The sequence below is a fragment of the Danaus plexippus genome, unplaced genomic scaffold, assembly GCF_018135715.1.
Source record: "Danaus plexippus unplaced genomic scaffold, MEX_DaPlex mxdp_39, whole genome shotgun sequence".
NCBI classification, from domain to species: Eukaryota; Metazoa; Arthropoda; class Insecta; order Lepidoptera; family Nymphalidae; genus Danaus; species Danaus plexippus.
In genome coordinates, this window is record NW_026869860.1 from 127,786 (window position 1) to 271,964 (window position 144,179).

Sequence of the window (144,179 nt, forward strand, 5' to 3'; positions counted from 1 at the left end):
AACCTTGTATTACAGATGAACATTAATTGAGGAATCATGTTTTGTATGCAATACTGAACGATGATCGTCCACTGCTCTACGAACTTGAAAATAATACAAATTATTTTATGAATTCAATTCACTTCCATAAAACGAGATTTCAGGAACACGCAAAAGAAACTTATATATGATAGGAACAAAAATATATTCATAAGAATAACAGGAAAAAATTAATAAATAAATAAGCTCTAATAAATGTAAATTGGGCTATGACACACGAACACAGACAAACAAATAAATATCAATAAATATCAATATATATTCAATATATGAAATATTTAAAACACACGTCTGTCCCAATATGTTCATATAGCATAAATTTCACTCTCAATTCATAGTGATACATCACCTTCATAGATTTATGTTTCCCTGGTAGGATGTTATGAGTTCCGTTGGAGCTACGAGACCAGTACAAAAAATTTAACTTTCGAAGCTGGCATTTCTTTTTCTATAAATGATAATGGCACTTAGTTTCGTCCCTCCACTTCGAATCAATTTTGACTAAAATTAACTGAAAGACAGACGAGACGAAACCTCTTAGCATTCAATGGATTCACCGTGCGGGTGCCGGGTCCATTGCGTTGCAGGGAGTGGAGCTTCAACAGTGCCTGGGACTTGCGACCCAGGTGTAGGTTTAAGGGGCCCCTAACTAACGCGCGTTAAACGCTCACCTCCACTGTCCAAGCTCCTCTCCCTACCTAACCATATTTGAAAAGAACCTACTAGGGCTGCCTTCGAAGTACGTTCCAAGAACGAATTGATGTGAGTTCTGGACAGGCCCAAGTCTTTTAGCAGGTTGTAGAGAGATTTAGCCGTTATACCTCTCGCTCCCACTTCTACCGCGTATAAATCCACGACGAACCTATTTCGAGTGAGTTCGTTTGTGAGCTCGTAATATTTGTTGACCTTGATGGTATGGTCTTTGGGGATGTTGGTTTCCCAAGGAACCGTAAGCTCTATCATCACAACGCGCTTTAAGATTCGCGAATACATAAATATGTCTGGTCTGGAGGCCGACGCACAAATATCCTCGGGGATTTTGTATTGTTTTTCATACGTATCCATCATTATAGTCCAATCCGTAGCCGCTTTAAGGATGGAGTAAGGCTTGACATTTGTTTTTATAGCCCTAGTGCCCTCTCTCACAAAACCTACTGATCGCTCGTTTGTGGTTATTTCCTTTTGCGCTCTGGCTACCGAAAGACTAACCGCTTCACGTATGATTTCTAGAACCCTATCGTGACGACGCGAGTATTGACCGCTATCGAGGAGTACCCTACATCCCACTAACAAGTGCCTAGCAGTTCCAACTGCCTTCCCACAGATATAGCAAGTCTTTTCGGTACCTTTACCCCATCTTACTAAATTACTCTGATCTGGGAGAGTCATCTGGAACGCATTGAGATAGAATTTTAGCAATGCTGGCGACCAATCATGGATTAAGGTGCGCCATTTTAGTGCTAATGGGATGCAAAAATCTCCTATGTCTAACCACTCGTTCTGCATTTCTAAACTTATTGCTTGGATCTTATATTTATCATTCTCGTCTTGTCGAATAAAAGACTTCAATATATCCGTATCTTGGACCTTCCTACTTGATCCTAACCCTACTCTGTTACTTTGCGATCCTATCATAAACTGCTTGTGGAATTGAAGCCTTGACTCTAGCTCTGGGGCATCTTTGTCTTTTGGGAGCGATGTAACGACGTCATCCTGGGATTTCCCCAAGATGTACCTCTTGGAAACTCTCAGGTGTTTATAGAGCTCCGATGGCCTTTTTAGACTCATCCCAAAACTATTGCGATCCCTAAATAAAGCCGATGAATCAGCCGTTAGCGCGAGCCCGAGCCACAACTTCAACATCTTTATGACGCCTGCATCTAACTTTGACAAAAGGGTTTTATTAAAATCATAAACGAGGAAAGGCCAATTTAAACGTGAAGTTAGATAATTATCGTAGATCCAAGCTTTTTTAACGTTACTGATCTGTTGGCTATCTACCTTGTTGAGATCGTTCAAAAAGCTATCTACTATACCTTCCAAAGATGGAGTACGACCTATATTATCAATCTTCCGACCGAGAAATTTAAATGGTGCATTTTCTGTAACCGTAGAAATGCATTGACCGCCTAACGATAATCCCGGATCGTATGAGGTGTATCTTGTACTCCGCCTACCGAGACACAGACAGTGACATTTACTTGGTTTTGTCCTCAATCCATCGGTCCACTCACAGAATCTATCCACTTCATCTAATAGTACTTGACAGTGTTTGGGGTTACGTGTCAGTATTGCGAGATCGTCAGCGAAGGCTAAAATGGATTCCGTGTATTTATTATTAAACTTGAACCGATACCCCCATTTTTTCTCGTTGCTGGTTAATTTATCTACTAAGATGTTAATTACAATATTAAATACAATTGGAGACAAACAGCAACCTTGAAATAGTCCTACATTGTAACTAAAAGTTTTTGAATGGCCTTCTTTAGTTGTTATAGAAAACTTTAATTTTGAGTAATACGACGCGATCATATCAGTAACTAGGGGCGGAAAATTGTACCATCTCAGCGCGAATAGCATCAATTCGTGCTGTATCGACCCGAACGCATTCTCTAAGTCTATCCAACAAACTGTAATTTGCCTCTCGCTTTTCCTAGCATCTTTTAAACTCTCCGACAGCAAAGTGTTGTGTTCTAGGCATCCAGAAATTCCGGGTAAAAACCCTTTCTGGTGATTTGGCCTAAAATACCTGTTGCTCAGCATGAATCGCGTCATTCTCGTTTGTAGAACTGAGAAAAAGATTTTGGATATAGTATTTGTTAAGGCTATCGGTCTAGTATCTTTTGGATCTGTGACTCGATCTTTTTTGGGAATGAGGACAAAAATTGCTTTCCCGAAGCACTCCGGGATTTGCTTCCTTGACCAGATTTTATCGTATATATATGTGAGATGTTTACGAACCGATGGACATTTTTTAAAGACTATATATGGGATACCATCGGGTCCCGGCGCAGATTTAGACGATTTTTTCTTTATCTGAATACTTATCTCATCTAGCGTTGGAGGGATGCCGTGGAAATCGAAACGAGGAATTCCAGGTTTTTGATCGTTGGGATCCGCATAGAGTCTTACACTTTTAGGCACTTCGTATGTGCTCTTAAAATGATCGTAAATTTGTTCATTGGTCAAGAGAAGCTGTCCGCGTTCTTTCTTAAAAATGGTTTTCGAATACTCAAAAGGGTTTTTATCAAAATCTACTTCAAAATAAAATTCTACGTCAAAATTATCGCGATTTTTTGCGGTTTGCGCCGATATTCCTTGAATTAATTTTAGAATTGATCTTAACGCCCTAGCTAGTTGATGACTAAGGTGATTGTCGCCTAGGGCTTTGGCTATACGTAGATTTTTTATTAATTCCCGTTTTTTCCTCCTCATTTTTATCTTGAAAGAATTGTCTTTATTTTTGCGAGCGTAATGATTTCGAGGTGGATATTGCTCGTTAAAGTAGTCGTAAATAGTATTTTGGAAAGTTTCTACTCGCGAGTTCAAATCCTGCTTCGAGCCCGGATGCTCTAACAGGTCCGCTAAATTGTCGTCGTGAACTTTCCAAGTCGATTGTTTCATGTTTGGAATGCTAAGACGTGTCCGGATGTCAATGGACTCCTGGTAGTTTCCAGTTAATGGTTCACCATGGGATACATGAGGGTCAACTCTATCCGCAGTGAAAGTTGAAGAACTTACCGACGATTGTCGTGCTTCAACACCATTATGTGTTTTTAGATGTTTAATGTACCAGGCTCGTCTCTTGTAATTTTTCCCGCACGTAGGGCATTTCAAATCCGTATTCGCGCCGTTTTCGCCGTTTACATCGACCGGTGGACAGATCTTTCGCCCCCCCTCTCGGACTGTCCTAGGGGTATTTTTCTTAATAGGACTTTTAGCTTCGTAAATCCCGGGCTGGGCTTGCTAGGCCGTTGCCCTCGGCTGTCTTTCCAGCAGTCATCTGTCTTTCCAGCGCCATCTGTCTTTCCAGCGTCAACTGTCTTTCCAGCGTCAGCCCGACTCTCCGGGCAGTCGTTTTAAATGAGACGAAACCTCTTAGCATATGTCGGTGTAATTCTTATTATTTGAAAAACTAATAATTGAGGGTAGTTGAAATTATCAGGTGTCAGCCGCATAACCACCTGCGTAGCCACTTGTGTAAGTGTAGTCACAACAATGTTGGTCTACAATCAAGAATAAAGTCATTGATGACGTCAGTTATGCTGGCGTCACACTTTTTAAAAACCACGGCCTGGACCCTACTCCGACATACGTGTATTTGAAAAACATCGATTAATTATAATCTAAATCAATTTATATTATATTAATTAATTGAATATTTTATTATTTATTTTCTGATTAGAAAACATGTATATGAATGATTTCATTTTCATCTCGTCTATCAATTGATCATGGTTGCAAAGGAACCAACCAGAACTTCGAAGATTGGTCACGTTTGTTTCATAGTACGGGAACCATGACTTCATAAGTCTGAAGGAGTAGTACAATATTTTTCAAGATTGCTGTGAAAAGTAAAACTTTATTGACTGTAGTAACAGTTACGTATAAATACATAGTAGGGGCTCACGTTTTTGATAGCGTTGCATACTAGGAGAACAAACTTAAGTATTCTGATTTGTATACAATACTGATACGACCACCCACTGCTCTTAGTTTTCAAGATATGTATGTAAGGCAGACTTTTAAGATTGAAAAAAAAATATTTTTTACATTAGCTTTCAGTAAGTCAGTAAGGAAACTTCACTTGTCTGTCTCGATGTTTTAGGCTAAATTAGTCTCGTGTATTTCACATACAGGAGACAGGAATTCATAATAGTCAAGTGCAATCTATGACGAGTTTACTGAGAACAGTGTATTAGACATAGGTATGCACATGCATACGTAATAAGTTGCAATAAATACGCGTCGTTAACAATTACACATTTTCAAACCCTATATAAACAAATAAAATAGAAACAATAAAATATTCTCTTGTTTTTTATGTTCCTATATTAAATTCAAAATGAACAGAAGCTCCAAACTTAATTACAATCCTAACAGTCTTCTTTCTGTTTAGTTGAAAGTTATGTGTATATTTTGATCAATTCACTTTTAATTTATATTTTTTAATTTCTTTTTCTTTTTATCATACATATTTTTTTTATGTAAAAGTGGTTTTTTGTTGATTTATTTTTGGAGTAAAAACTTCTTTTTCTTTTCTTTCTTTATTCATGAGAATACCTGGTACTTCATATTATGAAATATACATATGTGACCTCTACAAGTTCTTACTTAAAGTATAAAAAAAACATTACGAAGAACTTGTAGAGGTCACACGGATTTCATAAAATGAAGTTCCAGGTATTCTCATGAATAGCAGCATATGCTAAAGCAATATGCTGCGATCTGCTATGAGGATGCTACCAAAACAAACAGAGCTTTGAAAACACGATAAGTATAACATACATATAAGTATTTTTAGAGCTTTAGTAGTGGAAAAAATCATAAAATGATGATCAAACTGACACCAAGCTTGACACAATTGCCCTTTATGCAATCTGATTTTAGATATCTTGGTTTGATTTAATTTTGAATACGGGAATTCCTGTCTTCATGATAGCCGACACTAAAATATATTTTCGCGTTAGTTCGTGCATGCATGTTTGCCACAAGAAGGAATAACGCCAGTCGCGAATATCTCATTGGATGGGAAACAGGGAAATAGAAGTCTTCATCACATATTTCGTAGCAAAAGCGCATTTATAAGAACTACACAGTTTTATGTTCTCCTGATAAGATGTTTTGAGTTACGTAATAGTCTCTAGTCTAGAAAGAAGAACATAAATTAAGAGATTATAGTTTAGAAAAATGTTAAATCTAATCACATATCCCTTTGAAATGCATATTTGTATATTTATTCCACTTCTCTTATTTTGGTAGTATCCTCGTAGCAAATTGAATCGTAGTATTCTGTGGCTTTATGAACACCTGGTACTTCATATTACGAAATAAACTTGACTTGAAACTACGTTTCACATTTTGTTTTTAAATTTTAACTTGTTTTAAAAGGAACGTGCATCATCCAGCAAAAAGTAAATATGGATAAAGAAAGACAGGTGGTTTTATAAAGATAAAAAACCGAATCTTATTTAGGTGTTAAATATTTTCATACTTTATGTATGATTAAAAAAATTACAAATTAACAAATTTATCAACGTCGGACAAGTTTTGAGTTATATTTGGAAAGAGTAGTTTTTAAGCCGTGAATATTAATTGAGTGAAAGAATTTGGATTGAAGACTCGAAATACAATGCAAAATATAAATGATTAAATAGTTGATTTTATTTTGAAATTATTTTATTACAAAATTTTCTGCTACTGACATCATTAACTTGTTTGAAATGACTTTCAGAAACCAAAAACCAAAAACGCTTTCAAAACCATATCAAAATTTTACTAGATTAAATTATTTGAATTTATTTTTTTTTCTTTACAACATGGGGCCAATTACTCAATAAAGTAACTATAGAGTCTATACTAGGAAAAGCATTAAGTCGCTCTCGTGACGTCACGACGCTGTCATGGCAATCTCGAAGCCAATATTCACGTTTAGTTCATAATAAGACGTGTTTATCAGATCCATTTCGGAGATCTACAAAAATTTGCGAATACAACCTATAGCTAGTATTTTGAGACTGTTTAATATTTAGGAATTTAGTACAATATTTAGTATTACAATATATTATAATATTTATTATTATTTATTTATTACATTTATGTGCAATATGAACTAAAACACCTCCAGACATTCTGTGTTAACTGATACCGCGATGTAGAAACGTGACTTGTTTTACGATTACTTTAACAGACTACCTTTAGTAAGGAGCACCATGTAGTTTTATAAAGGTAAAGTACTATGGTATCAATTGATACGAGGACGCTTCGAAATCTAAGAATTCATAAGAATATGTACTCGTACAACTTCAATGTACACTTCATATCATTAAAATTTACACATTCTCAAACTCCTTAAACCGAAATAAAAGAAATAATAGAATATCCTTGTTCTGTTTATGTTCCGATAGTAAATTCAGTGGGAACTCAGAGTCACCAGACAGAATAACTATTGAAACAAGCTTCTTTCTGCTTTAGTTGAAAGTAATCTGTGTATGTATATTTCAAACAATTCACTTTTTCTACGTATAACCCTTTTGATTTATTTTTATTATTTATCATTCATATACATGTTTTGTTTTATATAAAGTATATTTATAGTTTTTAAATTTTAAAAATATATATTTTTTCTTTGTTTTATTCGTTTCATAAGAAAAAAAAACTACGAAGAAACAAACTTTATTTCATAAAATGAAGTTCTAGGTATTCATAATCTTAAGGCACAATGCTACGAGAGTGGTACGAGAATACTACGAAAACAAAGAGAACATATAAATAAGTATATTCACATATGTATTTTTCCAGTTGTGAAGAAATATAAAATTATGACCACACTGAAACCACCACGCTTGGTACAATTGCCCTTTATGCCATGTGATATCGCTTTTAAGAAGCTTTTCATGCGATTGCTTCAACGTATAAATGAATATAATTTTGTTGAAATAAAACAACCCCTATTCCCGCCACCGATTTCTAATACCACAAGTAATTCGAAACTTATAATAGCTGCAAATTGACAAGACTGCACATCCTTTTATTTGTCATTTGTTGGATTAAGATCTACTTAGAAAACTTTGTTAAACAATATTATAGTGAAAATATCCTTAAAATTTTTAAAGAATTATTTGGTAAGTCTTTACAGATTTAAAACGATCATTTTATTTATAGAAAGGAGCCAATGTGAAGTCTCGTGGTAAACAGAATTTTGGAGTTTGTCATTCGGTCTTATTAACCCTTTTTTTGAGTTAATTATACGGGAATACGGGAATTCCTTTTCTTCATGATACTTGAGACAATTTTTTTTTCGCAAGCCCTCATTTAAATGCAATGCCTGTGAGCAGATGATTTTCAAGGAGATAATATTTTCTCTTTAATTTATTATTTATTTAATATGGAAGTTGAGACGAAATTTGCCTTCTATTATGAAATAATCAAATATTCCACAGTATTATTTTAAAAAAAGTAAGTAGTTTAAATTTATAAAATAAAGTTACTCACAAAATTTCAAAACGGTTTATTTAACGTTTTAAACCAACTCCCCAGTCACCAAATAAAGAAGTAACTAATTATATAAGGTGGCAACCGGAGGGTCCAGGAAAACTACGAAACTTACTTATATGTATATTATAATAAAAATTACATATTAAAACTTATAACCTATACCTAAGACTACATGATTGCCCCGAAGTTAGGATAGCAATCCCATTCCATAGCTTGTTTGGTATCAGGAATCTTCTGGTTCACACGGCTTGGTGTTCGTTCCGCGGAGTCAGCGGCGTTACTTGTTATATGATATCTTATCCATACAACGATGTTGCCCCGGCGATGTTCATTTATTTTATAATATGTAGCGCGTACGTAACAAACTTCACGTAGTTTGTTGTGCAAACGAAACAAGCAAGCAAACAAACAAACAAACAAACAAACAAGCCACAGTCAGTCACGTTTATCTCAGCGGATGGGAAACCAGGAAATCATAAGACACGAGTATTTCGTAGCAAAAGCACACTATAGAACTAACTACACAGTTTTATGTTCTCCTGGTAAGATGTTTCGAGTTAGGTAACAGAACGTAACAGTCACGTTGTTCATAACACTGTCAACCAGGAGAACATAAATTGAGAGGCAATGGTTCAGAAAACTTTCTTTGAATTTTTTGTTTCTTTTTCTCGAAAATTTGAATTTTCTTGTTTGAATTTATTTTTTTATGAAATTACTATGCAATGGAGTATTTATTAAGTTTTATGACAAATACGATGTTAGACTGATACATAGTACAAGTAGAGATAATTGTAAATATTTGTTTTTTTTTTCTTTTAATTATGACCTCAATCTTCTAGGGGCAGATGGAGGCAGACATTCCATAGCAGTGAGAGTCAGCTGATTGTGACTAGCGTATCGCTGTGAATCACTACATTTTAAAAGCAATAGGATGAAAAATCGATAAAGCCAGTCAGCCCAAGCTCACAGAAACATAATAATGACCGACCCACAAACATAAGTTTAATGTGTAATAAATACATATGAATGAAAAGTTTCACTTTTATCTTCCCGTGAAACATCATCGGCTTGGTTTTATGTTCTCCTGGTAAGATGTTAGTGAGTTAGTTCGTGAGTTGTGGCGGTGTTATGAAATCAATCAATAAATCAAAATCAGCTTTGTGAAGGAGATCAATCGACTTTTCTTTTCTAGATTGATTAATTATTTTTATTGAGAATCATCTCTGCATTAAACAGACAGTTTGAAAATTACATTGAAATTTTTCTGGATTAATTCTTTTTGTAGAAAGTATGGTCCGATTGGTTATTTTTGTATAAAATTCCTTTCTGATCAAGGTTTACAAAATAAAAAAAAAATACCTTGAGAATATAAAAAAATTGCTCGTCGTGAATCGTCTATGAATGTGAATGCAAGATATTATTAGGTACTCACGTTTATTTTAGTAATAAGGGCACTAGTAAAGTCACTAAAGGAAAAGAGTACTACTACGCTTCAAATATTTTGTAGAGATACTATGTATAATATTAATATATAAGTGTATATGTATGTAAATGTGTACGTATTTATAATTTATATTTATAATCAGGCTTTTTTAGACAAAGCTGAAAAAATTCCCTCGGTGCTTTGGAATTCTGAGACTCTGAGATGACTCTAAATTAATTTTAATAATTTATGATCCGTTTTTTCTACAAAACTTGAAATCTTTCAAGGTATAAGATAAAGGAGTGCCTCTGTGGGGTCGATCGTCTAAATAACCTACCCTAATCTACAATCATGTAATAAAGTTATGAAATACATATTATATATATGCTTCTTATGTAAGCTTATTAAAAGTTTCTTTTGTTTTTTATGTTTTTAAAGAAAAATCATTTTGCTAAAAAAAAAATGCAACACTTAAAATTACCCAAAAAAATTTAACAACGGGCAAACATAAGCATGAGATTAAAGCGGAGAAAGATCACCTTGATAGTTTTATATACCCTGACCTTATAACCTTGTATTACAGGTGAACATTAATTCAGGAATCATGTTTTGTATGCAATTCTGAACGACGATCGTCCACTGCTCTACGAACTTGAAAATAATGCAAATTATTTTATGAAAGCAAAATTCACTTCCATAATGCAAGATTTCAGGAACACGCAAAAGAAACTTATATATCACAAGAACAAAATTATATTCATAAGAATAACGGGAAAAAATTAAGACAGAGACGAAACCTCTTAGCATTCAATGGATTCACCGTGCGGGTGCCGGGTCCATTGCGTTGCAGGGAGTGGAGCTTCAACAGTGCCTGGGACTTGCGACCCAGGTGTAGGTTTAAGGGGCCCCTAACTAACGCGCGTTAAACGCTCACCTCCACTGTCCAAGCTCCTCTCCCTACCTAACCATATTTGAAAAGAACCTACTAGGGCTGCCTTCGAAGTACGTTCCAAGAACGAATTGATGTGAGTTCTGGACAGGCCTAAGTCTTTTAGTAGGTTGTAGAGAGATTTAGCCGTTATACCTCTCGCTCCCACTTCTACCGCGTATAAATCCACGACGAACCTATTTCGAGTGAGTTCGTTTGTGAGCTCGTAATATTTGTTGACCTTGATGGTATGGTCTTTGGGGATGTTGGTTTCCCAAGGAACCGTAAGCTCTATCATCACAACGCGCTTTAAGATTCGCGAATACATGAATATGTCCGGTCTGGAGGCCGACGCACAAATATCCTCGGGGATTTTGTATTGTTTTTCACACGTATCCATCATTATAGTCCAATCCGTAGCCGCTTTAAGGATGGAATAAGGCTTGACATTTGTTTTTATAGTCCTAATGCCCTCTCTCACAAAACCTACTGATCGCTCGTTTGTGGTTATTCCTTTTTGCGCTCTGGCTACCGAAAGACTAACCGCTTCACGTATGATTTCCAGAACCCTATCGTGACGACGCGAGTATTGACCGCTATCGAGGAGTACCTTACATCCCACTAACAAGTGCCTAGCAGTTCCAACTGCCTTCCCACAGATATAGCAAGTCTTTTCGGTACCTTTACCCCATCTTACTAAATTACTCTGATCTGGGAGAGTCATCTGGAACGCATTGAGATAGAATTTTAGCAATGCTGGCGACCAATCATGGATTAAGGTGCGCCATTTTAGTGCTAATGGGATGCAAAAATCTCCTATGTCTAACCACTCGTTCTGCATTTCTAAACTTATTGCTTGGATCTTATATTTATCATTCTCGTCTTGTCGAATAAAAGACTTCAATATATCCGTATCTTGGACCTTCCTACTTGATCCTAACCCTACTCTGTTACTTTGCGATCCTATCATAAACTGCTTGTGGAATTGAAGCCTTGACTCTAGCTCTGGGGCATCTTTGTCTTTTGGGAGCGATGTAACGACGTCATCCTGGGATTTCCCCAAGATGTACCTCTTGGAAACTCTCAGGTGTTTATAGAGCTCCGATGGCCTTTTTAGACTCATCCCAAAACTATTGCGATCCCTAAATAAAGCCGATGAATCAGCCGTTAGCGCGAGCCCGAGCCACAACTTCAACATCTTTATGACGCCTGCATCTAACTTTGACAAAAGGGTTTTATTAAAATCATAAACGAGGAAAGGCCAATTTAAACGTGAAGTTAGATAATTATCGTAGATCCAAGCTTTTTTAACGTTACTGATCTGTTGGCTATCTACCTTGTTGAGATCGTTCAAAAAGCTATCTACTATACCTTCCAAAGATGGAGTACGACCTATATTATCAATCTTCCGACCGAGAAATTTAAATGGTGCATTTTCTGTAACCGTAGAAATGCATTGACCGCCTAACGATAATCCCGGATCGTATGAGGTGTATCTTGTACTCCGCCTACCGAGACACAGACAGTGACATTTACTTGGTTTTGTCCTCAATCCATCGGTCCACTCACAGAATCTATCCACTTCATCTAATAGTACTTGACAGTGTTTGGGGTTACGTGTCAGTATTGCGAGATCGTCAGCGAAGGCTAAAATGGATTCCGTGTATTTATTATTAAACTTGAACCGATACCCCCATTTTTTCTCGTTGCTGGTTAATTTATCTACTAAGATGTTAATTACAATATTAAATACAATTGGAGACAAACAGCAACCTTGAAATAGTCCTACATTGTAACTAAAAGTTTTTGAATGGCCTTCTTTAGTTGTTATAGAAAACTTTAATTTTGAGTAATACGACGCGATCATATCAGTAACTAGGGGCGGAAAATTGTACCATCTCAGCGCGAATAGCATCAATTCGTGCTGTATCGACCCGAACGCATTCTCTAAGTCTATCCAACAAACTGTAATTTGCCTCTCGCTTTTCCTAGCATCTTTTAAACTCTCCGACAGCAAAGTGTTGTGTTCTAGGCATCCAGAAATTCCGGGTAAAAACCCTTTCTGGTGATTTGGCCTAAAATACCTGTTGCTCAGCATGAATCGCGTCATTCTCGTTTGTAGAACTGAGAAAAAGATTTTGGATATAGTATTTGTTAAGGCTATCGGTCTAGTATCTTTTGGATCTGTGACTCGATCTTTTTTGGGAATGAGGACAAAAATTGCTTTCCCGAAGCACTCCGGGATTTGCTTCCTTGACCAGATTTTATCGTATATATATGTGAGATGTTTACGAACCGATGGACATTTTTTAAAGACTATATATGGGATACCATCGGGTCCCGGCGCAGATTTAGACGATTTTTTCTTTATCTGAATACTTATCTCATCTAGCGTTGGTGGAATGCCGTGGAAATCGAAACGAGGAATTCCAGGTTTTTGTTCGTTGGGATCCGCATAGAGTCTTACACTTTTAGGCATTTCGTATGTGCTCTTAAAATGATCGTAAATTTGTTCATTGGTCAAGAGAAGCTGTCCGCGTTCTTTCTTAAAAATGGTTTTCGAATACTCAAAAGGGTTTTTATCAAAATCTACTTCCTGTTTTGCCCGGTCAAAATTATCGCGATTTTCTGCGGTTTGCGCCGATATTCCTTGAATTAATTTTAGAATCGATCTTAACGCCCTAGCTAGTTGATGACTAAGGTGATTGTCGCCTAGGGCTTTGGCTATACGTAGATTTTTTATTAATACCCGTTTTTTCCTCCATAAATAAGGTCTTATTAATGTAAATTAGGCCATGACACACGAACACACACAAACAAATAAATATCAATATATATTGATATGAAATATTTAAAACACACGTCCGTCCCAATATGTTCATATAGCACAAATTTCACTCTCAATTCATAGTGAAACATCACCTTCATAGATTTATGTTTCCCTGGTACGATGTTATGAGTTGCGGAACGAGACCAGTAAAAAAAAATTTACTTTCGAAGCGGGCATTTCTTTTTCTATAAATGATAAGGCACTAAGTTCGTACAGCCACTTTCGTCTCTCTACTTCGAAATATACACTTAATCAATTTTGACTAAAATTTACTGAAAAAAAAAAACATATATAACGGCGTAGTTCTTATTATTCAAAAAACTAATAATTGTGGGTAGTTGAAATAATCAGGTGTTAGCCGCATAACCACCTGCGTAGCCACCTGTGTAAGTGTAGTCACAACAATGTTGGTCTACAATTAAGAATAAAGTCATTGATGACGTCAGTTATGCTGGCGTCACTCTTTTTAAAAACCACGGCCTGGACCGTACTTCGACATATATGTATTTTCTGATTAGAAAATATGTATATGATTTCATTTTCATCTCGTCTGTCAATTGATCATGGTTGCTTGCTACAAAGGAATCACCAGAACTTCGAAAATTGGTCACGTTTGTTTCATAGTGCGGGAACCAGGACTTCATAAGTCTGAAGGAATTGTACAATATGTTTCATGATTGCTGTGAAAAGTAAAACTTTATTGACCTGACTACAGTTACGTATAAATACATAATATGGGACTCACGTTTTTGATAACGTTGCATACTAGGAGAACAGACTTAAGTATTCTGATTTGTATACAATACTGATACGACTACCCACTGCTCTTAGTTTTCAAGATATGTATGTAAGGCAGACTTTTAAGATTGACAAAATACATTGTTACAAAATGTATGTCTAAGAAAATCTCAGAAGAAAAAAAACTGTTTTTTACATTAGTTTTCAGTAAGCCTGATACAATTGCCCTTTATGCTCTCTGATTTTAGATATCTTAGTTTGATTTAATTTTGAAAACGGGAATTCCTTTCTTCATGATAGCCGACACTAAAATATAGTTTCGCCTTAGTTCGTGCATGCATGTTTGTCACAACGTCTGCACTATTAACCCTTTGAAATGCATATTTGTATGTTTATCGTAGAACCAATTCTCTGGGTTTTCGTAGCATGCCCGTAGCAAATTGTGTAATAGTATTCTGTAGCTTTATGAACACCTGGTACTTCATAATACGCAATAAACGTGACTTGAAACTACGGTTCACAATTTGTTTTTAAATTTAAACTTATTTTTTAAAGGAACGTGCATTATCCAGTAAAAAGTAAATAAAAGTAAAGATAGACAGGTAGTTTTATAAAGTAAAGGCAGAGATAAAAAACCATCTCTTATTTACTCATTAAATATTTCATACTTCGTGTATGATTAACAAATAAAAAATAAAAAATTAAATCCATACTATATACTATATACTATTATACTATATACTATTTTACTATACACTAATATTTTATCATTATTATTATTGCTGTTATTATTATTATTATTATTATTATATTATAAATGCGATGGTAACTCTGTCTGTCTGTCTGTTACGCTTTCACGCCTAAACCAGTGAACCGATTTTGATGAAATTTGGTATTTATCGCAAAAAATGGGGGAATGGGTAAAAAGAGGGGATGACTGTTCGTATGGAAAATCGTCATTTTTGAAGATATAACAGTGAAACTTTGTATTTAGACACTTTATTAGGAATGAAAGAACATAGGCTACTTTTTATAGCGAAAATTGGGGTAAAAACAGGTGATGAATGTTCGTATGGAAAATTGTCATTTTTAGAAATATAACAGTGAAACTATGTATTTAGACACCGCTTGTGTCGCTCTTAGTCTGACCCCTCACCCCAGACCCGTCCGGTATGGTAGTACCTGCCGGTAAAGCCCTGGGGATCACTGGAGCACTCAAGCCCCCCACCACGACAAGTTGACAGCCCTCGGGGGATCGTCGAATTAACCTACCCTAATCTACAATCATGTAATAAAGTGATGAAATACACATGTATTTCATCACTTAATATTTTTCAACCCGACCCCAAAAAAAAAATATATAAATTTAATAAAACTCATCTGTCCCATATCGGTTTTTTTTCAATCTATAGTGTAAAATCACCCGCAAAGATCTATGTTCTCCTGGTAAGGTGATATGAGTAGCTTTGGAGCTACGAGAAATAAAAAAAATCTTTTTAACTTGCAAAGCTGGGAAATAACGATATTATTTTTAGACAAATGCCTTTAGTTTGTGAAGTCTATTTCGAGTCTCCACTTTCTTAACTACTAGATTTGGGAATAACTCCTTTTTGCTGATTCGCCTGAAACTAACCGAAAAAATCTATCGCTTTGATGAACATTAATTAATAAATAAATTATTATTATTTTTCTGATTTATTTATTTAGAATAACAATAAAATACATTTTTTTAATTCTGTTTTTCTGCATCTTATACATATAATTAATCATTATTGTTTTGGATTAATTTTCTCGTTCTTTTTAAAACAAAACAAAACATAGTTCAAGTCAGGTTTATTTCATAATATAATGTACCAGGTATTCATAAAGCTCCAGAGTACTGTGCTACGATTTGATACGAGATTTTTATGTAAAATAAAAAAAAAGTATATTGATCTCACTACAGATTAATGTATCATAGTATGGGAGTCACGTTCTTGATAGCGTTGCATACTAGAAGATCAAATTTAAGTATTCTGGTTTAATTATTCGGACGGCCCACTGTGGCTAATGTTCAATATAAATAAAGGAGGCTTTTAAGGTATACATAATATGTAGTTACAAAATGTATTCCTAAGAAGATTAAAAAACTTTTTTTTTTACATTTTCTTTCAATAATCGGAACAAGAAAAATGATTTAACTTATAGTCTTCTACACGGAATTATAATTGTAAGATATTGAAAATCTTCATAAAAGAAAATGATGTGTTAAAAGTTAAACATTTTTCTTCTTTTAATTTAAGGTTTTAGGAATTTTAATAGCGTACAAATAGTTTTAAAGAAACAAACTATAATTTAATGACATTAGCATTTGAAAGTGCTGAGAAATCCTAATGAACAAGAGGAAACAAACAAGTAAGTAAAAGTTAAATACAATGGAAGTAAGTAAGGAAGGAGTAATATATACATATAATATATAAAAAAATATATATAAATATTTCCATGTAAAGTTTCCTACAGAAACCTGGCTTATGGCCATGATTTCAAAATACTCATCTCAACAAGTCATCTCTAACAGTCCAGTCACAACTAACTAATTCTCAGTTAAGAACATTTGACTGTATAGAAAAACAGGTATTTATAAAAATCAAGTATTGTTTCTCACACTTTCGTAGCAAACAAATAAATAATATACATTTATAAAAAATTTGATAATGTAAAATAATTTAAAATGTCCTTCCGACGTAAACTGACTAAAAATAGACGTGTGGCACTCGGAGACTGCCGCGGTAAAGCTATTGCATAGCATTTTATCAACTTATGCAATTATAATTATATTTTTATTTTATATATGCAGTATTTTTTTTCTTTGTTCTTTTTTTCTTTGGAGATGCCGTCACTTGTGCTATCTATTTCAATAAAATCGTAATAAAATAATATAATGATACGTGTCAGTGACGAGTGCTCATTGCTCGGATGTGTATTCTTTAGTGTGATGCCACTACTGTATTTATATCACAAGCTTCTCGTCAGCAAGTCTAATAACACGTGATGTCACGTAATTATTCTTTATAATTTTAACACCATATATATACATATACATACACGATAAGGTCTAACTAGTTGCGGGCTTGAACTTACTCGTGGACGAAGACAAACAGCACCTAGCGTTGTGTGTGAAAGAGATAGAATCAGTCGTGAGCAGTTAGCAGCTAGTTAGCCCTCATAGTGTAGTCGCACGCACACATACACCGTGCCGAAGTTTGCCAAAACTAAAACGACGTTCGATGATAGGAGTTAGAAATTTTCGCTACGGAATTTCTGAATTCGGTCTCCGCGCTCAAGGCCCGCGATAGAAGCTATGCAATAAAAGGTTTAAAAGGTCTTGTACACTAGAATTTAAAAAAAGACCAGGAATTCTTAAGAGTTAAGTACAATCCATGACGAGATTGTTACAAAATTGCTAGGAAGAGTATATTTCCCCTTTTTTGATAAAAAAATATATTTCATTGTAACATAAAAATATAATGAAATCTTGAAAAACAATCAATTCGTTAGATAAATAAATTTTTGAAATAGGCATTCTACATAAATATTGGGTTACAAACCATATATACATACATACATTCTCATATAGTACTTTTAACTGTCAGTCCTTACATTGGTCTTACCATTATAATTTGATTTATTTCATTTGATATATACCCACACATAGACATAGGCATGAACAGAAATATATAATAAGTTGCAATAAATATGTATCATTAACAAGACATTGTCAGACCCCTTATAAAAAATTCAATTAAAAAAATAAAATGTAATATTCTTTTGTTGTTTTATGTTCCGATAATAAATTTAAAGCGAATTCCGAGTCTCCAGGCAGAATAAATATTTAAAAAATACTGCGAAACTGTAGAGATCTCGTGTATTGTATAATATGAAGTAGTATGAATTCAAGCAATATGCAACGATCTGCTACAAGAATGCTACGGAAACAAAGAGAACATTGGATAATGACCTTATGTTATACTGACAACGGTCAGTGAATGAAAAAAATTAACAAAACTAAGAACTTTGTCTAGTTGTAATGCTTGAGCTACTTTTTTCTTGCTTACCAGAAATATAGGCGTCAAGTTTAATGCGAAATGTACTTATAGGTCGAAAATGACCCGAAATAATTTGAGAAAAGTGTAATACGGCCATGCCGCTTTTTTATTTTTGCTTGACTTGGCGGTTCACTATCGTACCAACAGGTTAATTTCACAATTCATTTTTCAGACAATATTGACTTTTATCTATAGTAACAAAATTGTTTTAAATCCAATTACCACTTCAATAAGCAAATATATATGTACAAAATTTCTAATTAATTAATGTCGGTCAGGTATGCGTGTTCATATTGTATCATATCTCAAGTCTATCCTACGACGATCCCTATGTACACTACGGGGTTCTGAAACCTTCGCAGAAATCGGTAGATTTAAAATTCTATCTTTATATAAAAGAAATTTATGTAATGTATGATTAATTACATACCCACATACATACCCACATGATCACACAGTTTTTAGTCATTGACACAGCCACATAGTCGGATAGTATTATTAATGAAGCACACAGTTACATTTTCCATAACCATGACATTAGAAAATCATAAAGTCTTGGTCGTTGACACACTCTTACGCATCGGTGATATCTGTTGTTATTTTAATAAAACATAAGTGGATTTAATATGGTTACTATGACAACCGGCATAAAACCTAATTTTATGACGGTGACGTGTTAATAGAATGAAGATCCAAATCTACCGTACAATCGGATATGATATTAGTCGGTAATTTAATGGACCGAATGAGTCGTTGTGAATTCGCAATGCGAATGTAAGACACTCCGTCTCTGCTTAATACATCGGTGCCTATAACTACCGGAGTATTCAAAAACGTACCCGGTACTTATATTATTTGGTATTTCCGCGCCACCAAAACCACGCAACCGTGGAATGCACGCATGTAGTTTGCATGAAAAATGCTTAGCTAAATCAGAGCTAATTAACGAGATGTATGAACCGGTATCCATTAATACATCTGTCGGGATGCCACCTAGTACCGCCGTAATTACGTCACGATTATTAATGTCAGTTACGACTTCTCGACAAAAATTTACGTTACCCGAGTTCGATCGTCCTTAAGCAAAACAGTTCGGTTCACTATGACCGACTTTCTTACAGAAGTTACAAGCTACGGATTTAAATTGAAATGAATTAGTCCTTGAGGATTGAGGCAGAGGCAAGTTTCGTGGCTTAGTTTTATTAATGTCAGGTTTAGGCCGTTTATTACTGCATGATGCACTCATGTGTCCCCATTTATTATACTCACAGCATTTAATATTTATTTATTTATATATTTATATACCAAGAGAAGAAATAGTTACATAATTAATTATAAAAGACATGTGATGCACAAAGGATAACTTATCTCTTAAAAGAGACCTCTACGAGAAACCCTTTTCATAAAGGAAACTACATAAAGAAGCGTGGTGTACATAGGTACAATAAAAAGAGTGAAGGGAAAAAAAATATAGAGATTTATATATAAATAAGCAAACAAAAAAATATATAATAATAGAAAATTTTGATATTATACATACATATATATATACATAATTATACATATATACAAATAGTATATATAAATATATACAAATAGTATGAATAAATAAACATTACATATCAGAAGGTAAAAGTGACAGAAGATGTCACTTAAGTTAATGTTTAAATGCAGGTGCACTTGGTCTCTCTTTGTTAACAGAAGGTGGGAGTGAGTTCCAAAGCTATGGACCTTGGACAGAGAACGATTTACGGAAAAATTTTGTATTAAAGGAGGGGATATCGAGAGGCTCCACTATGCTATATTTTGCATATCATGTTATATATGCCTGAATCTCTTCTTCATCCTGGCAATTATCCCAGCATTAGCCAGGGTCTGCCTTCCTGCTTAAACTCCTCCACTTTGCACGATCTTTAGCATCCGCGGTGGTAAGTCCATTGGCTCTCATATCCTGTTTCACGGTGTCCAGCCATCGCTTTCTTGGGCGTCCTGGGGGTCTTGCTCCAGGGACCGACATATCAAGGCAAATTTTTCCGACGTAATTCTCAGGCCGGCGTGCAACGTGACCATACCATCTCAGGCGACTCTCTTGAAGCTTATCCGCTACGTCACGGACTCCAAGACTACCTCGGATAAATGTGTTACGTATACGGTCAGCTCGCGTTACGCCACACATCCACCTCAGCATCTTCATCTCCGTGACGTGAAGCTCCTGAGTGTGCCTGGACAGTGTTGGCCAACATTCGCTTCCATATAAGAGAACCGGTCGGATTATGCTCTTGTATATTATTCCCTTGAGCTTGGTAGGTATTCTGCGATCGCAGACCACACCTGTGACCTCACGCCATTTCGCCCAAGCAGCGCTGATCCGGGCTTGGACATCGTGATCGATGCCTCCGGACTCATGCAGAATAGATCCAAGGTACTTGAACTTTTCCGACTTAACGGCTGGTTCAGGACCTATATGGATAGTGCAAGAGTCCGGGCTTCCGCAAGCCATGTACTCGGTCTTCGTCACATTTAGTTTAAGACCACCGTTCTCAAGCGTACCCTTCCAGAGGTTCACTCTTCGCTCTAGCGTCAACCTGCTCTCATCAATGAGCGCTATGTCATCGGCATACATCATCAGCCATGGAGGCTGTTCCTGGATGTTAGCCGAGACAGTGTCCAGCACTACATTGAACAAGAAGGGGCTAAGAGCCGAGCCTTGGTGAACCCCTACTGAGATCGGAAAGGGTTTTGTATCGCCAACAGCAGTCCTAACCATTGAAACGGAATCGCGGTACATGTCTCTAATGATGTCAATATAGGCCTCAGGGATGCCTTTGAATCGCAATGCCCACCAGATACATTGACGAGGAACGCAGTCAAAGGCCTTCTGCAGATCTAGGAATGCGACATGCAGAGCTCTCCTTTTTTCCCTGTATGCCTCCATCAGAGTTCTGATGGCAAAGATGGCGTCCAAGGTGCCCGATCCTGGCTGAAATCCATATTGACATTCCGAGACAGTACACTCTCGGCGGAGCCTGTGGTTGATCATAAGCTCAAAGAGCTTCATGGTATGACTCATGATCTTAACGCCCCTATAACTACCACAATCTTGAACACTGCCCCTGCCTTTGTATATAGGGGTAATGTAACTATAACGCCACTGATGTGGCATAGTCCCAGTGTTCAAGACGCAGTTAAAAAGGTCCGTCAGTATGAGCACACCAAGAGAGCCCAATGATTTCCACGCTTCGATCGGAATATCGTCAGGTTCCACCCCTTTCCGATTCTTCATGCGTCGAAGACAATTCCGAGTTTCGTCAGGTGTTATTGGGGCAATAAGTCCAAGATTAGGAGGTATTTCGGTTGGAAGACTGCACGGGTGCTGAGTATTTAGCAACTCCTTGAAGTAGCATCTCCATCTCTCCTTCACAGAGGCATGATTACACAGCAACGTGCCTTGGGAATCTTTGACGCTCAGACATTTTGCGATATCTTGCGTCGCCTTATCCCGAGCTCGTGCCAATTTGTAAATGAGCTTCTGCCCCTCCGCAGTTTCAAGTGTATCATATAATGGTGATAACCTATCACTGCGAGCTCTGGCAACAGCCCTTTTACTGGCACGTTTCGCTGCTATGTACTCTAGTCTGTCTTCAGGAGAGTTTGATTGCTGCCACTTCTTAAAGGCAGTCTTCTTTTCACGAATCACCTCCTGCACTTCGTCATTCCACCACCATGTCTCCTTTTCAATGACCCGTCCTCCCTTAGAAAGGCCTAGAACTCGTTTACCTGCTGTGATAATTGCTGACTGGGCTCGATCCCAAACTTCCTGAGCAGTTTCGGTATTAGTCGACAGATTTTGACTCTCAACCTCTGCCCGAAAGCTGGTCTGCATCGTTCCATTCAGCAACCACCACCTGATGCGAGGCTTACGTTTTTCGGCCACTTTCTTTTTCGGGGTAACGACATAGTCCATGACAAGAAGTCGATGTTAGGCCGTCAGACTTTCACCAGGAATGACTTTACAGTTAGTCACCTTGCTGATATGACACCGTCTGGTCAGCAGATAATCTATTTGGGTTGAGTGGGACCCGCTCTTATATGTGATAAGGTGCTGTGGAGTCTTTTGGAAGAACGTGTTCACGACGGCTAAGTCAGACGCAATACAGGTTCTGAGAATATTTTCTCCCTCTGCATTGCGGCGACCATAACCAAAACCACCGTGTACACGGTCAAACGTTTCCGCAGCCCTACCTACGTGGCCATTTAAGTCCCCCCCAACTATGATTACTTCAGCAGCTGGTATAGCACGTAGAACCTCTTCAAATTGCTCCCAGAATGACTCTTTTTCGGACCCGCTACATCCAGCCTGAGGAGTATAAGCACTGATCAAGTTAGTGATCACTCCCTCGACCAGTACCCGCACCCGCATCAGGCGGTCGCAGCGACGATCAACTTCAAGAAGACCATTCCGAAGCTCCTCAGATAGCACTACCGCTACACCAGCTTTACCTGAAGGCGACCCAGTGTATATCAGCCGGTAACCCTGTCCGATGTTCCGAGACTTATTGCCCTTCCAGCGAGTTTCCTGGAGGAACGCACACTGGACCCGACGTCTCATGAGTACATCTGCGAGTTCTCTGCATCGTCCGGTTAGAGAGCCAATATTCCACGTTGCAAAGCGGAGTTTCCTTTGGGGTACTAACGTCTTTAGCCGTACCCGTACTTGACACGGTAGCCCTTGCCCACTTATCGCAGGTGTAGGGCGACGTGCCTGCGCGTCGTTTATCGGCGACGCCTTAGCCGTACCCAGTCCATAAACTTTTGCAACCATAAGAGTGGCGGGAGTGGTTTTAACGGAGCGACTGCCGTCTGACCTCCAAAACCCCGTTTTACGGGTAAAACCAGGAAATGAAAAGATAGAGAATGGGGGAAAGAGGTTAGGAAGGGGAATGAGGGGAGGTACAGGACACCACCTTCATGGACTGAGGATAGAGGTATGAAAGTGGGGGCTCGAGGATCCGGGGTCGCGTAACCGTATGCCCAAGGCTAAATATCGGAAAAATACTTAGTAGGACACCCTCTGGATAAATATATATGCCTGAATATAATGATGAAATTTAAGAATACTCCATGCCATATAGACATCTAATAATTAATTATAACTGGCTATTGGATAATAATAGTATGTAATTTTACCAGACAAACGTTTCGTTATATACTTTTGTTGTTTGACGAATACCTTAACGAATACCATATCCCTAAACATAACGATAATTTTTAAGAGTGTGCCCTCATATCTTAGAATTTACAAATTAAAAATGCCTATGTAACATATCCCTGAATGTTAAGTTACAATATATTTATTGCCTATTAATGTTTTTTAAGTCTGTGGATTTTTTCGATATTTAGAATATTTTCTACATAATTTGATAATTTTTTTAGAAAATATTCTAAAAAATATATCAAATTGTGTATTAGTTATCGTTTTATAATTAATTACAAAAACATTTTAGCTACGTCGAAAACTTCCTATATTAAATGAATCTTGATGGAAATAACATCGGGTTTTACCTAGTGTATTATATACTCCATTGAAGAGCATTTTATTTAACATATCTTTGATTTAATTTTGTTTTAATTTATATCATGTAGCGAGACATTTGAAAAATTTTCTAAATTTAAATATGGAAATTTAATGTTTAAATAAAATGAAACTAGTAAATTGTTGTTTGTGTTATGAAAAAGTATAATAATGTTGTTAATCTACTTCACATATTATATCATATTATTATCGTATGCTTTTGAAAAACTTCTATTAAAAAAAAAAAACAATACATTGACGATAAAAAATGTATATTATGGATATGGACATGGAGCTTATGAGCTTGTTGCATGTTAAGGTCCCTCAATAATTTTCACACAACTGGAAGCGTATCCCTAAGATGAACTAGAGACTTTCGAATCCCTAGTTTATCACTAGAAAGGAAACGGGACATAACAGAGTTAAATATAAATGAGAATATGACTGAAATCATACCGATATAGGTTAACCCGAAAGAAATCATGAAAAGAGATACATAGATTTATGGACGACAGATGTGTCAGTCGAGATAGAACCTCTGAAGTAATTCTTATTAGTTATGAATGATTTTTTGTTAAATCGCATTTAAGTTAGTTGTAATTTGATAATAATTACCTACAATTTTTTTATGACAAATATAATTCATTTCAATACACACGATGTAACTCACAAGCACTACATTTTTTAGTAATCAAGATTGCTTAATGCGCTCGGGAATTGCGAGTTGGCTGAGTTGCGAGACTTGGTTTGCTGATAAAAAATTTGGTTTTTCATGGCATTGCGTTTTCATGCTAATGCCAAGTCAATCTATTTATTTAAACATAAAATATTTTTAATTTTAATGTGGTCACTATGAGATATGGTTAGATAGTTAATAACGTTATAACTTAAGACAGAAGGCCCTTTAAGAGGGGACCGAAAAGATCAACCGACTTGGTATTACGTACATCATCCAAAATTTTACAATGAAAGAACAGTGTTGCGGGACTTGTTTTTTTTTAACTTTTGTTATCGATGGCATCTCATTTATTTTTGTGGAAAACCTCCTTTTTTTCTTTTTTTCCAGTATGATCTACTTCTCTAACACTCGTGCTATCAACGAATTTTCTGAGAGCCCACTCTCTGACTTATGATTCGAGCTACACGTGTATATTTATAGATTACCTTGAAAAGTGGACAGAAAATTTAAAATAGTTTAGTTTTTCCCTGAGTTATTCACTAAACACAAATTGTATTCAAAATTTTGAAGCTTCTATATAAACTAGAAGCGCCTTACAGTTTTGATGATGGGTCAGTCAGTGAATGAAAAAAATTTAACAAAACTAAGAACTTTGTCTAGTTGTAATGCTTGAGCTACTTTTTTCTTGCTTACCAGAAACATAGGCGTCAAGTTTAATGCAAAATGTACTTATAGGTCGAAAATGGCCCGAAATAATTTGAGAAAAGTGTAATACGGCCATGCCGCTTTTTTATTTTTGCTTGACTTGGCGGTTCACTATCGTACCAACAGGTTAATTTCACAATTCATTTTTCAGACAATATTGACTTTTATCTATAGTAACAAAATTGTTTTAAATCCAATTACCACTTCAATAAGCAAATATATATGTACAAAATTTCTAATTAATTAATGTCGGTCAGGTATGCGTGTTCATATTGTATCATATCTCAAGTCTATCCTACGACGATCCCTATGTACACTACGGGGTTCTGAAACCTTCGCACAAATCGGTAGATTTAAAATTCTCTCTTTATATAAAAGAAATTTATGTAATGTATGATTAATTACATACCCACATACATACCCACATGATCACACAGTTTTTAGTCATTGACACAGCCACATAGTCGGATAGTATTATTAATGAAGCACACAGTTACATTTTCCATAACCATGACATTAGAAAATCATAAAGTCTTGGTCGTTGACAGACTCTTACGCATCGGTGATATCTGTTGTTATTTTAATAAAACATAAGTGGATTTAATATGGTTACTATGACAACCGACATAAAAACTAATTTTATGACGGTGACGTGTTAATAGAATGAAGATCCAAATCTACCGTACAATCGGATATGATATTAGTCGGTAATTTAATGGACCGAATGAGTCGTTGTGAATTCGCAATGCGAATGTAAGACACTCCGTCTCTGCTTAATACATCGGTGCCTATAACTACCGGAGTATTCAAAAACGTACTCGGTACTTATATTATTTGGTATTTCCGCGCCACCAAAACCACGCAACAGTGGAATGCACGCATGTAGTTTGCATGAAAAATGCTTAGCTAAATCAGAGCTAATTAACGAGATGTATGAACCGGTATCCATTAATACATCTGTCGGGATGCCACCTAGTACCGCCGTAATTACGTCACGATTATTAATGTCAGTTACGACTTCTCGACAAAAATTTACGTTACCCGAGTTCGATCGTCCTTAAGCAAAACAGTTCGGTTCACTATGACCGACTTTCTTACAGAAGTTACAAGCTACGGATTTAAATTGAAACGAATTAGTCCTTGAGGATTGAGGCAGAGGCAAGTTTCGTGGCTTAGTTTTATTAATGTCAGGTTTAGGCCGTTTATTACTGCATGATGCACTCATGTGTCCCCATTTATTATACTCACAGCATTTAATATTTATTTATTTATATATTTATATACCAAGAGAAGAAATAGTTACATAATTAATTATAAAAGACATGTGATGCACAAAGGATAACTTATCTCTTAAAAGAGACCTCTACGAGAAACCCTTTTCATAAAGGAAACTACATAAAGAAGCGTGGTGTACATAGGTACAATAAAAAGAGTGAAGGGAAAAAAAATATAGAGATTTATATATATGTCGGCGTTAATGATAAATATGTAATAATTAAAATAATACTAATTATTACTCAATTGATTTGTTGGTTTCGTTAAATAACTTTTGATTGTAAATAATAATTTTAGTTTTATTTAGAAGTAAAACGACTCAGACTTCATCCACCAATCAGTGAATCAGGTGAGTTGTGAAGGGAGGGGACGGCTCCTATATAAGCAGGGCTAATCGTCGATGAGCCAGTAGTGGTTCGGCAGCCGTCCTGTTCACAACTCATAATTGTGGTCAAGGGATCCGCCTGAATCATCTACTTATTTTAATAAGTACTATAAATGGAGGATAATTCTCTCAACCGTGAGACTTCAGAGCCACCTAGCTCGCCCATACTCCAATCGCGAGCCGACATCAGAAGTGGGATGGATCCAGCAGGTCCATCGTCTCACGCAAAAGGAGGAAATGTGCCAAAGAACTCGGATACCCTTCTGGCACTGGCCAGCATTCTGGAAACATTATCTAAACAACAACAGGCCAGTGTGCAAGCAAATGAAGATTTCCTTGCAGGTTTACTTTTCAATTTGATTTCAACAACACAAAGGCCAAGGTTAAGTGACATCTATATCGCATCTTTTACCCCAGACGGGAACGTGCCTATAATGGACTGGTGCTCCATGTTGACCAAGCAAAAAATCACTGGAATATAAGTGACTCTGAAATTTGTACCAAAATAGCTAGATTGTTAGAAGGCTGAGCTAAAACCATTGGGGATACATGGCCTGTCAAGTCATCAGTGTGAAAAGACACGCGAGAAGCTTTAATATAAACATTTGAACCTGAAGCGAGATACTCTAATGACATATTAAAACTAATGATTTCAGGTTGGACACAGCGCATCCAGTTAAACCCATAAAAAAGGTGTGGCAGATCTGGAAACGTGTAATAAACAGCGATAAGGAGAAGGATGCTGTTGAAGCAGTAATTGGCTGTGTAGATAATGAATACTTGCGGCCTCGTCTTTTGTCAAGTGTGGAAAAGCTGGGCATATTCAGACAAACTGTAACATAATAACTGATATTGTGAGTGATTCTCAACCATTGTTGAGTTCTAGTTTCGACAGAGCGGAAGGATCCAAAACCACGTGCAATTACCGTGGCAAAATTGGGTATGTAGAATCTACATGTTTCGGAAAAGGTTAGTGAAGTTTTAAACAAGGTCGACTTATTGAGGGAACATAGCGGAATGTTGACTCCAATGAATATAAGCGTGGGCAACTTTAACTGCGTGGCATTCTACGACAGCGGTGCTTCCCGGTTTTTGGTAAGACGGTCGCTGGGCTCTTCCTTTCCACGAAAACGAGAGTAATGTCTATTGATGTTCAAGGGGTGGGCAGGGGGAGCGTTCCAATATTGTCGTGTCAACGGGTCAAGACTTTGTGCAATTGTTGAAGATCATGAAACTCTTTGTAACGTTTTAATTGGTGCAGATTTGGTTGTAGGAACAGGACTGACTGTGCTTATTACGGAGGAGGGTGCTGCTGTGGTAAGACATTCTACTATTGATACAGCGTTAACATTTGAAATACCCTTTCCAGATATTGACACCGATTTGGCCAACGAGGCGGAGATTAGGGAGTTGAAGGGTCTTTTGGCCAAATTCTGTGCTACATTTGCTACCGGAATACCAAAAGCCAAAGTGGGGACAGGAGGTTGACACATACAACTCAGGGACCCACTTGGAGTGGTTTCAAGACGACCTTATAGGATGGCACCAATGGAGCGAAGGAGGGTTGAAACTATTATTGTAGATTTAATTGCCAGTGGTGTGATCCGTGAAAGTGCTTCTAATTTCGCAAGTCCTGTGGTTCTCGTCAGGAAGGGGAGTGGCGAGGATAGGATGTGCACGGGTAACCGTGAACTTAATGTAAACACTATTTCTATCAAGCTTTCATTGCCCCGGATGGACTCTACGATTATACGGGAATGTCTTTTGGATTAACTGGCGCTCCGGAAGTGTTCCAACGAGCAGTCATGACTGCTCTGCGGTTGTTACTGGATAATATTTTGGTCTATATGGATGACGTCTTGATAAAATGTCAGAGGATTTGCAAGCTCTTGAAGGGGTTTTGGCTGCTTTGACAGAGGTTGGATTTTCAAAAAAAAAACGCGGGAAGGTGTTCCTTCTTTAGAACAGCAATTAATTGTCTCGGTGACCTGATATCAAATGGTGCTGTGCGCCCGGGTCCGAGAGGGGTCGAAGCGCTCTAGAGGTCTCCTGTGCCAGCCCGTGTTAGGTAAGTACGTCAATTTTTTGGATTAGCAGGTTACTTTATACGTTTTATACCATCATTTTCCGAACGTGTATTACCACTTTATAATTTGACTAAGAAGGATGATAAATTCGAAATGACAGCTGAAAATGGAAATACCAGACTTGACGTAGTTCGGCGTCTAACCTCGGCACCAATACTAACCATTTTTAAGGAAGATTGACTAAACGAACTATATACGGATGCAAGCAGTACAGGTCTTGGCGCTATCCTTATCCAAATAAACGAGGGTAAGCAACATCAAATAGCATATACGAGTATGAGAATAACGATTCTAGAAAGTCACTACCATGCTTATGAATTAGAAGCTCTTGCAATAGTACACGCCGTAAAACACTTCAGACAGTACCTTTATGGAAGATATTTTAGTATAGTCACTGACTGTAATGCCATAAAATCTTTATCTCATGAACTTTTACCAAGAATTCACAGGTGGTGGTTATTTTTAAAACATTACAATTTCAAAATTGAATATCGACAAGATTTTTCAGCAGAAATCGTATTATGTGTATTAACTTAATTCAAAACATAGATCCATGGCTTAAGGTCGAACAGCGACGTGATGCTGATCTTGCCGTGTTAATTAAAAAAATTTGGAAGTGGCGACACGATGACCGCTTAACGTCTTCATGACCTTGTTTTGGAGCGTAAATACCAGAATGAAGAACCAGGATCCAAAAAATGGAAGCAAGTAGTTCCCAAATAATATCAGTGGAGCATTATTAATTGCTATCATACTGCTCTGGAACACTTCGGGTAGGAGAAAACTCTTGCCAAAAATTCGTGAAATTTATTGGTTTCTTGAAATGTCCACAACCGTAAGGCGATTTATTGATAATTGTGCCATTTGCAAAACGAGCAAAAGATGATCAGGAGCCAAACAGATACAAATGTATCCTATTGAGAAGAAATCTATCCCATTTGATACGATTCACATAGATGCGACGGGGCGCCTCACTAAGAAACATGATAAAAATGAATATGTAATCGTAATAATCGATGCTTATACAAAATATGTAACCTTGACTTACGCAACTAATAAGACAGCAACCATGGCGCTTCGTGCACTGGAATACGTGGTTTCGTTATTTAGGACACCTAGACAAATAATTAGTGATCAAGATACAGCTTTTAAAGTCGAATTTGAATTTTGTAAATTTCATGGTATTTATCAACATTACATAGCTCCTGGCGTAAGTCGCAATAATGGACAAATTGAACGTGTAATGGCAGTAATCAAAAATGGGTTAACGATTATACGAAACTACGGAACTAAGGATTGGAAGAAAGGTTTGAATTCTCTCGAACTAGCAATTAATTTCTCTAAGCACAAAACTACGAATGTATGTCCTATAAAGTCTTTAACTGGAAGACAGTGCGCAGTACCTGTAGAACTACTTACGTTAATAAACGAAGATGAAAGGATAGTAAATTGAAGTCAACTCGATGATTACATTAAGAAGAAAATTAACGTTAGGAGAACTCAAGATAAATTAAGGTTGGACAAAGGAAAGGCTAAAGTAAAGGAAAGGTTAAAGTTATAAGATTGGAAAAGGGTGAAATTGGATTAGATCTTAAATACCCTGATGCATATGAAATCAAAAAATATATATATTGCCTAACGATCGATATCAAATTGAGATAGTTGGTTTAGAAAAAAAAGGGTTTCTCACGAACAACTACGGTTATCTCCAATACCAGATGAAAATGCTATAATTACAGGGTTCCGTGTCGGCGTTGGAAGGTTTGTCAGTTGTTGGATCAAGCTTAACTCGAGTAGAAGTTGCGTAGAAGTTGTTGATCAAAGTTTCACACAAAATACTAATTCTATCAATTCATCAAAAGATTAAATGTTTGCAGTTTTACGCTTTTAAATTTTGTTGAGAACAGGGGCCTCCAAAATAATGGGTTGTATAGATTTTGTTCAGGACAGGGGCCTGACAGGGGCCTCCAAAATCATGGGTTGTATAGATTTTGTTGAGGACAGGGGCCTCCAAAATAATGTTTTGTATAGATTTTGTTGAGGACAGGGGCCTCCAAAATCATGGGTTGTATAAATTTTGTTGAGGACAGGGGCCTCCAAAATCATGGGTTGTATAAATTTCGTTGAGGACAGGGGCCTCCAAAATTATGGGTTAAATAGATTTTTTTGAGGACAGGGACCTCCAACAATATGACTTAAATAAATTTTACTGAGGACAGCCGGTTTCAAGATTTTAGAAGCAAAGTTGAGCAGTTGAGCAGAGGAACCTCCAAATTTTGTTGAATAGATTTTTTAATAGGTCGAGGGCGACCTTTGTGCAGAATGGCCGTGTCGGCGTTAATGATAAATATGTAATAATTAAAATAATACTAATTATTACTCAATTGATTTGTTGGTTTCGTTAAATAACTTTTGATTGTAAATAATAATTTTAGTTTTATTTAGAAGTAAAACGACTCAGACTTCATCCACCAATCAGTGAATCAGGTGAGTTGTGAAGGGAGGGGACGGCTCCTATATAAGCAGGGCTAATCGTCGATGAGCCAGTGGTGGTTCGGCAGCCGTCCTGTTCACAACTCATAATTGTGGTCAAGGGATCCGCCTGAATCATCTACTTATTTTAATAAGTACTATAAATGGAGGATAATTCTCTCAACCGTGAGACTTCAGAGCCACCTAGCTCGCCCATACTCCAATCGCGAGCCGACATATAGATAAGCAAACAAAAAAAATATAATAATAGAAAATTTTGATATTATACATACATACATAGATTTATACATAAATATACACATAAATATATACAAATAGTATGAATAAATAAACATTACATATCAGAAGGTAAAAGTGACAGAAGATGTCACTTAAGTTAATGTTTAAATGCAGGTGCACTTGGTCTCTCTTTGTAAACAGAAGGTGGGAGTGAGTTCCAAAGCTGTGCACCTTGGACAGAGAACGATTTACGGAAAAATTTTGTATTAAAGGAGAGGATATCGAGAGGCTCCACTATGCTATATTTTGCATATCATGTTATATATGCCTGAATATAATGATGAAATTTAAGAATACTCCATGCCATATAGACATCTAATAATTAATTATAACTGGCTATTGGATAATAATAGTATGTAATTTTACCAGACAAACGTTTCGTTATATACTTTTGTTGTTTGACGAATACCTTAACGAATACCATATCCCTAAACATAACGATAATTTTTAAGAATGTGCCCTCATATCTTAGAATTTACAAATTAAAAATGCCTATGTAACATATCCCTGAATGTTAAGTTACAATATATTTATTGCCTATTAATGTTTTTTAAGTCTGTGGATTTTTTCGATATTTAGAATATTTTCTACATAATTTGATAATTTTTTTAGAAATATTCTAAAAAATATATCAAATTGTGTATTAGTTATCGTTTTATAATTAATTACAAAAACATTTTCGCTACGTCGAAAACTTCCTATATTAAATGAATCTTGATGGAAATAACATCGGGTTTTACCTAGTGTATTATATACTCCATTGAAGAGCATTTTATTTAACATATCTTTGATTTAATTTTGTTTTAATTTATATCATGTAGCGAGACATTTGAAAAATTTTCTAAATTTAAATATGGAAATTTAATGTTTAAATAAAATGAAACTAGTAAATTGTTGTTTGTGTTATGAAAAAGTATAATAATGTTGTTAATCTACTTCACATATTATATCATATTATTATCGTATGCTTTTGAAAAACTTCTATTAAAAAAAAAAAACAATACATTGACGATAAAAAATGTATATTATGGATATGGACATGGAGCTTATGAGCTTGTTGCATGTTAAGGTCCCTCAATAATTTTCACACAACTGGAAGCGTATCCCTAAGATGAACTAGAGACTTTCGAATCCCTAGTTTATCACTAGAAAGGAAACGGGACATAACAGAGTTAAATATAAATGAGAATATGACTGAAATCATACCGATATAGGTTAACCCGAAAGAAATCATGAAAAGAGATACATAGATTTATGGACGACAGATGTGTCAGTCGAGATAGAACCTCTGAAGTAATTCTTATTAGTTATGAATGATTTTTTGTTAAATCGCATTTAAGTTAGTTGTAATTTGATAATAAATTATAATTACCTACAATTTTTTTATGACAAATATAATTCATTTCAATACACACGATGTAACTCACAAGCACTACATTTTTTAGTAATCAAGATTGCTTAATGCGCTCGGGAATTGCGAGTTGGCTGAGTTGCGAGACTTGGTTTGCTGATAAAAAATTTGGTTTTTCATGGCATTGCGTTTTCATGCTAATGCCAAGTCAATCTATTTATTTAAACATAAAATATTTTTAATTTTAATGTGGTCACTATGAGATATGGTTAGATAGTTAATAACGTTATAACTTAAGACAGAAGGCCCTTTAAGAGGGGACCGAAAAGATCAACCGACTTGGTATTACGTACATCATCCAAAATTTTACAATGAAAGAACAGTGTTGCGGGACTTGTTTTTTTTTTAACTTTTGTTATCGATGGCATCTCATTTATTTTTGTGGAAAACCTCCTTTTCTTCTTTTTTTCCAGTATGATCTACTTCTCTAACACTCGTGCTATCAACGAATTTTCTGAGAGCCCACTCTCTGACTTATGATTCGAGCTACACGTGTATATTTATAGATTACCTTGAAAAGTGGACAGAAAATTTAAAATAGTTTAGTTTTTCCCTGAGTTATTCACTAAACACAAATTGTATTCAAAATTTTGAAGCTTCTATATAAACTAGAAGCGCCTTACAGTTTTGATGATGGGTCAGCCAGTGAATGAAAAAAATTTAACAAAACTAAGAACTTTGTCTAGTTGTAATGCTTGAGCTACTTTTTTCTTGCTTACCAGAAACATAGGCGTCAAGTTTAATGCGAAATGTACTTATAGGTCGAAAATGGCCCGAAATAATTTGAGAAAAGTGTAATACGGCCATGCCGCTTTTTTATTTTTGCTTGACTTGGCGGTTCACTATCGTACCAACAGGTTAATTTCACAATTCATTTTTCAGACGATATCGACTTTTATCTATAGTAACAAAATAGTTTCAAATCCAATTACCACTTCAATAAGCAAATATATATGTACAAAATTTCTAATTAATTAATGTCGGTTAGGTATGCGTGTTCATATTGTATCATATCGGTTTCGGTTTAAAGCCATTTATTTCTCATAAAGAACACAAAAGTTCACTTATAATAAGAAATCACAATAATTTTGCTTGAGGGTACATTTAAAAGTCTGCCTTATGAATTATATACAGTAAAATGAAATGTTGCGGGTAGTTATATTAGACAAACATGTTTAGGTAGGGGTTACATTAACTTATAAATTATTTTGCACATAGTCCATTACACGTTTTTTGAATATAGGAAAACTCTTGCTATTAATGATTAAGTCTGATAATTTACTATAAATTTGAACTCCTTCAAATAAAATGTTTTTCTTTCCATAGTTGGTTCTGGTTTTTGGAAGTTCTAGTTTATTACGTTTTCTAGTGTGGTATGTATGTGTTTTTTTATGAAAGTGTAAGTGTAAATGTGTTTTATTTGTTATTATTTTTCTAATCAACATGCAGGTTTTTAAAGTGTATAATTGATTTATATTAAGGAATTTTGTTTTTTTTGTATAATTCAACGAATGGCGTCATATAATCATATTTATAAAGAACTTTAATAATTTTATTTTGTAAAGTTTGTAATGACTTTATGTTACACTTCGCAGCAGTTCCCCATATTTCAATAAGATATTCGATATGAGGTTTTACTAAAGAATTATAAATAATAGGACGAATTGTATTAGGTATACATAACGAAATTCTACGTAGTGCTCCTATCAAAGGGGATATTTTATTTTTAAGATGATCAATATGATATTGCCAGGTTAACTTGCTATCCATTATAAGACCTAAATATTTTTCATGATCAGTTTTATTTATTGGCTCGTTAAAAATTGTTAGTTGGTCATGATTTGGTATATTTTTATTTTTAGGCGCGAAGATCATATATGATGTCTTTTTGGTATTAATAGTTAATAAATACCTCAAGTCTATCCTACGACGATCCCTATATACACTACGGGGTTCTGAAACCTTCGCACAAATCGGTAGATTTAAAATTCTCTCTTTATATAAAAGAAATGTATGTAATGTATGATTAATTACATACCCACATACATACCCACATGATCACACAGTTTTTAGTCATTGACACAGCCACATCGTCGGATAGTATTATTAATGAAGCACACAGTTACATTTTCCATAACCATGACATTAGAAAATCATAAAGTCTTGGTCGTTGACAGACTCTTACGCATCGGTGATATCTGTTGTTATTTTAATAAAACATAAGTGGATTTAATATGGTTACTATGAAAACCGACATAAAACCTTTTTTTTTTTTTTGGGGAGAAATCCTCTTACAGACTGCTCACTGCCCTGGCTCGTGAGTGAGTTTTGTGTGGGGGTCGCCCAGCGCCTGATGGTATTGGCACTGGGAATACCCACTAAAACTCCCCGGCTTCCCTTCCTGCCCGTATTTAGGGTGATTTGGGACCTGCTGTAGCAATTCACCAATTCACCCCCGGGCCGCCCGGCTACTGTGCCGGACTACTGCTCCGATGGGGGACTACCCTGGAAAGGCGAGATAATCCCCAAACGTGGTGACCAGGTGCAATGCCTGCGTCAGTGCCATTTGACGCAGGCTGGTCCAACTTCCAGGTCGTCAAAGAAAGGCGTTTACGGGTTACGGTAGATATAGAGCGAGAACGAAGAGCTCTCGCTACGAAATGTAATATGTTGGCCCGCAGGTTTTCTCGATGTAGTAAGAAAGTTAAAATAACGCTTTTCAAAGCCTACTGTCAAACTTTCTACACGGGAGGCTTGTGGGTTAACTATACGCAGAAAGCTATGGACACATTAAGGGTTCAATATAATAACGGGTTTAGGGTGCTGTTGGGCTTGCCGCGGTTCTGTTCGGCGTCAACTATGTTTGCACAAGAGCGTACAGATGATTTTTTTGCTATTGTAAGAAAAAAGACCTCATCTCTTCTAACAAGACTGCGGTCAAGCACCAATAGTATACTAAAAGTACTCACAAGCAAATTTGGGGGCATGGATGGGGGCAGATTTAGTTCGTCAACACGCCTCTCCTGACAAGGCAGCGTCCTCGCGGCTACCCTGCTCAGCTGTAGTTTGTTCTTCGTAGGAATCGGATTCACAGCTCTCAAAGAATGCTGCGCAAGCGTCGGGAGTCCACTCACCATTCCAAGGTACTACGTACTCGGCAGCCGCTTGTGTTACCTTGCCATAAGAGTTTGAGAGTAAGGTAAGCTCATAGCGGTTGTTTGCTAGCGCTTTGGTGACGCGGTATGGACCCCTCATGCCACTGTCCAACTTTCCTGCTCTGTGAGATTGTTTTATAACATAAACTAAATCATTAACCTTATATCTCCTAGGCGTATTGCGGTATTTATTTACGTAGGCGTCCTGAAGTTCTCGATTTTTATTCAAATTTGTTTCAGCCGTTTGTCTTCTTAATTCACGCCATGCTTCGCGATTAGGCGTGGATCCCTCTATCGTTACATCCTTAATAAGGGAATTGATTAACGGTGTAGTCGCCTCCGTGCCAATGAGTAAGTTTAATGCTGAATACGAAGTAGAGGCTTGTTTAGTTATATTCAAAGTTAATTGAACCTTCCATAGAACTTGTGACCAATGTGCAGACTTCAGTTTTATTTCTACTCTAATCATATTTAATACGGTGCGGCAGTACCTCTCAACCTGGCCATTAGACTGGCGCATTTCGGGAGTAGTTAAGTGCATCTCAATGCCATATTCTATTAGAAAGGTATTAAAATCCGCGCTGTCGAACATTCGACCCCTATCACAAACGAGTAACCGTGGTGTACCGAAGATACCTATTGCGTTAGTTATAATTCGTTTTAAGTCGGATGAATCTTGTTTACGCATTGGGAACATTAAACAAAATTTGGTAAAAGCGTCTATTAAAATTAAAACGTAATTATAACCGTCGGATTCCGGCAGCGGTCCTAAAGAATCGACATGTATCGTGTCAAATGGGATTGAAGGTTTTTCCCACGATGTAATTGGCTGGAGTCGCGCACGTGGTACCTTTTTATATGTTAAACAATTTACACAATGTAAAATATACTATTTAGTAAAACTATGCAATCCGGGGAACCAAAAATGCGTCAAAATTAAATTTACTGTCTTTTCATAACTAAGATGCTGGTGTTCGTCGTGAAAAACACGTAGTAGGCTAAGCCTGTAAGCTTTGGGTACATAATATAAAAGTCGCGACTGCTCACCTTTGACATCATATTTGTAATACAACATGTCATTTTTCTTTTTGTATCGGGTATCGTCCAATTGACCATCATTAAGCTTTTCTAATAAGACTGCTATCTCGTTGTCAGCGGATTGTGCAATTTGCGCCCACGTTTTAGGTTTAACCGGAGTACATAGATTAACAGGATTCCTACTGAGGTAGTCAGCATCAGACATCATTGTACCCTTTCTATATTCTAAAGTGAAGTCATAATCTTGAAGATATATCCACCATCTGGCTACTCTGGGTTGTAAGTCCTTTTTGTTTTGCGTTAACTTAAGTGCATTGCAATCGGTAACTATTTTAAAATGCTTACCAATCAAGTATTGTCGGAATTGCTGTAGTGCTCTTACTACTGCAAGGGTTTCCAGCTCATAAGAGTGGTTCTTTGGTTCTGCTCCTACTGCGACTCTGCTGTAATAAGCAATGACGCGTTTACACATCTCGAGATCCACCTGTAGTAGAACCGCTCCATAGCCTTGAGAACTAGCGTCTGTATGAAGTTCAGTTTCTAACTGCGGATCGAAAATTTTTAAAATCGGTTCACTCGTTAAAATTTTAATTATTTCCTGCCTTGCTTTTTCTTGTTGAATTCCCCAATTAAATTTAGTATTCTTGCGAGTTAGTGCAGCAATGCAGGCTGTTTTATAAGAGTAACCACATATATATCGACGGAAATAGCCCGCTAAGCCTAAAAATTGTCTAAGCTGTTTGACGTTCTGTGGCTGTGGTGATTGAACCAACGCTTTTATTTTATTCTCGCTTGGCCTTACCTGACCATTGCCAATGATTCTACCAAGATATTCAACTTCTGGAGTTAAAAATGTATACTTTCGAATATTCACCGAAAAGCCAGCATCGGTGAGCGTCTTTAGAACGGAATCGAGTAATTTTAAACCTTCATTGATGTCATAATGCTTCAAAATTACGTCATCAATGTACACCAGTACCAATCCGGACTCTATGTATGTTTTTAGGGTTTCCGTCATTATACGTTGATATACAACTGGCGCATTCGCCAAGCCATACGGCATTTTCAGGTATTCGTAGTGGCCTTCCGGCGTCACAAAGGCTGTCTTCTCTATAGATTTCTTATGGAGTTTTATTTGATGGAATCCGGTTGTCATATCGCAGACAGTGAACAACTTGCCGTCTCCAAGTCGGTCTACGTGATCGTTGATCAGCGGGAGTGGAAACCGTTCCTTAATCGTCAACTTGTTCAACGCTCTGTAGTCAACCACCATCCGATCCGATCCATCTTTCTTTTTAACTAATAACACCGGACTAGCATAATCCGAATGAGATTTTTGAATAATTTTTTTGTCTAATAGATCTTTAATAATATTTCGAACTCGTAATTTTTCGTTATATGACATTTTATATGGTCGGTAACAAACAGGTATGTCACTGTTTAATCGTATGTGCATTCCCCCGGTCTTAACTGTCGTTGTCGCTGTTCCACTTAAAAGATATTGTTTGTATTTATTAATAACGTTAAGTAACAAAATTTTATCATTTTCACGCAGTGACGTGTTAACAGAATGAATATCCAAATCTACCTTACAATCGAATATAATATTAATCGGTATGTCAGTGGATCGAATAATTCTTTGTGAATTCGAAGTGCGAAAGTATGAGACTCCATCTCTGTTTAACACATCGGTGCCTATAATTACCGGAGTATTCAAAAACGTACTCGGTACAATATAAAAATCAACCTCCAATGTTATATCGCGGAATTCTATGTGTAGGGTAATAAAGGTAGTGGATTTTATTTCCGCGCCACCAAAACCACGTAACAGTTGGATGCAGGGATGTAGTTTGCCTGAAAAATGTTAAACTAAATCGGAGCTTATCAACAAGATATATGAGTCAGTGTCTATCAATACATCTGTCGGGATGCCACTTAGTACCGCCGTAGTAACGTCACGATTTTTAATATCAGCTACGACTTCTCGGCAAAAATTTACGTTACCCGAGTTCGATCGTTCTTTAGCAAAACAGTTTGATTCATTATGACCGATTTTCTTACAAAAATCACAAACTACGGATTTTAATTGAAATGAATTTGTCCTTGAGGGTTGAGACAAGTGTTGTTGTTTAGTTTTATTAAAGTCAGTTTTAGCCCTTTTATTACGGCATAATGCACTCACGTGTCCCCTTCTATTACACTCATAGCATCTAATAACATTTGAGGACCGCTTTTTAACATTGTTATTTCGTTGAAACGGTTTTTTAAACGGGTTATCTGATTTTATATAAACCGATAAAAAATCTACTAGCTTAGATGGTTGTAATTTCGAATTAATGGCTGTGGCACGAATTTGGGGATCCTTAATTCCACGCAACACTATTGCAACTAGTAATTCATCACTTAAACCTCTCACTTTCTTTAACTGCAATAGTGCCCTTAGTGAGTACTCCGCATAAGTTGGATAATCATCACTATTAGTACACATGACTTCAAATAAAATATAAGCTACGTCTATATGTTTCGGGCATAACGATATTAGTTCTTCCTTGAAATTTAACCAGGATCTATCGCTGCTGGGCCATTCAGAGAGTAAAACATGGGCATCACCCTTAGGACAGTTGGCTTCACGCGCTAAATATTCTACGTCGTCCCACTTATAACGTAAACGAGCCTGTTCCATTTCGTCACACCACGATAACACGTCATGCACATTAGGGTCAAAATTAGAGACATAGTACTGGGTTGGTCTCACCGTGGTTAAGGAGGTTATCGCTTCTAAAAACTTCTCAGCAACCTCTGTGGCCGCCGTGGAACCCGGAGACAGTAGTGGTCTCTCGGTAGGTGCGGGTACCTCGCGCAAATCGCGCCGCACGTCCCCCGTCTCAAAGCTCGTCTCCAGTGTTGAAGCACGCAGCGACATTGGCCCGTGCTCCACAGATGTCAATTGTTGCTCCAATGCCGTCAGACGATTCAGAATTGTTTCCAACTGTTGGCTTATAACGTTTGACTGAGGAGGGCTTTCAGCCCTACGCCGTTGTTGTCCTCCATTCGGTTTTGCCGACATATTTATTCTTTTAAGTGGGTGTGTATTTTTTTTTTTTATCGGCCAGGAGGGTAGATTACGCCTTCGAATCCCACTTCTGATTTTAACGAACTAATAATTCTTTTAACAAAATAATTGTTTTATCACTTTATATCACTTTAAATATTGATTTAGTAATTTAACACTTTTTCACTTATACCATTTTACAAAGTTTCGTTGCACCTCTTGATCCAACTGATGACAACTGATGTAATGAGGTCTCGTCACTTTGCAGCCATTATTATAGTCTCGATTGTCTATGGTGGGAGAAATCGGTGGCGGGGGATGGGGGTAGATTTAGTTCGTCAACAATATATTAATTTTAATATTTACGTATATATTTATAATTATGTGTATATTTATGTATATATCTATGTATGTATAATATCAAAATTTTCTATTAAAATACCTTTTTTTTGTATACTTATCTATGTATAAATTTCTATATTTTTATTTCCTTCCCTCTTTTTATTGTACCTATGCACACCACCTTTTTTTATGTAGTTTCCTTTATGAAAAGGGTTTCTCGTAGAGGTCTCTTTTAACAGATAAGTTATCCTTCGTGCATCACATTTCTTTTATAATTAATTATGTAACTATTTCTTCTCTTGGTATATAAATATATAAATAAATAAATATTAAATGCTGTGAGTATAATAAATGGGGACACATGAGTGCATCATGCAGTAATAAACGGCTTAAACCTGACATTAATAAAATTAAGTCACGAAACTTGCCTCAACCCTCAAGGACAAATTCGTTTCAATTTAAATCCGTAGCTTGTCATTTCTGTAAAAAAGTCGGTCATAGTGAACCGAACTGTTTTGCTTAAGGACGATCGAACTCGGGTAACGTAAATTTTTGTCGAGAAGTCGTAACTGACATTAATAATCGTGACGTAATTACGGCGGTACTAGGTGGCATCCCGACAGATGTATTAATGGATATCGGTTCATACATCTCGTTAATTAGCTCTGATTTAGCTAAGCATTTTTCATGCAAACTACATGCGTGCATTCCACTGTTGCGTGATTTTGAATAATATTTTGAATACTCAGTTTTTGAATACTCCGGTAGTTATAGGCACCGATGTATTAAGCAGAGACGGAGTGTCTTACATTCGCATTGCAAATTCACAACGAATCATTCGGTCCATTAAATTACCGAATAATATCATATCCGATTGTACGGTAGATTTGGATCTTCATTCTATTAACACGTCACCGTCATAAAATTAGGTTTTATGTCGGTTGTCATAGTAACCATATTAAATCCACTTATGTTTTATTAAAATAACAACAGATATCACCGATGCGTAAGAGTCTGTCAACGACCAAGACTTTATGATTTTCTAATGTCATGGTTATGGAAAATGTAACTGTGTGCTTCATTAATAATACTATCCGACTATGTGGCTGTGTCAATGACTAAAAACTGTGTGATCATGTGGGTATGTATGTGGGTATGTAATTAATCATACATTACATAAATTTCTTTTATATAAAGAGAGAATTTTAAATCTACCGATTTGTGCGAAGGTTTCAGAACCCCGTAGTGTACATAGGGATCGTCGTAGGATAGACTTGAGATATGATACAATATGAACACGCATACCTGACCGACATTAATTAATTAGAAATTTTGTACATATATATTTGCTTATTGAAGTGGTAATTGGATTTAAAACAATTTTGTTACTATAGATAAAAGTCAATATTGTCTGAAAAATGAATTGTGAAATTAACCTGTTGGTACGATAGTGAACCGCCAAGTCAAGCAAAAATAAAAAAGCGGCATGGCCGTATTACACTTTTCTCAAATTATTTCGGGCCATTTTCGACCTATAAGTACATTTCGCATTAAACTTGACGCCTATGTTTCTGGTAAGCAAGAAAAAAGTAGCTCAAGCATTACAACTAGACAAAGTTCTTAGTTTTGTTAAATTTTTTCATTCACTGGCTGACCCATCATCAAAACTGTAAGGCGCTTCTAGTTTATATAGAAGCTTCAAAATTTTGAATACAATTTGTGTTTAGTGAATAACTCAGGGAAAAACTAAACTATTTTAAATTTTCTGTCCACTTTTCAAGGTAATCTATAAATATACACGTGTAGCTCGAATCATAAGTCAGAGAGTGGGCTCTCAGAAAATTCGTTGATAGCACGAGTGTTAGAGAAGTAGATCATACTGGAAAAAAAGAAGAAAAGGAGGTTTTCCACAAAAATAAATGAGATGCCATCGATAACAAAAGTTAAAAAAAAAACAAGTCCCGCAACACTGTTCTTTCATTGTAAAATTTTGGATGATGTACGTAATACCAAGTCGGTTGATCTTTTCGGTCCCCTCTTAAAGGGCCTTCTGTCTTAAGTTATAACGTTATTAACTATCTAACCATATCTCATAGTGACCACATTAAAATTAAAAATATTTTATGTTTAAATAAATAGATTGACTTGGCATTAGCATGAAAACGCAATGCCATGAAAAACCAAATTTTTTATCAGCAAACCAAGTCTCGCAACTCAGCCAACTCGCAATTCCCGAGCGCATTAAGCAATCTTGATTACTAAAAAATGTAGTGCTTGTGAGTTACATCGTGTGTATTGATATGAATTATATTTGTCATAAAAAAATTGTAGGTAATTATTAATTATTATCAAATTACAACTAACTTAAATGCGATTAAACAAAAAATCATTCATAACTAATAAGAATTACTTCAGAGGTTCTACCTCAACTGACACATCTGTCGTCCATAAGTCTATGTATCTCTTTTCATGATTTCTTTCGGGTTAACCTATATCGGTATGATTTCAGTCATATTCTCATTTATATTTAACTCTGTTATGTCCCGTTTCCTTTCTAGTGATAAACTAGGGATTCGAAATTCTCTAGTTCATCTTAGGGATACGCTTCCAGTTGTGAGAAAATTATTGACGGACCTTAACATGCAACAAGCTCATAAGCTCCATGTCCATATCCATAATATACATTTTTTATCGTCAATGGATTGTTTTTTTTTTAAATAGAAGTTTTTCAAAAGCATACGATAATAATATGATATAATATGTGAAGTAGATTAACAACATTATTATACCTTTTCGTAACACAAACAACAATTTACTAGTTTCATTTTATTTAAACATTAAATTTCCATATTTAAATTAAGAAAATTTTTCAAATGTCTCGCTACATGATATAAATTAAAACATAATTAAACCAAAGATATGTTAAATAAAATGCTCTTCAATGGAGTATATAATACACTAGGTAAAACACAATGTTATTTCCATCAAGATTCATTTAATATAGGAAGTTTTCGACGTAGCGAAAACTTTAGAATATTTTCTAAAAACATTATCAAATTATGTAGAAAATATTCTTTCTAAATATCGAAAAAATCCACAGACTTAAAAAACATTAATAGGCAATAAATATATTGTAACTTAACATTCAGGGATATGTTACATAGGCATTTTTAATTTGTAAATTCTAAGATATGAGGGCACATTCTTAAAAATTATCGTTATGTTTAGGGATATGGTATTCGTTAAGGTATTCGTCAAACAACAAAAGTATATAATGAAACGTTTGTCTGGTAAAATTAAATATTATTATTATCCAATAGCCAGTTATAATTTGTAACAAAAAATAAGAGGAGCTGTATTGACTAAGAGGCGAGTTGGCGGCGGGCGAGGTGTGGAGTGGTGTGATGTATCGAGGAGGGGAGAGGTGTGGTGAGGAGAGGTGAGGAGAGGTGTGGTGAGGAGAGGAGAGGAGAGGGGAGGAGAGATTATATAAAGAGCCTTTTTGGATGTAATTGGGCATTACTTTGTGAAGTTGGAAATAAACAAGTGATTTACCAAGAAGTCTTCATTAACTAAGTTAAAAGTACTATATGAGAATGTATGTATGTATATATGGTTTGTAACCCAATATTTATGTAGAATGCCTATTTCAAAAATTTATTTATCTAACGAATTGATTGTTTTTTAAGATTTCATTATATTTTTATGTTACAATGAAATATATTTTTTTATCAAAAAAGGGGAAATATACTCTTCCTAGCAATTTTGTAACAATCTCTTCATGGATTGTACTTAACTCTTAAGAATTCCTGGTCTTTTTTTAAATTCTAGTGTACAAGACCTTTTAAACCTTTTATTGCATAGCTTCTATCGCGGGCCTTGAGCGCGGAGACCGAATTCAGAAATTCCGTAGCGAAAATTTCTAACTCCTAACATCGAACGTCGTTTCAGTTTGGCAATCTTCGGCACGGTGTATGTGTGCGTGCGACTACACTATGAGGGCTAACTAGCTGCTAACTGCTCACGACTGATTCTATCTCTTTCACACACAACGCTAGGTGCTTTTTGTCTTCGTCCACGAGTAAGTTCAAGCCCGCAACTAGTTAGACCTTATCGTGTATGTATATGTACATATATGTCGAAGAGCCATGTCCAAGTTGATTATTAGGAGCTGTGACGTCAGCGATGTTATCGTCACATAACACTATTTCCACCTATCAGGTTATCCATTTTCACCAATAAAGCACTCTCACTTACTCACACCACTTTATTTTCAACTTTAACTAACACTTAGTAATTTCTCCTGGATAGCTCTCACACCACTGTGTCCTCGCCACAGATGTCTCCGAATATAAATGGTTTTCGTGGAGTCATTACATTTACTCTTAATTTTAAATAATAACTTACAAAGATTATTCGTAGTAATTCAAATAAACAGTAATCATTACAAAAGTTTTCGTAATCAATTATTAAACCAACTAAACTTTATATTGCCATTTAAAATTTAAAGAAATCATAATTGAATAACATTGATTACAAAATGGTTACTGTTTAAGTTTGTGTTTTACTAAAACTCACAAAATAACTTATCTTTACATATTACAAATCACGATACGAATTGCCATTTACTTTCCTTCAATACAAATAGTACGACGATCTATCAAACAAATAATTTTGTTAAAGTTATTACTAACGCCTTGACATTGTTTATGTCACATCTACCCTCTAAAGTGAAATACATATGAAACAACTATACATATGAAACAACTACCCTTTATAATGTTTTTTTAAATGTCGTTGCGCCGACACGGCCATTCTGCGGCCTGGTGCGTGCCCTGCACCAGTTTTACTTTGTTGTGATATATCAACGTATCAACATACGCTGTATTAAAGAGATCACTTGGATTCTCTGAACATGTGTTTGTGTTTTTTTTTTTTTTTTTTTTTTTTTTTAATGCAAAATGCTCCACGCATCTTTGCTTACTTTTATTGAAGTGGGTTTGTTGCTGTGGTCTGGGCGGTCTTGTACGCCGTGGTCCACAGGGGCTCTAAGGGATTGAGGTAGGTCGATGCTGTGGTCTGGGCGGTCTCGTACGCCGTGGTCCACAGAGGATATTGATTTTATGATGTTGCTGTGGTCTGGGCGGTCTCGTACGCCGTGGTCCACAGGGGCTCTAAGGGATTGAGGTAGGTCGATGCTGTGGTCTGGGCGGTCTCGTACGCCGTGGTCCACAGAGGATATTGATTTTATGATGTTGCTGTGGTCTGGGACTTTTGTCCGTGGTCCACAGAGGATATTGATTTTATGATGTTGCTGTGGTCTGGGCGGTCTCGTACGCCGTGGTCCACAGGGGCTCTAAGGGATTGAGGTAGGTCGATGCTGTGGTCTGGGCGGTCTCGTACGCCGTGGTCCACAGAGGATATTGATTTTATGATGTTGCTGTGGTCTGGGCGGTCTTGTACGCCGTGGTCCACAGGGGCTCTAAGGGATTGAGGTAGGTCGATGCTGTGGTCTGGGACTTTTGTCCGTGGTCCACAGAGGATATTGATTTTATGATGTTGCTGTGGTCTGGGCGGTCTCGTACGCCGTGGTCCACAGGGGCTCTAAGGGATTGAGGTAGGTCGATGCTGTGGTCTAGGACTTTTGTCCGTGGTCCACAGAGGCTCTAAAAGATTTGAAGAAAGGTAATATTTTAGTACAGGTTCTAAAATTTTTTTTTTTTTTTTTTTTTTATTGACCTCATGTCAAGTTCCTCAACTTGAGAGATCTTTTGATAAAGACAATTGTCAATAAATTGATACTTTACTAAGCAATGAATGTTGGACCAAGTTTATTGATCGTTCATTGGATTCAACTTCTAAATTTTCAGAAGCTTCAACATTTAATGGACTGTCGTAATGTGGAGGATCATCAATCTGATCCGCCGACACGGTTCCTGCTGCTGCTGGATTTGGTGCTGGACGTAATTGATCATGAGCTAACTTACGCGGCCGGTCTCTACCGGTTACACGTTTTAGCATGTAACCATCATGTTCCAATATTTTGTATATTTCGTATGGTTCAGTATTTTTCAGATCCAAAGAAGTTTGTTTACAAGGATTAGTTTTGATTAGTGCATAGTCAACTCTTTTAAATGAACGTAGCTTACCCTTACTTTTTTCAAAACTCTGTTTATCATATTCCGCCGAAGCCAACATTTTCTGTTGCACATATTCCTCCAATACATCAAAATTTATAAATTCATTCTCAAAATCAATTAACCTTAATAGTTCCGATGGCACACAAAGCTGCCGACGAGTGAGAAGAGTTAGAGGTGCAACTCCAGTAACTCTATGAGGCGTGCAATTAAACGAGAGTTGCAATGCTTCAAGAGCAGTCTGCCAGTTTTCGGTAGTGTAATTTTTATAATAGTTAGGGCATTTTTTAAAGTGCTCATGATACTTTCAAGCTGTCCTTTAGCTCGGCTTATTCCTGGTGCGATTGAATGTATGTTGCTCCCAAAGCGGTTACAATAAACTTTGAATTCACCCAGAAACTCTCGACCTCCATCAACCATGATCTGAACTGGTGTTTCAAAAAGATGTACTAATCGTTTCAAGGCTGCAAGACTGATCCTTCACTACTCCTAGTTCCTAATTTCCAGGTAATGTCCATATGTACTACTTGAAATGCTGCCGTGGGTTTCTGGATTGGATGAAGTCGTACTTGTTGCTACCTGACGAGTTTTTGATGTTCTGCAAATTATAAAATTTTCAACAAATCTTCTGATTAAAGTACTCATTTTATCAAAAACATATGTCTTAATTTTTGAAGAGTTCTCTCCCATCCTGGGTGATGTAATGCGGTGTGAAATGAATTTATTAAATCTCGTCTGCCCGTGATCACGGTTGCTGAAAAGTAACCGAAACGTCGGGAGCCTGTAATTTTAACAAAAATAAAGCACGCGTATATCCGAAAAATATTAGTTTCATTTAAATGAATTTACTATACTCCCCTGAAATGATGATAGGAACGACAATGACTTCATGTTGGCCAAGCACAGAATCTGTTAAAATTTTCTTTAGGACACCTTCTCTTAGTGTATAGTTTGCGGCTGCGTGGTCGCTGCTCATGCTATCTTATTAAAGGACGAAGTAAATCATCGAGTCTTTGTTCTATTTGTAACCATTCCATGTCTTTGCCTATTATATTGACAGATATTTCATTAGATGGGTTTCTACATCTATGAATTCACGGAAGTAAATCCTTTTTATGTTTGGATGCTTTCAAAGCATTACAATTTTAAACTTTCGACCGTATAAATAGTGTCGAAAATGTTTTGTTGCCCGTACTACTGCCAGAGTCTCGAGCTCATAAGAGTGGTACCGGCTCTCCGCGTCAGTAGTTATTTTTTTTTGACTGATATATACTACTGGATGACGGCGCCCATTAACGATCTGAGCTAGAACTGCTCCGTATCCAATGCTACTATCATCTGTATACAGCTCTGTTGGTGCTGTTTCTTTCTCGAATAATTTTATGTTCAAGTAATTCCTTAATAATTGAACGAACTGTTTCCCTCCTTACAGGACTTAATCGATATGGTCTACGTTCTACATATCTATCGTTATCTTTTAAGCATATTTGTAGTACTTCGGTGATTTTCATATTTGTTGAGCAGAATTATTAATCTATTTATTAGATCTTGTTCAGTTAGGTCGCAATTTAAATTATTAAATTTATCACTCCTAGACATCACATGACGTATAGCAGGTTGGTGAAGAAAAATTGCACCATGCGAGTTTATTATCACACTAAAATTCGTGTTTTCAATCAAATTCATTCCACTTAAAACATCTGAACATATTTAACAGTCAGGTACAATATGAAACTGAATCTCTATTCGAAGATCATTTATAACGCATACTGTTGTTAATGTTGATAGCGACACTACTGTAAATCGTCTCAGACCTTTCAAATATCGTACTAAATTTGTTCGTTTTATAGTTCCTTGTAATGTAATCAATGTATTAGGGTGAGACCGTTTCACGTATCGTATCGGCGATGCCACAGAAATCAATTCGGGTATTGATGACGCTCTAACATTTAGTAATTCGATTCGCAGTCGTTCATCCCCTATACAACAATCACTGCCTTTCTTATACGTCGCCATAGAACCCACGCTTGTGACAAAAATTGCGTAATATCCTTAGTATTATCATAGTTATGTTCTTTAAAACGAACGATGTCCCGCGAGTATCCAGTCTCTGGTTCGATGTGAAAAAGTCGTAATCAAAACATCCCGCAATTCCGATCACGTTGTTGTAAATATTAACCAATTGTCAACCCATAACTTTGTGCGTCCTCTGAGTAGACTCCGGACCTTCATTCTGATTTCGTAATCAGTAAAGTTATAGGTTTCCATTGCAGTTGTAATATGTTGACACCATTCTCTGATTCCAACATTCATGTCCCGGTCATATGATGGCAGGTATCAGTAATTTTAATTTTGGCTTCTGGTTGACCAGGAATACGATCGACATACGCTTTATCACTTTTAGCATTTGTGAAAAAAAAATAATAATAATTCGGTATTTACCACTGCAACAGAGCCTCCAGTATTGTCAGATGGACGAGTAGAAGTAGGTTATCCCACTTCTGATGTCGAAGAGCCATGTCCAAGTTGATTATTAGGAGCTGTGACGTCAGCGATGTTATCGTCACATAACACTATTTCCACCTATCAGGTTATCCATTTTCACCAATAAAGCACTCTCACTTACTCACACCACTTTATTTTCAACTTTAACTAACACTTAGTAATTTCTCCTGGATAGCTCTCACACCACTGTGTCCTCGCCACAGATGTCTCCGAATATAAATGGTTTTCGTGGAGTCATTACATTTACTCTTAATTTTAAATAATAACTTACAAAGATTATTCGTAGTAATTCAAATAAACAGTAATCATTACAAAAGTTTTCGTAATCAATTATTAAACCAACTAAACTTTATATTGCCATTTAAAATTTAAAGAAATCATAATTGAATAACATTGATTACAAAATGGTTACTGTTTAAGTTTGTGTTTTACTAAAACTCACAAAATAACTTATCTTTACATATTACAAATCACGATACGAATTGCCATTTACTTTCCTTCAATACAAATAGTACGACGATCTATCAAACAAATAATTTTGTTAAAGTTATTACTAACGCCTTGACATTGTTTATGTCACATCTACCCTCTAAAGTGAAATACATATGAAACAACTATACATATGAAACAACTACCCTTTATAATGTTTTTTTAAATGTCGTTGCGCCGACATATATATATGGTGTTAAAATTATAAAAAAATAATTACGTGACATCACGTGTTATTAGACTTGCTGACGAGAAGCTTGTGATATAAATACAGTAGTGGCATCACACTAAAGAATACACATCCGAGCAATGAGCACTCGTCACTGACACGTATCATTATATTATTTTATTACGATTTTATTGAAATAGATAGCACAAGTGACGGCATCTCCAAATAAAAAAAGAACAAAGAAAAAAATACTGCATATATAAAATAAAAATATAATTATAATTGCATAAGTTGATAAAATGCTATGCAATAGCTTTACCGCGGCAGTCTCCGAGTGCCACACGTCTATTTTTAGTCAGTTTACGTCGGAAGGACATTTTAAATTATTTTACATTATCAAATTTTTTATAAATGTATATTATTTATTTGTTTGCTACGAAAGTGTGAGAAACAATACTTGATTTTTATAAATACCTGTTTTTCTATACAGTCAAATGTTCTTAACTGAGAATTAGTTAGTTGTGACTGGACTGTTAGAGATGACTTGTTGAGATGAGTATTTTGAAATCATGGCCATAAGCCAGGTTTCTGTAGGAAACTTTACATGGAATTATTTATATATATTTTTTTTATATATTATATGTATATATTACTCCTTCCTTACTTACTTCCATTGTATTTAACTTTTACTTACTTGTTTGTTTCCTCTTGTTCATTAGGATTTCTCAGCACTTTCAAATGCTAATGTCATTAAATTATAGTTTGTTTCTTTAAAACTATTTGTACGCTATTAAAATTCCTAAAACCTTAAATTACAAGAAGAAAAATGTTTAACTTTAAACACATCATTTTCTTTTATGAAGATTTTCAATATCTTACAATTATAATTCCGTGTAGAAGACTATAAGTTAAATCATTTTTCTTGTTCCGATTATTGAAAGAAAATGTAAAAAAAAAAGTTTTTTAATCTTCTTAGGAATACATTTTGTAACCACATATTATGTATACCTTAAAAGCCTCCTTTATTTATATTGAACATTAGCCACAGTGGGCCGTCCTAATAATTAAACCAGAATACTTAAATTTGATCTTCTAGTATGCAACGCTATCAAGAACGTGACTCCCATACTATGATACATTAATCTGTAGTGAGATCAATATACTTTTTTTTATTTTACATAAAAATCTCGTATCAAATCGTAGCACAGTACTCTGGAGCTTTATGAATACCTGGTACATTATATTATGAAATAAACCTGACTTGAGCTATGTTTTGTTTTGTTTTAAAAAGAACGAGAAAATTAATCCAAAACAATAATGATTAATTAAATGTATAAGAGACAGAAAAACAGAATTAAAAAAATATATTTTATTGTTATTCTAAATAAATAAATCAGAAAAATAATAATAATTTATTTATTAATTAATGTTCATCAAAGCGATAGATTTTTTCGGTTAGTTTCAGGCGAATCAGCAAAAAGGAGTTATTCCCAAATCTAGTAGTTAAGAAAGTGGAGACTCGAAATAGACTTCACAAACTAAAGGCATTTGTCTAAAAATAATATCGTTATTTCCCAGCTTTGCAAGTTAAAAAGATTTTTTTTTATTTCTCGTAGCTCCAACGCTACTCATATCACCTGACCAGGAGAACATAGATCTTTGCGGGTGATTTTACACTATAGATTGAAAAAAAACCGATATGGGACAGATGAGTTTTATTAAATTTATATATTTTTTTTTTGGGGTCGGGTTGAAAAATATTAAGTGATGAAATACATGTGTATTTCATCACTTTATTACATGATTGTAGATTAGGGTAGGTTAATTCGACGATCCCCCGGGGGCTGTCAACTTGTCGTGGTGGGGGGCTTGAGTGCTCCAGTGATCCCCAGGGCTTTACCGGCAGGTACTACCATACCGGACGGGTCTGGGGTGAGGGGATAGACTAAGAGTGACACAAGCGGTGTCTAAATACATAGTTTCACTGTTATATTTCTAAAAATGACAATTTTCCATACGAACATTCATCACCTGTTTTTACCCCAATTTTCGCTATAAAAAGTAGTCTATGTTCTTTCATTCCTAATAAAGTGTCTAAATACAAAGTTTCACTGTTATATCTTCAAAAATGACGATTTTCCATACGAACAGTCATCCCCTCTTTTTACCCATTCCCCCATTTTTTGCGATAAATACCAAATTTCATCAAAATCGGTTCACTGGTTTAGGCGTGAAAGCGTAACAGACAGACAGACAGAGTTACATTTATAATATAATAATAATAATAATAATAATAATAATAATAACAACAGCAATAATAATAATGATAAAATATTAGTATATAGTAAAATAGTATATAGTATAATAGTATATAGTATATAGTATGGATTTAATTTTTATTTTTATTTGTTAATCATACACGAAGTATGAAATATTTAATGAGTAAATAAGAGATGGTTTTTTATCTCTGCCTTTACTTTATAAAACTACCTGTCTATCTTTACTTTTATTTACTTTTTACTGGATAATGCACGTTCCTTTAAAAAATAAGTTTAAATTTAAAAACAAATTGTGAACCGTAGTTTCAAGTCACGTTTATTGCGTATTATGAAGTACCAGGTGTTCATAAAGCTACAGAATACTATTACACAATTTGCTACGGGGATGCTACGAAAACCCAGAGAATTGGTTCTACGATAAACATACAAATATGCATTTCAAAGGGTTAATAGTGCAGCCGTTGTGACAAACATGCATGCACGAACTAAGGCGAAACTATATTTTAGTGTCGGCTATCATGAAGAAAGGAATTCCCGTTTTCAAAATTAAATCAAACTAAGATATCTAAAATCAGAGAGCATAAAGGGCAATTGTATCAGGCTTACTGAAAACTAATGTAAAAAACAGTTTTTTTTCTTCTGAGATTTTCTTAGACATACATTTTGTAACAATGTATTTTGTCAATCTTAAAAGTCTGCCTTACATACATATCTTGAAAACTAAGAGCAGTGGGTAGTCGTATCAGTATTGTATACAAATCAGAATACTTAAGTCTGTTCTCCTAGTATGCAACGTTATCAAAATCGTGAGTCCCATATTATGTATTTATACGTAACTGTAGTCAGGTCAATAAAGTTTTACTTTTCACAGCAATCATGAAACATATTGTACAACTCCTTCAGACTTATGAAGTCCTGGTTCCCGCACTATGAAACAAACTTGACCAATTTTCGAAGTTCTGGTGATTCCTTTGTAGCAAGCAACCATGATCAATTGACAGACGAGATGAAAATGAAATCATATACATGTTTTCTAATCAAAAAATACATAAGAGTATATGTCGAAGTACGGTCCAGGCCGTGGTTTTTAAAAAGAGTGACGCCAGCATAACTGACGTCATCAATGACTTTATTCTTAATTGTAGACCAACATTGTTGTGTCTACACTTACACAGGTGGCTACGCAGGTGGTTATGCGGCTAACACCTGATTATTTCAACTACCGACAATTATTAGTTTTTTGAATAATAAGAACTACGCCGTTATATATGTTTTTTTTTCAGTAAATTTTAGTCAAAATTGATTAAGTGTATATTTCGAAGTAGAGAGACGAAGAAAGTGCCTGTACGAACTTAGTGCCTTATCATTTATAGAAAAAGAAATGCCCGCTTCGAAAGTAATTTTTTTTTACTGGTCTCGTACCGCAACTCATAACATCGTACCAGGGAAACATAAATCTATGAAGGTGATGTTTCACTATGAATTGAGAGTGAAATTTGTGCTATATGAACATATTGGGACGGACGTGTGTTTTAAATATTTCATATCAATATATATTGATATTTATTTGTTTGTGTGTGTTCGTGTGTCATGGCCTAATTTACATTAATAAGAGCTTATTTATTTATTTATTTTTTCCCGTTATTCTTATGAATATAATTTTGTTCTTGTGATATATAAGTTTCTTTTGCGTGTTCCTGAAATCTTGCATTATGGAAGTGAATTTTGCTTTCATAAAATAATTTGCATTATTTTCAAGTTCGTAGAGCAGTGGACGATCGTCGTTCAGTATTGCATACAAAACATGATTCCTGAATTAATGTTCATCTGTAATACAAGGTTATAAGGTCAGGGTATATAAAACTATCAAGGTGATCTTTCTCCGCTTTAATCTCATGCTTATGTTTGCCCGTTGTTTAATTTTTTTGGGTAATTTTAAGTGTTGCATTTTTTTTTTAGCAAAATGATTTTTCTTTAAAAACATAAAAAACAAAAGAAACTTTTAATAAGCTAACATAAGAAGCATATATATAATATGTATTTCATAACTTTATTACATGATTGTAGATTAGGGTAGGTTATTTAGACGATCGACCCCACAGAGGCACTCCTTTATCTTATACCTTGAAAGATTTCAAGTTTTGTAGAAAAAAAGGATAGGAGATCATAAATTCTTAAAATTAATTTAGAGTCATCTCAGAGTCTCAGAATTCCAAAGCACCGAGAGAATTTTTTCAGCTTTGTCTAAAAAAGCCTGATTATAAATATAAATTATAAATACGTACACATTTACATACATATATACTTATATATTAATATTATACATGACGGCGTATCAAGAAAATATCATATAACTACCTCATTTTAAGAAAATTATTTGATTATATTTCTTTTGTTTATATTTAAATGTGTTCGTTTATTTATGTGATATTTAGCTGATAAAAATCATGAACCTGAATTTAAAAAGAAAGAAGACGCTCAATTAATTTTTATCGACACATTTACAATATGTCGTTCAACCACCTTATTTTAAGAAAATTATTTGTTCCTCTGATTCTATTTATTTTAAGTCTATATTTAAGTGTATTCCTTTTTTTTATGTTTCTGTTTATTTTTAGTTGACAAATATTATAAATGTAATTTTAAAAAGAAACTCAATTTATTTTGCAAAGAGCCGACGCTAACGTCAGTTAGGTTGTCGAGTGGGGTTGCGAGTGGCGCCAACGTCGTAGCAGTCACCAAGGTATATAAATGGGAGCAGTCACATTGTAAGGGCAGTGTTCACTTGGACACGGTGTTGGACGCACACTCGCCAATCCACGTGGCTCAAATTCGTAATTGCTAATCTATAACAGTAAATTACTTTCGTGGTGTTAATCAAATAGTGACAAGTGAAATAAAGTTATTACAAAGTGTATTGAAGTTTTAGTCATTGGATTGCAATATGAGTGGTTCACAAGACCCTAATGGGCTCGGCGATCCGACATACCTAATATCTCTACAAAATATTTGAAGCGTAGTAGTACTCTTTTCCTTTAGTGACTTTACTAGTGCCCTTATTACTAAAATAAACGTGAGTACCTAATAATATCTTGCATTCACATTCATAGACGATTCACGACGAGCATTTTTTTTTTCTCAAGGTATTTTTTTTTTATTTTGTAAACCTTGATCAGAAAGGAATTTTATACAAAAATAACCAATCGGACCATACTGTCTACAAAAAGAATTAATCCAGAAAAATTTCAATGTAATTTTCAAACTGTCTGTTTAATGCAGAGATGATTCTCAATAAAAATAATTAATCAATCTAGAAAAGAAAAGTCGATGGATCTCCTTCACAAAGCTGATTTTGATTTATTGATTAATTTCATAACACTGCCGCAACTCACTAACTAACTCACTAACTTTTCATTCATATGTATTTATTACACATTAAACTTATGTTTGTGGGTCGGTCATTATTATGTTTCTGTGAGCTTGTGCTGACTGGCTTTATCGATTTTTCATCCTATTGCTTTTAAAATGTAGTGATTCACAGCGATACGCTAGTCACAATCAGCTGACTCTCACTGCTATGGAATGTCTGCCTCCATCTGCCCCTAGAAGATTGAGGTCATAATTAAAAGAAAAAAAAACAAATATTTACAATTATCTCTACTTGTACTATGTATCAGTCTAACATCGTATTTGTCATAAAACTTAATAAATACTCCATTGCATAGTAATTTCATAAAAAAAATAAATTCAAACAAGAAAATTCAAATTTTCGAGAAAAAGAAACAAAAAATTCAAAGAAAGTTTTCTGAACCATTGCCTCTCAATTTATGTTCTCCTGGTTGACAGTGTTATGAACAACGTGACTGTTACGTTCTGTTACCTAACTCGAAACATCTTACCAGGAGAACATAAAACTGTGTAGTTAGTTCTATAGTGTGCTTTTGCTACGAAATACTCGTGTCTTATGATTTCCTGGTTTCCCATCCGCTGAGATAAACGTGACTGACTGTGGCTTGTTTGTTTGTTTGCTTGCTTGTTTCGTTTGCACAACAAACTACGTGAAGTTTGTTACGTACGCGCTACATATTATAAAATAAATGAACATCGCCGGGGCAACATCGTTGTATGGATAAGATATCATGTAACAAGTAACGCCGCTGACTCCGCGGAACGAACACCAAGCCGTGTGAACCAGAAGATTCCTGATACCAAACAAGCTATGGAATGGGATTGCTATCCTAACATCGGGGCAATCATGTAGTCTTAGGTATAGGTTATAAGTTTTAATATGTAATTTTTATTATAATATACATATAAGTAAGTTTCGTAGTTTTCCTGGAACCTCCGGTTGCCACCTTATATAATTAGTTACTTCTTTATTTGGTGACTGGGGAGTTGGTTTAAAACGTTAAATAAACCGTTTACCACGAGACTTCACATTGGCTTCTTTCTATAAATAAAATGATCGTTTTAAATCTTTAAATACTTACTAAATAATTCTTTAAAAATTTTAAGGATATTTTCACTATAATATTGTTTAACAAAGTTTTCTAAGTAGATCTTAATCCAACAAATGACAACTAAAAGGATGTGCAGTCTTGTCAATTTGCAGCTATTATAAGTTTCGAATTACTTGTGGTATTAGAAATCGGTGGCGGGAAGAGGGGTTGTTTTATTTCAACAAAATTATATTCATTTATACGTTGAAGCAATCGCATGAAAAGCTTCTTAAAAGCGATATCACATGGCATAAAGGGCAATTGTACCAAGCGTGGTGGTTTCAGTGTGGTCATAATTTTATATTTCTTCACAACTGGAAAAATACATATGTGAATATACTTATATATATGTTCTCTTTGTTTTCGTAGTATTCTCGTACCACTCTCGTAGCATTGTGCCTTAAGATTATGAATACCTAGAACTTCATTTTATGAAATAAAGTTTGTTTCTTCGTAGTTTTTTTTTCTTATGAAACGAATAAAACAAAGAAAAAATATATATTTTTAAAATTTTAAAAACTATAAATATACTTTTATATATAACAAAACATGTATATGAATGATAAATAATAAAAATAAATCAAAAGGGTTATACGTAGAAAAAGTGAATTGTTTGAAATATACATACACAGATTACTTTCAACTAAAGCAGAAAGAAGCTTGTTTCAATAGTTATTCTGTCTGGTGACTCTGAGTTCCCACTGAATTTACTATCGGAACATAAACAGAACAAGGATATTCTATTATTTCTTTTATTTCGGTTTAAGGAGTTTGACAATGTGTAAATTTTAATGATATGAAGTGTACATTGAAGTTGTACGAGTACATATTCTTATGAATTCTTAGATTTCGAAGCGTCCTCGTATCAATTGATACCATAGTACTTTACCTTTATAAAACTACATGGTGCTCCTTACTAAAGGTAGTCTGTTAAAGTAATCGTAAAACAAGTCACGTTTCTACATCGCGGTATCAGTTAACACAGAATGTCTGGAGGTGTTTTAGTTCATATTGCACATAAATGTAATAAATAAATAATAATAAATATTATAATACTAAATATAAATATTACAATATATTGTAATACTAAATATTGTACTAAATTCCTAAATATTAAACAGTCTCAAAATACTAGCTATAGGTTGTATTCGCAAATTTTTGTAGATCTCCGAAATGGATCTGATAAACACGTCTTATTATGAACTAAACGTGAATATTGGCTTCGAGATTGCCATGACAGCGTCGTGACGCCACGAGAGCGACTTAATGCTTTTCCTAGTATAGACTCTATAATTACTTTATTGAGTAATTGGCCCCATGTTGTAAAGAAAAAAAAAAAAATTCAAATAATTTAATATATTAAAATTTTGATATGGTTTTGAAAGCGTTTTTGGTTTTTGGTTTCTGAAAGTCATTTCAAACAAGTTAATGATGTCAGTAGCAGAAAATTTTGTAATAAAATAATTTCAAAATAAAATCAACTATTTAATCATTTATATTTTGCATTGTATTTCGAGTCTTCAATCCAAATTCTTTCACTCAATTAATATTCACGGCTTAAAAACTACTCTTTCCAAATATAACTCAAAACTTGTCCGACGTTGATAAATTTGTTAATTTGTAATTTTTTTAATCATACATAAAGTATGAAAATATTTAACACCTAAATAGGATTCGGTTTTTATCTTTATAAAACCACCTGTCTTTCTTTATCCATATTTACTTTTTGCTGGATGATGCACGTTCCTTTTAAAACAAGTTAAAATTTAAAAACAAAATGTGAAACGTAGTTTCAAGTCACGTTTATTTCGTAATATGAAGTACCAGGTGTTCATAAAGCCACAGAATACTACGATACAATTTGCTACGAGGATACTACCAAAATAAGAGAAGTGGAATAAATATACAAATATGCATTTCAAAGGGATATGTGATTAGATTTAACATTTTTCTAAACTATAATCTCTTAATTTATGTTCTTCTTTCTAGACTAGAGACTATTACGTAACTCAAAACATCTTATCAGGAGAACATAAAACTGTGTAGTTCTTATAAATGCGCTTTTGCTACGAAATATGTGATGAAGACTTCTATTTCCCTGTTTCCCATCCAATGAGATAATCGCGACTGGCGTTATTCCTTCTTGTGGCAAACATGCATGCACGAACTAACGCGAAAATATATTTTAGTGTCGGCTATCATGAAGACAGGAATTCCCGTATTCAAAATTAAATCAAACCAAGATATCTAAAATCAGATTGCATAAAGGGCAATTGTGTCAAGCTTGGTGTCAGTTTGATCATCATTTTATGATTTTTTCCACTACTAAAGCTCTGAAAATACTTATATGTACATATGTTATACTTATCGTGTTTTCAAAGCTCTGTTTGTTTTGGTAGCATCCTCATAGCAGATCGTAGCATATTGCTTTAGCATATGCTGCTATTCATGAGAATACCTGGAACTTCATTTTATGAAATCCATGTGACCTCTACAAGTTCTTCGTGATGTTTTTTTATACTTTAAGTAAGAACTTGTAGAGGTCACATATATTTCATAATATGAAGTACCAGGTATTCTCATGAATAAAGAAAGAAAAGAAAAAGAAGTTTTTACTCCAAAAATAAATCAACAAAAAACCACTTTTACATAAAAAAAATATGTATGATAAAAAGAAAAAGAAATAAAAAAATAAAAATTAAAAGTGAATTGATCAAAATATACACATAACTTTCAACTAAACAGAAAGAAGACTGTTAGGATTGTAATTAAGTTTGGAGCTTCTGTTCATTTTGAATTTAATATAGGAACATAAAAAACAAGAGAATATTTTATTGTTTCTATTTTATTTGTTTATATGGGGTTTGAAAATGTGTAATTGTTAACGACGCTTATTTATTGCAACTTATTACGTATGCATGTGCATACCTATGTCTAATACACTGTTCTCAGTAAACTCGTCATAGATTGCACTTGACTATTATGAATTCCTGTCTCCTGTATGTGAAATACACGAGACTAATTTAGCCTAAAACATCGAGACAGACAAGTGAAGTTTCCTTACTGACTTACTGAAAGCTAATGTAAAAATTTTTTTTTTTTCAATCTTAAAAGTCTGCCTTACATACATATCTTGAAAACTAAGAGCAGTGGGTGGTCGTATCAGTATTGTATACAAATCAGAATACTTAAGTTTGTTCTCCTAGTATGCAACGCTATCAAACACGTGAGCCCCTACTATGTATTTATACGTAACTGTAGTAAGGTCAATAAAGTTTTACTTTTCACAGCAATCTTGAAAAATATTGTACTACTCCTTCAGACTTATGAAGTCATGGTTCCCGTACTATGAAACAAACGTGACCAATCTTCGAAGTTCTGGTTGGTTCCTTTGCAACCATGATCAATTGATAGACGAGATGAAAATGAAATCATTCATATACATGTTTTCTAATCAGAAAATAAATAATAAAATATTTAATTAATTAATATAATATAAATTGATTTAGATTATAATTAATCAATGTTTTTCAAATACACGTATGTCGGAGTAGGGTCCAGGCCGTGCGGCTGGCCGAGGTCGGTACTGATCTCGTGGTCAGCCGCATAGAGAGGTTGGGGCTTCGGGTCAGAATCGACAAGACCGAAGCCCTCCTCTTCCGCGGGACTGGGCGGAAAGGACCCTCGCCGGGTGCCACCCTTCTCATAGGAGGAGGGAGGGTCAGGGTGAGCCCGACCATGAAATATCTGGGGCTCACCCTTGACGGAGGGTGGACCTTCGTGCCCCATTTCAGGGAGTTGGGGCCGAAGGTCATGAGGACGGCAGGTGCGCTGGGGAAATTCCTCCCGAACCTCGGAGGACCCAGCGCAGCTTGCAGGCGGCTATACTCTGGGGTCTGTCGGAGTATAGCCACGTACGGTGCTCCCGTTTGGGCTGATCGACCGATGAGCCGCGGGGTCAAGGCCTTACTGCGCTCGGCGCAAAGGGCACCCGCGGTGAGGGTGATTAGGGGGTACAGTACGGTCTCCTGGGCCGCAGCGACGGCTCTTGCTGGCGATCCGCCCTGGGATCTTGTGGCGTCGGTTCTCGCCGAGGTGTTCTCTTACGTCTCGGGTAGGAGGGCTCTCGAAAAGAACCATTCGTCAGAGGAGATCCGGGCGGTTCGCCGCCAGGGGGAATCGCGCCTTATGCGGGAGTGGGGGGAGGACCTGGCGGGCCAGCCGTACGGTAAACGTTCAACGGCTGCGCTCCGTCCGGTCCTAGAGCGTTGGATGAGGCGGAAACGCAAACCCCTTACTTTCCGTCTGACGCAGGTTTTCACCGGGCACGGCTGTTTCGGTGACTACTTGTGTCGGGTGGCCAGGAGAGAGCCGGGAGGAGGCTGCCATGAGTGCGGCGCTGCGGTGGACTCAGCCCAGCACACCCTCGAGGTGTGCCCGAGATGGGCTGCGCAGCGCCAAGACCTTGTGGCGGCGCTCGGCGGAGTGGGCTTGTCGCTTTCGAGTGTCGCGGAGAAGATGCTTGAGAGTGACAGGTCCTGGATGGCAGTGTCCTCCTTCTGTAAGACGGTTATGTCCACGAAGGAGGCATCTGAGCGGGAACGGGAGGTTGCGGCTGATGCACCCTCCCTCCGCAGACGACGGACGGGGGCGCGCCGGGGGCGATATCAACGCCTCCTCCAATAACGCCCCTGCACTCCGGGCTGGGGTCGGGCTGGTAACCCGGCTCCTGTGAAAGCCCGGCGTCGTCGGGGCGGTCCTAATTGCCGGGATCATCCCCTTTCTCCGAGGGAGTAAGTCCGGTCTTTGCCAGGACTGGCCAGTCGCTGGTGTGCCCTGTCGCTGACAGATCCGGGGTGCACCAACATAGCGGCCGATGGCTTTCGCAGTGGTTTTAGTGAGTAGGGACCTGCCCAGGTCGAGTCTCACACATCCTCTCCGGCCCCACCAAGGCCGGTGAGACGGCTCGTAAAAAGAGTTTCCCTGCCTCATCAAAAAAAAAAAAAAAAGGGTCCAGGCCGTGGTTTTTAAAAAGTGTGACGCCAGCATAACTGACGTCATCAATGACTTTATTCTTGATTGTAGACCAACATTGTTGTGACTACACTTACACAAGTGGCTACGCAGATGGTTATGCGGCTGACACCTGATAATTTCAACTACCCTCAATTATTAGTTTTTCAAATAATAAGAATTACACCGACATATGTTTTTTTTCAGTTAATTTTAGTCAAAATTGATTCGAAGTGGAGGGACGAAACTAAGTGCCATTATCATTTATAGAAAAAGAAATGCCAGCTTCGAAAGTTAAATTTTTTGTACTGGTCTCGTAGCTCCAACGGAACTCATAACATCCTACCAGGGAAACATAAATCTATGAAGGTGATGTATCACTATGAATTGAGAGTGAAATTTATGCTATATGAACATATTGGGACAGACGTGTGTTTTAAATATTTCATATATTGAATATATATTGATATTTATTGATATTTATTTGTTTGTCTGTGTTCGTGTGTCATAGCCCAATTTACATTTATTAGAGCTTATTTATTTATTAATTTTTTCCTGTTATTCTTATGAATATATTTTTGTTCCTATCATATATAAGTTTCTTTTGCGTGTTCCTGAAATCTCGTTTTATGGAAGTGAATTGAATTCATAAAATAATTTGTATTATTTTCAAGTTCGTAGAGCAGTGGACGATCATCGTTCAGTATTGCATACAAAACATGATTCCTCAATTAATGTTCATCTGTAATACAAGGTTATAAAGTCAGGGTATATAAAAATTTTAATTATTATTATAAAACTATTAACTATTATTATTTATTATCACTAAGGTGATCTTTCTCCCCATTAATCTCAAGCTCTAGTTGGTTTGTATAATTTTAAGTTCCATATATTTTTTTATTAAAATTATTAATAAATGCTAGATTTATTAATAATTTTATTCAATGCTTTCAATTTGCGTGTAACTTAATTATAACTGTAATTAACTGTATGATGATAACTTTAATAAACTCAGTTTAACGTATGAGAAGAAATGTGGGAAAAATTCCTCTAGCTAAGCTGTATTGGTTGCATAACACCAACTCATAACATTCTACTAGGAGAACATACAACCGCGTAGGTGATGTTTCACAAGGGGGTGGAAGTGAAACTATCTATCTATATTTAATATAGTCTACTTGTTTGTGTGATGATTGTCTTTTATGTATGTGTAAGTTTGGTATGACTGGCTTGCTAGCTGGCTCTTTGATAATTACGAATATTGACATCGCACTATTATTTATTCTTACTTCAAAGTTAAATTCATAACGAGGGCAAAGTGGACAGAAAATTCAAAATATTTTAGTTTTTCCCTGAGTTATTCACTAAACACAACTTGTATTCAAAATTTTGAAGCTTCTATATAAACAAGAAGCGCCTTACAGTTTGGATGATGGGTCAGTCAGTGAATGAAAAAATTTAACAAAACTAAGAACTTTGCCTAGTTGTAATGCTTGAGCTACTTTTTTCTTGCTTACCAGAAATATAGGCGTCAATTTTAATGCGAAATGTACTTATAGGTCGAAAATGGCCCGAAATAATTTGAGAAAAGTGTAATACGGCCATGCCGCTTTTTTATTTTTCCTCGACTTGGCGGTTCACTATCGTACAAACAGGTAAATTTTACAATTCATTTTTCAGATAATATCGAATTTTATCTATAGTAACAAAATAGTTTTAAATCCAATCACCACTTCAATAAGTCAATATATATTTTTAGTTATAATTATTTAAAATAATTTAAATTGTGATATTCTTGATGATTCTAAGCTTAACGATATTTATATTCTAATATTTATTGGAAACTCTTATGATGGTTAAACTAGCGCCATCTGTATATTTGTTATAATAGTGTAAATTAATGTTAATAATGTTTCTGTACAGTAATTTAAATGTCCAAATACTTGACCATTGGTTTTATAATTTATAATGAGAGCTTCTGCATGTTTTACGTAATGTTCAGTGTTTTATAATTTTATGGAAACTCTTATGAGGGAAACTAGCGCCCTCTGTATGATATTGTAACTTACCCTCACCTAAAAATGTTACCTTTGAATATTATAAATAGGATGTAAGTACTAGACTGGGGGATTTCTGGTACGAGTTGTGGAGCAATAGACATCTAAGTGGAAGTACTGCCTTATTTATTTTTAACAAGTCAGAAGTGCTCGTTCTCTTTGCCGTGCCTATACGGATCGTTCGCGAGATATCCTGTCAACTGGAAATAATGAAGATTAACCGCTATAAAGATTAACCACATGTCACAAAGAAGCCTGAAGAAAAAAGAATCAAGAAAACCTCTCCGATCTACAGATACCTGAACGTTTAGACCACCTGGAGAAAATGATTGAAGTTACTAGCCAGTGTGAGATGGCAACGCAATTACAACCTGGACCCTATACAAATAACAAGGAGATGCTGAAGCTCAAGTAAGAAGCTTAAATATGATGATAAAAAAAGAGCTTTAATATACAACGTGACAAGCAACTTGGAAGGAAACTCTCTGCTACGGTTTGAACACTAATAAAACATCGATGTGACCTGGAGCGAGTGGAAAAGACTTTTCCTGCTAAGCGCAGATTCGCTGCGAAACTACACGACATGGTTGCAACTAACAAACGTCAGGATGCACAGGTGATACTTTTATTTTTCAAAAAGCCAGCTCTTGGAGAGTCATGGGAGTTAAGTGAGCATATAATCTGCCACGTAATTTGAAAGCTGGAACCCGAGGCACAGGTTCTAAAGCCACCGGTTCTTAAGATACTTAATTATTTAACGGATACTATAGTTGAACCCTCAAAATTAACAAATAATTTAACTTTTGATAAAGATTCAGGGCCTAAATGTTTTTCATGTGGACTCACATCGTCCCAATGTATATCATCCCAATGTAGGGAAAACGTCCGATGTAATAATTATAATAAAATTGTTCATAAAACGGAATATTGCAGATTTAAAAAGTCCGATCACTGTGGTAAAGTAGGTTATGAAGAGAAAGACTGTTATTTTAAAAATCTATCGGCTCCAAATAGTTCTTATGTCAAACCTGACAATAAATTCGATGAAAAGAAATCTAAATTGTTAGCCCGATTGATGTGGATCGCCAAAATTTCGTACAATTATTAGTGCTTACGGTTTTAAATTGACTGCATATATTGATTTTAATAATACTATAACAGTATCAGCGGCTCTAAAAATCAATTTAAAATATAATATATGTCAAACAAGCATAAAAGGTTATGGGCGTCAAATTATAACACCAGAAGGTGAAGCTCTATAGTAGCTTTTGAATTTTGAATTTGAACATAGATGGCTTCGGGGCTAGCACATCGGTTTTGATAGTCTTGTGATAACCTACAAGACACCGACATGATAATAGGGCGGGCCTTTAGTGAATTACCGGGAATATGTGTTACGAAAGCGACGGATACTTTAACATTTTCCTACAATAATAGCACTGTTAATATGGAACTACCATTTTCAAATCATAATGACGTCCATCTATCAAAAATAGAATTAAGGGTACCTCATGACCTGAAAATTGTTAATGGATTAATCAAAATTTTAGTTTATACGGACCAATTTGTCGACAATATGTCGATGGTGTTCTGTGAAACTTGAACGGTCTGAACATAGGTGCCTTGGTAAAGAAATTGATATTCCAGAACAAATAACTGAAATAAATGGTAACCGGGGGTATATCGACGTAAACGACTTAATATATTAACCGATAACATTATTTGCTACACTTTGCATTGCTCGAGGTTCTGAATATAAATCGGGTAATATTAAAATCGATACAGACGTGTCAAGATCGGACCTAGACAATCTTCAAAATCTTAAATAAATTTGATCATTGTTTTGATGATCATGCAGGGGTAAGAGATTTGATATAGAAATAAAAATTGAACTAACCACTTAAGTTCCCTTTTATCATCACCCGTATCGTATGTCAATAAAAGAGTGATGAATTTTATGCTGAATAAGTATAGATTTGAATTCGCTTCCTCATTATCAACGATATTTTATTATTTTCAAAACTATCCCGCAGGCGTTGGAAAATTGAGAACTAATTTTGATTTTATTGAGCAAATATGGTGTAATATTGCGTCGGGACAAATGTTCATTCTTAAAAACAAGTATCGATTACTTAGGTCACATCATATCTTGTGGAGAGATCCGACCATAGCCAAATAAATTAAAAGCACTAAATGAATTTAGAGAACCAAATAATATTCACGATTTAAGAAGATTTATTGGGTGTAAGCTGGTTACTTCCGTAAATTCATTAAATCTTTCGAGAATAGAATTCGTCCGCTATGTATTTTACTACGAAATACCAATTGTGGAAATGGGGGGAAGAAGAACAAAATTCGTTTATTGGTATAAACGAGCTTTAAAATCTGAACCAGTACTGGCTGTATATAATTCCGAACTTGAAACACAGTTAAACATATATGCATCAAGTCATGGAGTTGGTGGTATTTTATTTTAAAAACAGTTGAAAGGTGAATAAAAACCTATAGCATATTTCAGTAAACAAAATATTTAATAAAAATACAAAATATTTAATACAAATAATTAAATACAAATGTCATAATTCTGTATAGTGAATCTAATGATGATGATATTTGACTAAGAAAGAAAATGTTTCAGCTATCTAATGTAATTGATATTTTTCTTTTCATCAAAGGTTAAATCCAAAGTTAATCACTTACAATATGGAGAGTAAGTGATATATATTTACGCTATATAAAGTGAAAATTCAATGTGTAATCATAATAATGATGTTAAAACATAATTGAATATGTTGAGTCGCATACCATGCAAGAGTAAAAATTATGAAATACTAATACTTGGCAAAAATTTGTTATTACCAAGCTGGTGTGTCCCATGGAAATAAGAGTTCTAACTGGTTTGTCCAGTGTTAAAAGCATCCAGGGGTGTCCGGTGCTAAGAAAAAGAGAATCCATGTAGGTGTGTCCAATGGAAATAAAATTAATTAATCCATATTGGCCCTATCGTGCTTTCCGCTACTGGAGTCATTCCTAAACACTCACACCAAAGTCAAAAATTCTGGATTTACCACCACTCGCATACATCACCATGCAAAAAGCTGCTATTTTGAATACCTGTCGAATAGTACGTGAATTTTTGGAATCTGTTAATGAGTTGACTGACATTTTCACTTCCCAGAAACACTTGGCCACTGACCCGTGTGACTGGAATATTTGCCCCATTATTAGGGAGATTAATATTTTAAAATAAAAATAGTTTAAATAAATAAAATTGAAGAGTATCATGGTGTATTCAGTGCTAAATAAAATGAATAGCCATGATGGTGGGTCCCATGGTATTGAGATCAAATTGTTTTGTCCAGTGAATAAAGTTCTAAAAAAAAAGGGCTTTATGGTGTGTCCATTATGATAAATCCAGTGCCAAGTTAAACAAGAAAAATAGCCATGTTGATGTGTCCCATGGAAATATAATCACTCTTGTTTTGGTTTTATAAGCAGCCTGGTGTGTCCGATGCTAAGAAAAAAAAAGAGTCCATGTAGGTGTCCCATGGAAATATTATCGAATTGGTTTGTTCATTGATCTAGTTTCAAAAGCATCTTGGTGTGTCCGGTGCATAAAACAGAAATAGATAAATAAGGTTTATTGAGAACTTTGTACTACTGTATTGTTATAATTCTATTACGAGGACGTAATATGCTGTCAATATGGCCGATCGTTTAATTAATTTTTTGGGGAATCTTCTGTAAAGTAGCACATTAATATTATGAAGTTTGTACTATACATGCAGTAAAATATTTTTGAAAAATAAGTTGTTATTTACAGTTATAAAATTTCTTCAATATAAACAACCTCAATTTTTGATTCTAGGACTTTTACAAACCTGGAAATTTATATTTTAAATTGTAAGATAGTTCACAATACCATTACGAGGTCGTAAATTTGAGAATCAGGAAAGGCCGAGTGTTAGTTATAATTATTTAAAATAATTTAAATTGTGATATACTTGATGATTCTAAGCTTAACGATATTTATATTCTAATATTTATTGGAAACTCTTATGATGGTTAAACTAGCGCCATCTGTATATTTGTTATAATAGTGTAAATTAATGTTAATAATGTTTCTGTACAGTAATTTAAATGTCCAAATACTTGACCATTGGTTTTATAATTTATAATGAGAGCTTCTGCATGTTTTACGTAATGTTCAGTGTTTTACAATTTTATGGAAACTCTTATGATTGAAACTAGCGCCCTCTGTATGATATTGTAACTTACCCTCACCTAAAAATGTTACCTTTGAATATTATAAATAGGATGTAAGTACTAGACTGGGGGATTTCTGGTACGAGTTGTGGAGCAATAAACATCTAAGTGGAAGTACTGCCTTATTTATTTCTAACAATATGTACAAAATTTCTATTTAATTATTGTCGGCTAGGTATGCGTGTTCATATTGTATCATATCTTAGGTCTATCCAACGACGATCCCTATGTACACTACGGGGTTCTGTAACCTCTCGCACAAATCGGTAGATTTAAAATTCTCTCTTTAGATAAACGAAATGTATGTAATGAAACTAGTATTTTTCGGATAAACTACGCGTGATTTATTTTTGTAAAAAACTACATACTCCCGACGTTTCGGTTACTTTTCAGCAACCGTGATCACGGGCAGACGAGATGTCAGATGTGATCACGGTTGCTGCATAGAAACCGAAACGTCGGGATTATGTAGTTTTTAAATAATAAAATCCGCGTAGTAAATCCGAATAACACTAGTTTCATTTAATTTTAAGAATTTATGATCTCTTATCCTTTTTTTCTACAAAACTTGAAATCTTTCAAGGTATAAGATAAAGGAGTGCCTCTGTGGGGTCGATCGTCTAAATAACCTACCCTAATCTACAATCATGTAATAAAGTTATGAAATACATATTATATATATGCTTCTTATGTTAGCTTATTAAAAGTTTCTTTTGTTTTTTATGTTTTTAAAGAAAAATCATTTTGCTAAAAAAAAAATGCAACACTTAAAATTACCCAAAAAAATTAAACAACGGGCAAACATAAGCATGAGATTAAAGCGGAGAAAGATCACCTTGATAGTTTTATATACCCTGAACTTATAACCTTGTATTACAGATGAACATTAATTCAGGAATCATGTTTTGTATGCAATACTGAACGACGATCGTCCACTGCTCTACGAACTTGAAAATAATGCAAATTTTATGAAAGCAAAATTCACTTCCATAATGCAAGATTTCAGGAACACGCAAAAGAAACTTATATATCACAAGAACAAAATTATATTCATAAGAATAACGGGAAAAAAATAATAAATAAATAAGCTCTAATAAATGTAAATTGGGCTATGACACACGAACACAGACAAACAAATAAATATCAATAAATATCAATATATATTCAATATATGAAATATTTAAAACACACGTCTGTCCCAATATGTTCATATAGCATAAATTTCACTCTCAATTCATAGTGATACATCACCTTCATAGATTTATGTTTCCCTGGTAGGATGTTATGAGTTCCGTTGGAGCTACGAGACCAGTACAAAAAATTTAACTTTCGAAGCTGGCATTTCTTTTTCCATAAATGATAATGGCACTTAGTTTCGTCCCTCCACTTCGAATCAATTTTGACTAAAATTAACTGAAAAAAAACATATGTCGGGTTAATTCTTATTATTTGAAAAACTAATAATTGAGGGTAGTTGAAATTATCAGGTGTCAGCCGCATAACCACCTGCGTAGCCACCTGTGTAAGTGTAGTCACAACAATGTTGGTCTACAATTAAGAATAAAGTCATTGATGACGTCAGTTATGCTGGCGTCACTCTTTTTAAAAACCACGGCCTGGACCGTACTTCGACATATACTCGTATGTATTTTTTGATTAGAAAACATGTATATGATTTCATTTTCATCTCGTCTGTCAATTGATCATGGTTGCTTGCTACAAAGGAATCACCAGAACTTCGAAAATTGGTCAAGTTTGTTTCATAGTGCGGGAACCAGGACTTCATAAGTCTGAAGGAGTTGTACAATATGTTTCATGATTGCTGTGAAAAGTAAAACTTTATTGACCTGACTACAGTTACGTATAAATACATAATATGGGACTCACGATTTTGATAACGTTGCATACTAGGAGAACAGACTTAAGTATTCTGATTTGTATACAATACTGATACGACTACCCACTGCTCTTAGTTTTCAAGATATGTATGTAAGGCAGACTTTTAAGATTGACAAAATACATTGTTACAAAATGTATGTCTAAGAAAATCTCAGAAGAAAAAAAACTGTTTTTTACATTAGTTTTCAGTAAGCCTGATACAATTGCCCTTTATGCTCTCTGATTTTAGATATCTTAGTTTGATTTTATTTTGAAAACGGGAATTCCTTTCTTCATGATAGCCGACACTAAAATATAGTTTCGCCTTAGTTCGTGCATGCATGTTTGTCACAACGGCTGCACTATTAACCCTTTGAAATGCATATTTGTATGTTTATCGTAGAACCAATTCTCTGGGTTTTCGTAGCATCCCCGTAGCAAATTGTGTAATAGTATTCTGTAGCTTTATGAACACCTGGTACTTCATAATACGCAATAAACGTGACTTGAAACTACGGTTCACAATTTGTTTTTAAATTTAAACTTATTTTTTAAAGGAACGTGCATTATCCAGTAAAAAGTAAATAAAAGTAAAGATAGACAGGTAGTTTTATAAAGTAAAGGCAGAGATAAAAAACCATCTCTTATTTACTCATTAAATATTTCATACTTCATGTATGATTAAAAAATAAAAAATAAAAAATTAAATCCATACTATATACTATATACTATTTTACTATACACTAATATTTTATCATTATTATTATTGCTGTTATTATTATTATTATTATTATATTACAAATGCGATAGTAACTCTGTCTGTCTGTCTGTTACGCTTTCACGCCTAAACCAGTGAACCGATTTTGATGAAATTTGGTATTTATCGTAAAAAATGGGGGAATGGGTAAAAAGAGGGGATGACTGTTCGTATGGAAAATCGTCATTTTTGAAGATATAACAGTGAAACTTTGTATTTAGACACTTATTAGGAATGAAAGAACATAGGCTACTTTTTATAGCGAAAATTGGGGTAAAAACAGGTGATGAATGTTCGTATGGAAAATTGTCATTTTTAGAAATATAACAGTGAAACTATGTATTTAGACACCGCTTGTGTCGCTCTTAGTCTATCCCCTCACCCTAGACCCGTCCGGTATGGTAGTACCTGCCGGTAAAGCCCTGGGGATCACTGGAGCACTCAAGCCCCCCACCACGACAAGTTGACAGCCCCCGGGGGATCGTCGAATTAACCTACCCTAATCTACAATCATGTAATAAAGTGATGAAATACACATGTATTTCATCACTTAATATTTTCCAACCCGACCCCAAAAAAAAAAAAAAGATATCAATTTAATAAAACTCATCTGTCCCATATCGGTTTTTTTTCAATCTATAGTGTAAAATCACCCGCAAAGATCTATGTTCTCCTGGTCAGGTGATATGAGTAGCGTTGGAGCTACGAGAAATAAAAAAAAATCTTTTTAACTTGCAAAGCTGGGAAATAACGATATTATTTTTAGACAAATGCCTTTAGTTTGTGAAGTCTATTTCGAGTCTCCACTTTCTTAACTACTAGATTTGGGAATAACTCCTTTTTGCTGATTCGCCTGAAACTAACCGAAAAAATCTATCGCTTTGATGAACATTAATTAATAAATAAATTATTATTATTTTTCTGATTTATTTATTTAGAATAACAATAAAATATTTTTTTTTAATTCTGTTTTTCTGCCTCTTATACATTTAATTAATCATTATTGTTTTGGATTAATTTTCTCGTTCTTTTTAAAACAAAACAAAACATAGCTCAAGTCAGGTTTATTTCATAATATAATGTACCAGGTATTCATAAAGCTCCAGAGTACTGTGCTACGATTTGATACGAGATTTTTATGTAAAATAAAAAAAAAGTATATTGATCTCACTACAGATTAATGTATCATAGTATGGGAGTCACGTTCTTGATAGCGTTGCATACTAGAAGATCAAATTTAAGTATTCTGGTTTAATTATTAGGACGGCCCACTGTGGCTAATGTTCAATATAAATAAAGGAGGCTTTTAAGGTATACATAATATGTGGTTACAAAATGTATTCCTAAGAAGATTAAAAAACTTTTTTTTTTACATTTTCTTTCAATAATCGGAACAAGAAAAATGATTTAACTTATAGTCTTCTACACGGAATTATAATTGTAAGATATTGAAAATCTTCATAAAAGAAAATGATGTGTTTAAAGTTAAACATTTTTCTTCTTGTAATTTAAGGTTTTAGGAATTTTAATAGCGTACAAATAGTTTTAAAGAAACAAACTATAATTTAATGACATTAGCATTTGAAAGTGCTGAGAAATCCTAATGAACAAGAGGAAACAAACAAGTAAGTAAAAGTTAAATACAATGGAAGTAAGTAAGGAAGGAGTAATATATACATATAATATATAAAAAAAATATATATAAATAATTCCATGTAAAGTTTCCTACAGAAACCTGGCTTATGGCCATGATTTCAAAATACTCATCTCAACAAGTCATCTCTAACAGTCCAGTCACAACTAACTAATTCTCAGTTAAGAACATTTGACTGTATAGAAAAACAGGTATTTATAAAAATCAAGTATTGTTTCTCACACTTTCGTAGCAAACAAATAAATAATATACATTTATAAAAAATTTGATAATGTAAAATAATTTAAAATGTCCTTCCGACGTAAACTGACTAAAAATAGACGTGTGGCACTCGGAGACTGCCGCGGTAAAGCTATTGCATAGCATTTTATCAACTTATGCAATTATAATTATATTTTTATTTTATATATGCAGTATTTTTTTTCTTTGTTCTTTTTTTCTTTCTAGATGCCGTCACTTGTGCTATCTATTTCAATAAAATCGTAATAAAATAATATAATGATACGTGTCAGTGACGAGTGCTCATTGCTCGGATGTGTATTCTTTAGTGTGATGCCACTACTGTATTTATATCACAAGCTTCTCGTCAGCAAGTCTAATAACACGTGATGTCACGTAATTATTTTTTTATAATTTTAACACCATATATATATGTCGGCGCAACGACATTTAAAAAAACATTATAAAGGGTAGTTGTTTCATATGTATAGTTGTTTCATATGTATTTCACTTTAGAGGGTAGATGTGACATAAACAATGTCAAGGCGTTAGTAATAACTTTAACAAAATTATTTGTTTGATAGATCGTCGTACTATTTGTATTGAAGGAAAGTAAATGGCAATTCGTATCGTGATTTGTAATATGTAAAGATAAGTTATTTTGTGAGTTTTAGTAAAACACAAACTTAAACAGTAACCATTTTGTAATCAATGTTATTCAATTATGATTTCTTTAAATTTTAAATGGCAATATAAAGTTTAGTTGGTTTAATAATTGATTACGAAAACTTTTGTAATGATTACTGTTTATTTGAATTACTACGAATAATCTTTGTAAGTTATTATTTAAAATTAAGAGTAAATGTAATGACTCCACGAAAACCATTTATATTCGGAGACATCTGTGGCGAGGACACAGTGGTGTGAGAGCTATCCAGGAGAAATTACTAAGTGTTAGTTAAAGTTGAAAATAAAGTGGTGTGAGTAAGTGAGAGTGCTTTATTGGTGAAAATGGATAACCTGATAGGTGGAAATAGTGTTATGTGACGATAACATCGCTGACGTCACAGCTCCTAATAATCAACTTGGACATGGCTCTTCGACATCAGAAGTGGGATAACCTACTTCTACTCGTCCATCTGACAATACTGGAGGCTCTGTTGCAGTGGTAAATACCGAATTATTATTATTTTTTTTTCACAAATGCTAAAAGTGATAAAGCGTATGTCGATCGTATTCCTGGTCAACCAGAAGCCAAAATTAAAATTACTGATACCTGCCATCATATGACCGGGACATGAATGTTGGAATCAGAGAATGGTGTCAACATATTACAACTGCAATGGAAACCTATAACTTTACTGATTACGAAATCAGAATGAAGGTCCGGAGTCTACTCAGAGGACGCACAAAGTTATGGGTTGACAATTGGTTAATATTTACAACAACGTGATCGGAATTGCGGGATGTTTTGATTACGACTTTTTCACATCGAACCAGAGACTGGATACTCGCGGGACATCGTTCGTTTTAAAGAACATAACTATGATAATACTAAGGATATTACGCAATTTTTGTCACAAGCGTGGGTTCTATGGCGACGTATAAGAAAGGCAGTGATTGTTGTATAGGGGATGAACGACTGCGAATCGAATTACTAAATGTTAGAGCGTCATCAATACCCGAATTGATTTCTGTGGCATCGCCGATACGATACGTGAAACGGTCTCACCCTAATACATTGATTACATTACAAGGAACTATAAAACGAACAAATTTAGTACGATATTTGAAAGGTCTGAGACGATTTACAGTAGTGTCGCTATCAACATTAACAACAGTATGCGTTATAAATGATCTTCGAATAGAGATTCAGTTTCATATTGTACCTGACTGTTAAATATGTTCAGATGTTTTAAGTGGAATGAATTTGATTGAAAACACGAATTTTAGTGTGATAATAAACTCGCATGGTGCAATTTTTCTTCACCAACCTGCTATACGTCATGTGATGTCTAGGAGTGATAAATTTAATAATTTAAATTGCGACCTAACTGAACAAGATCTAATAAATAGATTAATAATTCTGCTCAACAAATATGAAAATCACCGAAGTACTACAAATATGCTTAAAAGATAACGATAGATATGTAGAACGTAGACCATATCGATTAAGTCCTGTAAGGAGGGAAACAGTTCGTTCAATTATTAAGGAATTACTTGAACATAAAATTATTCGAGAAAGAAACAGCACCAACAGAGCTGTATACAGATGATAGTAGCATTGGATACGGAGCAGTTCTAGCTCAGATCGTTAATGGGCGCCGTCATCCAGTAGTATATATCAGTCAAAAAAAAATAACTACTGACGCGGAGAGCCGGTACCACTCTTATGAGCTCGAGACTCTGGCAGTAGTACGGGCAACAAAACATTTTCGACACTATTTATACGGACTAATAAATGACTGGTTTGCGCCTGTGTCTATTAACAATTTAAGTGGAGGTTCTGAAATTTGAATATAACCTAATTGCCTCTGTATGTGGAAATTGAGCTCTATTTTGGCTTTTCTGGTTTTAAGGCATCCTGAAAATTTTCATGTTTACTATTCTTACAGGTGGAAATGGGTTCCTCTACGTTATATACTGCAGAGGGTTCTTCGGAGGTATAATATGGCTCATAATGTTCATTATATTGATCATAATCATAGTAATACTGATCATAATCGGAATAATATTCATACTCATTATAGTTATAATCATCGTCAAATTCATTGAAATTTAACTCACGGGTTTTGAAATAATTACTAGGAGGTGGATTGCCAAATTTACGCCAGTCATGCCCTGTAGGGGGTAAATTCCTAGGTATAAAGTGACTCACACCACTCATCGGACGTGGTTTAAATGGTTGTTGGGGTTGCTGAGGACTATTAGGCAATCTAAAAAGATTACTTTGCGGATTATAATTCTGAGGCAGAGCGCGCATTACTTGTTGAGTTCGAGAGGGGCCACGGGGTGGTTGCATCTGTTGTGGTTGGCTCGGACGCCATCCTTGGTTATTTGGTGATGCGAATGACCTTGATGGACAAGACATGTTCTGGTGCCTGAAGGGCATATTATATGGTACGAAATTATTAGGCGGTAAATGGATTGCATTAGATTTCAAATGAGTTTGATGAAGATCTTTCCTAGAACCACCTTCATTTCTTTGTTGTAAATACAGAGTATTAAGTTCGTCTCGAACAAATTGAAGAGCCTTTTCAATAGACTCCGGTCGCATACAGCGGATCCTACAACCTAAGGGGTCTTTTAAACCTCGCAAGTATGCTTGAAGAGTAAGCTTTTTATATAAGTCTCGTTTAGCTTCTATGGTAGTTGGGACAGATTCATGTAAAGAGATATATGTCATAATGGTACTATATAAATTCTGGCACCTCTCATAAAATTCCTGAGGTGTGCTATTACCCTGTGTTTGTAATGAAAGATCACTATAAAGAGCGGTTTCGTCACGGTGATCTGCAAAATTGTTCACTAACGTACTCCTGATACCTAGCCAGTTTTCTGGAATCCCATTGGAATTAATTAGCCTAGCCGCGGGTCCAGAAATTTTATTTAAGATTCCGTTTATTAAAGCCAAATTAGAAAACTCGTTTCCAGGACCCGGTTGGAAATATTGCAATACTAATTGATCGCATAAATTAATGAAACGGGTTAAAACATGAGTGGTCCCGTCGAAATCGGGTAGCAACCTTAGTGATTCGTAGATATTGTCAATGTCAGCCATTTTTACGTTTAAATCTCTATTTTCGTCTATTATATTAAACTTATTATTTTTATCTAACCTATTCTTTAATCTAGAGTTGCGATATTCGAGTGGATGAAAAATCTTGGTTGCTTAAAATAACACACACAATTTAAAATAATACACAATTAAAATTCAAAAAGTAAGTTTAAACAATCGAAAGAAACGAACATAAAATATAATAAAAATCACACTAATTGATTTGAAAGTCAGGTGAAAATGTAAGTTTATTCAAAACTATATTCTTTATGAAATAAATCGATTTTATTAAATAAAGAATAGAAAAAAAAATAAAATTGATTAACTACGTCTATAAAAGAAATTAATTAATTTTTTACTGAACCCTAATAAGGTATATGTGAGTAATTAATTAATAAAATAGTTATAGTCTTAAATTAAGGATATGAACTAGGAAAGTAAGGACTGAGATAGATTCAAAGTACTTACAGCATATCTGGATTTTGGTATCAATTGTGGAATCAATTTTCAGATCTCCCCCGAACCGTTCGAACCAAATAGGTTTCGGATACTCGAAAACGGTGCTTAGCCACCCGGGTAGCTCGCGAACACGGTATCAAAGTTGGATATTATCACGAACTATCCGCGAGTATCCTACCGACTGCGCCAATTATGATTTCGACGGTCGGTGGATGCAATGAAACCAAAATTTAAATGACTTAATTTAATTTTAAATTTAAATTACAATTAATTGGTTCGACTATATTGTACGAAGGGTGAACAAATAGTGACACAATATTCTAAAATATTCGAAAAAGAAATATAAAACTAAAAAGTCTGTTCACACGGAACTGCTGAGTCAGACCCGTGTAGAATGAACAAGTTTACTTAGAAGCTTAGCGCGGCCTGCAATTACACCGTAATTCTTTTAATATCTAATTTAACTATCACTGTGACACCGTCACGTAACATGGGGTTTGAAAATGTGTAATTGTTAACGATGCGTATTTATTGCAACTTATTACGTATGCATATGCATACCTATATCTAATACACTGTTCTCAGTAAACTCGTCATAGATTGCACTTGACTATTATGAATTCCTGTCTCCTGTATGTGAAATACACGAGACTAATTTAGCCTAAAACATCGAGACAGACAAGTGAAGTTTCCTTACTGACTTACTGAAAGCTAATGTAAAAAATATTTTTTTTTTCAATCTCAAAAGTCTGCCTTACATACATATCTTGAAAACTAAGAGCAGTGGGTGGTCGTATCAGTATTGTATACAAATCAGAATACTTAAGTTTGTTCTCCTAGTATGCAACGCTATCAAAAACGTGAGCCCCTACTATGTATTTATACGTAACTGTAGTAAGGTCAATAAAGTTTTACTTTTCACAGCAATCTTGAAAAATATTGTACTACTCCTTCAGACTTATGAAGTCATGGTTCCCGTACTATGAAACAAACAAACAAACGTGACCAATTTTCGAAGTTCTGGTTGGTTCCTTTGCAACCATGATCAATTGATAGGCGAGATGAAAATGAAATCATTCATATACATGTTTTCTAATCAGAAAATAAATAATAAAATATTTAATTAATTAATATAATATTAATTGATTTAGATTATAATTAATCAATGTTTTTCAAATACACGTATGTCGGAGTAGGGTCCAGGCCGTGGTTTTTAAAAAGTGTGACGCCAGCATAACTGACGTCACCAATGACTTTATTCTTAATTGTAGACCAACATTGTTGTGACTACACTTACACAGGTGGCTACGCAGGTGGTTATGCGGCTGACACCTGATAATTTCAACTACCCTCAATTATTAGTTTTTCAAATAATAAGAATTACACCGACATATGTTTTTTTCAGTTAATTTTAGTCAAAATTGATTCGAAGTGGAGGGACGAAACTAAGTGCCATTATCATTTATAGAAAAAGAAATGCCAGCTTCGAAAGTTAAATTTTTTGTACTGGTCTCGTAGCTCCAACGGAACTCATAACATCCTACCAGGGAAACATAAATCTATGAAGGTGATGTATCACTATGAATTGAGAGTGAAATTTATGCTATATGAACATATTGGGACAGACGTGTGTTTTAAATATTTCATATATTGAATATATATTGATATTTATTGATATTTATTTGTTTGTCTGTGTTCGTGTGTCATAGCCCAATTTACATTTATTAGAGCTTATTTATTTATTAATTTTTTCCTGTTATTCTTATGAATATATTTTTGTTCCTATCATATATAAGTTTCTTTTGCGTGTTCCTGAAATCTCGTTTTATGGAAGTGAATTGAATTCATAAAATAATTTGTATTATTTTCAAGTTCGTAGAGCAGTGGACGATCATCGTATCGTATCAATATGGTTAGGTAGGGAGAGGAGCTTGGACAGTGGAGGTGAGCGTTTAACGCGCGTTAGTTAGGGGCCCCTTAAACCTACACCTGGGTCGCAAGTCCCAGGCACTGTTGAAGCTCCACTCCCTGCAACGCAATGGACCCGGCACCCGCACGGTGAATCCATTGAATGCTAAGAGGTTTCGTCTCATTTAAAACGACTGCCCGGAGAGTCGGGCTGACGCTGGAAAGACAGTTGACGCTGGAAAGACAGATGGCGCTGGAAAGACAGATGACTGCTGGAAAGACAGCCGAGGGCAACGGCCTAGCAAGCCCAGCCCGGGATTTACGAAGCTAAAAGTCCTATTAAGAAAAATACCCCTAGGACAGTCCGAGAGGGGGGGCGAAAGATCTGTCCACCGGTCGATGTAAACGGCGAAAACGGCGCGAATACGGATTTGAAATGCCCTACGTGCGGGAAAAATTACAAGAGACGAGCCTGGTACATTAAACATCTAAAAACACATAATGGTGTTGAAGCACGACAATCGTCGGTAAGTTCTTCAACTTTCACTGCGGATAGAGTTGACCCTCATGTATCCCATGGTGAACCATTAACTGGAAACTACCAGGAGTCCATTGACATCCGGACACGTCTTAGCATTCCAAACATGAAACAATCGACTTGGAAAGTTCACGACGACAATTTAGCGGACCTGTTAGAGCATCCGGGCTCGAAGCAGGATTTGAACTCGCGAGTAGAAACTTTCCAAAATACTATTTACGACTACTTTAACGAGCAATATCCACCTAGAAATCATTACGCTCGCAAAAATAAAGACAATTCTTTCAAGATAAAAATGAGGAGGAAAAAACGGGAATTAATAAAAAATCTACGTATAGCCAAAGCCCTAGGCGATAATCACCTTAGTCATCAACTATAGGGTTTTCCATTAAGGGCGCTTGATCTTTGAAATGCAAAAAAAAATACATGTAGGAAAGATATTTGCGAAATTTTTTTTTATTTGGAAGGTCTATCGACCCCATTATGTATGGAATATGACATCATTCAAATGACCGCCACGGCTTCGGTTGGTGGCGCGCACACGAAAGGTCCAATTTTCGATGACTCTGGCGCACAAATCGGGCTGTATTTGATCGATGGCGTGGCGTATGTTGACTTTGAGGGCATCGGTGGTTTGCGGCTTGTTGGCATAGACCTGCGACTTAAGAAAACCCCACAAGAAAAAGTCCAGCGAGGTCAAATCGCACGATCTCGGTGGCCAGTTCACGTCGCCTCCGCGCGAGATGACCATGTCCAGAAATTGCTCGTGCAGAACTTCCATCGTAGCGTGTGCTGTGTGGCACGTAGCGCCGTCCTGTTGAAACCACATGTTGTCCAGATCCATATTCTCGATTTCAGGCCAAAAGAAGTTGGTTATCATCGACCGGTATCGCTCACCATTGACGGTGACGGCCACACCATTATCGTTTTCGAAAAAATACGGACCAATCACGCCTCCGGCCCAAAATCCGCACCAAACAGTCACTTTCTGCGGGTGCATTGCCACTTGGTGAACCTCGTGTGGAGTGGTCTCGTCCCAAATACGGCAATTTTGCTTGTTGACATAGCCATTCATCCAAAAATGCGCCTCGTCGCTGAAGATGATTTTTTTGCCAAAATCGGCGTCAACTTCCAACTGCTCTAATGCCCAGTCAGCGAACACACGGCGCTGTCTATGGTCATTAACCTTGAGCTCTTGGGTCAGCTGGATCTTGTACGGGTGCAGGCTCAAGTCACAACGCAAAATTCGCCAAGTTGTCGTCTGCGAAAGGCCGAGTTCCTGTGCGCGACGCGGAATTGACTGCCGCGGGTTTTCGAGGACACTGTCGCGCACAGCGGCGATATTCTCGGCAGATCTCGCGTTACGTTGACGCACGGGAACCGGCTGATTGTTAACTGACCCGGTTGACTCGAATTTGTCCACCAATCGACGGATAGTCGACTCGGCAGGACGATCATCGCGACCGTAAAACGGGCGAAGTGCGCGGAACGTTGCTCGAACTGAAGACCCATTTTCATAAAACAATTTTATGATTTGCACGTGCTGCTCAACACTGTAACCTGCCATGGTGGTTTGGGAGGACGGAATGAATATAACACACTGCATTTGACAGCTGTCACTTAAACAACATGGCCGCAATCAGCTGTCAAAGTTCAAGCGTCCCTATTGGAAAACCCCATAGCTAGGGCGTTAAGATCAATTCTAAAATTAATTCAAGGAATATCGGCGCAAACCGCAAAAAATCGCGATAATTTTGACCGGGCAAAACAGGAAGTAGATTTTGATAAAAACCCTTTTGAGTATTCGAAAACCATTTTTAAGAAAGAACGCGGACAGCTTCTCTTGACCAATGAAAAAATTTACGATCATTTTAAGAGCACATACGAAGTGCCTAAAAGTGTAAGACTCTATGCGGATCCCAACGATCAAAAACCTGGAATTCCTCGTTTCGATTTCCACGGCATCCCTCCAACGCTAGATGAGATAAGTATTCAGATAAAGAAAAAATCGTCTAAATCTGCACCGGGACCCGATGGTATCCCATATATAGTCTTTAAAAAATGTCCATCGGTTCGTAAACATCTCACATATATATACGATAAAATCTGGTCAAGGAAGCAAATCCCGGAGTGCTTCGGGAAAGCAATTTTTGTCCTCATTCCCAAAAAAGATCGAGTCACAGATCCGAAAGATACTAGACCGATAGCCTTAACAAATACTATATCCAAAACCTTTTTCTCAGTTCTACAAACGAGAATGACGCGATTCATGCTCAGCAACAGGTATTTTAGGCCAAATCACCAGAAAGGGTTTTTACCCGGAATTTCTGGCTGCCTAGAACACAACACTTTGCTGTCGGAGAGTTTAAAAGATGCTAGGAAAAGCGAGAGGCAAATTACAGTTTGTTGAATAGACTTAGAGAACGCGTTCGGGTCGATACAACACGAATTGATGCTATTCGCGCTAAGATGGTACAACTTTCCGCCCCTAGTTACCGATATGATCGCGTCGTACTACTCAAAATTAAAGTTTTCTATAACAACTAAAGAAGGCCATTCAAAAACTTTTAGTTACAATGTAGGACTATTTCAAGGTTGCTGTTTGTCTCCAATTGTATTTAATATTGTAATTAACATCTTAGTAGATAAATTAACCAGCAACGAGAAAAAATGGGGGGGTATCGGTTCAAGTTTAATAATAAATACACGGAATCCATTTTAGCCTTCGCTGACGATCTCGCAATACTGACACGTAACCCCAAACACTGTCAAGTACTATTAGATGAAGTGGATAGATTCTGTGAGTGGACCGATGGATTGAGGACAAAACCAAGTAAATGTCACTGTCTGTGTCTCGGTAGGCGGAGTACAAGATACACCTCATACAATCCGGGATTATCGTTAGGCGGTCAATGCATTTCTACGGTTACAGAAAATGCACCATTTAAATTTCTCGGTCGGAAGATTGATAATATAGGTCGTACTCCATCTTTAGAAGGTATAGTAGATAGCTTTTTAAACGATCTCAACAAGGTAGATAGCCAACAGATCAGTAACGTTAAAAAAGCTTGGATCTACGATAATTATCTAACTTCACGTTTAAATTGGCCTTTCCTCGTTTATGATTTCAATAAAACCCTTTTGTCAAAGTTAGATGCAGGCGTCATAAAGATGTTGAAGTTGTGGCTCGGGCTCGCGCTAACGGCTGATTCATCGGCTTTATTTAGGGATCGCAATAGTTTTGGGATGAGTCTAAAAAGGCCATCGGAGCTCTACAAACACCTGAGAGTTTCCAAGAGATATATCCTGGGGAAATCCCAGGATGACGTCGTTACATCGCTCCCAAAAGACAAAGATGCCCCAGAGCTAGAGTCAAGGCTTCAATTCCACAAGCAGTTTATGATAGGAGCGCAAAGTAACAGAGTAGGGTTAGGATCAAGTAGGAAGGTCCAAGATACGGATATATTGAAGTCTTTTATTCGGCAAGACGAGAATGATAAATATAAGATCCATGCAATAAGTTTAGAAATGCAGAACGAGTGGTTAGACATAGGAGATTTTTGCATCCCATTAGCACTAAAATGGCGTACCTTAATCCATGATTGGTCCCCAGCATTGCTAAAATTCTATCTCAATGCGTTCCAGATGACTCTCCCAGATCAGAGTAATTTAGTAAGATGGGGTAAAGGTACCGAAAAGACTTGCTATATCTGTGGGAAGGCAGTTGGAACTGCTAGGCACTTGTTAGTGGGATGTAAGGTACTCCTCGATAGCGGTCAATACTCGCGTCGTCACGATAGGGTTCTGGAAATCATACGTGAAGCGGTTAGTCTTTCGGTAGCCAGAGCGCAAAAGGAAATAACCACAAACGAGCGATCAGTAGGTTTTGTGAGAGAGGGCACTAGGGCTATAAAAACAAATGTTAAGCCTTACTCCATCCTTAAAGCGGCTACGGATTGGACTATAATAATGGATACGTGTGAAAAACAAAACAAAATCCCCGAGAATATTTGTGCATCGGCCTCCAGACCAGACATATTTATGTACTCGCGAATCTTAAAGCGCGTTGTGATGATAGAGCTTACGGTTCCTTGGGAAACCAACATCCCCAAAGACCATACCATCAAGGTCAACAAATATTACGAGCTCACAAACGAACTCACTCGAAATAGGTTCGTCGTGGATTTATACGCGGTAGAAGTGGGAGCGAGAGGTATAACGGCTAAATCTCTCTACAACCTGCTAAAAGACTTGGGCCTGCCCAGAACTCACATCAATTCGTTCTTGGAACGTACTTCGAAGGCAGCCCTAGTAGGTTCTTTTCAAATATGGTTAGGTAGGGAGAGGAGCTTGGACAGTGGAGGTGAGCGTTTAACGCGCGTTAGTTAGGGGCCCCTTAAACCTACACCTGGGTCGCAAGTCCCAGGCACTGTTGAAGCTCCACTCCCTGCAACGCAATGGACCCGGCACCCGCACGGTGAATCCATTGAATGCTAAGAGGTTTCGTCTCAGTATTGCATACAAAACATGATTCCTCAATTAATGTTCATCTGTAATACAAGGTTATAAAGTCAGGGTATATAAAAATTTAATTATTATTATAAAACTATTAACTATTATTATTTATTATCGCTAAGGTGATCTTTCTCCCCATTAATCTCAAGCTCTAGTTGGTTTGTATAATTTTAAGTTCCATATATTTTTTTATTAAAATTATTAATAAATGTTAGATTTATTAATAATTTTATTCAATGCTTTCAATTTGCGTGTAACTTAATTATAACTGTAATTAACTGTATGATGATAACTTTAATAAACTCAGTTTAACGTATGAGAAGAAATGTGGGAAAAATTCCTCTAGCTAAGCTGTATTGGTTGCATAACACCAACTCATAACATCCTACTAGGAGAACATACAACCGCGTAGGTGATGTTTCACAAGGGGGTGGAAGTGAAACTATCTATCTATATTTAATATAGTCTACTTGTTTGTGTGATGGTTGTCTTTTATGTATGTGTAAGTTTGGTATGACTGGCTTGCTAGCTGGCTCTTTGATAATTACGAATATTGACATCGCACTATTATTTATTCTTACTTCAAAGTTAAATTCATAACGAGGGCAAAGTGGACAGAAAATTCAAAATATTTTAGTTTTTCCCTGAGTTATTCACTTAACACAACTTGTATTCAAAATTTTGAAGCTTCTATATAAACTAGAAGCGCCTTACAGTTTGGATGATGGGTCAGTCAGTGAATGAAAAAATTTAACAAAACTAAGAACTTTGCCTAGTTGTAATGCTTGAGCTACTTTTTTCTTGCTTACCAGAAATATAGGCGTCAAGTTTAATGCTAAATGTACTTATAGGTCGAAAATGTCCCGAAATAATTTGAGAAAAGTGTAATACGGCCATGCCGCTTTTTTATTTTTGCTCGACTTGGCGGTTCACTATCGTACAAACAGGTAAATTTTACAATTCATTTTTCAGACAATATCGAATTTTATCTATAGTAACAAAATAGTTTTAAATCCAATCACCGCTTCAATAAGTCAATATATATTGTTAGTTATAATTATTTAAAATAATTTAAATTGTGATATTCTTGATGATTCTAAGCTTAACGATATTTATATTCTCATCTAAAAATGTTACCTTTGAATATTATAAATAGGATGTAAGTACCAGACAGGGGGATTTCTGGTACGAGTTGTGGAGCAATAAACATCTAAGTGGAAGTACTGCCTTATTTATTTCTAACAATATGTACAAAATTTCTATTTAATTATTGTCGGCTAGGTATGCGTGTTCATATTGTATCATATCTTAGGTCTATCCAACGACGATCCCTATGTACACTACGGGGTTCTGTAACCTCTCGCACAAATCGGTAGATTTAAAATTCTCTCTTTAGATAAACGAAATGTATGTAATGAAACTAGTATTTTTCGGATAAACTAGGCGTGATTTATTTTTGTAAAAAACTACATACTCCCGACACATCTGACATCTCGTCTGCCCGTGATCACGGTTGCTGAAAAGTAACCGAAACGTCGGGAGTATGTAGTTTTTTTACAAAAATAAATCACCAAAGTTTATCCGAAAAATACTAGTTTCATTTAAATGAATCAAACTCGCGAAAATCTTAGATCTCATTATGTATGTAATGTATGACTAATTATACATACCCACATGATCACACAGTTTTTAGTCATCGACACAGCCACATAGTCGGATAGTATTATTAATGAAGCACACAGTTACATTTTCCATAACCATGACATTAGAAAATCATAAAGTCTTGGTCGTTGACAGACTCTTACGCATCGGTGATATCTGTTGTTATTTTAATAAAACATAAGTGGATTTAATATGGTTACTATGACAACCGACATAAAACCTAATTTTATGACGGTGACGTGTTAATAGAATGAAGATCCAAATCTACCGTACAATCGGGTATGATATTAATCGGTAATTTAATGGACCGAATGATTCGTTGTGAATTCGCAATGCGAATGTAAGACACTCCGTCTCTGCTTAATACGAGTACATCGGTGCCTATAACTACCGGAGTATTCAAAAACGTACTCGGTACTTATATTATTTGGTATTTCCGCGCCACCAAAACCACGCAACAGTGGAATGCACGCATGTAGTTTGCATGAAAAATGCTTAGCTAAATCAGAGCTTATTAACGAGATGTATGAACCGGTATCCATTAATACATCTGTCGGGATGCCACCTAGTACCGCCGTAATAACGTCACGATTATTAATGTCAGTTACGACTTCTCGACAAAAATTTACGTTACCCGAGTTCGATCGTCCTTAAGCAAAACAGTTCGGTTCACTATGACCGACTTTCTTACAGACGTTACAAGCTACGGATTTAAATTGAAACGAATTAGTCCTTGAGGATTGAGGCAGAGGCAAGTTTCGTGGCTTAGTTTTATTAATGTCAGGTTTAGGCCGTTTATTACTGCATGATGCACTCATGTGTCCCCATTTATTATACTCACAGCATTTAATATTTATTTATTTATATATTTATATACCAAGAGAAGAAATAGTTACATAATTAATTATAAAAGACATGTGATGCACAAAGGATAACTTATCTCTTAAAAGAGACCTCTACGAGAAACCCTTTTCATAAAGGAAACTACATAAAGAAGCGTGGTGTACATAGGTACAATAAAAAGAGTGAAGGGAAAAAAAATATAGAGATTTATATATAGATAAGCAAACAAAAAAAAATATAATAATAGAAAATTTTGATATTATACATACATAGATATATACATAAATATACACATAAATATATACAAATAGTATGAATAAATAAACATTACATATCAGAAGGTAAAAGTGACAGAAGATGTCACTTAAGTTAATGTTTAAATGCAGGTGCACTTGGTCTCTCTTTGTAAAAAGAAGGTGGGAGTGAGTTCCAAAGCTGTGCACCTTGGACGGAGAACGATTTACGGAAAAATTTTGTATTAAAGGAGGGGATATCGAGAGGCTCCACTATGCTATATTTTGCATATCATGTTATATATGCCTGAATATAATGATGAAATTTAAGAATACTCCTTGCCATATAGACATCTAATAATTAATTATAACTGGCTATTGGATAATAATAGTATGTAATTTTACCAGACAAACGTTTCATTATATACTTTTGTTGTTTGACGAATACCTTAACGAATACCATATCCCTAAACATAACGATAATTTTTAAGAATGTGCCCTCATATCTTAGAATTTACAAATTAAAAATGCCTATGTATTATATCCCTGAATTTTAAGTTACAATATATTTATTGCCTATTAATGTTTTTTAAGTCTGTGGATTTTTTCGATATTTAGAATATTTTCTACATAATTTGATAATTTTTTTAGAAAGTATTCTAAAAAAAATATCAAATTGTGTATTAGTTATCGTTTTATAATTAATTACAAAAACATTTTCGCTACGTAATAATTTTCACACAACTGGAAGCGTATCCCTAAGGTGAACTAGAGACTTTCGAATCCCTAGTTTATCACTAGAAAGGAAACGGGACATAACAGAGTTAAACATAAATGAGAATATGACTGAAATCATACCGATATAGGTTAACCCGAAAGAAATCATGAAAAGAGATACATAGATTTATGGACGACAGATGTGTCAGTCGAGATAGAACCTCTGAAGTAATTCTTATTAGTTATGAATGATTTTTTGTTAAATCGCATTTAAGTTAGTTGTAATTTGATAATAATTAATAATTACCTACAATTTTTTATGACAAATATAATTCATATCAATACACACGATGTAACTCACAAGCACTACATATTTTAGTAATCAAGATTGCTTAATGCGCTCGGGAATTGCGAGTTGGCTGAGTTGCGAGACTTGGTTTGCTGATAAAAAATTTGGTTTTTCATGGCATTGCGTTTTCATGCGAATGCCAAGTCAATCTATTTATTTAAACATAAAATATTTTAATTTTAATGTGGTCACTATGAGATGTGGTTAGATAGTTAATAACGTTGTAACTTAAGACAGAAGGCCCCTTAAGAGGGGACCGAAAAGATCAACCGACTTGGTATTACGTACATCATCCAAAATTTTACAATGAAAGAACAGTGTTGCGGGACTTTTTTTTTTAACTTTTGTTATCGATGGCATCTCATTTATTTTTGTGAAAAACCTCCTTTTTCTCTTTTTTTCTAGTATGATCTACTTCTCTAACACTCGTGCTATCAGCGAATTTTTTGAGAGCCCACTCTCTGACTTATGATACGAGCTACACGTGTATATTTATAGATTACCTTGAAAAGTGGACAGAAAATTCAAAATAGTTTAGTTTTTCCCTGAGTTATTCACTAAACACACATTGTTTTCAAAATTTTGAACCTTCTTTATAAACTAGTAGCGCCTTACAGTTTTGATGATGGGTCAGTCAGTGAATGAAAAAATTTAACAAAACTAAGAACTTTGTCTAGTTGTAATGCTTGAGCTACTTTTTTCTTGCTTACCAGAAATATAGGCGTCAAGTTTAATGCGAAATGTACTTATAGGTCGAAAATGGCTCGAAATAATTTGAGAAAAGTGTAATACGGCCATGCCGCTTTTTTATTTTTGCTTGACTGTCCTGGTCCTGCGGTGTGGTTTCGGACATGGGATTTTATATTTTTAAGAACGGGGTCCCAGGTCTTTGATAGATTCCAGCCATCTTCTCTATTGAAATTGGGATGTTTTTTAATTTCAATAACCTCGCGAATTAATCTCGGTATATACTTGTCTTCCCGAGCGAGGATTTGAGGTTTATCAAAACGAATGTAGTGGCCTGGTTTGTCCATTGTGTGTTCACACACTGCTGACTTCGACGCGCGCCTGTTTTTGATGTCTGAGATGTGTTCTTTAACCCTTGTACCGATGCTCCTCTTCGTCTGTCCAATGTATGACAAGCCACAGTCACAGTCGAGTTTGTATACACCCGCTTGTTGTAAAGGAATGTTACTCTTGATTGGTCTCAAGAATTGGCTCACTTTCTTATGTGGTTTGTAAATAGTTTTAATGGAAACCTTCTTCAAGATGTTGCCTATTCTGTCAGTAACTCCCTTCACATATGGTAGTATCGCAGGTTGTCGTTCAACTGTGGGTGGCTTCAGGTGGTTCTTGCGATGCTGGCGAGGCACGGGCAGGTTGTTGATGGTGAGAGCATGTTTTACATGCTGCAGCTCGGCCTCTAGGTGGTCAGCATCACAAAGGTGTTGGGCTCTCTGTAACAAAGATTTGCCAACGGTAGCTAACTGTATAGGGTGGTGGTGCGAGTTACCGTTGAGGTACCTGTCCGTGTGTGTGGGTTTCCTATAAACAGTGTGTCCCAAAGTATTGTCAGGATTCCTAACGACATGATATACTTGACTCCTTGATATACTTGTTACAGAGAGCCCAACACTTTTGTGATGCTGACCACCTAGAGGCCGAGCTGCAGCATGTAAAACATGCTCTCACCATCAACAACCTGCCCGTGCCTCGCCAGCATCGCAAGAACCACCTGAAGCCACCCACAGTTGAGCGACAACCTGCGATACTACCATATGTGAAGGGAGTTACTGACAGAATAGGCAACATCTTGAAGAAGGTTTCCATTAAAACTATTTACAAACCACATAAGAAAGTGAGCCAATTCTTGAGACCAATCAAGAGTAACATTCCTTTACAACAAGCGGGTGTATACAAACTCGACTGTGACTGTGGCTTGACATACATTGGACAGACGAAGAGGAGCATCGGTACAAGGGTTAAAGAACACATCTCAGACATCAAAAACAGGCGCGCGTCGAAGTCAGCAGTGTGTGAACGCACAATGGACAAACCAGGCCACTACATTCGTTTTGATAAACCTCAAATCCTCGCTCGGGAAGACAAGTATATACCGAGATTAATTCGCAAGGCTATTGAAATTAAAAAACATCCCAATTTCAATAGAGAAGATGGCTGGAATCTATCAAACACCTGGGACCCCGTTCTTAAAAATATAAAATCCCATGTCCGAAACCACACCGCAGGACCTCAAGACACCGTGAGCGCATTCTGCCGGCATCCAGAGCGGTACGCCAGAAAATTAAGAAATCGATGGCGGTAGATGATAAATAACAAGGACCAACTGACAGACATTCACACCTCGTCTGCCCGTGATCACGGTTGCTGCAAAGTAACCGAAACGTCGGGATTATGTAGTTTTTAAATAATAAAATCCGCGTAGTAAATCCGAATAATACTAATTTCATTTAAATGAATACTCGCGAAAATCTTAGATCTCATTATATGTAAATGTGTACGTACATATTTATAATTTATATTTATAATCAGGCTTTTTTAGACAAAGCTGAAAAAATTCTCTCGGTGCTTTGGAATTCTGAGACTCTGAGATGACTCTAAATTAATTTTAAGAATTTATGATCTCTTCTCCTTTTTTTCTACAAAACTTGAAATCTTTCAAGGTATAAGATAAAGGAGTGCCTCTGTGGGGTCGATCGTCTAAATAACCTACCCTAATCTACAACCATGTCATAAAGTTATGAAATACACATTATATATATGCTTCTTATGTAAGCTTATTAAAAGTTTCTTTTGTTTTTTATGTTTTGTAAGAAAAATCATTTTGCTAAAAAAAAAATGCAACACTTAAAATTACCCAAAAATATTAAACAACGTGCAAACATAAGCATGAGATTAAAGCGGAGAAAGATCACCTTGATAGTTTTATATACCCTGACCTTATAACCTTGTATTACAGGTGAACATTAATTCAGGAATCATGTTTTGTATGCAATTCTGAACGACGATCGTCCACTGCTCTACGAACTTGAAAATAATGCAAATTATTTTATGAAAGCAAAATTCACTTCCATAATGCAAGATTTCAGGAACACGCAAAAGAAACTTATATATCACAAGAACAAAATTATATTCATAAGAGTAACGGGAAAAAATTAATAAATAAATAAGCTCTTATTAATGTAAATTAGGCCATGATACACGAACACACACAAACAAATAAATATCAATATATATTGATATGAAATATTTAAAACACACGTCCGTCCCAATATGTTCATATAGCACAAATTTCACTCTCAATTCATAGTGAAACATGACCTTCATAGATTTATGTTTCCCTGGTACGATGTTATGAGTTGCGGTACGAGACCAGTAAAAAAAAATTACTTTCGAAGCGGGCATTTCTTTTTCTATAAATGATAAGGCACTAAGTTCGTACAGGCACTTTCGTCCCTCCACTTCGAATCAATTTTGACTAAAATTTACTGAAAAAAAAACATATATAACGGCGTAGTTCTTATTATTCAAAAAACTAATAATTGTGGGTAGTTGAAATAATCAGGTGTTAGCCGCATAACCACCTGCGTAGCCACCTGTGTAAGTGTAGTCACAACAATGTTGGTCTACAATTAAGAATAAAGTCATTGATGACGTCAGTTATGCTGGCGTCACTCTTTTTAAAAACCACGGCCTGGACCGTACTTCGACATATACTCGTATGTATTTTTTGATTAGAAAACATGTATATGATTTCATTTTCATCTCGTCTGTCAATTGATCATGGTTGCTTGCTACAAAGGAATCACCAGAACTTCGAAAATTGGTCACGTTTGTTTTATAGTGCGGGAACCAGGACTTCATAAGTCTGAAGGAGTTGTACAATATGTTTCATGATTGCTGTGAAAAGTAAAACTTTATTGACCTGACTACAGTTACGTATAAATACATAATATGGGACTCACGTTTTTGATAACGTTGCATACTAGGAGAACAGACTTAAGTATTCTGATTTGTATACAATACTGATTCGACTACCCACTGCTCTTAGTTTTCAAGATATGTATGTAAGGCAGACTTTTAAGATTGACAAAATACATTGTTACAAAATGTATGTCTAAGAAAATCTCAGAAGAAAAAAAACTGTTTTTTACATTAGTTTTCAGTAAGCCTGATACAATTGCCCTTTATGCTCTCTGATTTTAAATATCTTAGTTTGATTTAATTTTGAAAACGGGAATTCCTTTCTTCATGATAGCCGACACTAAAATATAGTTTCGCCTTAGTTCGTGCATGCATGTTTGTCACAACGTCTGCACTATTAACCCTTTGAAATGCATATTTGTATGTTTATCGTAGAACCAATTCTCTGGGTTTTCGTAGCATCCCCGTAGCAAATTGTGTAATAGTATTCTGTAGCTTTATGAACACCTGGTACTTCATAATACGCAATAAACGTGACTTGAAACTACGGTTCACAATTTGTTTTTAAATTTAAACTTATTTTTTAAAGGAACGTGCATTATCCAGTAAAAAGTAAATAAAAGTAAAGATAGACAGGTAGTTTTATAAAGTAAAGGCAGAAATAAAAAACCATCTCTTATTTACTCATTAAATATTTCATACTTCATGTATGATTCAAAAATAAAAAATAAAAAATTAAATCCATACTATATACTATTATACTATTTTACTATATACTAATATTTTATCATTATTATTATTGCTGTTATTATTAATATTATTATTATATTATAAATGCCATAGTAACTCTGTCTGTCTGTCTGTTACGCTTTCACGCCTAAACCAGTGAACCGATTTTGATGAAATTTGGTATTTATCGCAAAAAATGGGGGAATGGGTAAAAAGGAGGGGATGACTGTTAGTATGGAAAATCGTCATTTTTGAAGATATTACAGTGAAACTTTGTATTTAGACACTTTATTGGGAATGAAAGAACATAGGCTACTTTTTATAGCGAAAATTGGGGTAAAAACAGGTGATGAATGTTCGTATGGAAAATTGTCATTTTTAGAAATATAACAGTGAAACTATGTATTTAGACACCGCTTGTGTCGCTCTTAGTCTGACCCCTCACCCCAGACCCGTCCGGTATGGTAGTACCTGCCGGTAAAGCCCTGGGGATCACTGGAGCACTCAAGCCCCCCACCATGACAAGTTGACAGCCCCCGGGGATCGTCGAATTAACCTACCCTAATCTACAATCATGTAATAAAGTGATGAAATACACATGTATTTCATCACTTAATATTTTCCAACCCGACCCCAAAAAAAAAAAAAAAAAAAGATATAAATTTAATAAAACTCATCTGTCCCATATCGGTTTTTTTTCAATCTATAGTGTAAAATCACCCGCAAAGATCTATGTTCTCCTGGTCAGGTGATATGAGTAGCGTTGGAGCTACGAGAAATAAAAAAAATCTTTTTAACTTGCAAAGCTGGGAAATAACGATATTATTTTTAGACAAATGCCTTTAGTTTGTGAAGTCTATTTCGAGTCTCCACTTTCTTAACTACTAGATTTGGGAATAACTCCTTTTTGCTGATTCGCCTGAAACTAACCGAAAAAATCTATCACTTTGATGAACATTAATTAATAAATAAATTATTATTCTTTTTCTGATTTATTTATTTAGAATAACAATAAAATATTTTTTTTTAATTCTGTTTTTCTGCCTCTTATACATTTAATTAATCATTATTGTTTTGGATTAATTTTCTCGTTCTTTTTAAAACAAAACAAAACATAGCTCAAGTCAGGTTTATTTCATAATATAATGTACCAGGTATTCATAAAGCTCCAGAGTACTGTGCTACGATTTGATACGAGATTTTTATGTAAAATAAAAAAAAAGTATATTGATCTCACTACAGATTAATGTATCATAGTATGGGAGTCACGTTCTTGATAGCGTTGCATACTAGAAGATCAAATTTAAGTATTCTGGTTTAATTATTAGGACGGCCCACTGTGGCTAATGTTCAATATAAATAAAGGAGGCTTTTAAGGTATACATAATATGTGGTTACAAAATGTATTCCTAAGAAGATTAAAAAACTTTTTTTTTTACATTTTCTTTCAATAATCGGAACAAGAAAAATGATTTAACTTATAGTCTTTTACACGGAATTATAATTGTAAGATATTGAAAATCTTCATAAAAGAAAATGATGTGTTTAAAGTTAAACATTTTTCTTCTTTTAATTTAAGGTTTTAGGAATTTTAATAGCGTACAAATAGTTTTAAAGAAACAAACTATAATTTAATGACATTAGCATTTGAAAGTGCTGAGAAATCCTTATGAACAAGAGGAAACAAACAAGTAAATAAAAGTTAAATACAATGGAAGTAAGTAAGGAAGGAGTAATATATACATATAATATATAAAAAAAAATATATATAAATAATTCCATGTAAAGTTTCCTACAGAAACCTGGCTTATGGCCATGATTTCAAAATACTCATCTCAACAAGTCCACTCTAACAGTCCAGTCACAACTAACTAATTCTCAGTTAAGAATATTTGACTGTATAGAAAAACAGGTATTTATAAAAATCAAGTATTGTTTCTCACACTTTCGTAGGAAACAAATAAATAATATACATTTATAAAAAAATTGATAATGTAAAATAATTTAAAATGTCCTTCCGACGTAAACTGACTAAAAATAGACGTGTGGCACTCGGAGACTGCCGCGGTAAAGCTATTGCATAGCATTTTATCAACTTATGCAATTATAATCATATTTTTATTTTATATATGCAGTATTTTTTTTTCTTTGTTCTTTTTTTCTTTCTAGATGCCGTAACTTGTGCTATCTATTTCAATAAAATCGTAATAAAATAATATAATGATACGTGTCAGTGACGAGTGCTCATTGCTCGGATGTGTAATCTTTAGTGTGATGCCACTACTGTATTTATATCACAAGCTTCTCGTCAGCAAGTCTAATAACACGTGATGTCACGTAATTATTTTTTTATAATTTTAACACCATATATATACATATACATACACGATAAGGTCTAACTAGTTGCGGGATTGAACTTACTCGTGGACGAAGACAAAAAGCACCTAGCGTTGTGTGTGAAAGAGATAGAATCAGTCGTGAGCAGTGAGCAGCTAGTTAACCCTCATAGTGTAGTCGCACGCACACATACACCGTGCCGAAGTTTGCCAAACTGAAACGACGTTCGATGTTAGGAGTTAGAAATTTTCGCTACGGAATTTCTGAATTCGGTCTCCGCGCTCAAGGCCCGCGATAGAAGCTATGTAATAAAAGGTTTAAAAGGTCTTGTACACTAGAATTTAAAAAAAGACCAGGAATTCTTAAGAGTTAAGTACAATCCATGAAGAGATTGTTACAAAATTGCTAGGAAGAGTATATTTCCCCTTTTTTGATAAAAAAATATATTTCATTGTAACATAAAAATATAATGAAATCTTAAAAAACAATCAATTCGTTTGATAAATAAATTTTTGAAATAGGCATTCTACATAAATATTGGGTTACAAACCATATATACATACATTCTCATATAGTACTTTTAACTGTCAGTCCTTACATTGGTCTTACCATTATAATTTGATTTATTTCATTTGATATATACCCACACATAGACATAGGCATGAACAGAAATATATAATAAGTTGCAATAAATATGTATCATTAACAAGACATTGTCAGACCCCTTATAAAAAATTAAATTAAAAAAATAAAATGTAATATTCTTTTGTTTTTTTATGTTCCGATAATAAATTTAAAGCGAATTCCGAGTCTCCAGGCAGAATAAATATTTAAAAAATACTGCGAAACTGTAGAGATCTCGTGTATTGTATAATATGAAGTAGTATGAATTCAAGCAATATGCAACGATCTGCTACAAGAATGCTACGGAAACAAAGAGAACATTGGATAATGACCTTATGTTATACTGACAACGGTCAGTGAAAAAAATTAACAAAACTAAGAACTTTGTCTAGTTGTAATAAGGAAGTGAATTCAAATCTATACTTATTCAGCATAAAATTCATCACTCTTTTATTGACATACGATACGGGTGATGATAAAAGGGAACTTAAGTGGTTAGTTCAATTATTATTTCTATATCAAATCTCCTACCCCTGCATGATCATCAAAACAATGATCAAATTTATTTAAGATTTTGAAGATTGTCTAGGTCCGATCTTGACACATCTGTATCGATTTTAATATTACCCGATTTATATTCAGAACCTCGAGCAATGCAAAGTGTAGCAAATAATGTTATCGGTTAATATATTAAGTCGTTTACGTCGATATACCCCCGGTTACCATTTATTTCAGTTATTTGTTCTGGAATATCAATTTCTTTACCAAGGCACCTATGTTCAGACCGTTCAAGTTTCACAGAACACCATCGACATATTGTCGACAAATTGGTCCGTATAAACTAAAATTTTGATTAATCCATTAACAATTTTCAGGTCATGAGGTACCCTTAATTCTATTTTTGATAGATGGACGTCATTATGATTTGAAAATGGTAGTTCCATATTAACAGTGCTATTATTGTAGGAAAATGTTAAAGTATCCGTCGCTTTCGTAACACATATTCCCGGTAATTCACTAAAGGCCCGCCCTATTATCATGTCGGTGTCTTGTAGGTTATCACAAGACTATCAAAACCGATGTGCTAGCCCCGACGCCATCTATGTTCAAATTCAAAATTCAAAAGCTACTATAGAGCTTCACCTTCTGGTGTTATAATTTGACGCCCATAACCTTTTATGCTTGTTTGACATATATTATATTTTAAATTGATTTTTAGAGCCGCTGATACTGTTATAGTATTATTAAAGTCAATATATGCAGTCAATTTAAAACCGTTAGCAATAATAATTTTACGAAATTTTGGCTATCCACATCAATCGGGCTAACAATTTAGATTTCTTTTCATCGAATTTATTGTTAGGTTTGGCATAAGAACTATTTGGAGCCGATAGATTTTTAAAATAACAGTCTTTCTCTTCATAACCTACTTTACCACAGTGATCAGACTTTTTAAATCTGCAATATTCCGTTTTATGAACAATTTTATTATAATTATTACATCGGACGTTTTCCCTACATTGGGATGATATACATTGGGACGATGTGAGTCCACATGAAAAACATTTAGGCCCTGAATCTTTATCAAAAGTTAAATTATTTGTTAATTTTGAGGGTTCAACTATAGTATCCGTTAAATAATTAAGTATCTTAAGAACCGGTGGCTTTAGAACCTGTGCCTCGGGTTCCAGCTTTCAAATTACGTGGCAGATTATATGCTCACTTAACTCACATGACTCTCCAAGAGCTGGCTTTTTGAAAAATAAAAGTATCACCTGTGCATCCTGACGTTTGTTAGTTGCAACCATGTCGTGTAGTTTCGCAGCGAAACCGCCATCACTACCCACAAGTTTCACAAATTTTTTTTTTTGGGATTACCCTCATGAAAACTGACGGGGCATTAGCTAACCCGAATGGTACCCTCAAATATTCATAAAAACTATCAAGAGTAATTAATGACGTTTTATGCATAGAATCTGCTCTAATTGATAAGTTATGGTAGCCGGAAAATAAGACTAAATTTGTAAAATATTGTTTACCCGACAACTTATTTAATTGGTCATCTATATGAGGCATAGGGAATCTTTCTTTAATAGTAATTCTATTTAATTCCCTGAATAGACACACAATCTACAGTCGCCCTATTTTTTTTTCGTACTAATATAATCGGAGATGCGTATTGCGAATTCGATTTTCTAATAATACCCCCTTTTATTAAATAATTTACCATTGTCTTTACAACTTCTCTTTCCGTAAGCGCTAATCTATACCGCTTTCGAACTACCGGTTTGTTTGTTTCGAGCTCAATAGCCATTTCACCTAAATTTGTACACCCTATGTCGCCAATATTTTTAGCAAAACAATCCTCATACGACTTTAAAAGATTAATTAACGTTACTTGATCATTCTCAATATCACTGACATCAATATTTTCAAATTCATTATAATTATCAGAACACTCTCCTCTCCTCAAAGTAAAGCAGTATGATCTCACCTCTGGGTCCGATATGCATTTTACACCTCGTTGTTCCTTTTTTTCAATAAATGGTACGGGAACCAATATTGCAGACTTTTATGAAGCCGTTCCCATTTCGTAGCACGGAGATGGTTACGGCATATACTACGTTACCTCGTCCTGAACTGCCTGGGCCTCGTACAGTAATCTCCACAATCGGCGTCACGTATTGTAAATTGAACCAAGTTATCTCCAATCGGTACAGAAGTGTCTTCGACTAATTTTACTCTGTAATAGCTAGTATCATCACACAGGTCGATATTATACAAGTTATTGGGGGTAGTTGTTGCCCTTGATAAGTGAGCGCCACACTGAAACACTTTTAGCGTTATGTCATTTTGATTTACAACGGTCTGGCCTATCATAAGAGAGATATCACCCAAATCGACGTTTGTTACTACAGCAGACGTTTTGACGTGAACCTCGTCGATTGATAATTCAAACTGTACCTCTCCTAATGCTCGAACTGTATCACCGTTAAATCCTTTTAACACTGTATTTGTAGGCATTAGTTTGAGTTTAAGGGCATCAGATGCTCCCTTGAGTAGTTTATTAAGGTCGCTACCAGTATCTAAATAAGCCTTGAAAAAAAAGTTCACTTACCCTCACACTTTTTCTTATACACATCATTCAACTGTGATATCAATTGAACTTTCCTAACAGGATTTGGTTCTACTTCTGTTGAATTACACATGTTCGCCAAGTTCGCCATGTTCGCCAAGTTTACCACACCTGAAACACTTCGTTTATCGGTTAATTTACATGTTGTAGCCACGTGCCCTGTTTCTTTACAGCGATAACAGATCGGTGATTTTTTTGAATATACTCGTACTGTCTTCTGCATGTGACGTGTCGAGGTCCTTCTGCATGTGTTGCTCTTGGTATATTATTTGATTTAGAGGACAGATATGAATCAAAAGCTGACAAAAATCCTTCATATAACTCATCCGGAATAGAACACTGAACATTTCTACTCGTTTTTGATCGTACTTAATGTCCTTGATGCTATCCGGATCTCTTCACTTTTATACTTTTTGTTGTAGGTAATCCCACTTCTGATTATTACTTAAATTACAAAACACGACTGACTTTTCAAAGAAAATAATTAAAACAGTACGACTTCTTGGTAAATCACTTGTTTATTTCCAATTTCACAAAGTAATGCACAATTACATCCAAAAAGGCTCTTTATATAATCTCTCCTCCCCTCTCCTCTCCTCTCCTCACCACACCTCTCCTCACCTCTCCTTACCACACCTCTCCCCTCCTCGATACATCACACCACTCCACACCTCGCCCGCCGCCAACTCGCCTCTTAGTCAATACAGCTCCTCTTATTTTTGTTACAAATTATAACTGGCTATTGGATAATAATAGTATTTAATTTTACCAGACAAACGTTTCATTATATACTTTTGTTGTTTGACGAATACCTTAACGAATACCATATCCCTAAACATAACGATAATTTTTAAGAATGTGCCCTCATATCTTAGAATTTACAAATTAAAAATGCCTATGTAACATATCCCTGAATGTTAAGTTACAATATATTTATTGCCTATTAATGTTTTTTAAGTCTGTGGATTTTTTCGATATTTAGAAAGAATATTTTCTACATAATTTGATAATGTTTTTAGAAAATATTCTAAAAAAATATCAAATTATGTATTAGTTATCGTTTTATAATTAATTACAAAAACATTTTCGCTACGTCGAAGACTTCCTATATTAAATTAATCTTGATGGAAATAACATTGTGTTTTACCTAGAGTATTATATACTCCATTGAAGAGGATTTTATTTAACATATCTTTGGTTTAATTATGTTTTAATTTATATCATGTAGCGAGACATTTGAAAAATTTTCTAAATTATTTTTTTAATATGGAAATTATATAAAATTATATAAAATTTTCTAATATGGAAATTTAATCTATACTATTATTATAAAGCTGAAGAGTTTGTTTGTTTGTTTGTTTGTTTGAACGCGCTAATCTCAGGAACTACTGGTTAGAATTGAATTTTTTTTTTGTGTTGGATAGACCATTTATCGACGAAGGCTTTAGGCTATATAACATCACGCTGCCACTATTAGGAGCGAAGAAATAATGGAAAATGTGGAAAAAACGGGGTAAATTATTCATTCTTGAGGGCTTTCGTTGCATGCGTTGCGAAAACGATTCAAGATACCAAAAATATATGTATGAAAGAATTATTCCTCTTGAAATGATCTAAAAAATGTCCACGACAGTATATATCTATCTTTTAAGATTAACACACTAGAACCGTTTTTATAGTAATAAAATTTGGTCGAAATTAATGCATTATTGTATCAACGTAATAATACAAATCTTTATCCAAATAAATGTGTTGTTGATTAAGATTATTTAACTGTGAACAAAATTGTCTTTGACATCACTTAATTTCAATGAATATCTTAGAAGATATTACAATTTTAAAATAACACCGATATAAAGTTCACCCGCGCGCCGCATGAAGTGCAAAACATAGGAGAGGCGTCGTTGCTTGCGAGCGACGCGGAGGGAGCGGGGGGGGTGTAGCTCTACGAGGTACCATGCCGCGCGGCTCAGACGCGCGGTCGGCTCCCTTCTGAACGGTTGTATGCAGCGTTATTTGTTTTTGCGGAATAATATCGTCGTGTAATAATACTTTTTAAATACTATTTCATTTTGTTTTAAGGATAATATTTTGCTTCTAATAATTTCACAATTATCAAAATTTTTTTAATTTTGATGTAGTAAGTAGGTGTCATAGTTTTCTTTATAGTAAATATTTTTTGTTATAAGGATAGTATTGTTTCTAATATTTTAGCAATATTATAACTTTTTTGTTTTGTTGTATATAATACTTGAAAATAGGTGTTATCCACATAAATATTCTTATTAGGTTAGGTTTTAGTTTAAGCATACATTTATCGTTTAACGGTTATTCTTTTGACATATATTTTATCCGATTTACGTAAGTACCAAATACAGGTAAAAATAATTAGGTTCCTAATTATTTACCATACGTTTATTTTTTTCTTGATTACGAGTTACGGTTTGTTTAATTTTTCATATCTTAGGTTCTTTTTTCGTCATTATAATGCCTAGAAAAAGATCTCAGCTTTCTCGGCAGACTGCTACTGCAAAGCGGCTGCGAGTTTTGCGCAGCAATGAAACAGAGGATGAAAATATGCATAGGTTGGCTACTCAACGAGAAATCAGTGAACAAAACCGTGCTAATGAATCGATTATTGAACGGTCGCAGCGTCTAGCCTCACAAAATTTCCGAACTTCGGCAAACCGACAACGGGAATCAAGCGCTGAACGTTCTCAACGTTTAGCTTCACAGAGTTCTCGAACTTTGGCAAACCGACAACGGGAATCAAGCGCTGAACGTTCTCAACGTTTAGCCTCACAGAGTTCTCGAACTTTGGCAAACCGACAACGGGAATCAAGCGCTGAACGTTCTCAACGTTTAGCTTCACAGAGTTCTCGAACTTTGGCAAACCGACAACGGGAATCAAGCGCTGAACGTTCTCAACGTTTAGCCTCACAGAGTTCTCGAACTTTGGCAAACCGACAACGGGAATCAAGCGCTGAACGTTTTCAACGTTTAGCCTCACAGAATTCCCGCACTTTGGCTAACCGCGATCGGGAATCGAGCACTGAAAGATCCCATCGATTAGCACAGCAAAATGCACGATCAGCAAGAAATAGAACTCGCAGGCAACATAATTTATTAAATGCTGCGTTTGCTTATGATTGTACACTTGACTATACTGAGCTAAATGATATTGATATTGGCAGAATGAATAAAATATGCAACTTATGCCAAGCAAAAAAATGGGCGACTGAAACTCCTGGACTGTGTTGTAGTGGTGGCAAAGTAAATATACCAATAATTCCGGAACCAACTACAGTTTTAAAAGAACTGATATCAGGCTCACATCCATCATCAAAGCATTTCTTAAATCACTCAAGGCAATATAATACACTATTTCAGATGACTTCATTTGGTGCCAAAGAGATTCGTGAGGGAAACTTTATGCCCACTTTTAAAGTCCAAGGGCAAGTTTATCACTTAATCGGTAACTTACTTCCAGCTGAAGGGGCACAGCCCGAATTTTTGCAAATATATTTTGTTTCACATGCAGATCAGGTATCCTTACGCTCAAATTTAAATCCAAGCTTGCAAATCGATCTTATCGACGCTCTCCAAACATATCTTCACGATCATAATACGTATATTCAAAGTTTCAAATACAATCTGGAAAATAGACCACCGAATGACTTCAAACTTATTATTCATGCTGATGTGAAACCTCCTACTGAGCATCGAGGTCGATATAATGCGCCAATAGTAGATGAAGTAGCTGTTCTTTTGATAGATGAAGACAAAGGTCCCCGAGATATTGTGTTGACGGCGAGAGATGGTGGACTTCAACGAGTTTCTGAACTTCATAGATCTTATGACCCACTTCAGTATCCTTTACTGTTTCCCTTTGGTAATGACGGATACTGTATAAATATTCCACAGCAGAATACTGCTGCTAGATCTAAAACTGTATCATGTATGCAATTCTATGCATTTAGACTCATGTTGAGAATAAATGACTTTAACAGCATACATTATTTCAAGGGATTATTCAACCAGTATTGTGTTGATATGGCGGCTAAAATGATTTCTGAGAGGCTAGACTTCATAAAAAGAAATCAAAAAAAATTGAGAGCAGAAGAGTACATTCATTTAAGAGATGCCGTGGTTAATGATGCGAATATAGACGCTTCTAATGTTGGCCAGCATGTTATACTGCCGTCGTCATTTACAGGATCCCCCAGATACATGAACGAAAAAAGTCAAGATGCCATGACATTTGTCAAGAAATTTGGAAAACCAGATCTCTTCATTACATTTACATGTAACTCCGAATGGCCGGAAATAAAAATTGAGTTATTACCCGATCAGCATTCTTACGACAGACATGATTTGGTTTCTAGAGTATTTAATTTAAAACTCAAAAATATGATACTCCTTCTGACGAAGAAAAATATTTTTGGGCCTTCAAGAGCCTTTGTTTACAGCGTAGAATGGCAAAAAAGAGGTTTACCACACGCCCACATTTTATTGTGGCTGGCTATCAAAGTACAACCAGATTCTATAGATGCAATAATATCGGCTGAAATACCTGACAAACGACAAGATCCAATTCTTCATAATATTGTCATAAAAAATATGATACATGGTCCTTGCGGATTTCATAACCCTGCGTCACCATGTATGAAAGAAAACATTTGTTCTAAAAAGTACCCTAGGAATTTTATTTCTGAAACACAAACCGGGGATGATGGTTACCCAACCTACAGGCGCAGGTCTCCAGATAATGGTGGAAACACAGCAATAATTCGTGTCAAGGGTACAGAAATGAGCGTGGATAATAGGTGGGTTGTTCCCTATAATCCAGTTCTATCACGAATTTTCAATGCACACATTAACGTAGAGTTTTGTCAATCGGTCAAAGCTATTAAGTACATCTGTAAGTATATTCATAAAGGCTCTGACCAAGCCACATTTTCGCTTCAAAGTAATAACAATGAAGTAGAAACATATCTAAATGGTCGCTATATAAGTTCTTCGGAAGCGATCTGGAGAATTTTCCAATTTCCTATTCATGAACGTTTTCCGGCAGTAGTTCATTTAGCAGTTCATTTGGAAAATGGACAAAGAGTTTATTTTGATAATAATGCAAACCTTCAAGATCGTGTTAATAATCCTTCATCAACGACACTTACAGCGTTCTTTGACCTTTGCAAGAGGGACGATTTTGCAAAAACCCTTTTATATCACGAAGTACCCCAGTATTACGTATGGGAAAGAAATTCATTTTCTAGAAGAAAACGTGGGCAAGATGTTGAAGGATATCCCGGTGTAAAAAAAGACACAACTTTAGGCCGTGTCTACAACATTCATCCGACTCAAACTGAATGTTTTTATTTAAGAATGTTACTGCAACATGTTCGCGGTCCAATGTCATTTGAACATCTAAGGACCGTGAATGGTGTTATTTGCCAAACTTATCAAGGCGCTTTCAAGGAATTAGGTTTACTGGAGGGAGATGAACATTGGCAGAATACAATGTCAGATGCTGTAATGTCCGAGCCAGCCACAAAATTAAGAGAATTATTTACCATCATCCTTATATTTTGCCAACCATCTGACCCTTTAGCATTATGGAATAAATTTCGTAATGCTTTATGTGAAGATATACTAAACAGAATGCGTAATGAGAATCAAGATATGACATTAGCATATAATGATGATATATACAATGATGGACTAATCATGATTGAAGATAAAATTCATGAGATTTGCGATAAATCACTAACTGATTTTGGGCTTCCTGTATCAAAAAGGATTAATTCACTTAATCATCTGGATCCGTTAGAAGTAGCATTGCGAAAACCATATGATCTAAATGAATTGAATGATTATATTACTCAAAATGAACCAAAATTAGTTAATGACCAGGTGACCGCGTATTATTGTGTTATGCAAAGTGTTCGTCTTAGTGAAGGAAAAGTATTTTTTTTGGATGCTCCCGGTGGAACCGGCAAGACCTTTATTACTAATCTTATATTAGCAAAAGTAAGGTCTCAGGGAATGCTAGCTTTGGCAGTAGCGTCGTCAGGTATCGCTGCAACTTTATTAGCAGGTGGACGCACAGCTCATTCCACTTTTAAACTGCCCCTAACTGTTTCTTTACAAAAAGATAGCGTGTGCTCTATACGTAAAAATGGCCCTTTGGGAAAAGTTTTACAAGATGTCAGTTTAATGATCTGGGACGAATGTACCATGATCCATAGAGCTCATGTAGAGGCTCTAGATAGGACTCTTAGAGATATTAGAAGCTGTGATAAAATCATGGGTGGGATTACTGTCATGTTTGCTGGGGACTTTCGACAAACTTTACCAGTAATAGTAAGAGGAACTAGAGCAGACATTGTAAAGTCTTGCCTTAAAAGTTCCCCATTATGGAAGTTTGTAAACATCCTAAAATTAACTACAAATATGAGAGCACATTTGGGTGGAGGTAATATAATTTTTCCTTCAAAGTTACTTTTAATAGGAGACGGGAAAGTACCTCATTTTGAAAATAGAATTGAAATTGATCGTGATTTAGGAGAAAGAGTGAGTAACATTGAGGACTTAATTTCGAAAGTTTACCCCGACATCAGCGAAATAGAAAATAAAGATCATCAATGGATGTGTCAAAGGGCAATATTGGCGGCGAGAAACAGTAGCGTAGACGAAATTAATGATTTAATTTTAAGTAAACTTCCAGGAGACATAGTTACCTACACATCTATTGATAATGTAATGGATCAGGAAGATGCGGTCCATTACCCACAGGAGTTTCTTAATTCTTTGAACCCCAGTGGTCTTCCCCCATATTCCCTCAAGTTAAAAATAGGTGCCCCAATAATTTTACTCAGAAATCTTAAACCACCAAATTTATGTAACGGGACCCGACTTCAAATCAAATTTCTTCGCAATAACGTGATCGTTGCTATAGTTTTGACTGGTCCAGCAGTTGGTCAAACAGTGCTTATACCTCGCATCCCAATGATACCAAATGATTTATCTTTTAATTTTAAAAGAATTCAATTTCCCGTAAAGCTATCTTTCGCCGTTACAATTAATAAATCACAGGGGCAAACATTTAAACACGTAGGAATTGATTTACGCCAAGACTGCTTTTCACACGGCCAACTATATGTCGCGTTGTCAAGATCAGGTTGCGGAGAAAACCAATATGTTCTTCTGCCACAAGAAAATAAAACTAAAAATATTATTTACACAGAAGTACTTTAAATAATTATGTTATTTAAAAACTTAAAATAAATAAATAAACTAAATTGTCTAAAATAATAACAGAAAATTATTTATAAAACCGAGTAGGTTTTTTGCAAAAATAAATATGATGCCGAAAATAACTATTTCACGCGGACGAAGTCGCGGGCATAGCTAGTGTTTAAATAAAATGAAACTAGTAAATTGTTGTTTGTGTTACGAAAAGGTATAATAATGTTGTTAATCTATAGGGTTTTCCATTAAGGGCGCTTGATCTTTGAAATGCAAAAAAAAATACATGTAGGAAAGATATTTGCGAAATTTTTTTTTTATTTGGAAGGTCTATTGACCCCATTATGTATGGAATATGACATCATTCAAATGACCGCCACGGCTTCGGTTGGTGGCGCGCACACGAAAGGTCCAATTTTCGATGACTCTGGCGCACAAATCGGGCTGTATTTGATCGATGGCGTGGCGTATGTTGACTTTGAGGGCATCGGTGGTTTGCGGCTTGTTGGCATAGACCTGCGACTTAAGAAAACCCCACAAGAAAAAGTCCAGCGGGGTCAAATCGCACGATCTCGGTGGCCAGTTCACGTCGCCTCCGCGCGAGATGACCATGTCCAGAAATTGCTCGTGCAGAACTTCCATCGTAGCGTGTGCTGTGTGGCACGTAGCGCCGTCCTGTTGAAACCACATGTTGTCCAGATCCATATTCTCGATTTCAGGCCAAAAGAAGTTGGTTATCATCGACCGGTATCGCTCACCATTGACGGTGACGGCCACACCATTATCGTTTTCGAAAAAATACGGACCAATCACGCCTCCGGCCCAAAATCCGCACCAAACAGTCACTTTCTGCGGGTGCATTGCCACTTGGTGAACCTCGTGTGGATTGGTCTCGTCCCAAATACGGCAATTTTGCTTGTTGACATAGCCATTCATCCAAAAATGCGCCTCGTCGCTGAAGATGATTTTTTTGCCAAAATCGGCGTCAACTTCCAACTGCTCTAATGCCCAGTCAGCGAACACACGGCGCTGTCTATGGTCATTAACCTTGAGCTCTTGGGTCAGCTGGATCTTGTACGGGTGCAGGCTCAAGTCACAACGCAAAATTCGCCAAGTTGTCGTCTGCGAAAGGCCGAGTTCCTGTGCGCGACGCGGAATTGACACTGTCGCGCACAGCGGCGATATTCTCGGCAGATCTCGCGTTACGTTGACGCACGGGAACCGGCTGATTGTTAACTGACCCGGTTGACTCGAATTTGTCCACCAATCGACGGATAGTCGACTCGGCAGGACGATCATCGCGACCGTAAAACGGGCGAAGTGCGCGGAACGTTTCTCGAACTGAAGACCCATTTTCATAAAACAATTTTATGATTTGCACGTGCTGCTCGACACTGTAACCTGCCATGGTGGTTTGGGAGGACGGAATGAATATAACACACTGCATTTGACAGCTGTCACTCAAACAACATGGCCGCAATCAGCTGTCAAAGTTCAAGCGTCCCTATTGGAAAACCCCATACTTCACATATTATATCATATTATTATCGTATGCTTTTGAAAAACTTCTACGAGTATTAAAAAAAAAAAAACAATACATTGACGATAAAAAATGTATAATATGGATATGGACATGGAGCTTATGAGCTTGTTGCATGTTAAGGTCCGTCAATAATTTTCACACAACTGGAAGCGTATCCCTAAGATGAACTAGAGACTTTCGAATCCCTAGTTTACCACTAGAAAGGAAACGGGACATAACAGAGTTAAATATAAATGAGAATATGACTGAAATCATACCGATATAGGTTAACCCGAAAGAAATCATGAAAAGAGATACATAGATTCATGGACGACAGGTGTGTCAGTGGAGATAGAACCTCTGAAGTAATTCTTATTAGTTATGAATGATTTTTTGTTAAATCGCATTTAAGTTAGTTGTAATTTGATAATAATTAATAATTACCTACAATTTTTTTATGACAAATATAATTCATATCAATACACACGATGTAACTCACAAGCACTACATATTTTAGTAATCAAGATTGCTTAATGCGCTCGGGAATTGCGAGTTGGCTGAGTTGCGAGACTTGGTTTGCTGATAAAAAATTTGGTTTTTCATGGCATTGCGTTTTCATGCGAATGCCAAGTCAATCTATTTATTTAAACATAAAATATTTTTAATTTTAATGTGGTCACTATGAGATATGGTTCGATAGTTAATAACGCTATAACTTAAGACAGAAGGGCCCTTAAGAGGGGACCGAAAAGATCAACCAACTTGGTATTACGTACATCATCCAAAATTTTACAATGAAAGAACAGTGTTGCGGGACTTGTTTTTTTTTTAACTTTTGTTATCGATGGCATCTCATTTATTTTTGTGAAAAACCTCCTTTTTCTCTTTTTTTCCAGTATGATCTACTTCTCTAACACTCGTGCTATCAACGAATTTTCTGAGAGCCCACTCTCTGACTTATGATACGAGCTACACGTGTATATTTATAGATTACCTTGAAAAGTGGACAGAAAATTCAAAATAGGTTAGTTTTTCCCTGAGTTATTCACTAAACACAAATTGTATTCAAAATTTTGAAGCTTCTATATAAACTAGAAACGCCTTACAGTTTTGATGATGGGTCAGTCAGTGAATGAAAAAATTTAACAAAACTAAGAACTTTGTCTAGTTGTAATGCTTGAGCTACTTTTTTCTTGCTTACCAGAAATATAGGCGTCAAGTTTAATGCGAAATGTACTTATAGGTCGAAAATGGCCCGAAATAATTTGAGAAAAGTGTAATACGGCCATGCCGCTTTTTTATTTTTGCTTGACTTGGCGGTTCACTATCGTACCAACAGGTTAATTTTACAATTCATTTTTCAGACAATATCGACTTTTATCTATAGTAACAAAATAGTTTTAAATCCAATTACCACTTCAATAAGCAAATATATATGTACAAAATTTCTAATTAATTAATGTCGGTTAGGTATGGGTGTTCATATTGTATCATATCTCAAGTCTATCCTACGACGATCCCTATGTACACTACGGGGTTCTGAAACCTTCGCACAAATCGGTAGATTTAAAATTCTCTCTTTATATAAAATAAATGTATGTAATGTATGATTAATTACATACCCACATGATCACACAGTTTTTAGTCATTGACACAGCCACATAGTCGGATAGTATTATTAATGAAGCACACAGTTACATTTTCCATAACCATGACATTAGAAAATCATAAAGTCTTGGTCGTTGACAGACTCTTACGCATCGGTGATATCTGTTGTTATTTTAATAAAACATAAGTGGATTTAATATGGTTACTATGACAACCGACATAAAACCTAATTTTATGACGGTGACGTGTTAATAGAATGAAGATCCAAATCTACCGTACAATCGGATATGATATTAATCGGTAATTTAATGGACCGAATGATTCGTTGTGAATTCGCAATGCGAATGTAAGACACTCCGTCTCTGCTTAATACGAGTACATCGCTGCCTATAACTACCGGAGTATTCAAAAACGTACTCGGTACTTATATTATTTGGTATTTCCGCGCCACCAAAACCACGCAACAGTGGAATGCACGCATATAGTTTGCATGAAAAATGCTTAGCTAAATCAGAGCTAATTAACGAGATGTATGAACCGGTATCCATTAATACATCTGTCGGGATGCCACCTAGTACCGCCGTAATTACGTCACGATTATTAATGTCAGTTACGACTTCTCGACAAAAATTTACGTTACCCGAGTTCGATCGTCCTTAAGCAAAACAGTTCGGTTCACTATGACCGACTTTCTTACAGAAGTTACAAGCTACGGATTTAAATTGAAACGAATTAGTCCTTGAGGATTGAGGCAGAGGCAAGTTGCGTGGCTTAGTTTTATTAATGTCAGGTTTAGGCCGTTTATTACTGCATGATGCACTCATGTGTCCCCATTTATTATACTCACAGCATTTAATATTTATTTATTTATATACCAAGAGAAGAAATAGTTACATAATTAATTATAAAAGACATGTGATGCACAAGGGATAACTTATCTGTTAAAAGAGACCTCTACGAGAAACCCTTTTCATAAAGGAAACTACATAAAAAAGCGTGGTGTGCATAGGTACAATAAAAAGAGAGAAGGAAATAAAAATATAGAAATTTATACATAGATAAGTATACAAAAAAAATAGTATAATAATAGAAAATTTTGATATTATACATACATAGATATATACATAAATATACACATAATTATAAATATATACGTAAATATTAAAATTAATATATTGTTGACGAACTAAATCTACCCCCATCCCCCGCCACCGATTTCTCCCACCATAGACAATCGAGACTATAATAATGGCTGCAAAGTGACGAGAGCTCATTACATCAGTTGTCATCAGTTGGATCAAGAGGTGCAACGAAACTTTGTAAAACAGTATAAGTGAAAAAGTGTTAAATTACTAAATCAATATTTAAAGTGATATAAAGTGATAAAACAATTATTTTGTTAAAAGAATTATTAGTTCGTTAAAATCAGAAGTGGGATTCGAAGGCGTAATCTACCCTCCTGGCCGATAAAAAAAAAATACACACCCACTTAAAAGAATAAATATGTCGGCAAAATCGAATCGAGGACAACAACGGCGTAGGGCTGAAAGCCCTCCTCAGTCTAACGTTATAAGCCAACAGTTGGAAACAATCCTGAATCGTCTGACGGCATTGGAGCAACAATCGACATCTGTGGAGCACGGGCCAATGTCGCTGCGTGCTTCAACACTGGAGACGAGCTTTGAGACGGGGGATTTGCGGCGCGATTTGCGCAAAGTACCCGCACCTACCGAGAGACCACTACTGTCTCCGGGTTCCACGGCGGCCACAGAGGTTGCTGAGAAGTTTTTAGAAGCGATAACCTCCTTAACCACGGTGAGACCAACCCAGTACTATGTCTCTAATTTTGACCCTAATGTGCATGACGTGTTATCGTGGTGTGACGAAGTGGAACAGGCTCGTTTACGTTATAAGTGGGACGACGTAGAATGTTTAGCGCGTGAAGCCAACTGTCCTAACGGTGATGCCCATGTTTTACTCTCTGAATGGCCCAGCAGCGATAGATCCTGGTTAAATTTCAAGGAAGAACTAATATCGTTATGCCCGAAACATATAGACGTAGCTTATATTTTATTTGAAGTCATGTGTACTAATAGTGATGATTATCCAACTTATGCGGAGTACTCACTTAGGGCACTATTGCAGTTAAAGATAGTGAGAGGTTTAAGTGATGAATTACTAGTTGCAATAGTGTTGCGTGGAATTAAGGATCCCCAAATTCGTGCCACAGCCATTAATTCGAAATTACAACCATCTAAGCTAGTAGATTTTTTATCGGTTTATATAAAATCAGATAACCCGTTTAAAAAACCGTTTCAACGAAATTACAATGTTAAAAAGCTTTCCTCAAATGTTATTAGATGCTATGAGTGTAATAGAAGGGGACACGTGAGTGCATCATGCCGTAATAAAAGGGCTAAAACTGACTTTAATAAAACTAAACAACAACACTTGTCTCAACCCTCAAGGACAAATTCATTTCAATTAAAATCCGTAGTTTGTGATTTTTGTAAGAAAATCGGTCATAATGAATCAAACTGTTTTGCTAAAGAACGATCGAACTCGGGTAACGTAAATTTTTGCCGAGAAGTCGTAGCTGATATTAAAAATCGTGACGTTCCTACGGCGGTACTAAGTGGCATCCCGACAGATGTATTGATAGACACTGACTCATATATCTTGTTGATAAGCTCCGATTTAGTTTAACATTTTTCAGGCAAACTACATCCGTGCATCCAACTGTTACGTGGTTTTGGTGGCGCGGAAATAAAATCCACTACCTTTATTACCCTACACATAGAATTCCGCGATATAACATTGGAGGTTGATTTTTATATTGTACCGAGTACGTTTTTGAATACTCCGGTAATTATAGGCACCGATGTGTTAAACAGAGATGGAGTCTCATACTTTCGCACTTCGAATTCACAAAGAATTATTCGATCCACTGACATACCGATTAATATTATATTCGATTGTAAGGTAGATTTGGATATTCATTCTGTTAACACGTCACTGCGTGAAAATGATAAAATTTTGTTACTTAACGTTATTAATAAATACAAACAATATCTTTTAAGTGGAACGGCGACAACGACAGTTAAGACCGGGGAAATGCACATACGATTAAACAGTGACATACCTGTTTGTTACCGACCATATAAAATGTCATATAACGAAAAATTACGAGTTCGAAATATTATTAAAGATCTATTAGACAAAAAAATTATTCAAAAATCTCATTCGGATTATGCTAGTCCGGTGTTATTAGTTAAAAAGAAAGATGGATCGGATCGGATGGTGGTTGACTACAGAGCGTTGAACAAGTTGACGATTAAGGAACGGTTTCCACTCCCGCTGATCAACGATCACGTAGACCGACTTGGAGACGGCAAGTTGTTCACTGTCTGCGATATGACAACCGGATTCCATCAAATAAAACTCCATAAGAAATCTATAGAGAAGACAGCCTTTGTGACGCCGGAAGGCCACTACGAATACCTGAAAATGCCGTATGGCTTGGCGAATGCGCCAGTTGTATATCAACGTATAATGACGGAAACCCTAAAAACATACATAGAGTCCGGATTGGTACTGGTGTACATTGATGAAGTAATTTTGAAGCATTATGACATCAATGAAGGTTTAAAATTACTCGATTCCGTTCTAAAGACGCTCACCGATGCTGGCTTTTCGGTGAATATTCGAAAGTGTACATTTTTAACTCCAGAAGTTGAATATCTTGGTAGAATCATTGGCAATGGTCAGGTAAGGCCAAGCGAGAATAAAATAAAAGCGTTGGTTCAATCACCACAGCCACAGAACGTCAAACAGGTTAGACAATTTTTAGGCTTAGCGGGCTATTTCCGTCGATATATATGTGGTTACTCTTATAAAACAGCCTGCATTGCTGCACTAACTCGCAAGAATGCTAAATTTAATTGGGGAATTCAACAAGAAAAAGCAAGGCAGGAAATAATTAAAATTTTAACGAGTGAACCGATTTTAAAAATTTTCGATCCGCAGTTAGAAACTGAACTTCATACAGACGCTAGTTCTCAAGGCTATGGAGCGGTTCTACTACAGGTGGATCTCGAGAAGTGTAAACGCGTCCTTGCTTATTACAGCAGAGTCACAGTAGGAGCAGAACCAAAGTACCACTCTTATGAGCTGGAAACCCTTGCAGTAGTAAGAGCACTACAGCATTTCCGCCAATACTTGATTGGTAAGCATTTTAAAATAGTTACCGATTGCAGTGCACTTAAGTTAACGCAAAACAAAAAGGACTTACAACCCAGAGTAGCCAGATGGTGGATATATCTTCAAGATTATGACTTCACTTTAGAATATAAAAAGGGTACAATGATGTCTGATGCTGACTACCTCAGTAGGAATCCTGTTAATCTATGTACTCCGGTTAAACCTAAAACGTGGGCGCAAATTGCACAATCCGCTGACAACGAGATAGCAGTCTTATTAGAAAAGCTTAATGATGGTCAATTGGACGATACCCGATACAAAAAGAAAAATGACATGTTGTATTACAAATATGATGTCAAAGGTGAGCAGTCGCGACTTTTATATTATGTACCCAAAGCTTACAGGCTTAGCCTACTACGTGTTTTTCACGACGAACACCAGCATCTGAGTTATGAAAAGACAGTAAATTTAATTTTGACGCATTTTTGGTTCCCCGGATTGCATAGTTTTATTAAAAAGTATATTTTACATTGTGTAAATTGTTTAACATATAAAAAGGTACCACGTGCGCCACTCCAGCCAATTACATCGTGGGAAAAACCTTCAATCCCATTTGACACGTTACATGTCGATTCTTTAGGACCGCTGCCGGAATCCGACGGTTATAATTACGTTTTAATTTTAATAGACGCTTTTAATGTTCCCGATGCGTAAACAAGATTCATCCGAATTAAAACGAATTATAACTAACGCAATAGGTATCTTCGGTACACCACGGTTACTCGTTTGTGATAGGGGTCGAATGTTCGACAGCGCGGATTTTAATACCTTTCTAATAGAATATGGCATTGAGATGCACTTAATTACTCCCGAAATGCACCAGTCTAATGGCCAGGTTGAGAGGTACTGCCGCACCGTATTAAAAATGATTAGAGTAGAAATAAAACTGAAGTCTGCACATTGGTCACAAGTTCTATGGAAGGTTCAATTAACTTTGAATATAACTAAACAAGCCTCTACTTCGTATTCAGCATTAAACTTACTCATTGGCACGGAGGCGACTACACCGTTAATCAATTCCCTTATTAAGGATGTAACGATAGAGGGATCCACGCCTAATCGCGAAGCATGGCGTGAATTAAGAAGACAAACGGCTGAAACCAATTTGAATAAAAATCGAGAACTTCAGGACGCCTACGTAAATAAATACCGCAATACGCCTAGGAGATATAAGGTTAATGATTTAGTTTATGTTATAAAACAATCTCAAAGAGCAGGAAAGTTGGACAGTGGCATGAGGGGTCCATACCGCGTCACCAAAGCGCTAGCAAACAACCGCTATGAGCTTACCTTACTCTCAAACTCTTATGGCAAGGTAACACAAGCGGCTGCCGAGTACGTAGTACCTTGGAATGGTGAGTGGACTCCCGACGCTTGCGCAGCATTCTTTGAGAGCTGTGAATCCGATTCCTACGAAGAACAAACCACAGCTGAGCAGGGTAGCCGCGAGGACGCTGCCTTGTCCGGAGAGGCCGTGTTGACGAACTAAATCTGCCCCCATCCATGCCCCCAAATTTGCTTGTGAGTGACTTTTAGTATACTATTGGTGCTTGACCGCAGTCTTGTTAGAAGAGATGAGGTCTTTTTTCTTACAATAGCAAACATAGTTGACGCCGAACAGAACCGCGGCAAGCCCAACAGCACCCTAAACCCGTTATTATATTGAACCCTTAATGTGTCCATAGCTTTCTGCGTATAGTTAACCCACAAGCCTCCCGTGTAGAAAGTTTGACAGTAGGCTTTGAAAAGCGTTATTTTAACTTTCTTACTACATCGAGAAAACCTGCGGGCCAACATATTACATTTCGTAGCGAGAGCTCTTCGTTCTCGCTCTATATCTACATGATCTCTAAGGTCTTCCGTAATATAGTGTCCTAGATATTTAAATTGTGACACTCGTTTGAGTGGCGTACCATTAAGTGAAATTTTTGTTTCGTTAGGCACTTGTTTACGGGGAGCCCTAAAGATCAGGTATTCACTTTTTTTGACATTATAGATTAAGCCGTGCCTAACCGCGTAATCCTCACATATTTTAAGCAACTCCCGAATTGAGCCGGCAGAGAGACCCAGCAAAACCATGTCATCGGCATAACTAAGGTTATTTACGCATATGCCGTCTATCCAACAGCCGACTGGTGTCTTACTAAGTTCCACTACCAAATCATTCACGTATAGATTGAAGAGCTTTGGGGAGGTCAGTCCCCCCTGCCTTACCCCGCACTGCATCCTATACGAGTCTGAGAGTTCCTTACCCCATTTGACATTATTGGTTTGATGTGCATACCAAAACTGCATAACCCGGAGCACCTCCGGCTCTACGCCCGCTCTCTCCATCTTCTCCCAAAGCAGGTCATAAGACACTAGATCGAAGGCCTTGGAGAGATCAAGGAAACAGGCATAAACCGGCGTTTTACGGCTAGTATAGTACTGGACAGTCTGCTTCAAACTGTATATTGCGCTTTCTGTAGAAAGTCCAGGTTTAAACCCAAACTGTGCGTCGTGAAAGGTAAGCTTACTGTTAAGTATCTTATCAAGCAGACTATCCATTACTTTAGCAATTATGGTAGCAAGTGAGATGGGCCTATAATTGGATCGATCTGCAATGTTACCCGTTTTATTTTTAACAATAGGAACCACAATTGTTTTCATCATTTCTATGGGGATGTATGAGTGACTAACACATAGGGAATAAAACATTGCCAGTACTCTGGGTAAGTGTATTCCCCCATATTTCAAATGTTCAATGCTGAGGCCGTCGTGTCCAGGCGATTTTCCCCTGGTCATTTTATTTATCACCTCAGAAACCTGTTTAGGTGAGAAACACAGAAGTTCTTTATCACGACAAACCTCAGCATCGACTCCCCTCTCAGATGGCCCCAGGGGAGAAGATACTTCAAAATGATTTTTAAACAAATTTGCGATATCCTTTTGACTATTCTGGCCGTCGACACACACTGGTAGGCTCGGTCGAACATTCAAGCTATTGGTTGCTTTCCAAAATTTTGAAAAATCTTTAGCTGATCTGTGCGAAGCAATTAAATCCATTTTAATTTCGTCTTTATGATTTTGACACCATCTTAATCTACTTTTAAAAATTTTTTGACTCTCACATAGCTCGTCCCAAACTTTTCCAGATCTAGGTTTATTATACAGCAACCATAGTTGATACTTCGATCGAGCCTCACAATGGGCCTCTCGAACGTACTTATTCCACCCAGTCACGTAGCCCTTTTTGCTCCTCGTTTTATTTTCTTTATATGTTACAGTTGCGGATTCAGAAAGGATAGTGACAATATTTTTGTACACATTTTCCAACTCCTATTTATGTACCGTGTTTGTGCATAGTTCCCCTCCACAAGATGTAAAAAGCTCCGGAAAACAAATCTTTTTAAACTTACTATTACACAGTTCATTATATCTACTGATTTGTTTGTCTGTTCTATGACCCCAAAGGACTTTTTTTTTATGTCATCTACGTTTTGTACTTTTTTAATAACTATATTTAGGTCACATTCTATAATAAGGGGTAAATGATCAGACCAATAGACATCATGACATATTCTTACATCTAGAACAGTCTGCCGAGCAGATTGTGTCACCACACAGTGGTCCAACCATTTATGTCACTCTTATACGTTAATGTATTAGAATTAACACCTAAAATTTCTGTGTCAGCACACAACCACGAATGATCAAAGCAAAAATTACAAAATTCGCCCCAAAAAGGTTGGTTCGGATGGGAGTTGAAGTCACCTAACATATAAATAGACTCCACATCATTATTTTCAATTATTGCTTTGATTTCACTTAAACAGTTTATAAATTCTACTAAATTTTCATGTGTATCCGTTGGCATGTAGATACTAAAAACAATTATAGCCTGTTCATTTGTAAGAATCGCTTTAATGGCGCAAAGTCTTGTATTATCACAGTCTATAATTGCCACAGATTTAAAAATTCCCTTCCGCCACAGGAGTGCAACCCCTCCATATGGCCTTCCTTTTAACAAGGCATCGCCTAAGTCCACTGCAGACTTACCCGTGTATTCAAAGTCCATACTTACGGTGCCAAGTATTGAAAGGTCATACGGAAAAAGCCACGTCTCCTGAGTGCTACAATATCTGCGTATAAACAAATATTCCTAATACCGTCTATGGATCGCTTTAGGGATCTACAATTAAAACTAACCATTTTACCTGTTTTTTTATCCATATCTAAATACTACTAGTTTACTTTTGTTGACTAGGTTTATTACTCGACTCAGAGCTCAACCTGCCTTTGTTAAACAAAACGAAACGTCTAAAACATATACCTTCCGGCCAAATTGCACTATTCATAAATAGCGGCAACTTATGTCTTGATACAAAGATCTTAAACGAGTTATAATCTCTCTCTTTCTTACCGTTAATTTTTTCTAATACTACTAATTCATTTGTCTTTGTTAAGATATAATTTACAATATCACTTTCAGTAGTTGTTTTACAAACGTTTGATATGTACAAAGGAATTTTATTACAGCTCGCCGCTTTAAAATTTAAATCACAATTTGCACGTCCTGTTTCACTAGTAAACCTATTTCTTAATGATGTCTTTTTTCTTTGAACTTTAATCCAAACATCTTCCGAGTTAGCTATGTTTTGTTTACACTTATCACCTGTATTTGTCTCACGCACAATGTCGGCCATCGTGCGCTCCCTTTCTTTCACATTAGTCATTGACGACGCTCCGCGCGCGGCGCACGCGACATCATCGGTAATCGTTGTCGTCGTATAATTGTCATCGGCTTCGCTCGTGCGTTGTTGCAGCGTTGTATGCTTGTCGCTGCCACTCGGCTGCGCAACAGAGACGGCGCATCCATTAACTTGACGTTTGGTTGAATTCGTCATACTAACTTCACAGGTGTCCATTAGATTTATATTTCCGCGTCCTTGACATTGTACCGCCGTCTCAGTCATCTGTTCGGGCGATAAGGATATGTTAACGCACTGTTCACTCGCGTTGCACTTGACAGAGTTCAACGAACTATTACTAACAAGCAAACCCATCGGTCCGCTGTCTGCCGTAAAACTTGGATGTTCCCGCGATGTTTCAAGAATTTCACGGAGTTGTTTTTGAGAAAACAATCATTTCTTATTTCATTTAAGTGTTCCCGCAGCAAGTTTAAATCTCTCAATAACCGCGTAACGTCTACGTGGTCGAAAGTAATTGGTGGCAATCTGTGTAATTCTTTAGCAACAAAAATCGGGATTCTCTCCGGATCCGTCGCGTCCGTACTTTTTAAAAGGTCAAGAATATCTTCCAAGTCTCTTTTAGATTTTTCCTCTTTTTTTCTCACCTTCATGCGTTTTGTAGGTACAGCGTCAAATAACAACTTTTTTGCCGCCAAAATTTCTTCTGGTGAAAAAGCTGTTTTACAGATCTTTATCAAAGTTTCTTCATCCATTACTTTCATTTTGTTATGAATAAAGGCAAGTACTTCATTTATCACTATATTACACAAATTACATTTAACAACATCAGAGGCCATTATGTACCGGGCGTGTGTTGGACGTGCGCTCGTCGCGGACGGCAGTGACTGACTGACTTAAATTACTTAATTAATGTTTAAAGTGATATAAAGTGATAACACAAATATTTTGTTAAAAGAATTATTAGTTCGTTAAAAATATACAACTAGTATAAATAAATAAACATTACATATCAGAAGGTAAAAGTGACAGAAGATGTCACTTAAGTTAATGTTTAAATGCAGGTGCACTTGGTCTCCCTTTGTAAACAGAAGGTGGGAATGAATTCCAAAGCTTTGCACCTTGGACAGAGAACGATTTACTGAAAAATTTTGTATTAAAGGAGGGGATATCGAGAGGCTCCACTATGCTGTATTTTGCATATCATGTTATATATCCCTGAATATAATAGAGAGTTTTAAGTAACAATAAAACTTACCGTTTATTTTTCCTTAAGACATCCGGAATCCATCTTGAGTCAAGCACCTGTCTTTTTAGCCTTTTAGTCCAGTTGTCACTCCCTTCCGGTGCAAGTGCTGCTCTCTAATGTGAATTTGGCGGGAGGAAACTTGCACATTTTAACAAATTGATAATTCTTAATTCATTATACATACTCGAGATGAACCAGGTAGAAATTACCTGGATTCCGGATGTCTTAAGGAAAAATAATAGGTAAGTTTTAGTGTTAGTTAAAACTCTCAATTATTGTTACATGTTGACATCCGGAATCCATCTTGAGTGACGTGTTTGTTATCACCTGGTCATAAATATTATGACGTTGCTATAATGTGTCCAATAAAAATTAAATTATTGGAATACAATAATTTATTTTAATAACAATTTGATTTATGGAATACAATCAAAATAGCTTGACAGATAAGCTTTTGTATTTTACTGTGACTGATTTAAAACAACTCTTTTGAAGTGTCTTCTAAAGGATCTTGCCTCCATTTTCCAGTTTTTAAATTGTATCTTTTGAAAAGCATTCCATTCAGTTAAGGGAAGCTACTGAAGATCTTACAGATCTGCTAGAAGCTTCAATACCAGCTTCTTTGAGTAGAGACTTAATCCAAACTCGTAACTATTTTCGATGTCACTCTAGGTCCGCTCTAGGTCCCTGTTGAGGTCAAAGATAATGTTGCAACGATCTGCTACAAGAATGCTACGGAAACAAAGAGAACATTGGATAATGACCTTATGTTATACTGACAACGGTCAGTGAATGAAAAAAATTAACAAAACTAAGAACTTTGTCTAGTTGTAATGCTTGAGCTACTTTTTTCTTGCTTACCAGAAATATAGGCGTCAAGTTTAATGCGAAATGTACTTATAGGTCGAAAATGGCCCAAAATAATTTGAGAAAAGTGTAATACGGCCATGCCGCTTTTTTATTTTTGCTTCACTTGGCGGTTCACTATCGTACCAACAGATTAATTTTACATTTCATTTTTCAGACAATATCGACTTTTATCTATAGTAACAAAATAGTTTTAAATCCAATTACCACTTCAATAAGCAAATATATACATATGTACAAAATTTCTAATTAATTAATGTCGGTTAGGTATGAGTGTTCATATTGTATCATATCGGTTTCGGTTTAAAGACATTTATTTCTCATAAAGAACACAAAAGTTCACTTATAATAAGAAATCACAATAATTTTGCTTGAGGGTACATTTAAAAGTCTGCCTTATGAATTATATACAGTAAAATGAAATGTTGCGGGTAGTTATATTAGACAAACATGTTTAGGTAGGGGTTACATTAACTTATAAATTATTTTGCACATATTCCATTACACGTTTTTTGAATATAGGAAAACTCTTGCTATTAATGATTAAGTCTGATAATTTATTATAAATTTGAACTCCTTCAAATAAAATGTTTTTCTTTCCATAGTTGGTTTTGGTTTTTGGAAGTTCTAGTTTATTACGTTTTCTAGTGTGGTATGTATGTGTTTTTTTATGAAAGTGTAATTGTAAATGTGTTTTATTTGTTATTATTTTTCTAATCAACATGCAGGTTTTTAAAGTGTATAATTGATTTATATTAAGAAATTTTGTTTTTTTTTTTTTTTTATATAATTCAACGGATGGCGTCATATAATCATATTTATAAAGAACTTTAATAATTTTATTTTGTAAAGTTTGTAATGACTTTATGTTACACTTCGCAGCAGTTCCCCATATTTCAATAAGATATTCGATATGAGGTTTTACTAAAGAATTATAAATAATAGGACGAATTGTATTAGGTATACATAACGAAATTCTACGTAGTGCTCCTATCAAAGGGGATATTTTATTTTTAAGATGATCAATATGATATTGCCAGGTTAACTTGCTATCCATTATAAGACCTAAATATTTTTCATGATCAGTTTTATTTATTGGCTCGTTAAAAATTGTTAGTTGTTCATGATTTGGTATATTTTTATTTTTAGGCGCGAAGATCATATATGATGTCTTTTTGGTATTAATAGTTAATAAATATCTCAAGACTATCCTACGACGATCCCTATGTACACTACGGGGTTCTGAAACCTTCGCACAAATCGGTAGATTTAAAATTCTCTCTTTGTATAAAAGAAATGTATGTAATGTATGATTAATTACATACCCACATGATCACACAGTTTGTAGTAATTGACACAGCCACATAGTCGGATAGTATTATTAATGAAGCACACAGTTACATTTTCCATAACCATGACATTAGAAAATCATAAAGTCTTGGTCGTTGACAGACTCTTACGCATCGGTGATATCTGTTGTTATTTTAATAAAACATAAGTGGATTTAATATGGTTACTATGACAACCGACATAAAACCTAATTTTATGACGGTGACGTGTTAATAGAATGAAGATCCAAATCTACCGTACAATCGGGTATGATATTAATCGGTAATTTAATGGACCGAATGATTCGTTGTGAATTCGCAATGCGAATGTAAGACACTCCGTCTCTGCTTAATACGAGTACATCGGTGCCTATAACTACCGGAGTATTCAAAAACGTACTCGGTACTTATATTATTTGGTATTTCCGCGCCACCAAAACCACGCAACAGTGGAATGCACGCATGTAGTAGATTTTTATGTAAAATAAAAAAAAGTATATTGATCTCACTACAGATTAATGTATCATAGTATGGGAGTCACGTTCTTGATAGCGTTGCATACTAGAAGATCAAATTTAAGTATTCTGGTTTAATTATTAGGACGGCCCACTGTGGCTAATGTTCAATATAAATAAAGGAGGCTTTTAAGGTATACATAATATGTAGTTACAAAATGTATTCCTAAGAAGTTTAAAAAACTTTTTTTTTTACATTTTCTTTCAATAATCGGAACAAGAAAAATGATTGAACTTATAGTCTTCTACACGGAATTATAATTGTAAGATATTGAAAATCTTCATAAAAGAAAATGATGTGTTTAAAGTTAAACATTTTTCTTCTTTTAATTTAAGGTTTTAGGAATTTTAATAGCGTACAAATAGTTTTAAAGAAACAAACTATAATTTAATGACATTAGCATTTGAAAGTGCTGAGAAATCCTAATGAACAAGAGGAAACAAACAAGTAAATAAAAGTTAAATACAATGGAAGTAAGTAAGGAAGGAGTAATATATACATATAATATATAAAAAAAATATATATAAATAATTCCATGTAAAGTTTCCTACAGAAACCTGGCTTATGGCCATGATTTCAAAATACTCATCTCAACAAGTCATCTCTAACAGTCCAGTCACAACTAACTAATTCTCAGTTAAGAATATTTGACTGTATAGAAAAACAGGTATTTATAAAAATCAAGTATTGTTTCTCACACTTTCGTAGGAAACAAATAAATAATATACATTTATAAAAAAATTGATAATGTAAAATAATTTAAAATGTCCTTCCGACGTAAACTGACTAAAAATAGACGTGTGGCACTCGGAGACTGCCGCGGTAAAGCTATTGCATAGCATTTTATCAACTTATGCAATTATAATCATATTTTTATTTTATATATGCAGTATTTTTTTTTCTTTGTTCTTTTTTTCTTTCTAGATGCCGTAACTTGTGCTATCTATTTCAATAAAATCGTAATAAAATAATATAATGATACGTGTCAGTGACGAGTGCTCATTGCTCGGATGTGTATTCTTTAGTGTGATGCCACTACTGTATTTATATCACAAGCTTCTCGTCAGCAAGTCTAATAACACGTGATGTCACGTAATTATTTTTTTATAATTTTAACACCATATATATACATATACATACACGATAAGGTCTAACTAGTTGCGGGCTTGAACTTACTCGTGGACGAAGACAAAAAGCACCTAGCGTTGTGTGTGAAAGAGATAGAATCAGTCGTGAGCAGTTAGCAGCTAGTTAGCCCTCATAGTGTAGTCGCACGCACACATACACCGTGCCGAAGATTGCCAAACTGAAACGACGTTCGATGTTAGGAGTTAGAAATTTTCGCTACGGAATTTCTGAATTCGGTCTCCGCGCTCAAGGCCCGCGATAGAAGCTATGCAATAAAAGGTTTAAAAGGTCTTGTACACTAGAATTTAAAAAAAGACTAGGAATTCTTAAGAGTTAAGTACAATCCATGAAGAGATTGTTACAAAATTGCTAGGAAGAGTATATTTCCCCTTTTTTGATAAAAAATGTATTTCATTGTAACATAAAAATATAATGAAATCTTAAAAAACAATCAATTCGTTAGATAAATAAATTTTTGAAATAGGCATTCTACATAAATATTGGGTTACAAACCATATATACATACATACATTCTCATATAGTACTTTTAACTGTCAGTCCTTACATTGGTCTTACCATTATAATTTGATTTATTTCATTTGATATATACCCACACATAGACATAGGCATGAACAGAAATATATAATAAGTTGCAATAAATATGTATCATTAACAAGACATTGTCAGACCCCTTATAAAAAATTCAATTAAAAAATAAAATGTAATATTCTTTTGTTTTTTTATGTTCCGATAATTAATTTAAAGCGAATTCCGAGTCTCCAGGCAGAATAAATATTTAAAAAATACTGCGAAACTGTAGAGATCTCGTGTATTGTATAATATGAAGTAGTATGAATTCAAGCAATATGCAACGATCTGCTACAAGAATGCTACGGAAACAAAGAGAACATTGGATAATGACCTTATGTTATACTGACAACGGTCAGTGAATGAAAAAAATTAACAAAACTAAGAACTTTGTCTAGTTGTAATGCTTGAGCTACTTTTTTCTTGCTTACCAGAAATATAGGCGTCAAGTTTAATGCGAAATGCACTTATAGGTCGAAAATGGCCCAAAATAATTTGAGAAAAGTGTAATACGGCCATGCCGCTTTTTTATTTTTGCTTCACTTGGCGGTTCACTATCGTACCAACAGATTAATTTTACATTTCATTTTTCAGACAATATCGACTTTTATCTATAGTAACAAAATAGTTTTAAATCCAATTACCACTTCAATAAGCAAATATATACATATGTACAAAATTTCTAATTAATTAATGTCGGTTAGGTATGAGTGTTCATATTGTATCATATCGGTTTCGGTTTAAAGACATTTATTTCTCATAAAGAACACAAAAGTTCACTTATAATAAGAAATCACAATAATTTTGCTTGAGGGTACATTTAAAAGTCTGCCTTATGAATTATATACAGTAAAATGAAATGTTGCGGGTAGTTATATTAGACAAACATGTTTAGGTAGGGGTTACATTAACTTATAAATTATTTTGCACATATTCCATTACACGTTTTTTGAATATAGGAAAACTCTTGCTATTAATGATTAAGTCTGATAATTTATTATAAATTTGAACTCCTTCAAATAAAATGTTTTTCTTTCCATAGTTGGTTTTGGTTTTTGGAAGTTCTAGTTTATTACGTTTTCTAGTGTGGTATGTATGTGTTTTTTTATGAAAGTGTAATTGTAAATGTGTTTTATTTGTTATTATTTTTCTAATCAACATGCAGGTTTTTAAAGTGTATAATTGATTTATATTAAGAAATTTTGTTTTTTTTTTTTTTTATATAATTCAACGGATGGCGTCATATAATCATATTTATAAAGAACTTTAATAATTTTATTTTGTAAAGTTTGTAATGACTTTATGTTACACTTCGCAGCAGTTCCCCATATTTCAATAAGATATTCGATATGAGGTTTTACTAAAGAATTATAAATAATAGGACGAATTGTATTAGGTATACATAACGAAATTCTACGTAGTGCTCCTATCAAAGGGGATATTTTATTTTTAAGATGATCAATATGATATTGCCAGGTTAACTTGCTATCCATTATAAGACCTAAATATTTTTCATGATCAGTTTTATTTATTGGCTCGTTAAAAATTGTTAGTTGGTCATGATTTGGTATATTTTTATTTTTAGGCGCGAAGATCATATATGATGTCTTTTTGGTATTAATAGTTAATAAATATCTCAAGTCTATCCTACGACGATCCCTATGTACACTACGGGGTTCTGAAACCTTCGCACAAATCGGTAGATTTAAAATTCTCTCTTTGTATAAAAGAAATGTATGTAATGTATGATTAATTACATACCCACATGATCACACAGTTTGTAGTAATTGACACAGCCACATAGTCGGATAGTATTATTAATGAAGCACACAGTTACATTTTCCATAACCATGACATTAGAAAATCATAAAGTCTTGGTCGTTGACAGACTCTTACGCATCGGTGATATCTGTTGTTATTTTAATAAAACATAAGTGGATTTAATATGGTTACTATGACAACCGACATAAAACCTAATTTTATGACGGTGACGTGTTAATAGAATGAAGATCCAAATCTACCGTACAATCGGGTATGATATTAATCGGTAATTTAATGGACCGAATGATTCGTTGTGAATTCGCAATGCGAATGTAAGACACTCCGTCTCTGCTTAATACGAGTACATCGGTGCCTATAACTACCGGAGTATTCAAAAACGTACTCGGTACTTATATTATTGGTATTTCCGCGCCACCAAAACCACGCAACAGTGGAATGCACGCATGTAGTAGATTTTTATGTAAAATAAAAAAAAAGTATATTGATCTCACTACAGATTAATGTATCATAGTATGGGAGTCACGTTCTTGATAGCGTTGCATACTAGAAGATCAAATTTAAGTATTCTGGTTTAATTATTAGGACGGCCCACTGTGGCTAATGTTCAATATAAATAAAGGAGGCTTTTAAGGTATACATAATATGTGGTTACAAAATGTATTCCTAAGAAGTTTAAAAAACTTTTTTTTTTACATTTTCTTTCAATAATCGGAACAAGAAAAATGATTGAACTTATAGTCTTCTACACGGAATTATAATTGTAAGATATTGAAAATCTTCATAAAAGAAAATGATGTGTTTAAAGTTAAACATTTTTCTTCTTTTAATTTAAGGTTTTAGGAATTTTAATAGCGTACAAATAGTTTTAAAGAAACAAACTATAATTTAATGACATTAGCATTTGAAAGTGCTGAGAAATCCTAATGAACAAGAGGAAACAAACAAGTAAATAAAAGTTAAATACAATGGAAGTAAGTAAGGAAGGAGTAATATATACATATATATATAAAAAAAATATATATAAATAATTCCATGTAAAGTTTCCTACAGAAACCTGGCTTATGGCCATGATTTCAAAATACTCATCTCAACAAGTCATCTCTAACAGTCCAGTCACAACTAACTAATTCTCAGTTAAGAATATTTGACTGTATAGAAAAACAGGTATTTATAAAAATCAAGTATTGTTTCTCACACTTTCGTAGGAAACAAATAAATAATATACATTTATAAAAAAATTGATAATGTAAAATAATTTAAAATGTCCTTCCGACGTAAACTGACTAAAAATAGACGTGTGGCACTCGGAGACTGCCGCGGTAAAGCTATTGCATAGCATTTTATCAACTTATGCAATTATAATCATATTTTTATTTTATATATGCAGTATTTTTTTTCTTTGTTCTTTTTTTCTTTCTAGATGCCGTAACTTGTGCTATCTATTTCAATAAAATCGTAATAAAATAATATAATGATACGTGTCAGTGACGAGTGCTCATTGCTCGGATGTGTATTCTTTAGTGTGATGCCACTACTGTATTTATATCACAAGCTTCTCGTCAGCAAGTCTAATAACACGTGATGTCACGTAATTATTTTTTTATAATTTTAACACCATATATATACATATACATACACGATAAGGTCTAACTAGTTGCGGGCTTGAACTTACTCGTGGACGAAGACAAAAAGCACCTAGCGTTGTGTGTGAAAGAGATAGAATCAGTCGTGAGCAGTTAGCAGCTAGTTAGCCCTCATAGTGTAGTCGCACGCACACATACACCGTGCCGAAGATTGCCAAACTGAAACGACGTTCGATGTTAGGAGTTAGAAATTTTCGCTACGGAATTTCTGAATTCGGTCTCCGCGCTCAAGGCCCGCGATAGAAGCTATGCAATAAAAGGTTTAAAAGGTCTTGTACACTAGAATTTAAAAAAAGACTAGGAATTCTTAAGAGTTAAGTACAATCCATGAAGAGATTGTTACAAAATTGCTAGGAAGAGTATATTTCCCCTTTTTTGATAAAAAAATGTATTTCATTGTAACATAAAAATATAATGAAATCTTAAAAAACAATCAATTCGTTAGATAAATAAATTTTTGAAATAGGCATTCTACATAAATATTGGGTTACAAACCATATATACATACATACATTCTCATATAGTACTTTTAACTGTCAGTCCTTACATTGGTCTTACCATTATAATTTGATTTATTTCATTTGATATATACCCACACATAGACATAGGCATGAACAGAAATATATAATAAGTTGCAATAAATATGTATCATTAACAAGACATTGTCAGACCCCTTATAAAAAATTCAATTAAAAAAATAAAATGTAATATTCTTTTGTTTTTTTATGTTCCGATAATTAATTTAAAGCGAATTCCGAGTCTCCAGGCAGAATAAATATTTAAAAAATACTGCGAAACTGTAGAGATCTCGTGTATTGTATAATATGAAGTAGTATGAATTCAAGCAATATGCAACGATCTGCTACAAGAATGCTACGGAAACAAAGAGAACATTGGATAATGACCTTATGTTATACTGACAACGGTCAGTGAATGAAAAAAATTAACAAAACTAAGAACTTTGTCTAGTTGTAATGCTTGAGCTACTTTTTTCTTGCTTACCAGAAATATAGGCGTCAAGTTTAATGCGAAATGCACTTATAGGTCGAAAATGGCCCAAAATAATTTGAGAAAAGTGTAATACGGCCATGCCGCTTTTTTATTTTTGCTTCACTTGGCGGTTCACTATCGTACCAACAGATTAATTTTACATTTCATTTTTCAGACAATATCGACTTTTATCTATAGTAACAAAATAGTTTTAAATCCAATTACCACTTCAATAAGCAAATATATACATATGTACAAAATTTCTAATTAATTAATGTCGGTTAGGTATGAGTGTTCATATTGTATCATATCGGTTTCGGTTTAAAGACATTTATTTCTCATAAAGAACACAAAAGTTCACTTATAATAAGAAATCACAATAATTTTGCTTGAGGGTACATTTAAAAGTCTGCCTTATGAATTATATACAGTAAAATGAAATGTTGCGGGTAGTTATATTAGACAAACATGTTTAGGTAGGGGTTACATTAACTTATAAATTATTTTGCACATATTCCATTACACGTTTTTTGAATATAGGAAAACTCTTGCTATTAATGATTAAGTCTGATAATTTATTATAAATTTGAACTCCTTCAAATAAAATGTTTTTCTTTCCATAGTTGGTTTTGGTTTTTGGAAGTTCTAGTTTATTACGTTTTCTAGTGTGGTATGTATGTGTTTTTTTATGAAAGTGTAATTGTAAATGTGTTTTATTTGTTATTATTTTTCTAATCAACATGCAGGTTTTTAAAGTGTATAATTGATTTATATTAAGAAATTTTGTTTTTTTTTTTTTTTTTTTATAATTCAACGGATGGCGTCATATAATCATATTTATAAAGAACTTTAATAATTTTATTTTGTAAAGTTTGTAATGACTTTATGTTACACTTCGCAGCAGTTCCCCATATTTCAATAAGATATTCGATATGAGGTTTTACTAAAGAATTATAAATAATAGGACGAATTGTATTAGGTATACATAACGAAATTCTACGTAGTGCTCCTATCAAAGGGGATATTTTATTTTTAAGATGATCAATATGATATTGCCAGGTTAACTTGCTATCCATTATAAGACCTAAATATTTTTCATGATCAGTTTTATTTATTGGCTCGTTAAAAATTGTTAGTTGGTCATGATTTGGTATATTTTTATTTTTAGGCGCGAAGATCATATATGATGTCTTTTTGGTATTAATAGTTAATAAATATCTCAAGTCTATCCTACGACGATCCCTATGTACACTACGGGGTTCTGAAACCTTCGCACAAATCGGTAGATTTAAAATTCTCTCTTTGTATAAAAGAAATGTATGTAATGTATGATTAATTACATACCCACATGATCACACAGTTTGTAGTAATTGACACAGCCACATAGTCGGATAGTATTATTAATGAAGCACACAGTTACATTTTCCATAACCATGACATTAGAAAATCATAAAGTCTTGGTCGTTGACAGACTCTTACGCATCGGTGATATCTGTTGTTATTTTAATAAAACATAAGTGGATTTAATATGGTTACTATGACAACCGACATAAAACCTAATTTTATGACGGTGACGTGTTAATAGAATGAAGATCCAAATCTACCGTACAATCGGGTATGATATTAATCGGTAATTTAATGGACCGAATGATTCGTTGTGAATTCGCAATGCGAATGTAAGACACTCCGTCTCTGCTTAATACGAGTACATCGGTGCCTATAACTACCGGAGTATTCAAAAACGTACTCGGTACTTATATTATTTGGTATTTCCGCGCCACCAAAACCACGCAACAGTGGAATGCACGCATGTAGTAGATTTTTATGTAAAATAAAAAAAAGTATATTGATCTCACTACAGATTAATGTATCATAGTATGGGAGTCACGTTCTTGATAGCGTTGCATACTAGAAGATCAAATTTAAGTATTCTGGTTTAATTATTAGGACGGCCCACTGTGGCTAATGTTCAATATAAATAAAGGAGGCTTTTAAGGTATACATAATATGTAGTTACAAAATGTATTCCTAAGAAGTTTAAAAAACTTTTTTTTTACATTTTCTTTCAATAATCGGAACAAGAAAAATGATTGAACTTATAGTCTTCTACACGGAATTATAATTGTAAGATATTGAAAATCTTCATAAAAGAAAATGATGTGTTTAAAGTTAAACATTTTTCTTCTTTTAATTTAAGGTTTTAGGAATTTTAATAGCGTACAAATAGTTTTAAAGAAACAAACTATAATTTAATGACATTAGCATTTGAAAGTGCTGAGAAATCCTAATGAACAAGAGGAAACAAACAAGTAAATAAAAGTTAAATACAATGGAAGTAAGTAAGGAAGGAGTAATATATACATATAATATATAAAAAAATATATATAAATAATTCCATGTAAAGTTTCCTACAGAAACCTGGCTTATGGCCATGATTTCAAAATACTCATCTCAACAAGTCATCTCTAACAGTCCAGTCACAACTAACTAATTCTCAGTTAAGAATATTTGACTGTATAGAAAAACAGGTATTTATAAAAATCAAGTATTGTTTCTCACACTTTCGTAGGAAACAAATAAATAATATACATTTATAAAAAATTGATAATGTAAAATAATTTAAAATGTCCTTCCGACGTAAACTGACTAAAAATAGACGTGTGGCACTCGGAGACTGCCGCGGTAAAGCTATTGCATAGCATTTTATCAACTTATGCAATTATAATCATATTTTTATTTTATATATGCAGTATTTTTTTTCTTTGTTCTTTTTTTCTTTCTAGATGCCGTAACTTGTGCTATCTATTTCAATAAAATCGTAATAAAATAATATAATGATACGTGTCAGTGACGAGTGCTCATTGCTCGGATGTGTATTCTTTAGTGTGATGCCACTACTGTATTTATATCACAAGCTTCTCGTCAGCAAGTCTAATAACACGTGATGTCACGTAATTATTTTTTTATAATTTTAACACCATATATATACATATACATACACGATAAGGTCTAACTAGTTGCGGGCTTGAACTTACTCGTGGACGAAGACAAAAAGCACCTAGCGTTGTGTGTGAAAGAGATAGAATCAGTCGTGAGCAGTTAGCAGCTAGTTAGCCCTCATAGTGTAGTCGCACGCACACATACACCGTGCCGAAGATTGCCAAACTGAAACGACGTTCGATGTTAGGAGTTAGAAATTTTCGCTACGGAATTTCTGAATTCGGTCTCCGCGCTCAAGGCCCGCGATAGAAGCTATGCAATAAAAGGTTTAAAAGGTCTTGTACACTAGAATTTAAAAAAAGACTAGGAATTCTTAAGAGTTAAGTACAATCCATGAAGAGATTGTTACAAAATTGCTAGGAAGAGTATATTTCCCCTTTTTTGATAAAAAAATGTATTTCATTGTAACATAAAAATATAATGAAATCTTAAAAAACAATCAATTCGTTAGATAAATAAATTTTTGAAATAGGCATTCTACATAAATATTGGGTTACAAACCATATATACATACATACATTCTCATATAGTACTTTTAACTGTCAGTCCTTACATTGGTCTTACCATTATAATTTGATTTATTTCATTTGATATATACCCACACATAGACATAGGCATGAACAGAAATATATAATAAGTTGCAATAAATATGTATCATTAACAAGACATTGTCAGACCCCTTATAAAAAATTCAATTAAAAAAATAAAATGTAATATTCTTTTGTTTTTTTATGTTCCGATAATTAATTTAAAGCGAATTCCGAGTCTCCAGGCAGAATAAATATTTAAAAAATACTGCGAAACTGTAGAGATCTCGTGTATTGTATAATATGAAGTAGTATGAATTCAAGCAATATGCAACGATCTGCTACAAGAATGCTACGGAAACAAAGAGAACATTGGATAATGACCTTATGTTATACTGACAACGGTCAGTGAATGAAAAAAATTAACAAAACTAAAAAACTTTGTCTAGTTGTAATGCTTGAGCTACTTTTTTCTTGCTTACCAGAAATATAGGCGTCAAGTTTAATGCGAAATGCACTTATAGGTCGAAAATGGCCCAAAATAATTTGAGAAAAGTGTAATACGGCCATGCCGCTTTTTTATTTTTGCTTCACTTGGCGGTTCACTATCGTACCAACAGATTAATTTTACATTTCATTTTTCAGACAATATCGACTTTTATCTATAGTAACAAAATAGTTTTAAATCCAATTACCACTTCAATAAGCAAATATATACATATGTACAAAATTTCTAATTAATTAATGTCGGTTAGGTATGAGTGTTCATATTGTATCATATCGGTTTCGGTTTAAAGACATTTATTTCTCATAAAGAACACAAAAGTTCACTTATAATAAGAAATCACAATAATTTTGCTTGAGGGTACATTTAAAAGTCTGCCTTATGAATTATATACAGTAAAATGAAATGTTGCGGGTAGTTATATTAGACAAACATGTTTAGGTAGGGGTTACATTAACTTATAAATTATTTTGCACATATTCCATTACACGTTTTTTGAATATAGGAAAACTCTTGCTATTAATGATTAAGTCTGATAATTTATTATAAATTTGAACTCCTTCAAATAAAATGTTTTTCTTTCCATAGTTGGTTTTGGTTTTTGGAAGTTCTAGTTTATTACGTTTTCTAGTGTGGTATGTATGTGTTTTTTTATGAAAGTGTAATTGTAAATGTGTTTTATTTGTTATTATTTTTCTAATCAACATGCAGGTTTTTAAAGTGTATAATTGATTTATATTAAGAAATTTTGTTTTTTTTTTTTTTTTTATATAATTCAACGGATGGCGTCATATAATCATATTTATAAAGAACTTTAATAATTTTATTTTGTAAAGTTTGTAATGACTTTATGTTACACTTCGCAGCAGTTCCCCATATTTCAATAAGATATTCGATATGAGGTTTTACTAAAGAATTATAAATAATAGGACGAATTGTATTAGGTATACATAACGAAATTCTACGTAGTGCTCCTATCAAAGGGGATATTTTATTTTTAAGATGATCAATATGATATTGCCAGGTTAACTTGCTATCCATTATAAGACCTAAATATTTTTCATGATCAGTTTTATTTATTGGCTCGTTAAAAATTGTTAGTTGGTCATGATTTGGTATATTTTTATTTTTAGGCGCGAAGATCATATATGATGTCTTTTTGGTATTAATAGTTAATAAATATCTCAAGTCTATCCTACGACGATCCCTATGTACACTACGGGGTTCTGAAACCTTCGCACAAATCGGTAGATTTAAAATTCTCTCTTTGTATAAAAGAAATGTATGTAATGTATGATTAATTACATACCCACATGATCACACAGTTTGTAGTAATTGACACAGCCACATAGTCGGATAGTATTATTAATGAAGCACACAGTTACATTTTCCATAACCATGACATTAGAAAATCATAAAGTCTTGGTCGTTGACAGACTCTTACGCATCGGTGATATCTGTTGTTATTTTAATAAAACATAAGTGGATTTAATATGGTTACTATGACAACCGACATAAAACCTAATTTTATGACGGTGACGTGTTAATAGAATGAAGATCCAAATCTACCGTACAATCGGGTATGATATTAATCGGTAATTTAATGGACCGAATGATTCGTTGTGAATTCGCAATGCGAATGTAAGACACTCCGTCTCTGCTTAATACGAGTACATCGGTGCCTATAACTACCGGAGTATTCAAAAACGTACTCGGTACTTATATTATTTGGTATTTCCGCGCCACCAAAACCACGCAACAGTGGAATGCACGCATGTAGTAGATTTTTATGTAAAATAAAAAAAAAGTATATTGATCTCACTACAGATTAATGTATCATAGTATGGGAGTCACGTTCTTGATAGCGTTGCATACTAGAAGATCAAATTTAAGTATTCTGGTTTAATTATTAGGACGGCCCACTGTGGCTAATGTTCAATATAAATAAAGGAGGCTTTTAAGGTATACATAATATGTAGTTACAAAATGTATTCCTAAGAAGTTTAAAAAACTTTTTTTTTACATTTTCTTTCAATAATCGGAACAAGAAAAATGATTGAACTTATAGTCTTCTACACGGAATTATAATTGTAAGATATTGAAAATCTTCATAAAAGAAAATGATGTGTTTAAAGTTAAACATTTTTCTTCTTTTAATTTAAGGTTTTAGGAATTTTAATAGCGTACAAATAGTTTTAAAGAAACAAACTATAATTTAATGACATTAGCATTTGAAAGTGCTGAGAAATCCTAATGAACAAGAGGAAACAAACAAGTAAATAAAAGTTAAATACAATGGAAGTAAGTAAGGAAGGAGTAATATATACATATAATATATAAAAAAATATATATAAATAATTCCATGTAAAGTTTCCTACAGAAACCTGGCTTATGGCCATGATTTCAAAATACTCATCTCAACAAGTCATCTCTAACAGTCCAGTCACAACTAACTAATTCTCAGTTAAGAATATTTGACTGTATAGAAAAACAGGTATTTATAAAAATCAAGTATTGTTTCTCACACTTTCGTAGGAAACAAATAAATAATATACATTTATAAAAAAATTGATAATGTAAAATAATTTAAAATGTCCTTCCGACGTAAACTGACTAAAAATAGACGTGTGGCACTCGGAGACTGCCGCGGTAAAGCTATTGCATAGCATTTTATCAACTTATGCAATTATAATCATATTTTTATTTATATATGCAGTATTTTTTTTTCTTTGTTCTTTTTTTCTTTCTAGATGCCGTAACTTGTGCTATCTATTTCAATAAAATCGTAATAAAATAATATAATGATACGTGTCAGTGACGAGTGCTCATTGCTCGGATGTGTATTCTTTAGTGTGATGCCACTACTGTATTTATATCACAAGCTTCTCGTCAGCAAGTCTAATAACACGTGATGTCACGTAATTATTTTTTATAGTTTTAACACCATATATATACATATACATACACGATAAGGTCTAACTAGTTGCGGGCTTGAACTTACTCGTGGACGAAGACAAACAGCACCTAGCGTTGTGTGTGAAAGAGATAGAATCAGTCGTGAGCAGTTAGCAGCTAGTTAGCCCTCATAGTGTAGTCGCACGCACACATACACCGTGCCGTAGTTTGCCAAACTGAATCGACGTTCGATGATAGGAGTTAGAAATTTTCGCTACGGAATTTCTGAATTCGGTCTCCGCGCTCAAGGCCTGCGATAGAAGCTATGCAATAAAAGGTTTAAAAGGTCTTGTACACTAGAATTTAAAAAAAGACTAGGAATTCTTAAGAGTTAAGTACAATCCATGAAGAGATTGTTACAAAATTGCTAGGAAGAGTATATTTCCCCTTTTTTGATAAAAAAATATATTTCATTGTAACATAAAAATATAATGAAATCTTAAAAAACAATCAATTCGTTAGATAAATAAATTTTTGAAATAGGCATTCTACATAAATATTGGGTTACAAACCATATATACATACATACATTCTCATATAGTACTTTTAACTGTCAGTCCTTACATTGGTCTTACCATTATAATTTGATTTATTTCATTTGATATATACCCACACATAGACATAGGCATGAACAGAATATATAATAAGTTGCAATAAATATGTATCATTAACAAGACATTGTCAGACCCCTTATAAAAATTCAATTAAAAAAATAAAATGTAATATTCTTTTGTTTTTTATGTTCCGATAATTAATTTAAAGCGAATTCCGAGTCTCCAGGCAGAATAAATATTTAAAAAATACTGCGAAACTGTAGAGATCTCGTGTATTGTATAATATGAAGTAGTATGAATTCAAGCAATATGCAACGATCTGCTACAAGAATGCTACGGAAACAAAGAGAACATTGGATAATGACCTTATGTTATACTGACAACGGTCAGTGAATGAAAAAAATTAACAAAACTAAAAAACTTTGTCTAGTTGTAATGCTTGAGCTACTTTTTTCTTGCTTACCAGAAATAGGCGTCAAGTTTAATGCGAAATGCACTTATAGGTCGAAAATGGCCCAAAATAATTTGAGAAAAGTGTAATACGGCCATGCCGCTTTTTTATTTTTGCTTCACTTGGCGGTTCACTATCGTACCAACAGATTAATTTTACATTTCATTTTTCAGACAATATCGACTTTTATCTATAGTAACAAAATAGTTTTAAATCCAATTACCACTTCAATAAGCAAATATATACATATGTACAAAATTTCTAATTAATAATGTCGGTTAGGTATGAGTGTTCATATTGTATCATATCGGTTTCGGTTTAAAGACATTTATTTCTCATAAAGAACACAAAAGTTCACTTATAATAAGAAATCACAATAATTTGCTTGAGGGTACATTTAAAAGTCTGCCTTATGAATTAATACAGTAAAATGAAATGTTGCGGGTAGTTATATTAGACAAACATGTTTAGGTAGGGGTTACATTAACTTATAAATTATTTTGCACATATTCCATTACACGTTTTTTGAATATAGGAAAACTCTTGCTATTAATGATTAAGTCTGATAATTTATTATAATTTGAACTCCTTCAAATAAAATGTTTTTCTTTCCATAGTTGGTTTTGGTTTTTGGAAGTTCTAGTTTATTACGTTTTCTAGTGTGGTATGTATGTGTTTTTTTTATGAAAGTGTAATTGTAAATGTGTTTTATTTGTTATTATTTTTCTAATCAACATGCAGGTTTTTAAAGTGTATAATTGATTTATATTAAGAAATTTGTTTTTTTTTTTTTTTTATATAATTCAACGGATGGCGTCATATAATCATATTTATAAAGAACTTTAATAATTTTATTTTGTAAAGTTTGTAATGACTTTATGTTACACTTCGCAGCAGTTCCCCATATTTCAATAAGATATTCGATATGAGGTTTTACTAAAGAATTATAAATAATAGGACGAATTGTATTAGGTATACATAACGAAATTCTACGTAGTGCTCCTATCAAAGGGGATATTTATTTTAAGATGATCAATATGATATTGCCAGGTTAACTTGCTATCCATTATAAGACCTAAATATTTTTCATGATCAGTTTTATTTATTGGCTCGTTAAAAATTGTTAGTTGGTCATGATTTGGTATATTTTTATTTTTAGGCGCGAATATCATATATGATGTCTTTTTGGTATTAATAGTTAATAAATATCTCAAGTCTATCCTACGACGATCCCTATGTACACTACGGGGTTCTGAAACCTTCGCACAAATCGGTAGATTTAAAATTCTCTCTTTGTATAAAAGAAATGTATGTAATGTATGATTATTACATACCCCCATGATCACACAGTTTGTAGTAATTGACACAGCCACATAGTCGGATAGTATTATTAATGAAGCACACAGTTACATTTTCCATAACCATGACATTAGAAAATCATAAAGTCTTGGTCGTTGACAGACTCTTACGCATCGGTGATATCTGTTGTTATTTTAATAAAACATAAGTGGATTTAATATGGTTACTATGACAACCGACATAAAACCTAATTTTATGACGGTGACGTGTTAATAGAATGAAGATCCAAATCTACCGTACAATCGGGTATGATATTAATCGGTAATTTAATGGACCGAATGATTCGTTGTGAATTCGCAATGCGAATGTAAGACACTCCGTCTCTGCTTAATACGAGTACATCGGTGCCTATAACTACCGGAGTATTCAAAAACGTACTCGGTACTTATATATTTGGTATTTCCGCGCCACCAAAACCACGCAACAGTGGGAATGCACGCATGTAGTAGATAGATTTTATGTAAATAAAAAAAAGTATATTGATCTCACTACAGAGTAATGTTCATCGTATGTGGATCACGTTCTTGATAGCGTTTTGCATACTAGATCGATCATTTAAGTTGATTCTGGTTTTACTTATAGGACGGCCCACTGTGGCTAATGTCAATATAAATAAAGGAGGCTTTTGAGGTATACATAATATGTAGTTACAGAATGTATTCCTAAGAAGTTTAAAAAACTTTTTTTTTTACTTTTCTTTCAATAATCGGAACAAAAAAATGATTTAACTTATAGTCTTCTACACGGAATTATAATTGTAAGATATTGAAAATCTTCATAAAAGAATGATGTGTTTAAGTTAAACATTTTTCTTCTTTTAATTTAAGGTTTTAGGATTTTTAATAGCGTACAATTTTTAAAGAAACAAACTATAATTTAATGACATGAGCATTTGAAAGTGCTGAGAAATCCTAATGAACAAGAGGAAACAAACAAGTAAATAAAAGTTAAATACAATGGAAGTAAGTAAGGAAGGAGTAATATATACATATAATATATAAAAAAAATATATAAATAATTCCATGTAAGTTTTCCTACAGAAACCTGGCTTATGGCCATGATTTCAAAATACTCATCTCAACAAGTCCACTCTAACAGTCCAGTCACAACTAACAAATTCTCAGTTAAGAATTTTGACTGTATAGAAAACAGGTATTTATAAAATCAAGTATTGTTTCTCACACTTTCGTTGCAAACAATAAATAATATACATTTATAAAAATTTGATAATGTAAAATAATTTAAAATGTCCTTCCGACGTAAACTGACTAAAAATAGACGTGTGGCACTCGGAGACTGCCGCGGTAAAGCTATTGCATAGCATTTTATCAACTTATGCAATTATAATTATATTTTTATTTTATATATGCAGTATTTTTTTTTTCTTTGTTCTTTTTTTCTTTGGAGATGCCGTAACTTGTGCTATCTATTTCAATAAAATCGTAATAAATAATATAATGATACGTGTCAGGACGAGTGCTCATGCTCGGATGTGTATTCTTTAGTGTGATGCCACTACTGTATTTATATCACAAGCTTCTCGTCAGCAAGTCTAATACACGTGATGTCACGTAATTATTTTTTATAATTTTAACACCATATATATATACATATACATACACGATAAGGTCTAACTAGTTGCGGGCTTGAACTTACTCGTGGACGAAGACAAAAGCACCTAGCGTTGTGTGTGAAAGAGATAGAATCAGTCGTGAGCAGTTAGCAGCTAGTTAGCCCTCATAGTGTAGTCGCACGCACACATACACCGTGCCGAAGATTGCCAAACTGAAACGACGTTCTAATAGGAGTTAGAATTTTCGCTACGGAATTTCTGAATTCGGTCTCCGCGCTCAAGGCCCGCGATAGAAGCTATGCAATAAAAGGTTTAAAAGGTCTTGTACACTAGAATTAAAAAAAGACCAGGAATTCTTAAGAGTTAAGTACAATCCTGAAGAGATTGTTACAAATGCTAGAAGAGTATATTTCCCCTTTTTTGATAAAAAAATCATTTCATTGTAACATAACAAATAATGAAATCTTAAAAACAATCAATTCGTAGATAAATAATTTTTGAATAGGCATTCTACAAAATATTGGTTACAAACCATATATACATACATACATTCTCATATAGTACTTTTAACTGTCAGTCCTTACATTGGTCTTACCATTATAATTGATTTATTTCATTTGATATATACCCACATAGACATAGGCATGAACAGAAATATATAATAAGTTGCAATAAATATGTATCATTAACAAGACATTGTCAGACCCCTTATAAAAAATTAAATTAAAAAATAAAATGTAATATTCTTTTGTTTTTTTTATGTTCCGATAATAAATTTAAAGCGGATTCCGAGTCTCCAGGCAGAATAAATATTTAAAAAATACTGCGAAACTGTAGAGATCTCGTGTATTGTATAATATGAAGTAGTATGAATTCAAGCAATATGCGACGATCTGCTACAAGAATGCTACGGAAACAAACAGAACATTGGTTAATGACCTTATGTTATACTGACAACGGTCAGTGAATGAAAAAATTTAACAAAACTATGAACTTTGTCTAGTTGTAATGCTTGAGCTACTTTTTTCTTGCTTACCAGAAATATAGGCGTCAAGTTTAATGCGAAATGTACTTATAGGTCGAAAATGGCCCGAAATAATTTGAGAAAAGTGTAATACGGCCATGCCGCTTTTTATTTTTGCTTCACTTGGCGGTTCACTATCGTACCAACAGGTTAATTTTACATTTCATTTTTCAGACAATATCGACTTTTATCTATAGTAACAAAATAGTTTTAAATCCAATTACCACTTCAATAAGCAAATATATACATATGTACAAAATTTCTAATTAATTAATGTCGGTTAGGTATGAGTGTTCATATTGTATCATATCGGTTTCGGTTTAAAGACATTTATTTCTCATAAAGAACACAAAAGTTCACTTATAATGAGAAATCACAATAATTTTGCTAGAGGGTACATTTAAAAGTCTGCCTTATGATATATACAGTAAAATGAAATGTTGAAGGTAGTTATATTAGACAAACATGTGTAGGTAGGGGTTATATTAACTTATAAATTATTTTGCACATATTCCATTACACGTTTTTTGAATATAGGAAAACTCTTGCTATTAATGATTAAGTCTGATAATTTATATAAATTTGAACTCCTTCAAATAAAATGTTTTTCTTTCCATAGTTGGTTTTGGTTTTCGGAAGTTCTAGTTTATTACGTTTTCTAGTGTGGTATGTATGTGTTTTTTTATGAAAGTGTAATTGTAAATGTGTTTTATTTGTTATTATTTTTCTAATCAACATGCAGGTTTTTAAAGTGTATAATTGAATTATATTAAGAAATTTTGTTTTTTTTTTTTTTTTATATAATTCAACGGATGGCGTCATATAATCATATTTATAAAGAACTTTAATAATTTTATTTTGTAAAGTTTGTAATGACTTAATGTTAGACTTCGCAGCAGTTCCCATATTTCAATAAGATATTCGATATGAGGTTTTACTAAAGAATTATAAATAATAGGACGAATTGTATTAGGTATACATAAGGAAATTCTACGTAGTGCTCCTATCAAAGGGGATATTTTATTTTTAAGATGATCAATATGATATTGCCAGGTTAACTTGCTATCCATTATAAGACCTAAATATTTTTCATGATCAGTTTTATTTATTGGCTCGTTAAAAATTGTTAGTTGGTCATGATTTGGTATATTTTTATTTTTAGGCGCGAAGATCATATATGATGTCTTTTTGGTATTAATAGTTAATAAATACCTCAAGTCTATCCTATGACGATCCCTATGTACACTACGGGGTTCTGAAACCTTCGCACAAAGCATATCGCACATATAACTACCGGAGTATTCAAAAACGTACTCGGTACTTATATTATTTGGTATTTCCGCGCCACCAAAACCACGCAACAGTGGAATGCACGCATGTAGTTTGCATGAAAATGCTTAGCTAAATCAGAGCTAATTAACGAGATGTATGAACCGGTATCCATTAATACATCTGTCGGGATGCCACCTAGTACCGCCGTAATTACGTCACGATTATTACTGTCAGTTACGACTTCTCGACAAAAATTTACGTTACCCGAGTTCGATCGTCCTTAAGCAAAACAGTTCGGTTCACTATGACCGACTTTCTTACAGAAGTTACAAGCTACGGATTTAAATTGAAACGAATTAGTCCTTGAGGATTGAGGCAGAGGCAAGTTTCATGGCTTAGTTTTATTAATGTCAGGTTTAGGCCGTTTATTACTGCATGATGCACTCATGTGTCCCCATTTATTATACTCACAGCATTTAATATTTATTTATTTTATATTTATATACCAAGAGAAGAAATAGTTACATAATTAATTATAAAAGACATGTGATGCACAAAGGATAACTTATCTCTTAAAAGAGACCTCTACGAGAAACCCTTTTCATAAAGGAAACTACATAAAGAAGCGTGGTGTACATAGGTACAATAAAAAGAGTGAAGGGAAAAAAATATAGAGATTTATATATAGATAAGCAAACAAAAAAAATATAATAATAGCAAATTTTGATATTATACATACATAGATATATACATAAATATATACAAATAGTATGAAAAAATAAACATTACATATCAGAAGGTAAAAGTGACAGAAGATGTCACTTAAGTTAATGTTTAAATGCAGGTGCACTTGGTCTCTCTTTGTAAACAGAAGGTGGGAGTGAGTTCCAAAGCTGTGCACCTTGGACAGAGAACGATTTACGGAAAAATTTTGTATTAAAGGAGGGGATATCGAGAGGCTCCACTATGCTATATTTTGCATATCATGTTAAATATGCCTGAATATAATGATGAATTTTGAATACTCCTTGCCATATAGACATCTAATAACACTGGTCTGCAAAAAAACTTTTTTTTTTCTCCTGATTGTTTTTTTGCATGAATTTACGGTATTTTGTGCTCTAAGCATGAAATTTAACATGCAAATAAGTATAGCACATAGATTTTTTATATAAAGTCAATTTAATCGAAAAATGATATTATTAAAATTACAAAAATGATAAAAAGTGAAAAATAATTACGGTCCAAGTTATACAGTGAAAAATGATAATTTTATAGTCACAAATACTAGAAATATCAGTAAGTTATCGTATCATGGTGAAAAGATTGAATTTATTTGGTCGTTTTTTTTCTTTTCATTGTTTGCATTGAAGTTTCTCGGCGAATCGACCAACAGAAATCAGCAAGCATTGCTGCTGACCATTTCCCATTGTAGCGTCTTTCAATTTGCATAATATCCTGATGAAACCTTTCACCATGCTCATCTGATACGGCACCAAGATTTTCAGGAAAGAAATCTACGTGCGAGTCCAAAAAATGAATTTTGAGTGACATATTGCATCCTAAAGCTTTATAAGCAGAAAGAAGTTCTCGAATGATTTGTCGGTAGTTTTCAGCTTTCGTATTCCCGAGAAAATTATGACACACTTTTACAAAAGCCACCCAAGCTCTTTTTTCTGCTTTGTTTAACGTTGAATTAAATGCTTTATCAGTCATAAGCTCGCGTATCTGCGGACCTACAAAAACCCCTTCTTTTAATTTCGCGTCACTGATTCGAAGAAATTTTGTTTTGAGATATTGAAAGCCTGCACCTTCCTTATCCATAGCTTTCACAAAATTTTTCATCAGTCCCAACTTTATGTGAAGTGGTGGCAGAAAAATTTTATCACTTGGCACTAAAGTTTTTGAGATACATTTTTAAGCCCAGGAGTCAAGCTCTTTCTTAGTGGCCAAGTTTTTACTTTGTAATGTTTTTCTCTTGCGCGACTGTCCCATTCGCATAAAAAACAGCAAAATTTGGTGTATCCTCCTTGTAATCCAGTAAGTATAGCGACAACTTTTAAATCAGCACATACATTCCATTGGTATTGAGAATATTTTATTTTTTCAAGTAATACCTCCAGATTTGCATAATTTTCCTTCATGTTTGTTGCATGTGCAACAGGCACTGATGGGTATTTGTTACCATTATGAAGTAAAACGGCTTTTAAGCTTATCTTAGAGGCATCAATAAAAAGTCTCCATTGATCAGAACTTTCTGGGAAACTCAGTTCTTGAAGAAGCCCTGCAGCATCATTACAATATACCAAATCATCTTCTTTGGAAAAATAAGTCGTAAAATCTTCTTGTCTTGTGCGAAAATATGAAACTCTTGTATCTTTATCCAACAAATTCCATTGTTTTAATCGTGATCCCAGTAATTGTGCCTTAGATTTTGAAAGCCCCAAGTCTCTGACAAGATCATTCAAATCACATTGCTTAAGTAAATAAGGTTCTTTTGATGGACATGAAGTTCCGGATAAATTGTAAGAAGATGAAGATGTACTACCAGTAGAAAGAAGACTCGATTGAGGCTCTAGACCAGAAGAATTTTTATTTTCCATCTCGTTGACTTTTGGTGGAACTGGAGGTAAAGTGCCTTTACCACGAGGGATTGGTCTCTTTACAGATGCGATGTTTGGATATACAATTTTATTTTTATTTTTTTTTGAGAATCCTTGTGTTGATGTCATGCAGAAATAACAATCATTTTCATGATTTTGAGGTTCACTCCATATCATTGGCATTGTAAAAGGCATAGACTTGTGACTTCCTTCAAGCCAACCTCTTAATGTTCTCGAACAACTATTACAACATATTTTTGGCAGCCAACTTTTATCTCTCTCGTCAATAGAAAATCCAAAATAGAGTTTATAAGCTGTTTTAACAAGACCTGTGATCACATTTCGTTGTACTTTTAGTGTAAACTCACCACAAATGTAGCAAAAACTGTCTGTAGAATTTTTACAAGCTCGCGGCATTCTATAACCTAAAATTAAAAAAAAAAAATTTTTAGTGCAATTTTCAATATTTTTTTTTATATTTATTGGCTCTGTCTGTGAAAAAATACATAAA

At 34.9% G+C, this 144,179-nt stretch overlaps 1 pseudogene; it reads right to left on the minus strand.

Annotated features, from left to right (window-relative positions):
- Nucleotides 1-45,176: 45,176 nt before the first annotated feature.
- Nucleotides 45,177-98,519, minus strand: LOC133320610 (uncharacterized; annotated as a pseudogene).
- Between the last annotated feature and the right edge of the window lie 45,660 nt (nucleotides 98,520-144,179).